Here is a 143,139-nt window from a genome sequence, read left to right on the forward strand (position 1 = left end):
AACAGCTACAGGCAAGTCTTTCTCCCCCCTAGTCAGTCAGGTAATTTTGCATTAACACAAACACAAGCTTGTTTACTAGTTTTCAGATCCTCAAGCTTTACCAATTCCAAGGCTGGACTCTGTCTTAAAGAGATACCATCCATTTTCACTACCATGTTAGACTCAAGGTTCTTTTACCCTTCCATTACCAACCTCTGCTTCCACATGGAATCAGATGTCAAGTCCACTAAGCGACTACAAGTCATATCCAAAATATCTAGTGTGATGGAGCAAGGCCGGATGGCTACAGGAAAGTACTGAGGAGCAGGTATGTTAGCTCCAGGCTAAGCAAATCCCTAGTACCATGGGAACCAAAATGGCAGTTGCTCCAGGCTAATCAAGGCACCTGGGGCCAATTAAGAACTTTCTAGAAGGCACCGGAGAGAGCTACATTGATTGGAGCACCTGCAGCCAATCAGAACAGGCTAATCAAGGCACCTGGGGCCAATTAAGAACTTTCTAGAAGGCACCGGAGAGAGCTACATTGAGTGGAGCACCTGCAGCCAATCAGGACAGGCTAATCAAGGCACCTGGTATAAAAAGGGGAGCTCACTCCAGGCTAGGGAGGAGGAGCCAGAGGAAAGAAGTGTGCATGAGGAGCTGGGAGCAAGAGACACAAGGAACTAAGAACTGAGAGGGTGTACTACTGGAGGATTGAGGAAAACACCATACAATCAAGCAGCATCAGACACCAGGAGGATCCTGTGGTGAGGATAAAGAAGGTGTTTGAAGGAGGCTATGGGGAAGTAGCCCAGGGAGCTGTAGCGGTCAAGCAGCAGTTACAAGTAGCACTATAGAGACTGCTGCAATTCACAGGGCACTGGGCTGGAACCCGGAGTAGAGGGCGGGCCCGGGTTCCCCCCTAGCCCCGCTACTCCTAATCAGACATAGGAGTAGTTGATCCAGACTATGGGTTTCATCCAAGGGGAAAACCACTGAGGGGAAGAAATCCGCCAATAAGCACAGGACCTACTAGAGGAGAGGAGGAACTTTGCCACACTAGAGAGGAAAGTTTGTCTGCACTCCCCTGCATCCTTGTAACCGAGTAACCAGTAACCTGATCTTTTCTCATTACCTGAGTCACAGACTGCTTACTTAAAGAATCAACATGGAGACATTCATCTTCCAACAACATTGTCTCCCCAACAAGCTGGTTAAGCTTATAGGGCTGTTTAAATTCCCTAACAATTTTTATTTCATTTGAAACCTTATCAAAGCTATCCACACTGGGTCTTTCTAAAGCAAAGTCAGTGGATCTAGACACCTCAGAAAGACTCTGGTAGTTAGGAACTTGAAGAAGTCTTCCAAACAAACTCTTGCTTTCTCTACACAGTGATTCACCCTGAGTTATCAAATCACTTCCACACCCATCAGTTGCAGCAAACTGCTTGGAAAAACTACCCTGAAGATTTTTCACATAAATTCTTCCCTTACCCTTTTCACCCAGGGCTTGCTCTAAAGGAACATTTTCATGAGTAACAACAGACTCTTTCTGGGTTTCACTTAAATCCAGAATCACCTCTGTCCCATCAGGAGGCTTTTCATAAACCCCCCTTTCAGGTAAACTGCTAGACTTCTTAGTCACAAGATTAGAAGTATTCTCTTTCTTGTTACAAGTTTTCACACTGTCCGTGGGTAACACAGTCAAATCACCTTCATGCTTTCCTTGTGCCCTGGCTATATATCATCACCCTGATCAGATAAGGTTGTCATATCTTTACCCAGCAACATACGAGCAACAGGCAAAATAGAAGCACCAGAATAGCTTGGTCTCTGGGAGCTATTTATGACATTAACTGGACGCAACCTAGTTACAATGTCATCATCCCTAGCAGACACAAATTTAGAACCACTTCCTTCCTGGGCTTTAGCTGTATCCAGAATCAACTCTGGGTCAACTGATAAATTTTCAACCATCATAGGCTCTACAAACAGAAAAGAGGTGGAGAAATATTCCCCTTTAACAGACACACAGCTTGGGATATCCTTTCCTTTCTCCCAGCACACATGCCTATCCACAGACATCTGCTTGTAGATTGGGGTAGCTCTCTTCATAGGCAAATCTGTTAGGGCTTTAACCTGATCACCAACTTTAATCTGCTTTAGAGAAACATTTCCCTGAGCCCTATCTAATGCCAGATTCACTTCTGAGATACCAGACAGACACTCAGAAATTTCTTCCACATATACACTGCTTCTTTGCACAGATAAACAGCTATCTTCCTCATACAAACATTTGGAGAAACCCTCCATAGGCAAATCCTTGCCCCTAGTAGACATAGGTTCAGGATTATTTCTTTCCTGTGACTGGTTTGTCATCAACTTGACTGAACAAAGTTTTAATATCATCCCAATCAAAAGATCCTTAGGCAATAACTTCCTTACACCTGCTATAACTTTATGTTTAACACCATTCCATTCAAGATGGATTCTGGCTAAAGGCACACTTACAGCAAAGTAAACTCAGAAAGGATTGTGACATTCCCTTCTGGTGTTATCCGGACCAGTGATCTGCTAGGTCACTCCAGTCCTTGACTCTGGGAGCCAGCCTTACCCTGCTCTGCTGTGAGAACCCTCATTCCTGGGCTGTTCACACACAGCCTCTGGCATGTAAGCTGCTCCCAACTACTTGCAACCGAATGACACTAGCCAACATCTCCAGTCCCAGACACAACCCTAGGAACCTCCATCTTGCAGTGTCCAGTTATGCCCGCTGGACGCTGCAAGCTTATATAAGTTCATCAATTTAACAAAGAAATTGATATGTACCAGGCTTGTTATCCCAAGGGGAGTCTCTGACATGCTTCATACCAAATGCACTGCTTCAGGTAGAATAAACAAATAGATTTATTAACTACAAAGATAGATTTTAAGGCCTGGTCTACACTAGGACTTTAATTCGAATTTAGCAGCGTTAATTCGAATTAACCGCACACCCGTCCACACCATGAAGCCATTTAATTTGACATAGAGGGCTCTTTAGTTTGAATTCTGTACTCCTCCCCGACGAGGGGAGTAGCACTAAATTCGACATGGCTATGTCGAATTAGGCTAGGTGTGGATGCAAATCGAACTTAGTAGCTCCGGGAGCTATCCCACAGTGCACCACTCTGTTGACGCTCTGGACAGCAGTCCGAGCTTGGATGCTCTGACCAGCCACACAGGAAACGACCCGGGAAAATTTGAATTCCTTTTCCTGTCTGGGCACTTTGAATCTCATGTCCTGGTTGGACATCGGGGCGAGCTCAGCAGCACCGTCAACGATGCAGAGCTCTCCGGCAGAGGAGTCCAGGCAATCCCAGAATAGAAAGAGGTCCCCAGCATGGACTGACCGGGAAGTCTTGGATCTGGTTGGTGTGTGGGGCGATGAGTCTGTGCTTTTGGAGCTGCGCTCCAACAAACGGAATGCGAAGACCTATGAGAAGGTCTCCAAAGCCATGACAGACAGAGGATACAGCCGGGATGCAATGCAGTGCCACGTGAAAGTCAAGGAGCTGAGACAAGGCTACCATAAAATCAAAGCGGCAAACGGACGCTCCGGAGTCCAGCCCCAGACATGCCACTTCTACGAGGCACTGCATGCCATTCTCGGTGGGTCTGCCACCACTGCCCCACCAGTGTGCGTGGACTCTGACGAAGAGATAGTGTCGACGGCCAGTTCCTCGTCGATGTTCGAAGATGAGGAAGGAGATGAGGAGGGGGAGGCAGTCGACAGAGCTTCCAATGCTGATTTCCCCGACAGCCAGGATCTCTTCATCACCCTCACTGAGATCCCCTACCAACCCTCCGCAGCCGTTACCCCGGACCCAGAATCAGGAGAAGGATCAGTGGGTAAGTGCTTTAAACATGTTAACATTTATTTCTTAAAAGAACAGGAAAATAGACTAGGCGAACAGAAGGTCTATATACAGGGGAATGGAACAGGCATCTTCCGCGGAGATCTCCAGGAAGCTCTCCTGGAGGTAGTCGAAAAGCCTATGGAGGAGGTTCCTGGGGAGAGCTGGCTTATTGGGTGCTCCGAGGTAGCACACTTTTCCGCGCCACGCTCTCAGCTGGTACTCCGGGACCAGTGCCTTGACGAGCATCGCAGCATAGGGCCCTGGCTTGTGCTGCCTTTCATTCAGCATGCGCTCGCTCTCTCTCTCTCTCTCTCTCTCTCTCTGTGACACCCTCCTCAGGGTGATCTCGCACGCAGACTCCTGCATGTAAGTAGAGTAATTTGTGTACTATTACTATTGGTAGTGCTTCACTGTTCCTTAGAACAACAAGAAGCGTCACTTTGGAGCCACGTGCTGGAGGCTACAGAGTGGCAGCATACAGGGATCTTTTCCAAGGGAAAACCGCGAGGGGGTGGAACAGGGGCAGAGTTTATGCTTTCAGGATTGCCTGCAGCAAGAGGACAGAGCTGGACATTGACTTTTAAGCAGCCAAAAGCCTTTGGCTTACCATGCCTGGCTGCTCCACGGATTCAGCTTTCCTGCCCCGCTTGTCTGGTCTGCAGTGCAATACCCCAGGCAATGAAAGCGAATGCAGAGAAATCGAACTTTCCCTGAGTGAGTGCGCGTGAGATAGGTGCCGTCCATGGTCTGGTTCACAGACAATGAGTAGACTGTTTCATTTTTGAGAAAATGTATCTTTGTAAGCAATTCACTCCCTTTTCCCCATCACACAGCTGCAACAGTATCCCGACCTGCTCCACCATGCCCCTCACAGAGGCTGGCGCAGATTAGGTGGCGTAAGAAAAGGACACGGGACGAGATGTTTGCTGAACTTATGGGCTGCTCCAGAGCAGAGGCGGACCAGCAGAGCCAGTGGAGGGAGAACCTCACACAGCAGCAGCGCTCACACAGCGAACGGGAGGACAGATGGCGTCAGGAAGACCAGCAGGCGACTCAAATGCTGCTTGGACTACTGAGGGAGCAAACGGACACGCTCAGGCGCCTTGTTGATGTTCTTCAGGACCGCAGGCAGGAGGACAGAGCCCCCCCCCCTGCAGTGTGTCTGCAACCACCCTCCCCCGCCACACACTCCAATACCCACCTCACCCAGAATAACAAGAAGGAGGGGCACCAAGGGCAGTGAAAACTGTCTCTGAATCACAGCGGACTGCTAAATTACCCAAAAGTTCACAGTCCCTAGATTTTGAAAAGTTCTTACCTGTACTGTGTTGTCGAGTATTAAAAGTAGTTTGCTGTTAATTACTGTTTCTGTCATGTTTGTTTGCTGAAGACTTTCTGTGAAGCGGGGAGAGGGGTTTGGTAATTGAATAGGACATTCACCATGAACAAGGTACAGACATGGGGGCAGGATCAACAGCAGGTTACTCACTGAGTGCAGTCACTAGGCACCCTGGTCAGTCTGTGAGGTGTTCTTAATGTTCTGTTCATAGGCGGCAGGTGCCCTGCTCCAGGTATACTTGGAGGTGGGTCTCTCCCCCGGCCCTGCCTGGATCGGGCCCTGGCCCACGCGGGTCTCCCCCCGCCCCGTCAATTCCCTGCCTGGAGCAGGTCCCAGCGCCCACCTGCCACCCCTCCCCCGGCGTGTCGTCTCCCCCACCCCCGCGCTGCGTCCCTACCTGACAGTAGAGCGGCTACCAGCAGAAATGCTGTCTGCTGCCCTAGGGTCCTAGCGCCTGCCATCCACAAATGGCAAGGCAGGTTGCCCTCACCCTGCCCTTCTACCGTAGCCCTGAGCCTCTACAATGCCCCAAACCCTCAGCCACAGCACGCAACCCCCTACACCTCCTCCCCCTTCCCACACACCCCTCACCCCTTCCTACGCCCCCACCCCCAGCCCAGAGGCTGCACCCAAACTCCGTCCCAAAGCCTACACCCCTCACCCCTTCCTGCACACCCACCTGTAACCGTCCTCCCCCCCAGAGACCGCTGTAGGAGCAGTAGCCTATCATTCCTAGAGTCTAGAAGCGGTCTCTACATCACTGCACACCCTACCCACCACAGTCCGCGTCCCTGTTTCAACCCTTTAACGTGAAATCATTATTAAATAAAAGGTTTTTAAATAACAATGCTCCATTAACTTTATTTTTACACCTGTGTTGGAAGGGGGCAAACGGGGTGAACGGGGTATGAAACTGCAGAGGAGAGTCAACAGTAACTGGGTAAAGAAACAGGGGCAGGTTCAGCTTCTCTGTAAAGCAACTGGACAGTCATAGGTTACCCTGCTCTCTGAGGAACCTAGCTTTCAAAGCCTCCCGTATGCACAGCGCTTCCCGCTGGGATCTTCTAATGGCACGGGTGTCTGGCTGAGCGTAATCAGCAGCCAGGCGATTTGCCTCAACCTCCCATCCCGCCATAAAGGTCTCCCCCTTGCTCTCACAGAGATTGTGGAGCACACAGCAAGCTACAATAACAATGGGGATATTGTTTTCGCTGAGATCCGAGCGAGTCAGTAAGCTCCGCCATCTCCCCTTGAGACGTCCGAAAGCACACTCCACCACCATTCTGCACTTGCTCAGCCGGTAGTTGAAGAGTTCCTTCTCACTGTCCAAGGCGCCTGTATAGGGCTTCATGAGCCAGGGCATTAGCGGGTAGGCTGGGTCCCCGAGGATCACTGTAGGCATCTGCACATCCCCAACAGTTATTTTGTGGTCCGGGAAGAAACTACCTGCCTGGAGGCGTTTAAACAGACCAGAGCTCCTGAACACACGCGCATCATGAACCTTGCCCGGCCACCCGACGTTGATGTTGGTAAAGCGTCCCCTATGGTCCACCAGTGCTTGCAGCACCATTGAAAAGTAGCCCTTTCGGTTAATGTACTGGCTGGCCTGGTGGTCTGGTCCCAGGATAGGGATGTGAGTCCCATCTATAGCCCCACCGCAGTTTGGGAATCCCATCGCGACGAAGCCAGCTATGACGACCTGGACGTTTCCCAGGGTCACTACCTTCGAGAGCAGGAGTTCAACGATTGCGTTGGCTACTTGCATCACAGCAACCCCCACGGTAGATTTGCCCACACCAAAGTGGTTCGCTACTGACCGGTAGCTGTCTGGCGTGGCAAGTTTCCAGAGGGCTATGGCCACTCGCTACTGCACAGTCAGGGCTGCTCGCATCCGGGTGTCCTTGTGCTTCAGGGCAGGGGACAGCAAGTCACACAGTTCAAGGAAAGTGCCCTTACGCATCCTGAAGTTTCGCAGCCACTGTGATTCATCCCAGACCTGCAGCACTATGCAGTCCCACCAGTCCGTGCTTGTTTCCCGGGCCCAGAATCGCCATAGCATGAACGTGACCCATTGCCACCATGATCTCCACGGCGCGGCGTACCGTACTTTCTGAGAGGTCTGTGCCGCTCTGTGACCTCATGTCCTTCATGTCCTCACCGCGCTGCCAGAGCCTCCTCGCCCGATTTCTCAGCATCTGACTGTTGAAGAGGTGTACGATAAGGTGCAAGGAGTTGACAACGGCCATAAGTGCAGCGATGATCGCAGCGGGCTCCATGATCGCAGTGGAGTGCTGTGGCATCCGCGCTGTCACTTATAACAGGAAAAGTGCGCGAACTGATTTCCTGCCGGCGGGAGTGACGGTTGAATGCTGACAGTTACCAAGGACCACCCTCGACACAGTTTTCCCCCCAGCAGGCATTGGGGGGCTATACCCAGAATTCCAATGGGCAGCGGGGAGTGCGGGGACTGTGGGATAGCTTTGGAAGCTTCCCACAGTGCACCGCTTCCAAAGTCGATGCTTGCCCCGTTAATGTGGACTCACAAAGTCGAATTAGTGTCCTTAGTGTGGATACACAAATTCGACTTCGTAAGGTCGATTCCACAAATTCGACTTAAGTTGATTCGAAATAGTCTTGTAGTGTAGACATACCCTAAGTGATTATAAGTCAAAGCATAACAAGTCGGATTTGGTCAAATGAAATAAGATCAGCTGAGAATGCATTTTGCTTTTAACACTTTCAGTGCCCTTACAAACTTAGATGCTTCCCACCACAGGCTGTCTGGTTGCTCTTCAACCAGGCTTTCCCCTTTGATCAGTGCTTCAGTCGCTTGGTGGTAGTGTCTGTAGATGGAGGTGGAAGAGAAAGAGCGAGCATGGCAAACGTGTCTCCCTTTTATCATGTTCTTTCTTCCCTCTTGGCTCCCCCCCCCCCCCCGCTTCAGAGTCAGGTGAGCGTTACCTCATCGCAGTCTCAAACTGAACAAAGGAAAGGGGGGTGACTCACTCAAGAGTCCAACAGATCCTTTTGTTGCTGCCTAGGCCAGCGTCCTTTGTTCCTGTGAGGCTGGGCTGGGTTTGTCCCATACATGCCCTGATGAGGTGTGAACTGCCCCTCTGATCCTGGAGAGTTTTTGCCTGGGTTTATTTTAAGCCATGAAGACACATTTTCAGCCTCATAACTATATACATGAAATTATAACCTATAGCATTCTATAACAGTACTATAACAACAATTACTATAACAACAATGCTCACAAGCCTTCTGAAGACACCCAACATGACAAACTTTGCATTGGATACCACACAATCATTTTACAAGGATGAACATGGGGGTCCTGGGTGTTCCCACGAGGTACAGAGCATCACAAGGATTAAAATATTCACACTCTGATTTAGTAAGTAATCTGCCTCTTTGACAAAATCTTCTTTAACAAGAGGGATGTTAGAAGCTGTAATTTGCCCTAAACAGCTTTTACCATTGACTTTTACATTCTCTGCACAAGTTATGGCAGGGGTCGGCAACCTTTCAGAAGTGCTGTGCCGGGTCTTCATTTATTCACTCTAATTTAAGGTTTCATGTGCCAGTAATACATTTTAACATTTTTAGAAGGGCTCTTTCTATAAGTCTATAATATATAACTAAAGTATTGTTGTATGTAAAGTAAATAAGGTTTTTTAAATGTTTAAGAAGCTTCATTTAAAATTAAATGAAAATGCAGAGCCCCCCGGACCGGTGGACAGGACCCAGGCAGTGTGAGTGCCACTGAAAATCAGCTTGTGTGCTGCCTTTGGCACACTTGTCATAGGTTGCCTACCCCTGAGTTATGGGGTTACCTTCACCTGAGCTCTCAGTAAAAGTATTTACATAACAGGTGGCAGTGTTGGGGTAAATTTGGTTACACACAGACAACTGCTTAGAATCAAACAACATACTAACGTTACAAACTGGACAGATTTGATCCCCATCTTTACTGTTGAGAGGAGCTAGTTTTTCAGGATGATACAGTTCCTGTTGTTCCTTTATTCTCTTGAGTTGGAGCTTGTCCGTCCACTTTTGCCTTAGCTTCTCGTTCCTGCAATTGAATATGTGCCATTTTTTGTTCATGTTCAAAACACATGCATTCTCTTTCAGCAGCTTCTCCTTCCATATCAGCTTTTTTTTGCTTTTGTTCAAGTTCTAGCTGCTGATTTCTCACTGCAAGCATTTTCTCTGGGTCTGCTTCCTTATCACTGGCAATTAACTGATTGCTCTGGGGCCTTTTTCTTAAAAGACAACCTCTTCTGTGAGCACAATTCTTCCAGACTTTTTCTGTCAGGATCTTGATTGTGGGTCACTCACTGTAACTGATTTTTAACCCTTAAACTCTCCAATATCAAAATTAAATTTTGACAAGCATGTGGTTCTGATACAAAAACACAATTAACTTGTGATAATGTGTATCCAAGCACAACTATGCTACTGTGACTGAGGTCCTAGTGGGGAGTCAGTTGTGGTCACTCAATTAGGGTGAACTGCAAAGAATGGGGAAGACAAACTCCAAAAAGCTGGTGGATATTCCAATACCTAGAGTTACCAAGCCAGCATAAAACAGCTTCTTTATTACCTTACTGGTTACTCAGAAGTCCAAACAACACAGTTCCCTTAAAGTGATCCAGCCTGAGGCCTCCATCCAGATACCCATGTCAAATATGATGAAAATTTCTGTAAATCTTATTTATCATATAAGAGAAAAGGTTCCAATTCCAAAGGATTGGACACAGTACCTCCCAGGTTAATGAATGTTTCAGATCTTACCCAAATACACACTGCAGCCAATTCTTATTAACAAAACTAAATTGTATTAAAAAACAAAAGAGAGAGTATGGTTAAAATATCAATATACATACAGACAGGAGTTCAGTTCATTGAGGTTCAGATTCATAGCAGAGGTGGGGAGCTTCGTAGTTGCAGTGAGTTCCTTTAGAATTCAGTTCATAGGTTATAGTCCAATGTCCAAATCTCATATTCAGGGTGTACCCGCATAACTTGGACCTCAGTCTTGCGACTCAAACATCCCCTGATGAAGTCAAAGCAGCTCTGAGATGACAGAATCAGGACCCAAGCATCTTTTATACAATTTCATGTCTTTTGACAAGTTGGAATTCCTCAGGGAACAAAAGGTAATTAGGATGACTTTGAAGGAGGTCTATCACCAGTACTTAGCTATATGAATTAACATAAGCCCATTTGCTTGTTCCTCCACCATTCACAGTACATTTCAAAGAGAGATGAAATTTAATAGTGAAAAGTGCAAGGTCATGCATTTAGGGAGTAATAATAAGAATTTTGGTTATAAATTGGGGACACATAAATTTGAAGTAACAGAGGAGGAGAAAGACCTCAGAGTATTGGTTGATCACAGGATGATTATGGGTATGTCTACACTATGAAGTTAGGTCAAATTTATAGAAGTCGGTTTTTCAGAAATCATTTTTATACAGTCAATTGTGTGTGTCCCCACCAAAAATGCTCTAAGTGAATTAAGTCGGCAGACTGCGTCCACAGTACCGAGCCTAGCGTCGACTTCCGGAGCATTGCGCTGTGGGTAGCTGTGAGTAGCTATCCCACAGTTCCCGCAATTTCTGCTGCCCATTGGGATTCTGGGTTCAGATCCCAATGCCTGATGGGGCAAAAACAGTGTTGCGGGTGGTTCTGGGTAAATGTTGTCAGGCCCCCCTCTCCCTCCCTCCATGAAAGCAACGGCAGACAATCATTTTGCGCTTTTTTTCCTGGGTTACCTGTGCAGACGCCATACCATGGCAAGCATGGAACCTGCACAGCTGACCGTCACCGTAAGTCTTCTGGGTGCTGGCAGACGTGGGACTGCATTGCTACACAGCAGCAGACAGTGCCTTATGATTAGTAGCCAGTGTTGTCATATTCCTGGGTGCTCTTTTAACTGATCTCGGTGAGAGGTGCCTGGGCAAATGGCAGACGTGGGACTGGATTGCTACACAGCAGAAGCTTCTTGCCTTTTGGCAGCACACGGTGCATTACGACTGGTAGTCATTGTTGTTGTTGTATTCCTGGGTGCTCTTTTAACCAACCTTGGTGAGGTCAGTCACAGGCACCTGGGCAGACTCCTTCTGCTGAGCACCCAGGAGATGACAATGGCTAGCAGTCGTAATCAGTGATGAGCTGCCAAAATATTAACAACCGGTTCCCTCCTCCTCACCTCACGAGGGGGTCGTGCCCCCCTGGGGGGTCATGCCCCATCCAACCCCCCATGTTTTTTGACACCCCCGCCCTGGGACCCATGACCCATCCCCCCCTTCCCTGTCCCCTAACTGCCCTTTGCAGCCCCATCCAACCCCTCCTCTCATTCTTGATGGCCCCCCAGGACCCCTGCCCCATCCAACCACCCCTTCCCTCTGTCCCTGAGTGCCCCCACCACCTCATCCAACCCCTGCTCCTTCCTGACTGCCCCTCGGGATCCTTGCCCCCATTCAATCCCCCTGTTCCCTGCCCTCTGACCGCCCGGACCCCTATCCACCCCTCCACAACCCACCGAACACCCCCTCCCTGCTCCCTGCCTCCTTACCACACTGCCTGGGTCCGGGACCGGGTCCGCTCCACCGGGACCTCGACTGGTGCCGCGGGGCCTGACTCCCCGGGCCGGGCTGGGCCGGCACTGGGGCTGGAGCCGCAGCCGCAGCCACGGGGCCCGACTCCCCGGGCCAGGCCGGGCCAGCACCGGGGCCGGAGCTGCAGCTGCAGCCGCAGCCGCAGGGCCAGACTCCCTGGGCCAGGCCAGGCCGGCACCGGGGCCAGAGCCGCAGCCGTGGGGCCCAACTCCCCGGGCCGGCACCGGGGCCGGAGCCATGGGGCCTGACTCCCCTGGCCGGGCCGGCACCGGGGCTGGAGCTGCGGGGCCCGACTCCCCGGGCCAGGCCGGCACCGGGGCTGGAGCCGAGGGCCCGAATTCCCAGGCCGGGCCAGGCCGAAGCCGCTCGGCTGGCACCAGGGCCAGAGCCGTGGGTTCCGAGCTGGGCCGGGTCCGAGCCGCGCAGGCGGGACCAGCCCAAGCCGGGGGTGCTTGGCTGGGACTGGACTGGGGCGGTCGGCCGGGGCCAGGGGGAGCCGTCCCGCCCCCCCACCCCGCGCCTGGCTTACCTGCCTGCTGCTTTTTTCAGGCTTCCCGCGAACATTTGATTCGCGGGAAGCAGGGGAAGGTGAGGAGAAGGAGGGCGGAGCATTCAGGGGAGAGGGGGAGGTGAGCTGTGGCCGGGGGCCGGGTGGACAGCCTTTGTTAAGTTTAAAAGCTTTTAGAACCAGTTGTCCTGGAACAACCGGTTCTTGCGAACCGGTGCGAACCGGCTGGAGCTCACCACTGGTCGTAATGCAGCATCTTCTGTGTGTGACAGTTGTTTGTGTTTCTCCTTGATGCAAAGCCATCCCCTTTGTGGACTGTAATTCCCTGTAAGCCATGTCGTCAGTCAGTCAACCCTCCCTCCGTCAGAGCAGACAATCGTTTCACGCCTTTTTTCAGCCCAGATGCCATAGCACTGGGATCATGGAGCCCGCTGAGATCACCACGGCAATTATGAGCACTGTAAACACTACACACAGTATCCTGGAGTATATGCAGAACCAGAACCTGCCGAAGCAAAACCAGGCGAGGAGGCGACGGCAGTGCGGTGACGAGACTGATGAGGACATAGACATGGACACAGACTTCTCACAAAGTACAGGCCCTGGCAATGTGCACATCATGGTGTTAATGGGGCAGGTTCATGCCATGGAACGCCGATTCTGGGCCTGGGAAACAAGCACAGACTGGAGGGACCGCATAGCATTACAGGTCTGGGATGATTCCCAGTGGCTGTGAAACTTTCGCATGCGTAAGGGTACTTTCATGGAACTTTGTGACTTGCTTTCCCCTGCCCTGAAGCACCAGAATACCAAGATGAGAGCAGCCCTCACAGTTGAGAAGCGAGTGGCAATAGCCCTCTGGAAGTTTGCAACACCAGTCAGGAATCAATTTGGAGTGGGCAAATCGACTGTGGGGGCTGCTGTGATCCAAGTAGCCCACACAATAAAAGATCTGCTGATATCAAGGGTAGTGGCTCTGGGAAATGTGCAGGTCAGAGTCAATGGCTTTGCTGCAATGGGATTCCCTAACTGTGGTGGGGCGATAGACGGAACCCATATACCTATCTTGGGACCGGAGCACCAAAGCAGCCAGTACATAAACCACAAGGGGTACTTTTCAATGCTGCTACAAGCACTGGTGCGATCACAAGGGACGTTTCACCAACATCAATGTGGGATGGCTGGGAAAGGTACATGACACTAGCATCTTCAGGAACTCTGGTCTTTTCAAAAGCTGCAGGAAGGGATCTACTTCCCAGACCAGAAAATAACCGTTGGGGATGTTCAAATGCCAATAGTTATTCTTGGGGTTCCAGCCTACCCCTTACTGCCATGGCTCATGAAGCCATATACAGGCAGCCTGGACAGTAGTCAGGAGCTGTTCAACTGTAGGCTGAGCAAGTGCAGAATGGTGGTAGAATGTGCATTTGGACGTTTAAAAGCATGCTGGTGCAGTTTACTGACTCAGATAGACCTCAGTGAAACCATTGTTATTACTGCTCGCTGTGCGCTCCACAATCTCTGTGAGAGTAAGGGGGAGACATTTATGATGGGGTGGGAGGTTGAGGCAAATCACCTGGCCACTGATTACACGCAGCCAGACACCAGGGCGGTTAGAAGAGCAGGACGCGCTGTGCATCAGAGAAGCTTTGAAAACCAGTTTCATGACTGGCCCGGCTACAGTGTGAACTTTCTGTTTGTTTCTCCTTGATGAACACCCCACCACCACTGTGGTTCTTTCTACTTCCCTGTAAGCTAAACACCCTTCCCTCCCCACTTCGATCACCGCTTGCATAGGCAATAAAGTCGTTGTTGCTTCACATTCACGCATTCTTTATTAATTCATCACACAAATGGGGGGCTAACTGCCAAGGTAGCCTGGGACAGGTGGGGGCGGAGGGAAGCGCAGTGTGGGGTGGGGCAGGAGGGAAGCACAAGGCCACACCGCATTTTAAAACTTACTTAAAAACTTTAAAACTTATTGAAGGCCAGTCTTCTGTTGCTTGGGCAATCCTCTGAGGTGGAATGGTTGCGTGCCCGGAGGCCCCCCCCACCGTGTTCTTGGGTGTCTGGGTGAGGAGGCAATGGAACTTGGGGAGGAGGGCAGTTGGTTACACAGGGGCTGTAGCGGCGGTCTGTGCTCCCGCTGCCTTTCCTGCAGCTCAACCATACACTGGAGCATATCAGTTTGATGCTCTATCAGTCGGAGCATCGACTCTTGCCTTTTGTCAGCAAGCTGACGCCACCTATCCTCTTCAGCCCTCCACCTCTCCTCGCATTCCTGTTGTGCTTTTCTGCACTGTGACATCGTCTGCCTCCACGCATTCTGGTGTGCTCTGTCTGTCTGGGAGGACAGCAGTAGCTCTGAGAACATCTCATCCAAAGTGCGTTTTTTTCACCTTCTAATATTCGCTAGCCTCTGCGAAGGAGAAACATTTGCTGCTGCTGGGGGGAAAGGGAGATTGGTGTTGAAAAAGACACATTTTAGAGAACAATAGGATCACTCTTTCCCGTTAAACCTTGCTGTTCATATTACACAGCACATGTGCTTTCGTTACAAGGTAGCATTTTGCCTCTTATATTGAGGGCCTGCCGGTGTGGTGTGAGAGATCACTCACGCAGTGCCAGGCAACAGAATTTGGCTTGCAGGCAGCCATGGTAAGCCACAGTCTTTTGGCTTCTTTAACCTTCATAACATGTGGGAATGGTTTCAAACAGCAGTGCCCTCATTTCCCATACCAAGCGGCCGTTGGATTGGCCATTTAAAATGGGTTTGCAATTTAAAAGGAGAGGCTGTGGTTTGCGGGTTAGCATGCAGCACAAACCCAAATACCCCCCCCCACACACACACACACGCTATTCTCTGGGATGATCACTTCACCCTCCCCTTCCCCACCGCATGGCTAACAATGGGGAACATTTCTGTTCAGCCACAGCCAAACAGCAGAGCAGGAACGGGTACCTCTGAATGTCCCTTTAATAAAAGCACCCTATTTCAACCAGGTGACCATGAATGATATCACTCTCCTGAGGATAACACTAGAAAGAGATAAGGAACGGATGTTGTCTGAATGCCGGCAAACACCGGGATTTGCACTCCATCCCCACACACGTTAACAGACTTTTGCAGTAGCTGGGGCAGATTAATCATTAAACACGCTTACTTTTAAACCATATGTAATATTTACAAAGGTACACTCACCAGAGGTCCCTTCTCCACCTAGAGGGTCCGTGAGTATGCCTTGGGTTGGTTCGGGGGGTACTGGCTCCAGGTCCAGGGTGAGAAACATATCTTGGCTGTTGGGGAAACCGGTTTCTCTGCTTCCTTGCTGTGAGCTATCTTCAATCTCTTCATCATCATCTTCCTTGTCCCCAAAACCCGCTTCCTTGTTGCATGATTCTCCATTGACGGAGTCAAAGCACAGGGTTGGGGTAGTGGTGGCTGCACCCCCTAGCACAGCATGCAGCTCAGCATAGAAGTGGCATGTCTGCAGCTCTGCCCCCAACCTTCCGTTTGCCTCTCTGGTTTTGTGGTAGGCTTGCCTTAGTTCCTTAATTTTCACGTGGCTCTGCTGTGCGTCCCTGTTATGGCCTCTGTCCTTCATGCCCTTTGAGACTTTTTCTAATGTTTTGGTGTTTTGTTTACTGGAACGGAGTTCAGCTAGCACGGATTCGTCTCCCCATATGGCGAGCAGGTCCCATACCTCCTGTTCAGTCCATGCTGGAGCTCTTTTGCGATCCTGGGACTCCATCATGGTTACCTCTGCTGCTGAGATCTGCACTCACCTGCACCTTGCCATGCTGGCCAAACAGGAAATGAGATTCAAAAGTTCGCAAGCCTTTTCCTGTCTACCTGGCCAGTGCATCTGAGTTGAGAGCGCTGTCCAGAACGGTCACAATGGAGCACTCTGGGATAGCTCCCAGAGGCCAATACCATTGAATTGCATCCACACTACCCCAAATTCGACCCGGCAAAGCCAATTTTAGCGCTAATCCCCTCGTCGGAGGTGGAGTAAAGAAATCAATTTAAAGAGCCCTTTAAGTCGAAAAAAAGGGCTTCGCCATGTGGACGTGTCCAGGCTTAAATTGAGGTAACACTGCTAAATTCGACCTAAAATCATAGTGTAGACCAGGCCTATGAGCCGCCAATGTGATATGGCCTTTAAAAAAGCTAATGTGGTCTTGGGATGCATCAGGCGAGGTATTTCCAGTAAAGATAAGGAGGTGTTAGTACCATTATACAAGGCACTGGTGAGACCTCATCTGGAATATTGTGTGCAGTTCTGGTCTCCCATGTTTAAGAAGGATGAATTCAAGCTGGAACAGGTACAGAGACGGGCTACTAGGATGATCCGAGGAATGGAAAACCTGTCTTATGAAAGGAGACTCAAAGAGCTTGGCTTGTTTAGTCTAACCAAAAGAAGGCTGAGGGGAGATATGATTGATATTTATAAATATATCAGAGGGATAAATATCAGGGTGGAAGAGGAATTATTTAAGTTTAGTACCAGTGTGGACACAAGAACAAATGGATATAAACTGGACACTAGAAAGTTTTGACTTGAAATTAGACGAAGGTTTCTAACCGTTAGAGGAGTGAAGTTCTGGAACAGCCTTCCAAGGGTAGTAGTGGGAGCAAAAGTCATATCTGGCTTCGAGACTAAGCTTGATAAGTTTATGGAGTGGGGGATGGTATGATGGGATAGCCTAATTTTGGCAATTAATTCATCTGCGATTATTAGCAGGTAAATATGCCCAATGGTCTGTGATGGGATGTTAGATGGGGTGGGATCTGAGTTACTGCAGAGAATTCTTTCCTGGGTGCTGGCTGGTGAGTCTTGCCCACATGCTCAGGGTTTAACTGATCGCCATATTTGAGGTTGGGAAGGAATTTTCCTCCAGGGCAGATTGGCAGAGGCCCTGGAGGTTTTTCACCTTCCTCTGCAGCATGGAGCACAGGTCACTTGCTTGAGGATTCTCTGCACCTTGAGGTCTTTAAACCACAATTTGAGGACTTCAATAACTTAGACATAGGTTCGGGGTTTGTTACAGGAGTGGGTGGGTGAGATTCTGTGGCCTGTATTGTGCAGGAGGTCAGACTAGATGATCATAATGGTCCCTTCTGACCTTAAAGTCTATGAGTCTATGAGATGAATACTGAGATATCCCGTGTTTACAATTCATTTACATGATAGGATGTTCTTCTGACCTCTGAATTATCAGAATACAGCAAAGACAGAGACTGTTGATTACATTGTCCACTCTACTCATACATATGTAAATACACAAAAACACAAACATTAGCTCCTCACGTGTCTTTTGAGGGTTATTTATTTTGCAGGATGTTTACCCCTTGTAGCTATGCAGGTGACCAGACAGCAAATGTGAAAAATCGGGACAGGGGGTGGGGGGTGACCAGATGTCCTGATTTTATAGGGACAGTCCCGATTTTGGGGTCTTTTTCTTATATAGGCTCCTATTACCCCCCCACCCCCCACCCCCTGTCCTGATTTTTCACATTTGCTGTCTGGTCACCCTAGCGGCATGTGGAACAGGTCACTTGCAGGTTTGAACTAATCATAGAATCATAGAATCTCAGGGTTGGAAGGGACCTCAGGAGGTCATCTAGTCCAACCCCCTGCTCAAAGCAGGACCAAACCCAACTAAATCATCCCAGCCAGGGCTTTGTCAAGCCTGACCTTAAAAACCTCTAAGGAAGGAGATTCCACCACCTCCCTAGGTAACCCATTCCAGTTCTTCACCACCCTACTAGTGAAAAAGTTTTTCCTAATGTCCAACCTAAACCTCCCCCTCTGCAACTTGAGACCATTACTCCTTGTTCTGTCATCTTCTACCACTGAGAACAGTCTAGATCCATCCTCTTTGGAACCCCCTTTCAGGTAGTTGAAAGCAGCTATCGAATCCCCCCTCATTCTTCTCTTCTGCAGACTAAACAATCCCAGTTCCCTCAGCCTCTCCTCATAAGTCATGTGCTCCAGCCCCCAAATCATTTTTGTTGCCCTCCGCTGGACTCTCTCCAATTTATCCACATCCTTCTTGTAGTGTGGGGCCCAAAACTGGACACAGTACTCCAAATGAGGCCTCACCAGTGCTGAGTAGAGGGGAATGATCACATCCCTCGATCTGCTGGAAATGCCCCTACTTATACAACCCAAAATGCCATTAGCCTTCTTGGCAACAAGGGCACACTGTTGACTCATATTCAGCTTTTCGTCCACCGTAACCCCTAGGGCCTTTTCTGCAGAACTGCTGCCCAGCCATTCGGTCCCTAGTCTGTAGCAGTGCATGGGATTCTTCCATCCTAAGTGCAGGACTATGCACTTGTCCTTGTTGAACCTCATCATATTTCTTTTGGCCCAATCCTCTAATTTGTCTAGGTCCCTCTGTATCCTATCCCTACCCTCCAGCGTATCAACCACTCCTCCCAGTTTAGTGTCATCTGCAAACTTGCTAAGGGTGCAGTCCACACCATCCTCCACATCGTTAATGAAGATATTGAATAAAACCGGCCCCAGCACCGACCCTTGGGGCACTCCACTTGATACCGGCTGCCAACTAGACATGGAACCATTGATCACTACCCGTTGAGCCCGACCATCTAGCCAGTTTTCTATCCACCTTACCGTCCATTCATCCAGCCCATACTTCTTTAACTTGCTGGCAAGAATACTGTGGTGGATTCTCTGTAACTTTCCGGTTTGAGGAGTACAAGTACGCAGCCAGAGGTTAGGTGCTATTACAGGAGTGGGTGGGTCAGGGTGAGATTCTCTGGCCTGAGATGTACCCGAGATAATCATGATGGTCCCTTCTGACCTTAAAGTCTGTGAAATTTGTTCACAGGACTGGGAAGTAATTCAACTGGACTGACAATATTCTCAGCTAGCAGAAGTTTCTAGGCAAAGGGAGATGCAAACCAAAAAACAGCCCCACCCCACCCCCACCAGAAAACACAAGCCCCTCCCCTGTCCACTGCATAGGTGTTCGTGACATCTATAACACAGGCAGGCAGGCATATTAGCCTTGTGTCTGACCATCTTCACAGTATTTTACCACAGGGGCCATGTGACATTTCTGTCAAAAGCTATGAAGTAACTGATTGTCATGACTATTGTGAGATGTTTGCATGTGAAACATGTAACATGTAGAATATCATGTTCCTCATCTACTGGGAGGGAAACCTGAGGAGAAAGAGTTGACCAATCAACATAAGAACAATTAACATCCTCAGAGGCACCCTAAGTTTACTGTTTGGACTAGACGCAGGCTGGCGATTTACAAAGACAAACAAACCCCAGCAGAGTTCTCAGAAGAGTGGGCCGCCTGGGCTAAGAGACAGTTGCTTGTGATTGCATAAGAGAAGAAGAAATAGCCCAAATGGTTATCCATTACAGAGGAGTGACTGCCAGCCGCACTCCCAGTGATAAAGCCACCACCGCTCGTTCAGGGTGGTTATTTTTTAATCACTGGGCGAGCTCTCCTCCATGACAAAGCATGACTACATTGCCCATGTCGCAGCGCAGCTGCGGCCGCACTATAACATGAGCAATTCAGTTTTACTATAAACCTGCCTAAGGGCATGTCTACACTGGCAGAGTTACAGTGCTGGAAGTTACGGCGCCGCTTAGGTCTGGTCTACACTACGAGTTTAGGTCGAATTTAGCAGCGTTAAATTGAATTAACCCTGCACCCATCCACACAACAAAGCCATTTTTATCGACATAAAGGGCTCTTAAAATCGATTTTTGTACTCCTCCCCGACGAGGGGAGTAGCTCTGAAATCGACATTGCTGGTTCAAATTAGGGTTAGTGTGGACGCAATTTGACGGTATTGGCCTCCGGAAGCTATCCCACAGTGCACCATTGTGACCGCTCTGGACAGCAATCTGAACTTGGATGCACTAGCCAGGTAGACAGGAAAAGTCCCGTGACCTTTTGAATTTCATTTCCTGTTCGCTTAGCATGGAGAGCTGATCAGCACAGGTGACCATGCAGAGCTCATCAGCACAGGTGACCATGCAGTCCCAGAATCGAAAAAGAGCTCCAGCATGGACCATACGGGAGGTACTGGATCTGATCGCTGTATGGGGAGATGAATTGGTGCTATCAGAACTCCGTTCCAAAAGATGGAATGCCAAAACATTTGAAAAAATCTCCAAGGCCATGATTGCGAACGGGGAAGATGATGAGGAGGAGGAGGTTGAGGAGAGCACACAGCACATCGTTCTCCCCGACAGCCAGGATCTTTTTCTCACCCTGACTGAAATACCCTCCCAACCCGGTATCCTGGACCATGAAGCCATGGAAGGGACCTCTGGTGAGTGTACCTTTGTAAATATAAAACATGGTTTAAAAGCAAGCGCTTTTTAATGATTAATTTGCCCTGAGGATTTGGGATGCATTCGCGGCCAGTACAGCTACTGGAAAAGTCTGTTAACATGTCTGAGGATGGAGCGGAAATCCTCCAGGGACATCTGCATGAAGCTGTCCTGGAGGTACTCCAAAAGCCTTTGCAGAAGGTTTCTGGGAAGAGCAGCCTTATTCCGTCCTCCATGGTAAGGCACTTTACCACACCATACTAGTTGCAAGTAATCTGGTATCATTGCATGACAAAGCCTGGCAGCATATGGTCCCAGTGTTTGCTGGCATTCAAGCAACATCCATTCTTTATCTCTCTGTGTTATCCTCAGGAGAGTGATATCGTTCATGGTAACCTCATTGAAATACGGGAATTTAATTAAGGGGACATTCATAGGTGGCCATTCCTATTGGGCTGTTTGCCTGTGGCTGAAAAGTAATCCTCCCCACAATTAGCCAAGCGGTGGGTGGTGGCTGGGGGGCGGGGCATTGGTGCTGAGCTGTTCGTGTTTGGCTAGCAGGAATCTTCCCTGATACCAGCCACGCAGTTGGGAAAGGGCTAAAGCGATCATCACAGAGAAAAGGATGTGTGTGGGGGGGTTTTCATGCTGAGCTGTTCGTGTTTGGCTAGCAGGGAGCTTCCCTGATACCAGCCATGCGGTGCAGTGGGGGTGGGGGTGGGGGTTAAAGTGGTCATCCCAGAGAAAAGGATGGGAAGGGGCAGTTAATTTGGGTTCTGCTGCTGCACGTTAACATTCTGCTGCTGCATGAAAACCACAGCCCTAAATGGACAACTCAATGGGCTTTGCTTGGTATGGGAAAGGAGGGTGCTGCTGTTATGAAGGTTGCAGAAGCCGAAAGACTATGGCTTACCATGGCCGCCTGAAAGCCGAATTCTGTTGCCCGGGGTGTTTGATCTCTAACACCAAAGCCGCAGGCACTCAATATAAGATGCAAAAAATGACCTTGTATCGAAATCACATGTGCTATGTAATGTGAATAGTGTTGTTCACTGTGAAAGAGTATACCCATTGTTCTGTAAAATCTATCTTTTTAAATACTTCTCTCCCTTTTTTTCCTCCCACAGCTGCAAATGTTTCAAGCCTCCCTCCTCCGTCCCAAAGGCTATCTCAGATAAGGCAGTGGAAAAAAACGCACCCGCAATGAAATGTTCTCTGAGATCATGCAGGCGTCCCACACTGAGGGTACGTCTACACTATGGGATTATTCTGATTTTACATAAACCGGTTTAGCAAAACAGATTGTATAAAATCAAGTGCGCGCGGCCACACTAAACACATTAAATCGGTGGTGTGCGTCCACGGTCCGAGGCTAGCGTCGATTTCTGGAGCGTTGCACTGTGGGTAGCTATTCCGTAGCTATCCCATAGTTCCCGCAGCCTCCCCCGCCCCTTGGAATTTCCGGGTTGAGATCCCAGTGCCTGATGGGGCAAAAATCATTGTCGCGGGTGGTTCTGGGTAAATGTCGTCAGTCACTCCTTCCTCTGGGAAAGCAATGGCAGACAAGCATTTCACGCCTTTTTTCCCTGGATTGCCCTGGCAGATGCCATAGCATGGCAATCATGGAGCCTGTTTTGCCTTTTGTGACTATCACCGTATGTGTACTAGATGCTGCTCACAGAGGCGATTCAGCAGCGCTACACAGCAGCATGCTTTTGCTTTTGCATGACAGCAGAGATGGTTACTAGCCATACTGTACCATCTACCATACCATAAATTGGTAATAAGATGATCATGGTTACCAGTCCTTTTGCACTGTACCATTTGCTGCTGTCATAAGTGCTCCTGGCTGATCAGCCAGGGGCGCAAAAGCCGAAATTGGGAATGACTCCCTGAGTCAAACCCTCCTTTTTGCTATCTAAAAATAGAATCAGTCCTGCCTAGAATATGGGCAAGTGTACTAGAGAACCACTGTATCATAGAACCAGAGAGCACAGCTGCTCTGTGTCAGATCCCACAGAAATTATGAGCTGTATGCTATTCACAGGGGGTGCTCCTGCAACAACCCCACCTGTTGATTCCGTTCTTCCCCCAGCCTTCCTGGGCTACCATAGCATTGTCCCCCCACTTGTGTGATGAAGTAATAAAGAATGCAGGAATAAGACACAGTGACTTGTTAGTGAGAAATGAGTGGAAGGCAGCCTCCAGCTGCTATGATAGTCCAGACAGGACAGTAAGGAGTGTGGAAGAGAGGAGCCCAGCATCCCTCTGCTAGTCCAGGGGCAATTGAATCTTTTCTTTACACATGAAGGGTGGGGGCTGATGGAGCTCAGCCCCCTGTTGCTATGATGACGATGGTTATCAGCCATACTGCACCATCTACCAGGAAAAATTAGGGCCAGGCGCCCTTGATTGACCTAACTGATGCTAGTCAGCATGGTTACCAGTCCTTTTGCACTGCCCCATGTGCCAATAGGCTGATGATGAGGACGGGTACCAGTCATATTGCACCATCAGCCACCCATGGGGGGGGGGGAGCAAGGATGTTGGTGTTGAGTGCTGCAGCATCGCATCTATCTGCAGCATTCAGTAAAGATAGAGTGACATGTTAAAGAGTCAAGAGAGGATTTTTTTCCCCTTTTACTTCTGGGGGTGGGTGGGGGGGTGCGTAAATTGCCGAGCTATGCCCTGACCCACCGCGGACACTGTGTTTGACCCTAGAAGCATTTGGAGCTCAGCCAAGAATGCAAATACTTTTCGGAGACTGCAGGAACTGTGGGATAGCTTGAGTCCTCCAGTCCATGAGCGTCCATTTGATTCTTTGGCTTTCCGTTACGCTTGTCACGCAGCAGTGCGCTGAGCCCCTGCTATGGCGTCTGTCTGGAGATTTTTTTAAAATGATTTTGAATTTCGTCTTCTGTAACGGAGCGCTGATAGAACAGATTTGCCTGCCCTTACAGCGATCACATCCGCATGGTCCATGCGGGAGCTCTTTATTTTGATTTTTAACTGCATCGCCACACGTGCTGATCGGAGCTCCACGCTGGGCAAACAGGAAATATTCAAAAGTTTGCGGGGCTTTTCCTGTCTACCTGGCCACTGCATCCGAGTTCAGATTGCTGTCCAGAGCGGTCAGTGGTGCACTGTGGGATACCGCCCGGAGGCCAATACCGTCGATCTGTGGCCACACTAACCCTAATCCGATATGATAATACTGATATTAGCGCTACTCCTCTCATTAGGGAGGAGTACAGAAACCGGTTTAAAGAGCCCTTTATACCGATATAAAGGACCTCTCAGTGTGGACAGGTGTGGCGTTAAATCAGTTTTACACTTCTAAAACCAGTTTAAACGCCTAGTGTAGACCAGGCCTGAAAGAGCTCAGCAGAAAGTATGGAGGGACGCAATAGCACAGGACAGGAAAGCGGCCAGTGAATGTGAGGAGAGGTGGCGGCAGGAAGATCAGAGGAGGCAGGATGCAATGCTGGGGCTAGTGTGGGAACAAATGGACATGATCTGGCATTTGGTGGAGGTTCAGAAATGTCAGCTGGAGAGACTGCTGCTGCAGCCCCTGTTTAACCACCTTCCCTCCTCCCCATGTTCCATAGCCGCCTCCTCACCCAGACGCCCAAGAATGCGGGGTTTGGGGGGGGAGGCTCCGGGCACTCAACCACTCCACCCCAGTGGACAAGAAGGCTGTCATTCAACAAGTATTGAAGTGGTCTTTTCCTCCCCCACCCCACCTGGGCTACGTTGTGAGTTATCTCCCTATTTTTATAATAAATTAATAAAGAATACATGGTTTTTAAACAATAATGACTTTATTTCCAAGCTGTGATCAAAAGGGGGAGGGCGGTTGGCTTACAGGGAATTAGTCTCACCTAAGGGGGCGGGTTTTCATCAAGGAGAAACAAATAGAACTGTCACTCTGTAGCCTGGCCAGTCATGAAACTGGTTTTCAAAGCTTCTCTGATGTGCAATGCTTCCTGATGTGCTCTTCTAATCGCCCTCATGTCTGGCTGCGTGTAATCAGCAGCCAGGCGATTTTCCTCAAGCTCCCACCCCGCCATAAATGTCTCCCCCTTACTCTCACAGATATTGTGGAGCGCACAGCAAGCGGCAATAACAATAGGGATATTGGTTTCACTGAGATCTGAGTGAGTCAGTAAACTGCGCCAGTGACCCTTCAAACATCCAAATGCACACTCTACTACCATTCTGCACTTCTGAACAGTCCTTACTACTGTCCAGGGTGCCTGTGTACAGCTTCATGAGCCAGGGCATTAAGGGGTAGGCTGGGTCCCCAAGGATAACTATTGGCATTTCAACATCCTCAACAGTTATTTTCTGGTCTGGGAAGTAGATCCCTTCCTGCAGCTGTTTAAACAGACCAGAGTTCCTGAAGACGTGAGCGTCATGAACCTTTCCCAGCCATCTCACATTGATGTTGGTGAAACGTCCCTTGTGATCCACCTGTGCTTTCAGCACCATTGAAAAGTACCCCTTGTGGTTTATGTACTGGCTGCCTTGGTGCTCTGGTCCCAAGATAGGGATATGGGTTCTGTCTATCACCACACCACAGTTAGGGAATCCCATTGCAGCAAAGCCATCGACTCTGACCTGCACATTTCCCAGAAATCACAGCAGCCCCCACAGTAGATTTGCCCACTCCAAATTGATTCCCGACTGACCGGTAGCTGTCTGGCATTGCTAGCTTCCAGAGGGCTGTTGCCACTCGTTTCTCATCTGTGAGGGCTGCTCTCATCTTGGCATTCTGGCGCTTCAGGGAAAGCAAGTCACAAAGTTCCATGAAAGTGCCCTTACACATGCAAAAGTTTCGCAGCCACTGGGAATCATCCCAGACCTGCAACACTATGCAGTCCCACCAGTCCGTGCTTGTTTCCCGGGCCCAGAATCGGCGTTCCACAGCACGAACCTGCCCCATTAATACCATGATGTCCACATTGCCAGGGCCCGCCCTTTGAGAGAAGTCTGTGTCCATGTCCTCATCACTCTCGTCACCGCGCTGCCATCACCTCCTTGCTGGGTTTTTCAGCTTCTGATAATGCGCGAGGTGTTTACAATGCTCATAACTGCTGCGGTGAGCTGAACGGGCTCCATGCCTGCTGTGCTATGGGCAATCCAGGGAAAAGGGCGCAAAAATGATTGTCTGCCGTTGCTTTCATGGCCCCATCAGGCATTGGGAGCTCAACCCAGAGTTCCAGTGGGCAGCAGGTGTTGTAGGAGCAGCAGTGATCTGTATGGTACGTATAACCTGTATGCTCAAAAGGTCTGTTACACTCCCCCCACCTCCCTCTTTGAATACCTGTGAAGTGGCTTTCCCCCACCCCTCCCTCCTGGAATGCTTGTGGGATGAATGGGCTGGTTGAACAGCTGGAAGATCAGAAGAGCTCCCAGGTAGACAAGGTGTCTGGGACTCTAATTAGGCAGTGCTCACATACCCAATGCATGGACACTGCATGGACACTGCCTGAGGTGGAGTGTGACCAACCAGATGCAGCCAAGTCATTTCTAGTCACAGGCCATGAGGAGCAGGTCCTTAAAAGGGGAAGGGGCCATGTGCTCAGCAGTGCACTCACAAGCTTGTACCTCCTGTGAAGGCCCTTTGCCCGGACCGCCTGGCCTGTGGTTCCCTGCGTTGCATTTCATCGTGCCTCAGGAAGATATACCTTCATCACACCATCCATTGCTGTGCTGTGGGACACTTACCTTAAAGAATCCTGACATCTCCAGTGCCGTGCCTGTCCTGGGAGCGTGAGTATGAGAGTGTGAATGTGACCCCCCCACACCCACTTCTTTTGACTTTAGCTATCAGTATAATAAACGTGCTGCTTTCTGCCAAACTCTGGTGGGTCATTAGTCCTCCCTAAGCTTACCAGCTGGCCCAATTTTGGGTAACAGCGGGGACTGCGGGAACTGTGGGATAGCTACCACAGTGCACCACTCGGAATGTCGACACTTGCCACGGTACTATGGACACACACTGCCGAATTAATGTGCTTAGTGTGGATGTATGCACTCGACTTTATACAATCTGTTCCCCAAAATCAACTTCTGTAAAATCGGAGTAATTTCGTAGTGTAGACATACCCTCAGAGAGCACAGAAGGAAAACCGCTGTTGTGTGTTCATGCTGTCAGCTGCCTGCGCAATAGCGTGTTCACACTTGTGGCACTTGCAGCAGTATTTGGAGCGTTGCACTCTGGGGAGCTATCCCACAGAGCATTTCTTCCTCTTCTGTCACTAATAGTTGTGGGAAAACAGAGAGAGTCGTGGGGCATCCTGGGTCCTGTCCCAATGCCCCGTGATGCATTGTTTCACATCCCAGAAATCCCTGTGCTTCTGTCCACATTTGGTGCCATCTTTCAACGGTTTGTGACTGCGTGCCCTGTCTCTTTGGGCTGCAGGAATGGATCCCAAACTGTTGACCAGTATGCTGCTCGCTCTGACTTAACACATCACAAGTGGCAGTGGAGTTATTCCTTAAACTACAAAGACAAGAGGAGTGCAACATTGATCTTGCCACATGTACTAGCTACGACATAAGATTGCTTGTGGCATTCACGGAGGTGCTGACCACAGTGGAGCGTTGCTTTTGGGCTCAGGAAACAAGCATTTTGAGATGGGATCACATCGTGGTGCACATCTGGGATGACGAGCAGTGGCTGCAGAACTTTCGGATGAGGAAAGACACATTCATGAGACTGTGTGATGAGCTCACCCCAGCCCTGTGGTGCAAGGACACGAGAATGAGAGCTGCCCTGCCACTGGAGAAGCACGTGGCAATTGCACTCTGGAAGCTGGTTACTCCAGACTGCTACCGATCGGTCACTAACCAGTTCGGAGTGGGAAAGTTGACCGTTGGACTCGTGTTGACGGAAATCTGCAGGGCCATTAATCTCATCCTGCTCTGAAAGATCATGACTCTGGGCAACGTGCTTCCCTAACTGCAGAGGGGCAATATATGGTACGCATATTCCAATTCTGGCACCAGACCACCTAGCCACCAAGTACATTAATCGCAAGGTGTATTTCTCAATGGTTCTCCAGTGCTTGTGGCTCACCGTGGGTGTTTCACAGACATTAACACAGGCTGGTCTGGAAAGGTGCATGATGCATGCATCTTTCGGAACACTGGCCTGTTAAGGAAGCTGCAAGCAGGGACTTTTTTCATGGAACAGAAGATAACCATAGGAGAAGTCAAAATGCCCATTGTGATCCTGGGAGATCTTGCCTACCCCTTAATGCTGTGGCTTATGAAGCCATACATGGGGCAACTTGACAGCAGCAAGGAGCAGTTCAACAACAGGTTGAACAAGTGCAGAATGACTGTTGAGTGTGCTTTTGGCCGTTTAAAGGCCCGCTGGCGCTGCCTCAGTGGGAAGCTGGACCTGGCCGATATTCCTATGCTTATAGCCGCGTGCTGTATGCTCCATAATATTTGTGAAGGGAAGGGTGAAAGCTTCACTCAGAGCTGGACCGCAGAGGCTCAGTGCCTGGAGGCTGAGTTTGAACAGCCAGAGATCAGGGCTATTAGAGGGGTGCAGTGCGGGGCCATAAGGATCAGGGATGCCTTGAGGCAGCAATTTGAAGCTGAAACCCACTAATATTTGTTGCTATGCTTAGGAGTGCAGTTCTTGTAATGCTAGGAGGTGATTGGTGCAGACGATGCAATATGAAGGATTATCAGTTGTCTGTTGCTTTTCAGGGATCTGTTTGCTTTCAGTTAATAGACTAAAGATTGCTTTCAAACCAACACAATTCTTTTATTAAAAAACAACAACCGGAGGAGAGAGTCTGCTTGGCACTCCATAACATTTAAGAGCCACTCTGTGGCTTCATTCTGGCGTGCTGCGTTCTCCTTTCGGTCCTTCTTCTCGCTCTCCTGCCGATAACAAAGAGGGAGGCTGGGCTCCCAAGGTCATCTCTGTGAAGTTTAAATGTAACATTTTACAGAAGCAGTATTGTTTGCAACACAGAGAACACTGATTCGGTGATTTAAAACATAGCTAGTACTCACACGCCTGTCACTAACTGGCTGACCCCACATGAGCCACAAGACCCCCAAAATGGTGAGTAGCCACAGAGGCAGGGTAAATCACTCTTCCCGGACGCTGCTGTACACTGGGTATGTGGATCTTGGGGAGAGCCAGACTGATAATCATTCCTGTCCCCACACTTTCCACAGGATGTGATCATTATGGAAGATATCTCACTGCTGAGGGTGAGCAGGGAATCAAGGGAGAGTCTTCTCCAAGACTGTGGCTTCCGCCCTGGCCCCTATGAGGCTTGCCTGTGTGCAGCAATGGTTCCCCCCTTCTCCCTCACTTCCATGATGGTATAGTGGCACGGGAAAGTTACAGTTAATGGGACAAGAAACAAGGCAGCTCTGCCAAAGAACCTGTGGATCTGAGGCAGATTCCCGTGAAGTGAGGGAGTCAATCAACAGTCTGTTCCACCACTCAGAGTAGGCATGCGGTGGGAGACAAGCCTGCTTCCTGCAACCCTCCTGCCCGCAACAACTCGCTTCAGCAATTCTCACAATCAAATCCATTTACCAGGGGCCTCCTTTCCTGTTTGTGCTTCACCAACATCTGATGGCTGTGACTGGCTAGCCTCCTCTACGGTAGAAAAGAGCTCTTGGCTGCATGCATCTCTGACCTCCGAGTCATCCTCTGCCTCTGGGTCCCCCTCCACATCCTCGCCCAAGATTTCTTCCTCCTGGCTCGGTCCACTCTCAACTGGCACGTGAGCCACCAAAGTATCCACAGCAGTCTTTGCAGTGAAGGTGGGGTCGCCACTGAGTATCGTGTCCATCTCTTTGTAGAACCGTCAGCTTGTGGACACAGCACCAGAGCAGCGGTTTGCCTCCCACGCCTTGTGGTAGGCGTTCTGCAGCTCCTTCACTTTGACCCTGCACTGCAGTGTGTCTCAGTCATGGACCCTTTCTGTCATGCATCGTGAAATCTGTCCATAGGTATCATAATTCTTACGGCTGGAGCGCAACTGGGACTGGACAGCATCCTCTCCCCAAATGCTGATGAGGTTCAGCAGCTTCTCATTGCTCCAAGCAGGGGATCGCCTGGTTCATGGAGCAGGCATGGCCACCTGGGAAGATGCACTGAGACCACTGCACGTGTCACCGAGCAAACAGGAAGGGGACTTTCAAAATTCCAAAGGAATTTATGGGGTGGGGATGATGGTTGGTCACTTGAGGGAAGGGCAGTAGAGTTCAAACTGATGACCAGCGAGGCAAGAATAGCATTGTGGGGCACCTCCCGGAGGCCAATCGCAGCACTGTAATCGACCACGGTGTCTACGCTGGCACTGCAGTGCTGTAGCCCCGGTGCAGAAAGCTGTCTGCCTTTTGTTGGGGTGGTTTTTTTACAGCGCTGCAACTGTGCAGTTTCTGTGCACTAAGTGGCTTGGCAGTGTGTACACCCCGGGAGTTACAGCGTGGAAAGCTGCTTTACTGCGCAGAAACTTGCCAGTGTAGACAGGGCCTAAGTGGCATGCTATGGAGAGCGATGGACTGAGGGAAAGCCAGTGAATTGACGCAGCAGATCAGTGGACACTGCAGGTGTCCAGAAGACAGAGGACTGGGCACTTGGAGTGTAACCAAGTGAGGTATGTACATTGCTAGCCTGCAAAGGGAAACTGTGGGGGCTTGGAGCTGAGCACCTCTGTGACCAGTAACTGGTGGCAGGGGAGAGTTTCCCCTGTGGGGGAATAGCAGGTCTCTCTTGCTGTAAGCAGCTGGTACTAATTCATCCCAGACACCTCAGGTAACCCCCAAAACAATGTCACAACACTACACTGTGTTTATTCAACTGCTAGACCAAATCCTTTTCCAACCCCCACTTGCCCCAGCTTGTGCAACATGGCTCAATGTGGGGGAGAGGCCAGACAGCAGGGACAGGGACGGTAACAATTTTGTAATCTTCCAAGGGAAAAAGGACAGGTGTGACTAACTTTTCCTCAGACAACTGAAGTATTCTCCCTTTCCATTCCCCTTTCCCCCTCCTGGACCTAGATTCCTCTCCAGCTGCCATCCCTCCTCTCCTCTCGGTAAGATTGCTGGGGTGGGGAGGGGGAAAGAATCACTGAATTGTATAATCTTCCAACAGGCAAGAGACAGCTGTTACTAACTTTAGACAAAACTATAAAAAAAACTTTTCTTCAACTGTGCCATCCTCAGCTGGGGCCTTTCTAAACCCATCCCCTTCCTTTCTCCAGTCTGTGTGGCCATGGGACCATCACTGCCAGTCGGACAATAAATGCAGACAGAGGCACAGAGATTGCTTGGTGATCTGTTTTAGAGCCTCTGCCAGATGCATAATAGTGGCTTATCAGAAATTAATAAAAACCATTGATTTATAGCCATGCCTTGCTCATGAGCCATTTAAGGGCTGAAGTGGAGTGGGGGCTGGGCTGAAAACCAAGGATGTAGCACTGGAGGAGTGAGATTGACAGGTAGGGTAGGGGTTCATTGTAATTTACCAGCCTGGAGTTCCAGTTCCTGCTGCAGCTCAATATCCTCGGCTTTGCCAAGGAGGCTTCTGCAACCACTGCTCTGGGCAGAGGTGCAGAATTCCATGCTTCTCATTCTTGGGGTCTTCTGGGGCATCCTCCATGGTCCCTGCTGCCTCCTCACCCTGGTCTTCATCAGCCCCCCACTGGACAATCAGGCCAGTCGGGTTGAGGAGGGGGACATGAGCCACTCCAGGCTCTGTGCTGGGAGCACTTGGCAGCACTCAGTCCAGCTCATCACAGAATGAGCATATACAACGAGCCCTCCTGGAGCAACTGTTTGAGTCTTTGGCTTTCCTGTGCGGGACCTCAAGTGTTTGATGCATTTCCAGCATTGGGCTGGAGTCTGCTACAAGCTTGCCTGCTCCAGCTTCCATGACATTTCCCAGGAGACATGAATGGTCCTGTGACCCCAGGCAAAGTCCTGGAGAACAGTTTACCCCAGCCACATATTATCAGCACCTGGTTGTGGTCAGTGGGCCAAGAGCTGGCCTACCTCATTTGGCTCCTGCAACAGTGTCACATCTTAAACTGGGGGAAACGGCCAAAGACAGCAAAGAGCTCAGGTTCTGCCCTTCCTAGTGTAACTTCCAAGAAGCTCACCTAGTCCCTGGGGCTTTGTGTGGGTGTAACTCAGGGAGGGGCGCTGTTCCGGGGACGAAGGGGGCAAGGGCAGAATCAAAGTCTTCTTGGCAGCACGGGGAGGGTGGGGGGGAAGAGGTAAATACACTGCAGGGTAGGGGTACGGTCCAGAGTGACCTAGACAAATTAGAGGATTGGGCCAAAAGAAATATGATGAGGCTCAACAAGGACAAGTGCAGAGTCCTGCACTTAGGAAGGAAGAATCCCACGCACTGCTACAGGCTGGGGGCCAACTCGCTAAGTGGCAGTTCTGCAGAAAAGGACCTGGGGAATTACAGTGGATGAGAAGCTGGATATGAGTCAGCAGTGTGCCCTTGTTGCCAAGAAGGCTAATGGCATATTGGACTGCATTAGTAGGAGCATTGCCAGCAGATTGAGGGAAGTGATTATTCCCCTCTATTCGGCACTGGTGAGGCCACATCTGGAATATTGCATCCAGTTTTGAGCCCCCCACTACAGAAGGGATGTGGACAAATTGGAGAGAGTCCAGTGGAGGGCACCGAAAATGATTAGGGGGCTGGAGCACATGACTTACGAGGAGAGATGGAGGGAACTGGGGTTATTTAGTCTGCAGAAGAGAAGAGTGAGGGGGGATTTGATAGCATCCTTCAACTACCTAAGGGGGGTTCCAAAGAGGATGGATCTAGGCTGTTCTCAATGGTGGCAGATGACAGAACAAGGAGCAATGGTCTCAAGTTGTAGTGAGGGAGGTCTAGGTTGGATATTAGGAAACACTATTTCACTAGGAGGGTGGTGAAGCACTGGAATGGGTTACCTAGGGAGGTGATGTAATCTCCATCCTTAGAGGTTTTTAAGGCCCTGTGGTCTCTTCCAACCCTAATCTTCTATGATTCTAGGAGAGACTCTGTTCAGAGCGACCGGGTCCCCTTGGCGTGAGGAGGATTGTAGGGCGCCCGTTTCAGGGAGGGGCAGTGCCTGAGAGAAAGGAGGGTCTAATGACTGACAAGGTCTAATGACTGACAAGGGAAAGCCTGAGAAGAAGAGCTAGCCTGACCAATAGGGAGTGAGATGCCTGCCCTGGGAGCTCTGGAGAGGAGAGAAGTCAGTCTAGAGGAGCTGGAGCCAGCCAGGGAAAGGGCAGGGCTGGCTGTGGAGGCTGGTGACAGGGCTGGCCTTACCATGAGGCGAACTGAGGTGGCAGCCTCAGGAGCCAGACTGTGGGATGCGGGGAGCAGGGGTATTCTTTCTGCTCTAGATGCACAGAGATGGTGGAGTGCTGTGCTGGAGGAAGGAGGGCACAAGAGACATAACAGGCAGGCAGGAGAAAAGGTGAGAGGGAATAACAGAAAGCAGCAGGAGCTGCAGGGAGAGAGAGGAGGAGGAGCCTCTTATGTACCTCTCTAGCACCCCCAGGAGCCTGGACTGATTAACACCAGCTTCTCAGGGAGCTTCCTGTTTCTTGCTGCTTCCCTGAACCCACTTGAGGAGAACAGGCAGTCAACTGAAGTAGTAGGAGCCAGTTAGGCCCTTAAGATGCTGATATCTTCCCTCACTCAGGCCCTGCTACCAGCCTGCTCATTTGTCCCCTTCAATTGAGTGTTGAGAGCCACTATAGCTGGCACAGAATAGCAGTCATGAGTGAAAGAAGAAAACATGCCTCTGGGGCAGCATTCAGAAAAAGAAAGAAAGCAAAGGAAGCTTTTCTATCTAAGCAAGAAGGAGCTCACCTGAGATACATAGACACAAATGTTCACGGTGAGCCTTCTGGCCCCAGTGAGGATGTGAGTGGTGAGGAGATGCCTGATCTTCCAGTTAGTCAGAGTGCAGGTGACCCAGCAGCTACTGCAGCATCCATATCTCCATCTCAAATGGGTGTAACCATGCACATTCCTGAAGAATAGTGTAGATCAGAGAAGAGTGTGGTGGAAACGCAAGAAACAGCTGCTGCTGAGTTTAGTTCCTTAAGTCTAGATGATCCAGGACTGTGGACCCACTTGAGCAGTAGCCTGAGGGACTTCCTTGTACTGCATGGGCCACAGCAAGTGAAAAACTTCGTGTTCCCCAAAGACAATGAAAATAGAAGTTTCCATCCAACACATTACTGGCGTCAAATCCCCAATGGTGACAAAGTGGAGAGGCCATGGCTTATGTACTCAAAAACCCAGAATGCTGCATACTGTTTTTGTTGCAAACTCTTCCAGTCTAATGTTCCAGCCACATTGGGTTCTACAGGAACTGGAAAAATCTAGCTAGAAATCTGACATGCCATGAGAAGGCAGCAAATCACCAGAGAGCATTCCACAGGTGGAAAGAGCTTGAGATGAGATTAAAGGCCACCACAGATGATCAGCATCAAGAGAAGATTGCATCAGAATCTCTTTACTGGCAAAATGTTCTGAAAAGGCTCATTGCCACTGTGAGAATGCTTGCTACTCAAAATCTAGCACTGCGTGGCACTTCAGATCAGCTGTGTGTACCAAACAATGGAAACTTCCTTAAAATTGTGGAGCTGATGGATGAGTTTGATGCTATACTCCAGGAGCATCTAAGAAGAGTCACCACCCAAGAAATGTACACACACCACTACCTTGGAAAAACAATTCAAAATGAGATCATAAAGTTACTGGCAACAAAAGTCAAACATAAGATTGTGGCAAATCTGAAGTCAGCAAGATATTACTCTGTTATTCTGGACTGCACACCTGACATCAGCCATACAGAACAAATTACTTTAATGGTGCGTTTTGTAACAACAACTGAACCCAGTGAAAATGTCCATGCAATGGTGGCTGTCAGAGAGCATTTTCTAGAATTTATTGACATTGATGATACTACAGGAGCTGGTATGACAAATGTGCTTCTTAAAAAGCTGGAAGATATGGGAATTGCGATAGCTGATGAGAGGTCAGGGCTACGATAATGGTGCCAACATGAGAGGAAAGAACAGAGGAGTGCAGACACGGATCCGAGAGTTAAACTCTCTAGCTTTTTTTGTCCCATGCAGTTCTCATTCATTGAACTTGGTGGTCTAGTGAAGCTGCTGATTTTTTTAATGTAATTCAAAGCATCTATGTATTTTTCTCTGCATCAAGTCATGGATGGCAAATTTTGAAGCAACATCTGGGAACATTCTCTCTGACACTGAAACCACTGAGTGCCACACGATGGGAAAGTTGAGTGGAGGTGATAAAGCCTATCAAACACCAGATTGGGAAGATAGATGATGCCATAGTTGCCATTATGGAGGATAATGCTATGACATTTGTGGGAGAACAGTGGCAGAGGGAAATGGAATCGCCAGAAACATACATAACTTCAAATTTCTGTGTGGCTTGGTGTTGTAGCATGACATAGTGTTTGAAATAAATGTTATAAGCAAGAGACTCCAAGGTGTTGACCTTGATATATCTGGAGCAATGGAACAACTGGACAAAGCAAAGTCATTCCTACAGTCTTACCAGTCAGATGAGGGATTTCAAAACATTCTGAACAGTGCACAGAAGTTGGCAGAGGAACTTCACACTGAAGCTATTGTCCCACCCATTCAAGAATACAAGAGTCACCGAAGAAGAAGCCATTTTGATTATGAGGCATGGGATAATCCTATAAGTGACCCCAAACAACAATTCAAGGTTGAATTCTTTAACCAGGTGCTAGACTGTGCAATACAGTCAGTTGAAGAATATTTCATGCAGCTCAAGGAACACAGCAGTATATTTGGGATGTTGTATGATATCCCAAAACTCCTCACTATACCTGAAGAAGACCTACACCAGCAATGCAGGGCACTAGAGACAGTGTTGATATATGATGACATGTGCGATATTGATGCAAGTGATTTAGGTGATGAACTGAAAGCCCTTTCAAGATACATTTCAGCAGGATCATCTCCAAAGGCTGTTCTGGAATATATGTGCACAAATAAGATGACCACCCTCTTTCCAAATGTGTTTGTTGCTCTGCACATACTTCTAACACTTCCTGTAACAGTTGCCAGTGGAGAACACAGCTTCTCCAAGCTGAAGTTAATAAAAACACATCTACGCTCCACAATGACACAGGAGAGGCTGGTCGGCCTTGCAACCATCTCAATAGAGCATGAGCTGGCCCAGGAAGCAGTTCAAATCTTTGCAACCGAGAAGGCACGGAAAGCACCTCTTTAATTAGTCAAACAGATAAAAATGCCAGTGTTTACTATGCAGACAAGAAAAGTTACATTTGCTATTCAGGCGTTTGAAATTTAAGTGTTACTTAAAATTTTTGAACAAGGCATTTTAAGTTGTTAGTTCTCCTTTATTGGGGTAAGTAGCAGAGCAGTACCATGAGAGGAGTAGAACACGAAGAAGGCAGAATTGAGACCTTTCAAAGTTTTGGCCTAAGTGAGGGGACATGGGAGTGTCATTTGAGCTCCCCATCTCAGGTGTCAAAATGCTGTGAGCCAGCCCTGGCTGGTGAGGCTCAGGCTTGCCTGCAGGGTCCCCCTGAGAACTGGCCTCTGGGGCCCGGCAACAACATCCCTCAGCTTGGGCCTCTCCCTCTTCAAGGCAACTCACAGTTTGTAGAGCTTTGGGAAAACTTCCCTTGCCCAGCCCGGCTGGGTTAGCCCTGCAGCTCCCTAGGTGAGATCAGTCACCACATGGCGAGCTCTGCTCTGGCTGTGAGTGTGTCTGAGCGCTGGGGTGGGAGACTAACACTAAGATTTTAGTAGAGTTTTGTAACCTGCACCCTGAGCCCTGCACTGCTTTGTGGTGTGGGAAAATCGTGACACCAAAGGAGCCTGTCTCCTGCCAAAAGAGATCAGCCCCTCTGCAGTAACTGAGGAGCCCAGAGCCATCTCTGAACCTGAGGATCATTCACTGAGTTGTGAGTCACCATCCTTCAGTTAGATAGACTGTTTGGGAGACCCCCACACCTCAAACTTTGTCCTCAAGCCAGGGGTGAGGGTTTGGGGATTTTGTTACCTGCTGCCTATTAAACCTGTGAAGGGACTGACCATCTTAACCCACGTGAGTCTATTGTGCTGTACTGAACCCAGTCAGCCATGTCGCTAACTGCTGCACATGTAAGGGGACTGTTGGCCCCTTACTAAAACTCAGTGGGGGTGTTTTGGTTGGCTAGCTGCCAGTACCAAAAGGAAGGGGCAGGGTCGATGGGAAATCAGGACCCTGAGACTGACAGTCCCCAAGAACAATGGGGAGAGGCCAATGCTCCAGGTCAGCCTGATTAACAGGGCAGGCAGGCCAATGAGGGAGTCAGGAGGTCGGGGGGGCGGGTCCCATCCTCTGTGGGAGCTGGAATTGCCTGGGTCAGACAGAGTGGGGCTGAGCTAAGGAGAGAGCAGGGCCTCTGAGCTGAGCTGGGGAGCAGAGCTGTGCCAGCCACAGAGAGTCACAGAAGCAGCCCAGGGAGCAGATCAGTGCTGGGAGCAGAGTCACAGAAGCAGCCCACAGAGCAGACCTGTCCTGTAGCAACCAGAGCCAGAGGGGCCAGAGAAGCAGCTCAGGGAGCTGGGGGCAGAACAGCAGCGGTGCTGAGTCAGAGTGGAGCTGGAGCTGAGGCAGAGTGGCACAGGCCCAGCGCAGGGAGATGCCCCAGCCAAGATGCCTGGCAGGCCAGACTTGGAGGGGGATTGTAACCCCAAGAGGGGAGGCTGACGCTGGGAAGAAGGGTCCTGCCACCTGGAGCCTGAAGGCATGTGGCTGCCACCAGAGTTAGTGTCCAACCTTCAGCATCCCTGCAGCACAGCCAGGGCCTGAGAAGGGGCCTGGGACGTGTGAGGAACAGACTGAACTTCCCTTACATTCCAGAGATGCTGGTTGTGATGTTCCCATGCTGCAAAGCGGGGTGACGTGTTTTCCTTTAACCTTTCCTATTTTTTCCTTATTTTTTTAATTGATTGCTGTTTAATAAATTGTATTTGCTTTTAACTGTATGTAATGATCAGTGGGTCAGGGAAGTGTCCAGTGCGGAGAGAGCACCCCGGAGTGAGGACACCCTAGCTCAGCCTTGTTGGGGTTACGAGGACTCTGCCACACAGGAGAGTGGAAGAGGAGCCCCCGAAGTCAGGCAGGCCTCTGGGTAAAGGAAGTGGGAGCAAGGACTCAGATTGTTTCACTAGCCCATTTCACCAGGGTAGTGTATAAGCCAGAAGAGTTCCCCCAAATAGTGCGACCATTCCCCCACTTACACACAGAAGATTCATGGCTACAGGCCATCAAGGGCCCCTACAAAGTGAATGTACCAGCGGGGCTCTAATGGTACATTTGCTATATCAGGTCATGTGACTGGGGAACTTCACAGGTATTATTGGTGTGGGCTCCTGAGAGTAGTGTTTTACCTGGTTATATTTTTCTCCTGTTTAATATAATGACTGTGTTGAATATATTGTGTGTGTTGGTTATTTCTTGGGAGTCTCCAACTATCCAGCAAGTTAAGTGGGGGTTACCCTGCGGTCAGAATTTTCCTCCCCAGCTGCCCTGGTGTTGCTGCCAGGAAGGAGCAAGTGGGGTGGAGGTACTGCCACATAAATTCATATGGGAAGAAAATAAGGAAGTTACCCTTTGCGGAGAGGGAGGCAGGATCCAGAAGAACCCGTAAGGAGACTGGCACTAATTCAGTGGATAGCGGAGTTTATATAGGGAGGGGAGCCAGCCAGGAGGCTGCTACCTGTCAGATCCCTTGAAGTGGGACTGCCCCTGGTTAGTGTCCACAGCAGACCATAAGCAGTGGAGCACAAGCTAGTAATAGCTGCCCCTGGATGGCAGCCTGGTGATGTCAGCTACCTGGCAGTTCTTCTGGCCTGAGTTCTAGACCTGCGGGACCTTATATTACACCCTTCCCCAGGAGGTGTCCCCCTGCTAGCCTATGTTTGTTTGGATAGGCTGCTATGAGATCATGGACTTGGGACACAGGCTCCCATGATTATTCTTCTGGGCCATAGCCCTCCCAGTCAACAAGGTACAAGAGGGAGCTGTATCTGATTTTTGAGTCCAGTATCTCATGGACCTCATACTCATCCTTGGCTCCACACCAGAAGAGGCAGTGGTTGAGCCAAGTGAGCGAAGGGGCCGTTGATGTAGGGTTTTAGCAAGGGTATGTGAAACACTGGGTATATTTTGAGGGATCTGGTTAACTGAAGCTTTCTGGTCACTGGGTTGATTACCTGGCTGATGGAATACAGCCAAGGTATCAGTAGTCCAGTTTACAACACAGCCAGTTGGTGTAAAGGTTTTGGGCTGAAAGCCACACTTTTTGCCAGATAGTGAATGCCAGGCCTTCCTGGCACCAGCAGTGGGCACACTGTGTGTAGTCCTCCTTGTCTTTGTCCAAATGAGGCTTGAGTTCTTCTTGGACTTCATGGATCTGCTGTACCCAATTAGCAGCCATTGGGATTGGTGGAGATGACAGGTATGGCTAGGTGGAAGCCACAGGTTGCATAGAACAGACTCTGCCCAATGACAATGTGGTTGGTGTTGTAAGCAAACTCTGCTTGGGGTAGGAGGCCCGACCAGTTGTCTTGGTGGAAATTCATGAAGCAGCCCAAGTGTTGTAACACTTGATTTGCTCGTTCCGACCGACTGTCAATTTGTGGGTGATGTGCGATGGATGTGTAAGTGCAGACCCCAAACAATCGTAGGGGTTCATGCCAAAACTGCAACACAAACTGCGGACCCCAATCAGTTGTGACTTGCTGTGGGAGTCCATGGAGATGGGTGACATGAGTCACCAGGAGCTGGGCCGTTTCTTCCGCACAGGGCAGGTGCGCAATGGGGACGAATTGGACCATTTTTGTCAACTGGTCAACCACAGTGAGGACTAGATGGGAACCTTGGATATGGAGTCTAGGGTAATGGCCATTCAGGGTCTAGATGGGGTTTTGGAAGGCATTAGGATGCTCAGGGGTTTCAAGCGCAGTCTATTGGTGTAGGTGCATGTCTTACAGGAATCAGCATACGAGTGCATGGTCATGTGTATTCGGGGCCACCAGAAGGCGCAGATGGCCAAACAGAAGGTCTTGAGGTGCCCAGATGGCCTGCTAATAGTGAGTCATGACAGAACTGTAGTATCTCTAACTGGGGGGTCCTGGCAGAACATACAAGGGGCCTTTGACACAGAGCAACCCATCCTGGACCTCCAGATAGAGGCATCACTCTTTAAAGGCCACTTTGATGTCTAGAAGCTCCTTATTTAGAATTTCATAATTCTGTTCAGCTGGAGTGAACGTCTGTGAATAGTAGGCACAAGGGTGGAGGTGCTGTTGAGAACCATGCCTTTGAGAGAGTATGGCCCCAATTGCCACATTGGAGGCATCGGTCTCGACAATGAAAAGTCATGCTGGGTCAAGATGGACCAGGATTTAGGCACTGGTAAAGGTCATCTTGAGCTGGCTGAATGTTTATTAGGCCTCCGGAGACCAGATAAAGGTGGTGTTTTTACAGAGAAGCTCTGTAAATCGGGTGATTTGGCCTGACAACCCTGAGATGAAGTGCCTATAAAGATTAGCAAACCCCAGGAAGCACTGCAGCTCCTTGATGTTTTGGGGGGACACCAAGGTCAGTATCGTTTCCACCTTCTTGGGGTCCATTCAGAGGCCATCAGGGGACAGGATATAGCCCAGGAACACCATGGACACTGGTCAAAGCTGTACTTTTCCAGCTTTGCATACAGGGCATGTTGACAGAGCCATTCCAAGACCAACCGGACATGCTGGGTATGTTGTTTGGGATCCTCAGAAAAGATGAGGATATTACAGGTAGACTTTACTGGTCTATTATGCCATGGAAGACCTAATTTGCAAAGTGCTGGAATGTTGCCAGCTCTGGTTCTAACTTTGCCAAATATGGCCAAACAACAGATATGGCCAAACGACACCCTGGCCCCTCGTTGCAGCTCAATTGGGCAGTCATCATCACGGTGTAGTGATAGGGTGTCAGCATTCTTCCTTTTGAAGATATCACTGTACTCACTGTACTGGAGAGAAAAGTGCTGGAGTCAAGTCTAGTGACTGTCCCACCTGACCCATGGCCAGGACCACGGGGGCATGTCTTGGTTCTCGGGTTCATCAGACAGTGCAGGTAGGCAGACTTGCTGGCAGAACTTGGAGCAGAAGCTAACTTTGTGCTCATGCCAAAGGATGTGTGGATCATGAGTTGCCAGCCATGAAATGCCAGCAATTTTGGGGAAGTGTGCAGAGCAGATCATTCCAAACTGAAGGACCTCCTGATGGTCCTGAACAGCAACTCCCAGAGGCACCGTCTCCTGTGTCACTGGCACTGATGACAGGAGAGAGCTATTTATAGTCTCCATTAGGTTGGGGACAATCTTCATAGAGGCCGTATCAGCATCTATGAAGTTGTCCGCTGCCCCAGAATCCACCAGTGCCCACTCTGGGGCAATTCAGCAAGGCTCCCCGGAACACGGAGTCAGACCTGGACTTGAAGGTGCAGGAACTGCTCACCATACCTGGCATGCCTTGGTGAGGAGTAGGGGAGCATTATCTTGGGGCTCACCCAGGCCAACCTCCTGTACCGGGCCTGGGCATGGTGATTTCCTGTGCTAGAGTTCAGGATAGCTGTTGGCAAGAGTATGGCCGGACCCTCCACAGTAGAAACACAGCCCATGGCAGTGGTAGCACTCTTTCCTTGGGGTCACATGGTGGCGGGCTCTATCCAGCTACATGGGTTTGGGGTCTGGGTTGAAGACAAGTATTGAGGGGCACCAGCCAGGTGGTAACACGGACCCCTTACTTTCCTCACATTGTTCACTGAGCCTATTGTCAAATGCATATGACAAGGTAGACAAAGGCATTTATGTTGGTCAGGGCTGCCACACGAGCTTAGTCTCCTTGTGTAGTCCCCACTGGAACTGGTAGAGCTGGGCTGCTTCATTGCATTGTGTTGGAGACTAGTCACTAAAAGTAGGCAGCATAAGAGGAGATCCACACCTCAGATTCCAGCTTTCATTTTTCCGGATGGGTGCTCCACCTCTGCTCAACCCTGAGGCCCTGCCTCCATTTTGCCCCTTCCCCCCAGGCCCCACTCTCGCTCTGCCTCTTTCCACCCCTACTCCCCCGCACCTTCCGCCCACTGCCAAACAACTGATTGGCAAGGCCCTCCGAACAGCTGATTGGCGGGTAGCTGGTGGGTGCTGAGCACAGTTTCCTGGGACACTTTCTGGATTGTCCCTGGGATTTATATAGGGCAGGGAGCCAGTCAAGACCCATGAGGCTGCTGCCTGTCAGACCCCTTGAGGCGGGATTTCCCATGTCTGTGTCCACAGCAGTGGAGCGCAAATTGGTTACAGCTGCTACTGAGTGTCTGCTGCCTGGCAGCTCTGCAGGCCTGGTTGCTAGACCTTACACCAGCTGCCCCCACTCTTGACATGGACGAGACCACTATAGCGTGGGAGTCCTGAGGGTAGGATGACTGCAAGGCAGGACACGTGCTCTGAATCACTGCCCCTTCCGTGCACAGTGGCCCTACAGGAGTCGGTGCAGGAGGCACTCCAACTGTGCAAGGAACACTGGGGATGGCCAAAATAGCGCTGTGCAGAACGTGGGGGGAATTATCTGCATTCAGGTCTATGAATGTTCTATAGTTGTGAGGCAGGTGGTTATTGTTTCACTGGCTGAAAGGTGACTAAGGTTAAACCCTGCAAAACCCCAAGAAATGGTTGTGGACAGAATTCAACTGCCCGGTGCTCACGTGGACAAAACCAGGAATCCACTGCATGAAGGCTACCTCCAGCCCCTCTGGAGAAATGTATAAACCAGTCTGGAGCTGGGTCAGGGAAGGGTCCCCCCAGAGGGATCTGTGCAGCAATTGGGGGGGAATGCGCTGGTCATGAACATCTGTAGCAGTGTCTGCTGAGAGGGCATGGAAAGAATCCTCTGGCTGTGTCCGGGCACGTGGGCAGTGCCCTCCCTGGCATACCATGGCAGGGTTCCATGGCAGGGAGACCGTTCTCAAACTACTTCCTTCTTCCTCCCCCAGCACCAGCTGCCCTGGAGCAGCAATTGCCGTAAGTGCAACTCATGTGACGCCGCAGCTTCCTGTGCATTTCCCAGTGTCTGCTTCGGCTACGGGTGCAGTAAGTGACACGCTGGGTGCTGTGCTCCGCGGCTCAGGCTTCCCCTTGCTTGTCCTGTTCCAGCCTTTCTGGAGAGAGCACCATGCTGCGCCGCAAGCCATCCAACGCCAGCGACAAGGAGCAGGCGCAGAAGAAGAAGGTGAGTGTGAGAAGCGCCTCTGCCCACTCCAGCAAAGGGCGGCCCACAGCCCAGCTGTGACCAGCCCACCAGCTGCAAGCTCTCTCAGTCTCTCCCCTCCCCCAGGTCCCAGCTCTGAGCAGCTCCATGCTGCCTGCGGGTTCATGGCCCTGACACTAGATGCTGGCAGAGCTGACCGATCCAGCCAGTTCCACAGAGGGATGGTCTCCCATCAGACCCTGCTGGGGTGGACGGCGCCAGCCTGCGCCCCACAGAAGGACTGTGCTGAGAGCAGACCCCCTGTGATGGTGGGTGGGAGGGTGACTAGTCTGGACGAAGACCCTGTGCCATGTCCAGGGCTGGCAGTGAATTGTAGAGCTACAGGAATTAGAAATGGCAAAGTCCTCTCGGCCCTTGGTGCCACTCATCCCACTCCCTGGGTGCTGCAGGAATGTCTCCAGGATTTGGTCCAGGCTAGACTGCTTAGTGGTAAGCCATGGCCCCCATCACCTCTCTGGGGGAATGACACTATTCCAGTGCCAGCAAAACGTTCCTGATATTCAGCCTACATTTCCTCTGCTCGTGTCTCCCCATTGTGTCTACTTAGCTGCTCTCCACACATCTCCCTTCCCTTCCCCCTCAGGTAGCACTCGGCTGCACTGCGAGTCTCCTTGGCCACAGCTCCTGGTTTCCCAACCCCACCTGATCACTGGGGTTGCTCTTCTCTGAGCTCACTCTCACTTGCCAAGACCTGCATGGGGCTGAAGAGCTCAGAACTGACAAAAGTGCGGGGTGAAAATCCAACTCTTGGCTTCTTGCTCCATGGGCCAATGACCTGGCATTGGGATCCTACGGTGACAGTGAGGCAGGAGGATGAATCCTGCTGCTGGGGCCCTGGGTTGTGGAGTTTGCCTTCGCTTGCTGGTCGGAGGTGGCCCCCGGCACCAGATGAGCTAGGAGGGTGAATCGTACGAGTTGGAGCTGGGAGTTAGCAGATCCCAGCACTAGTGCATTGCCTTGTAGGCACTGCTGCATTTCAAGGCTGGGGGGCCAACTTCAGCTGCCTAATGTCACTGAAGTCCATGGAGATCTCCTTGGTTTGCACTGATGTGAGTGAGAGCAGAGTCCAGTCCTGGAATGATCCTGGCGCTAGTGTACTGGAATGTGGCTCCTGCCCAGCGTGGAGTGCAGGGGTGTGAAAACCCCTGCTTGTGCATTTGTGGGTAAGGGGGATGGCACTTGTCATTTCCTTCCTGTGAGGGTGCTGAAGGGCTGGGCTGCGTCTGCAGAGAGCAGTAGCTGCTCCGCTCTCAGGCTGGTGAGAAACTTTTGCAGAAACATCACCAGGGTTTTAGCTCATGGATCAAAGCCCTTCAAGGTGTTTGTGGTGCAGGCAATTCTAGGCTGAGCTGATCACGTGCTGCTAACCACTTCCTCTGGCAGCCTGCAAGGACTGGCTCCAGTGAGTGCTCAACACCAGCTAGCACTGAGCAACCTTAGGCAAGAGGAGGCTGAAGAAGACACGGCTCCTGGGTCTGGCCATTGGTAGGCACCTGGACCCATTCCCCAACACTTCAGGGTCAAGCAGCCTAGCTCTCCCTGATCCAGCAGAGTCCCATGGGGTGCAGGGGGCCTGGTGTGTAGCCAGCGCAGGCCTTTCATATTGGCTCTAGGGCCTGCCTAGAGCACACACACAGCACCAGACCCATCTCCATAAGGGGTGGCTACAAGCATTGCCACAAGCCATTAGAGTGATACAAAGGATTTTCCCCAGGATGTGCCTCCTCAGTGTTGTTCATGACCTACACACAAAGAAATTAGATAAAGACATCAAATACTCCTGCTGGAAGGGTGCAGCATAGCACTACTTTTATTCTTAGACACCAGACAGATCACACACGGTAATCAAAACCAGAGAGAAAGAAACTGGGCTGCTCCCTAAGGCAGGAGGCACTACTTACCCCACCTTGTTCTAATCTGGCTTTTTCCAGAGTGACTCTTATCACACGCTTTCCTACAGAACCCATTAGACTGCAAGCAAGACCAAGAAAACCTCCACTCTTAAAGTGATAGCTTGCAATTCCAACACAGTCCTCAATACACCACAGCCAACCCCAGGATTAACCTCCCCAGAAACCTGCCCCCGATTAACTTCCTCAGGAACCTGTCCCCTATCTAATCTCCCCAGACACACTGCCCCCGACTGCACTTCCCAGGAACCCCAAACCCCGACTAACCTCCCCAGAAACCCGCCCCCAATTAACTTCCCCAGGAACCTGTCCCCTAGCTAACCTCCACAGGAACCTTGCCCCGATAAACTTCTCCAGGAATCCGCCCCCAATTAACTTCACCCCAGGAACCTACCCCCTAAGTAACCTCCCCAGGAACCTAACCTCCGCAGGAGCCCCACCTGTATCTAATCTCCCTGGGAACCCTGCCCCCGACTATGGTCCCCAGGAACCCCAAACGCCAACCAACCTCCCCAGGAACTCCGCCTCTACCAAGGTGTGATCTCCCTCAGTCTTCCTCCTACTCCTCACGCCTCAGATTCCAATTTCTTAACACACTCCCCCTACCTGGCACCTCCATATTTTTATGTCTCCTGCCTGGGCCTCCTTGAGGGTCTACCATCTTCTCTGAGGGCAGCCTGGCTTCAGCTCCCTTGGAAACAATGGGGGATAGTGCCCATCTTTACTAGGGGAAGTCCAGGGCTAGCATTAGGCTGGTACATGGTACTGCAGTGTATCCATCTTCCCCAGGCTGCCCTCTTGTTCTTCAGAGTCTCAGCTTTCAATTTAAACAATAGTGCCTCTCTAGCAGTTACGGCTGTGACATAAAACTTGACGTGAACATAACCAAAGGGGGGAGGGATAGCTCAGTGATTTGCACATTGGCCTGCCAAACCTAGGGTTTTGAGTTCAATCCTTGAGGGGGCCATTTAGGGTTCTGGGGCAAAAATCTGGGGATTGGTCCTGCGTTGAGCAGGGGGTGGGATCTCCTGAGGTCCCTTCCAACCCTGATAGTTTATGATTCTATGATTGATGCAGCCACATCTGTGGAGAGCCTCAGACAATAGCTCTGAGATATGATCTGAACCACTTATTTCAGTAGGTGCTAAGTCAGATGTCAGTACTGATGTTGTCATTGTTAACACTGAACTATTTCAGTGCCCAGGCGAGGAGAGTAGCCAGTCTAATATGGAGACCTGTGCAGCCTGCACTAAGTGATGGTTCATTTTGGAGGTAGGAGCAGGTGGGGTTGGGAGATACCACCACTTCTGTGTTTCCTCCTGCCACAAGGAAGCCCAGCCCAAGGTCCCATGGAGTACAAAGAGCTCACATTATGAACTTTCGATAGCTACTGAGAGCAGTGCCTCATTCTGGCATCGTGAGTGGGTGGGGTTTATTGTATAGGCAGAACTTGGAAGAGTACCCACTACATCCCCCTCATGCCCGTAATCCCTGTAGGAGCCTCTCTGTTATCTGCAAAGACGGTAGGAAAACAGCAGCTATCTTGGCTGAGGGGAGCTTTGGCTTCAGTCCCATTGAGAGGAATAGGAAGGCGGTCATTTTGGATAAGGGCAAACATTTCACAAGTTTTAAGACAACAAATCAGGAGCTAATGAGAACCCAAATCTGTCCTCCCCCAACACTGTGAGAGTGGGCAGCTCTGCAAGGGAGAGGATGAGGAAGAGGAAGCCACTATTTGTGTTGACCTCAGCCAGCTGAATGTGGGCATCGACCCACTTTGGAGGTGATATATTGAGGCCAGGCAGTGGGCTCAGGAGTGTCTGTGGAGGGCTTAATGAGGATTTGGTTTCCACATAGCATGGGAGGTTACAAGCCTCATGCAATCAGCAGCCCTTGGAAATATCTATCCCACCACTGCTGTCCTGGCCCAGGAACAACAACCCACCCCTGCACATGCTAGACTCCCCTGCTACCTCTGGGGTGCTCTGCAGAGAGTCTGTCCCTCCAGGCTGACACAGCAGGCCCTTGCAACAGCCCTGCACAGAGTGAATGACATATTGGGAAGTACCACATCCTTCCTCCTCTCACCATGGAAACAGGCCCTCTCTGGGGAAGGCAGGGCAGGCTGAGGCAGCATCATAGCAGCAGGCTTCGCTGGGCATCCCCTCCCCTCTCACTGCCCCACCCTCCACTCTCACTTCCCCTCCTCTCAGGGGCCTGGGCTCTTAGTCCTCCGGCCCTACTTTCCTTTTCTAGCTCTTGGCACCCTGCATTCCACCACCCCCGCCGAGCCTCTCACTGACGCTAGTCAGTCACTTTTCATTTCCCCATTGCTACTGGCATTGAAACTCCTGCCTGACCCCCCTTTACTTCCAGTGAGAGCCATCCTCTGCCAAGGCTTTCTCCAGCTGCTCTTCCAGGCACTTGACATTTCCAGCACCCGCCCCCTCCGCCTCACTCCCAGATGGGTGGCCTAGCGCCAGCCCTGTGTGTCCCCTAGTGCCAGCCCCATGTGTCCCCACTGCTCATTGATAGACGGGTCGCCTAGCGCCAGCCCTTCGTGTCCCCTCCAACTCACCGACAGACGGGTCGCCTAGCGCCAGCCCCGCATGTCCCCTCTGACCCACTAACAAACTCATTGACTGACGGGTCATCTACTGCCGGCCCCCTGCGCGTCCCCTCTGACTCAGCGATAGATGGGTCGCCTACCACTGGCCCTGTGCATGTCATCTCTGACTCACCAACAGATGGGCTGCCTAACTCAGGGTCTATATGTGTCTGCTCTGCCTCACTGACAGACACCATCTCCTAGCACTGTCCTCCTATGTGTCCCCTCCAACTCATTGACAGACGCCATGCTGTAGTGCCAGCCCTGCACGCATCCCCTCCAATTCAACAATGGACACTGTCCCCTAGTGCCAGCCCCATGCACATCCCATCTGACTTGCTGACAGATGCTGATCTGTAATGCCAGCCCCATGCACGTCCCATCTGACTCCCTGACAGATGCTGACCCTAGCGCCGACCCCGTGTGTGTCCCCTTTGACTTGCTGACAGATGTGTCACCTGGTGCTGGCCCCGCATAGTGCCCGATTTATACAGCGGAGCTGCTCAGCCCAAGAGGCTAGAACTTAAACTTTTGTCACCATAATCAAATTGTAGCCTGACCCAGCCCTACTCACTCACCACATCCCACAAACAAAGCCAGATGAGGCTGCAGGGCCATGAGTTCCCAGGAAGTGCCAGATGCTGGAGGAAGTGCACTCAAAGGAAAATACAGCAACTCACTGCACTGGTTTTCATAGAATCATAGAATGTTAGGGTTGGAAGGTACCTCAGGGGGTCATCTAGTCTAATCCCCTGCTCAAAGCAGGACCAACACCAACTAAATCATCCCAGCCAGGGATTTGTCAAGATGGGCCTTAAAAACCTCTAAGGATGGAGATTCTACCACCTCCCTAGGTAACCCATTCCAGTGCTTCACCACCCTCCTAGTGAAATAGTGTTTCCTAATATCCAACCTAGATCTCCCTCACTGCAACCTGAGACCATTGCTTCTTGTTCTGTCATCTGCCACCACTGAGAACAATCTAGCTCCATCCACTTTGGACCCCCACCCCTCCTTCCGGTAGTTGAAGACTGCTATCAAATCCCCCCCCTCATTCTTCTCTTCTGCAGACTAAACAAGCCCAGTTCCCTCAGCCTCTCCTCGTAAGTCATGTGCCCCAGCCACCTAATCATTTTCATTGCCCTCCGCTGGACTCTCTCCAATTTGTCCACATCCTTTCTGTAGTGGGGGGACCAAAACTGGACGCAATACTCCAGGTGTGGCCTTACCAGTGCCGAATAGAAGGGAATAATCACTTCCCTCGATCTGCTGGTAATGCTCCTACTAATACAGCCCAATGTGCTGTTGGCCTTCTTGGCAACAAGGGCACACTGCTGACTCATATCCAGCTTCTCATCCACTATAATCCCCAGGTCCTTCTCTGCAGAACTGCTGTTTAGCCAGTCAATCTCCAAACTGTAGCAGTGCATGGGATTCTTCCTTCCTCAGTGCAGGACTCTGAACTTGTCCTTGTTGAACCTGAAAAGATTTCTTTTGGCCCAATCCTCCAATTTGTCTAGGTCACTCTGGACCCTATCCCCACCCTACAGCGTATCTACCACTCCTCCCAGCTTAGTGTCATCTGTGAACTTGCTGAGGGTGTAATTCATCCCATCATCCAGATAATTAATAAAGATGTTGAACAAAACTGGCCCCAAGACTGACCTCTGGGGCACTCCGCTTGATACCTGCTGCCAACTAGACATCGAGCCGTTGATCACTACCTGTTGAGCCCAACAATCTAGCCAGCTTTTTGTCCACCTTATAGTCCATTCATCCAGCCCATACTTCTTTAACTTGCTGGCAAGAATACTGTGGGAAACTGTATCAAAAGCTTTGCTAAAGTCAAGATATATCACATCCACCACTTTCCCCATATCCACAGAGCCAGTTATCTCATCATAGAAGTCAATCAGGTTGGTCAGGCATAACTTGCCCTTGGTGAATCCATGCTGACTGTTCCTGATCACCTTCCTCCCCTCCAAGTGCTTCAAAATGGATTCCTTGAGAACCTGCTCCATGATTTTGCTGGGGACTGAAGTGAGGCTGTAGTTCCCCGGGTTCTCTTTCTTCCCTTTTTTAAAGATGGGCACTAGATTTGCCTTTTTCCAGTCATCCGGGACCGCCTCCGATTGCCATGAATTTTCAGAGATAATGGCCAATGGCTCTGCAATCACATCAACCAACTCCCTCAACACCTTTGGATGCATTAGATCTGGACCCATGGACTTGTACATGTCCAGCTTTTCTAAATAGTCCTTAACCTGTTCTTTTACCACTGAGGGCTGCTCACCTCCTCCCCATACTGTGCTGCCCAGTGCAGCAGTCTGGGAGCTGACCTTGTCTGTGAAGACCGAGGCAAAAAAAGCATTGAGTACTTCAACTTTTTCCACATCATCTGTCACCAGGTCAGTAAGGGTCCCACACTTTTCCTGACCTTCTTGTTGCTAACATACCTGTCAAAACCCTTCTTGTTACCCTACACATCCCTTGCTAGCTGCAACTCCAGTTGTGCCTTGGCCTTTCTGATTACACCCCTGCATGCTCTAGCAATAATTTTATACTCCTTCCTAGTCAGCTGTCCAAATTTCCACTTCTTGTAAGCTTCCATTTTGAGTTTAAGCTCACCAAAGATTTCACTGTTAAGCCAAGCTGGTTGCCTGCCATATTTGCGATTCTTTCTGCACATCAGGATGGTTTGTTCCTGTGCCCTCAATAAGGCTTCTTTAAAATTCAGCCAGCTCTCCTGGACTCCTTGCCCACTCATATTAGCTTCCATGGGGATTCTGCCCATCAGTTTCCTAAGGGACTCAAAGTCTGCTTTTCTGAAGGGTCCGTATTTTCCTACTCTCCTTTCTTCCTTTTGTCAGAATCCTGAACTCAACCATCTAGTGGTCACTTTCTAAGGGCTTGGCTACGCTTGAAAGTTGCAGCGCTGGTGGAGGCTTTCCAGCGCTGCAATTAGTAACCGTCCACACCTGCAAGGCACATCCAGTGCTGCAACTCCCTGGCTGCAGCGCTGGCTGTACACTTGGTCTGGTTGGGGTGTAGCGATTGCAGCGCTGGTGATCCAGCGCTGCTCGTCAAGTGTGGACACACACCAGCGCTGTTATTGGCCTCCAGGGTATTAGCAGATATCCCAGAATGCTTTTATAAATTACTCTCTTTGTTTTGTTATGCAGCCTCTCTTTGTTTTGTTGTGAACTCGGAGCTCCGGAGCTCCGTTGATCCCGGAGCTGCTTATCTAAAAAACAAACACCACTCCTGTTTGCTGTGATCAATCTGTACCTGGCTGTGAACAATCAAATGAGATAATCTCTGTGAATGAGGCAGGCAGGGAGTGAGTGTTTGCTTGACAGAGAAAGGGAGTCCGTTTGGATGCAGGCTGTTTGCAATTAAGAGTTAAGACTAAGGGATCGGGAACATTTTCTGATTTTTCAAGGCAGGAAGCTAAACACACAGTGTAGGCTCCAAAAATCCATTCTCTCTCTCTCCCCCCACTCCCTGTCACACTACACCACCCCCACCCCCCTCTTTTGAAAAGCACATTGCTGCCACTTGAACACTGGGATAGCTGCCCATAATGCATCACTCCCAACAGTGCTGCAAATGCGGCCACATACCAGCGCTGGTAGCTGTGAGTGTGGCCACACACCAGCGCTGTCCCTACACAGCTGCACGACCAGCGCTGCAACTCCCAGCGCTGCAACTTTCAAGTGTAGCCAAGCCCTAAGGCTCAGGTTGTTTAGTCCAGTGTGTAAAATCCCCCCAAGTGGCACACACAGACTCCTTCCAGCAATGATGGAGAGGCACATTAGCTTGATACTTTTGCTAAAAAGAGGCTGTAAAATAGCCAATGTGATTGAAAGAGTCACCTTCTAGCTTCAGTGTTAAAACCCTATAGAAATGAATGGGACTATTCCCACCTCTCATTTAAGGTTATCCACAAACTCTAGGAGATAGCTGTGTGTTAGTGTAACACATGTATGGTTTTGTCAATATATGGAGATATACCTATCTCATAGAGCTGGAAGGGACCTTGAAAGGTCATTGACTCCAGTCCCCTGCCTTCACTAGCAGGACCAAGTACTGATTTTGCCCCAGATCCCTAAGTGGCCCCCTCAAGGATTGAGCTCACAACTCTGGGTTTAGAAGGCCAATGCTCAAATCACTGAGCTATCCCTCCTCCCTGCTCCTGTTGCAAGCAGATAAACTGGAAATGCTATTTGCTGGTTCCTCCCTCCCATTAGATGTTTAAATTCTACAGAAATGATGGGCTTGCTCCTAGGTTACAGGGTGGGCCCGACTGCCATGAACCACCGCTGTACCCTGCCCATCTTCTCCCCCAATGGTAGTGTTTTGTTTGCCCTTGTGCCTGCAGCTGGGCCCTGGGCTGACAGCTCACTCCCCCTCCTCCCCCAATGCACCCCAGACACTGTTCCCGAACCAGGTGCTGCACAGCTCCATGCAGCCCAGCTTACTGTGTTATTTATAGTAATACACCAGATGCTTGACAGTGCTATGTGTGAGCCAGGGATATTTCCACACAACTGGAAATACCATGTCACTTGGCTTCGGACCCAGCTGGAGTGATTTTTTGGGCGGGTGTTAAAAGCAAGTTCCTAGCCTTTATGGTTGCGCTGATGGGGCATGTACCCCACACTCTCCCTGAAAGGGTTAATGAAGGCATGAAAGGTCACTTATCTGGCTGCACCTGGAGGTGGCCCAGGCTCACACAAGCAGGAAGGTGAGAGTGGAAAGGGGCTGTGGCAGTAGAGAGTGAGGAACTCTGCACTCACTCCATGGGGCCAGTGGGGTGACCTTGGGTTCCTCCCGAGCGGGCAAATCCTGGCAGGAGGCCAGGAGAGAGAAAGCAGCCCCTGAGAGTAGAGCAGCCCCAGTAGCAGGATTTGGACAACCAGGGAGAGAGCCTGGGAGGTGCCCAGTGGAGGAACAGTGCAGCAAAGAGGGAGACGAGGCCCAGGCCGAGGAGGGCTGAAATTGGTTTGTGTCTGTATGCTTAGTTTGGGATTTTCATTAGGGGACCCAGAGGAGAGCCTTGGGAGTCCTGAGGAGGGATAAACCATGGTGAAGGTTGTGAGCACCACACAACCCAGAGCAAAGACCCTTTGGTGAGGACATTAGACTGTTGGACTTTCTGTTACCCTAGAAGGAGAGATCTGAATTGTGACCTGGCCGGAGAGTTGAGTGGCAGGAAGAGGCAGATTACCAGAGGACCAGGGCGACTGTCGGCAGGGGGGTGTTAGGCAGAGAGAGAGCTGCTACACAATGCCCTGCCATGAGGAGGCACTGTAGTGGTGAGGGGTCTGAAACCCACAGCCTCCAGGCTGTCTTCACTACCTCCCTGGAGGAGCAAAGTACAGAGAGAACTCCTGGATATGCTGAGTGGGCTGAGCAAACCCAGGGGTTACAGCACAGCTGTCAGCCAGGAGGCTCACTATACAGCCAGGATCATCACTCCTGGCTCACCTCCAGCCCCTCATACAAGCTGGCAAAGTCTTATTTTCTGGTATGTACACATTACGGAAGGGAAAAAGGACCTTTGCTCACACCTGCCAGGGACCAAAGACCTTTATTGCCAGCATTGTGGGGCTTTTTGATTACAGCAGCCAGCCATTGCAGAGGATAGCCCGGCGGTGTGGCTTTCCCAGGTGCTCCCAAGCAGGCAGGATCTTGGAACATCAGGACAGATCAGGCAGTTTTGGGTGTTGTTAGATCACCAGTGCAGAGACTGTCCAAGGGGTGAGACCAGCAGGTGCGGGCTTACAGCAACTGACTGACTGCGCTGGCACCACACGAACCTGTGCTTTGTGAAGGCAACCACCCTGTGGCCAGGATTTCCATGGGGTCCCATCAATGCCTGCAGAAGTGACAGCAAGTGGGAGGGGCCTAAGGCAGCTGCTGTTGCACCAGCCTCTTTGGAAGTGCTTGCGTTTGTGACCAGCCCTCTCCCTGCGCTGATTCTGAACAAAATCACTGTGTTTCCCTGCGGACAGTTTTCCATACTGTGTGGTTGTGCAGAGACATGGCCTGTCACCTGAGTCAGCCCAACCCTCCCTTTATGCCCAGGGGTGCGCCTTCCCCTACCATTCCCACAGCCTGTTCTGCCAAGTGGGTTCAGTACAGCGTGGGACACACGTGCAGTGCACTAGAGAACAAAAACTCCCTTGACAATCCAGTGTCACTTTGCAGGTATAGCCGTTGCAGTGCTGCCAAATCAGGGGGCAAGACCCCAAAATCCTGAGATAGGCTTAAAAATCCTGAGACTTTTAAAACCTAATAACATGTGTGTCTGTGTTTTTCCCCTTCTGGTTTTTGGGCCTTTGGGAATCATGTTCTCAAGCTTTTCTCTTTAACCAAGAAGGCTAATGGAGCATATGGGAATAGGGTCATAGCCCTTTAAATAGTTTTTGCTCTCTATTGGTGCCGTCTGTGTTCTTAAAACTGCCAGCCACCAGCCAGAGCAGCAGGGTATGTGTAAGGAGGCCTGGCATGGTGTGGCCATTTGGAGCCCACCATGCCCAGTTGGCTCGTTCATATGACCAATGTTGTATAAAGAGCACAACCCACAATGACTGGTGGTGAGGATGGGACCCTGATCCAGGAACACAGGGCACTAGGGGCTGAGTGACAGTGAAATTGCAGCTACTGTGACTGTGAGTGACAGGCTCATGTAGCAGTTAAAGGCTGTTTGGAGAAATTTGACTTGTTTGGGAGCTCAGCAAAGGCCTGGCCCACCTATAATGAGAGACTGGAACAGCCTAGCATAGCTAATAGGATAACTGATGAAACAAGGTGGAGGTTTTACTGAGTGCAATGCGGCCAAAACATATCGCATGCTGCATAGCCTAACAGCTCCGCTTAAGCCTGCAGCCAAAGCAGTGGTTGAGATTCTACAAGATCCCCTGTTCCTCAAAGCCACTGGGCATTGCAGAGCCTCTGCTTTTATTAACAGAATCAAAAGGGGAAGGAAATGATTCCAGATTCTGTGGCTGAATTAAGGCCATTAACAACATTGCTGCTTTGGAGCAAGTTTCAATGATGCATTAAGGGGCTGGCTAGTGTGTGGGATGCACAATGAAGCCATCTGAGAACAGCTATTGACTGAGACTGAGTTGACCTTAAAACCTGCAGTAGAAGTTACTGTATCAATGGGCACAGCTACAAGGATGCCAAGGAGCTGCGACAGCCTCATACAGGGCCGGTGCAAGGATGTTTCGTGCCCTAGGCGAAACTTCCACCTTGCGCGCACCCTCGCCCTGAGGCGCCCCCCTTGCGGCTGATTGGCACCGCAAGCCTGGGAGGCGGGAGAAGTGAAGCAGCCACGGCATGCTCAGGGAGGAGGCGGGGTAGGGGAGAGCTGGGGCGGGGAGTTCCCCTGCATGCCGCCTCCCCCCTTACTTGCTGCAGGCGGCCCTCCCCACGCTCCCCTGGCCCAGTTCCCTCCACCTAAATGCCGGCAGCAACCGAGGAGGCTGAAGATCCAGCTGCCGCGGTCGCTGTAGAAGAAAATGGTGCCCCCCCAAATCCTAGTGCCCTAGGCAACCGCCTAGGTCGCCTAAATGGTTGCACTGGCCCTGGCCTCATATCATCTATGCAGCAACTAAAGTGGGGGACAAGGAGGAAGTACAACCTGAAGAGCACCCAGACCCTATTATTTCTTTGTGTGAAAGAGTCTTTTAGTGACTGTTGGGTCAAGAACAAAAACTGCAACAAATTGGGCTCTGCAGAGAAAATGTGCAGGTCAACACAACAGCCCCCTCCTGAGGGCAATGCCAGAGATTTGAACATTCATCAGTTTGCAAATGACAGCCTGGAGTCCAGTGAAGATGTTACAGCACCACTACAACTGTTAAATATGGAAGACCATAGCGGATGGATTTCTTTACAAGTGGAAGGAGTAGGAAATGGATCTTGGTACAGGGGTCCGTGGTGTCTAATTTTAGAGTAGGATTATTAGAGACAATTTAAAGTGGTGAAGTTGTAGAAAATCTCGGTGCTACTAAAAACACACAGGGGGAAATCCTCATTTCCTGGGCGTTATTAAAGTGAAGGTAACAGCTAACTGTAAACAGCATCTGCTAAACTGCCGAGTTGTAAAGAGAGGAGGTCCTGCATTGTATGCCTGACAGCAGACAGCCCCTACGTGCACTCTGACACAATGGACAGACAGAGAGGGTGCTGGTCTCCAGACTAACCCACGGCTTTTGATGAGGCTATAAAGCTTTTGATATCCAAAGGGGCCCTTCTATGCTGTGGTGCAGCTTTGCCTGTAAAATCAGCTGGTGACATTTCCCTACCTGAAACAGGAGAAGTGATTTCTCATGTGAGAGAAGATCAGAGGGGACAGACCAGGGGCGGGAAGAGGCAGAGCGAGGGCAGGGCCTCAGTGGAGGGGGTGGAGCGGGGCCTTGGGTTGGAGAGGGGGTGCAGCAGCCCCTGGTGAAAAAAAAGTCAGCACCTGTGGTTCACACTGGCCATTGGAAGTTGCAGGTAGGGATATTGAACTGAACCAGACAGTTGATATGTTCTACATAGCACAAAGTGAAACCTTGCCTGCAACAAATGCCAGAGTACAGCAGGAAAGTGTCTGACATTACAAGGGGTAGATGGACTCATGCACAAAAACAGCTGTGTCCCGCTTTCTTTGCTCACAGGGAACAGTTAAGCATATCTCAAGGTTGCCTAATATGTGGCACCCGAGTGTTATTCCTACAAAGCCCAGGGCCTGTGTATTCCAAGAATTACACGAGGCCATTTGGGACTGTAAAAGAGAGTCTTGGCCAGGAGTGTGTGGTGACTGGAGATTAATGCACAGAAAGAGGAAATGGCAACACGGTGAGATGTCTAAACATGCTCCACTGCATCCTTGGAAGTCATCAGCTATGCCATGGCAGTGACTCCATGTTGACTATGCTGGATCACTTATAGGGCATACGTTTGTGATTGCAGTAAATCACTTCATCTTCTAACCTTAGTTCTTTCTATATCAGGTCAGCTCTTCGATCCTTCTTCTCTATTCCAGCCTGCCTTGAAGCAGTTCTTCGGAAATTCCACCATTAATCAAATAATTTTGTAGAATGTTCATCCATCTAGTCTTGGGTTTTTCAACCCTTCTCCCACCTCCACTTCTCAGTTTAATACCCTGTTTCCTACAGATAGATGTTCCTAAGGAATAGGGTGATCAAATGGGCACACATAGTCACACCCTACTGCTCAGTTTTCACATGGGAGAAAAAAATCTCTGTAAAGAAACACCTATAATAATTGATGGAGACGTGAAGTGTCCTCTGCCTTGTCTGGTAAATGTGACTCTGAGCATGCCCTGGAGTTGACATGTAAACCAGCTCTTGAGCACACATTCTGCAGGACATACTACACCAGTGATGCCTGTTGAAAACACAGAGCTACAACAAAGCCTCAGTAACTTGTGACTGCCCCAGTGTGTAAGGGACCAGGTGTAGGCAGTCTGGCCTAGCGGTCACAGCTGGGCTGTGGTCTACTCATCAGGGATGGGCGTCACCGGGCTGTAGTTGGAGGAATCACAAGGCCAGGTCAAATAAGAGTCAGGGTCAGTCAGGCCGGGGTTGGAGACCGGAGACCAGAGATCAGAGGCGGTACCAGATTAGAATCGAAAGGCAAGAATCGGTGTCGAAGTCTGCCTGGAATCGGAGGTCACTCTAGCAGGGAGCAACAGACTAGGCATGTTTGATGATGATATTTGCACCCCTCCATATCTATGTGTTCCCTTCGTATTATTATTGCCGTGTGAAGAGGAAAAGACCAAACATCTGGACACATATTCTGTGTCAAGGCGAGCAGAGAGTTGCCCAGAGTCGCCTGTTGCCCAGCGCTGGGGTGTCAGGAAACCACCACTGACTGCAACCCTTGCTAGAGCATTGTGGGAGTTGGGCAGCGCTGCCATTGGGCTTTGGGCCTGCTGCCAGAGAAGCTCTCTGGGCACCATCCTACCAGATGATTACCCTGCACTGGGTGGCAGGGTGGTTCCACAGGCTGGGAGAGACCTGTGTGTGGGGCTGTACCCCTCCCCCCACAGGATGATTGGCCTGGAGAGGGAGCACACCCTGCCCACACAGTGCCAGGCCACGGATGCTGCAGCTATCCTGGAGCCAGCAATGGATGGGGCTGCTGGAGGGACAGATCCCGATAGCTCCTCCTCTTTGGGCCTGATGCTCCCCTCAAATCCTCTGGTTTTACACCACCGACTACAAACGTACCCAGGCGTGAGAGGGGGCCCAGGTCCTGGGTTTAGATTACAAACTCCCTGGAGCAGTGTGGGTCGTGCAGACTCAGCAGCCACTTCTTGGCAGCAGCAGGAAGGGGCTGGCTAAGGGTCAGAGCCCAGCAAGCTGCAGCCTGTTGCAGCCTGTTCCAGCCTCAGAGCGTGACCCTGGGAATGGGCCGCATGTTTTCTCTGTCTAAAGTGCAGCCATTGAGCATGGGTTCAGGCTAGTTAAAAAGCACTTGGTGTGTCTCCAAGCAAAGGGCAGAGGGTCTGTGGCTGTGTGTTTAGCTAGCTAAAGGGAGCAGGGCCTGGGGCACGTCCTCTCCCACACCAGTGTGGCAGTCGATGGGCCTTGGTCCAAGGGAAACAGCGATCAAGGGCAGGGGAGAGCGGATGAGGCAGGAGGGACAGCGGAATGGACATTAACTGTAGTGTACAGCACAGCTGCGAGGTGGCACTATGGTGCGTGCTGTATCTGAGCACACCGCCGCTGCACCTGGCTGCGCCTTGCGGGCTGTCCTGGAAGACAGTGCCTCTGCCCTCCAATAAAGGGAGCGCTGAGGGCAGCCTATATCTGGTACCAGTCTGACCTGCCAATCATGGCCCTGCTACCCCCATGTCTGAGCAGTTCCTGCAGGATGGGAGAGCCCTCCAGCCAGGGTGGGGCCGGGGAGGGGCAGGGCGACATGCAGAGGTAGGAAAGGGCTTTGCGTGATGGGGACAGATCTGCTGAGCCCTGGTCTGTTCCTGGCCTGTGCCGGGGGCCAGGCTCCAGGGAAGGGGCAGAGTGTAATGCTGCAGAATGGGGAGGCCCCTCCTGAGTGTCATGTCAGGGTGGGGCAGCAGGCGGCTCTTAGAGGGAGGGGGCAGGCCCGGGGCAGCAGGCTGCTCTCAGTGGGAGGGGGCAGGCCCGGGGCGGGAGGGGGCTCTCAGCGGGAGGGAGCAGGCCCGGGGCGGGAGGGGGCTCTCAGCGGGAGGGGGCAGGCCCGGGGCGGGAGGGGGCTCTCAGCGGGAGGGGGCTTGCTGGCTCATGCTGTCCCCTGCTCCCTCACAGCTCTCCCTGCAGCGCTCTAGCAGCTTCAAGGATTTTGGCAAGGCCAAGCCCAGCTCCCCCGTGGTGAGCGAGAAGGAGTTTAACCTGGAGGAGAACGTGAGTATCTGTGCCACAGGGAGAAACCGACTGCACTCACGGGCTGCCAGGCCCCATGGGCATCCCATCCTAGCCCACTCCGTGCCCTCAGGGAAACCCCTCCAGCCCCACTCACACAGGGGGACTGGCTCCTGCCCAGTCCCTGCTTGCCCCAGGCCCATATAACCCCAGCCCTGCCCCACCCACTGCCCTCTTGTGCCCATATATTCCATCCAGCCCTGCCCCACTCACTGCCTGCTCCAACCTCGGGCCCATATAGCCCCAGCCTGGCCTCACTCCACCCACAACCCACTCGCCCCTTGGGCTCCTACAGCCCCAACTCCACCCACCACTCCACGCCCAGACACATATGGTACATACACTGCACCCGTCCTAGGTAGACAGCTTCTCAGAAGAGTCAGAGGTGCCCACGACACTGACTGCTCTGTGTGGCACTGCTCCCCAAGCTGGCTCTCACCTGCTGGGCGCACCCCCATCGTCTCTCAGCACAGGGACAGCGTGTGGCAAAGGTGGACTCTCGGTGCTCACTGAAGATGTGCCTCTTCCCCACAGTCAAGTGCCTGGGCTCAGCTGTGTGGGGCACTGGGTTTCCCTGTGGAGAGTTCTGCTCAGGGCATCCTCCCAACCCTCAGGCGGCAGCCCAGCTGGCTCATCCTTCCTTAGTTTGAGGGGCAGAGGGAAGAGCAGGGCACTCGCTTCTCTGGCTCTGTCCCCCGTCCCTCACTGCCAGCTGTGACGGTCCCTGCAGATTCCTGAGGATGACCTGGCCAATGCACCTCCTGATGACACTGGGAAGAGCAGTGGCATGAAGCTGGGTAAGAAGTGGAGAGCTGTCATTTCCCGTACCATGAACAGGAAGATGGGCAAGATGGTGGTGAAGGCACTGGCTGAGGGGAAGGTAAGGAGCAGGGTGCCAGGTCTCTGTGCTCAGATCCCAGGGTGTCAGCCCAGGACAAAGACCTGGAACTCAGAGAACCCACAGAAAAGAAAGGACCAGTGCCCAAAGTGGGGCACTGGGCGAGCTGAGACGAGCTGGTGCCAGCTTGGCTGCCAGCCTGGCTCGTCTCTGGTGGTTCCTGTACAATCAAGGTTTTCATTTCCCAAAGTAGAGTTCCCAGTCCTTCTGATTGCAAAGAAAACCTTGTGAACATGACCTGGTGCATTGGGGCCTGCCTGAGCCTGCAGGGGGCAGCCCGCCCAGCAACTCCCTCCCCAAAGGTAGTTAACTCTGGGGCCTACTGATGACAATGTGACAGCAACTCTTTCACTGCTGTTCCTTTTAGGAATTGTGGGATCCTGAGCAAGACTCGAGTATGAACGTTCTTGCCTGTCTGACCTCTAAACCCCTGTGAGGGAGAGGGGGTCCTTTCTTAGTTATGCCTCCAGTGCAGGCATGTGGAAACAACGCCTGCCCTGCCCCAGTGCATAAGAACAGATACCACCAACATGCAGGTAGTGGTGGGCGGGGGACTCCCCGGCTGGCTTAGGCTACATAGTTATCCTGCAGTTGGGGCAGAGGGTGCTCCAACCAGCCTGTATCTCACTATTCCTGAACCACTGTCCCATTCATTCGCCTCACCAGCTCCCAAGACAGGGTACGGGCTAGTGGCTGCCTGGCGACCAGGGTAGTTGTGCCTGGGGTCTGACTCCCCTCATCCAGAGAGTGCAACACGGTTTATTTGATCACTCAGGCTCTGCTGCTTTCCACCCTTCACTGGACAAGCACCCATCACATGAGCTGGCTTGTCCCCTCCCCTCCTCAGGCTCGCTTGACTGGCCCAAGGTCAGGAGCGGCACCAGGGTTTTTGGTGCCCTAGGCGGGCATCCTTCCGCACTCCCGGTCGTTGGCGGCAATTCTGTGGCGGGGGGGTCCTTCTGCGCTCCCAGTCTTCGGGGCACTTCCCGGAGCGAGTGAAGGACCCGCCGCAGAATTGCCGCTGAAGACCCGGAGCGCGGAAGGACCCCCCGCCGCCGAATTGCTGCTAAGGGCGGCAAAAAGCCACCCCCCCAAATCCTGGTGTCCTAGGCGACTGCCTAGGTCGCCTAAATGGAAGCGCCGGCCCTGCCCAAGGTTCCCTATGGGCTGGGCACCTTTGCCCCCACCTCCGTAGCTTGTTTTGTGCCAGCCCCTTTTCACCTTTGTCCTCTGCCCCAGGCTGGCTTCCCATAGCTCTGTGCCCAGCTTTGGATCAGGTTGGGTTTCTGCTTGCTAAGCCATTCTTCGAACTCTGAGAGCGGTGCCTACATCCTGGAGTGTGCACTCCCCCTACCAGCCATCCCCTCCCTGATATACTCGCCCAGCTCATTGCAACTTTAGACTAGTTCTTATCAGGCCTTCTCTGAGCCCCGCACGGTCCCTTTCTGTAAGCAACAAGGGTCATCTCAAACTTCTGTAGCAAAGTGATTTTAAACTTACTCCAGCACTCTTCATCGGCCCCGTGAATGGCCCATGTCCGCTGAAGGCTGGGTGGACAGCGTGAAGCTGTCGGGCCACAGCAATCTGAACAAAGGCAGAGGAAACTGAATGACTAGATTGGGGCGGGGGAGGGGGAAGGGCACTGACAGCTCTAGATGGACACTTCCCATCCACTAACCTAGACCCCCCCCCCCCCCAAGCAAGTGAAACAGGAAAGTGAACAGTTTACACCCCTGGCCCCTCTTTACTCCACCTCTCAGCATCACTTGCTGCCAGGAGAACCCCCCTCTGAAATACCTGGACCCAGTTTTCAAGCCCCAGGAGGCCCAGGTCTGGGGATTCCAGATGGTGATCGCATTGCTCCTTTCTGTAGCAGTTAGCCCGTGTGCTCAAGGCGTCTGGATGCAGAAAGCCAAGCCGGGGCCTGTTACATTGCTTTTGTGACTGAGTACCAGCCCCTCTGGCACAGCCTGCACTAATTGCCTTGGCCTCTACCTGCAGGGAGAAGTGGGGGAGGAAGGATCTATGTCCCCCATGTCGCTGGACGGCAGCCTGGAGGAGCCAAGCCTCGAGAAGATGCCCTTGTCGTACGTGGAGCTGGAAGAGGACATGCACACACCACTCAGCCGCCAGACATCCAGTGGTGAGCGCAGGTGCCATGCTGCTCCCCTGGGCTCAGTGGGAGGGGGCATTTTCACATGCCACCAGCTCCCCTCCCATGGCCAGCTCTCCCCAGGCACCTCTGGAGGCAGAAGAGGGCCCACCCCCAGCAGGAAGGGCGGAGGCCAGAGCAGTCTCAGCCTAGCCCACATGGACACAGCACCCTGTCACCTTTTGGCCCCTGCTGCCTGCCCCAGGGACAGTGTGGCATGAGGGCCAACAGGGCTTCGGTGATTGCCAACACCACCACCACCCTTAGGCCTCAGCCTGCTTGGGGCAGAGCCCTGGCCAGGGAGCTGCCCCAGGCAAAGGTGGGAGAAGCCCCACCCGTCTAGTGCAGCCAGAGATGGCTGGGACACACACACTACCATGGATGCAGGGGCTCGGGGCTGGCTCAGTTCACCTACAGTGCATGTCCCCTGCCTTTAACCTGCATAACCAGGCTCAGAGCCGAGCACTCGGGCTCATGGGTAGACCTTGCGGCTCCCCCACCCCCAGACTGCAGAGCCCTTGCTGCAGGTGGCACCTAACCATGAACACAGGTGGCCTTAGAGCTGTGTGCAGAGCCAGGCTCAGACTTATTGGCGCGGGTTTGTAATTGCAGCGCGCGTATATGTGCCCTTTGGGTTGCCAGGTGTCAGGTTTCAACCAAAACGCCCGGTCGAAAAGGGACTCTGGCAGCTCCGGTTGGAGCTGTGGGGGATGGCGCCTGCGGGAGCAAAGGCAGCACGCACCCCACAGATCTACATGGCTGCCCATGCACCTAGAGGCCGCAGGGACCTGGTGACTGTTTCAAACCCCTCATCCCTGGCCCCACCCCAAGGCAAAGCCCTCACTCTCCCCCAAACTCCAGTCCCAACCTGGAGCGCCCTCCTAAACCCCAAGCCCCTCATCCCAAGCCCCACCCCAGAGCCCACTCACCCAGCCCAAAGCCCATACTCCTTCCTGAACCCCAACCTGCTACCCCAGCCTGGTGAAAGTGAGGGTGGGGAACAGCGAGCGACAGGAGGGGGATGGAGCGAGCGAGGGGCAGGGTGTTCGGTTTTATGTGATTAGAAAATTGGCTACCCTACGTGCCCTACACACTGCTCATGGAGTTGTGGGGGTGATGTCGGGTGGCAGAATTTCACGTCAGGCCCTCGTCCTGCCTCCTTACCCCATGCCGCGAGAAGCAGCTGCGCTTTCCTTTACTGTGCAGAGAACAGGCAGTAGCAGCGCCCAGGCGGTGACGGTCCCTTGCAGAGCAGGGGGAACCAGCTCTGCCCACCATGGGGGAGGGGCACCCCTGTGTTACGTGTAGGTCTCACACGTGGCACTGGGGCTCTTGCTCATTGGCAGCTGGAGGGTTGTGGCAGGCGCAGTGGAAAAAAACTCCTAAGCCCAGTGCAAATGACAGCGGCACAGTCACTTACCCCAGTCAGAGGCTGCCCTTGGGTGGGGCCAGCTCCCAGGGAAGGGAAGCAAAACTCCTGGCCAGGCTGGCTCAGCAGGAGAGGCTGACATCTTGCCCCCACTGCAGGGAGTGAACTGGGCTGCACCAGTCCCTGCACCACAGGCAGCAATCGCAACAGTGTGAGGCTGGAGGAGCCCAGCCTGCCCTACAGTGGCCCTTTCTGCGGGAGAGCCCGGGTCCATACAGACTTCACGCCCAGCCCCTACGACAAGGACTCGTTGAAGCTGCGGGTGAGTAAGGCCTGGCCGGCTGGAGCAGGAGGAAGATGGGTGCAGAGAGAAAGAGCTATTATTGAACACACACCACCACCGGTCCCTGCTCGCTTGGCCTCAGCAGGCTCAAGTCATGGAGCCAGCTCTCCCTGGCTCAACTGGAGGAGCTTCTGGGGCTGGGCCTTTACCGTAGCTGTCCTTTCTCCAAGTGCAAATGGAAACAGAACAGGAAGGGCCCCGGTCTCCTTTGACAGCACTTCGTGTGTCATTCTCATGAGTCACAACCTCCATGCGACTCCCATGCCACAAGGCGCCAGGCAGCATGAACTGGGACTAACACCCCCTTCCCGGCTCAGCTGCTCATAGACACCCTGCAGCTGAGGGGCTGGACAGGCTCAGCTGCTAGGAGGGCCTTCTCCAGCCTCGCCAGGGCCTGCATTGCAGCAAGCAGGATCACCCCCGTAACCATCACAAAGGCACAAGCCCAGGCTGTCCCCCATGGCAGGCCCCTCCTGGCGACTCGCAGGGCAGCACAGAGCTCTGCTGCTGGTAGGCTAGCTCTGGTGCTGGCTCTGCTGCCCCCACCATTGGCTAACAGGCCATAGATAGCTCAGCCTTGTAGCCCAGCTAGGCTGGGGCCAGCAGCCAGCCCAGTGCCCTGCAGTCAATCCTGCAGCACAACCGAGTCGGAGAACAGCTGGCTCCCCAGGCACAGTCCCAGAGCAGCACAGAGCTGCTGAAATGACCCTAGCCTCTTCCTCGTCCTCCCAGGACAAGGGGGCAGGGGCTGGGTCAGGGGCACACCCTACTCTGCCCCCCCCTCATCACAGCACCTGAGCATCGTGCAACTGGACTGCATGGGTTTCTCCTCCCACCTTCCAGGCAGCAGGGCCATAGTCCCAGTGTACATGGGGGAATCAAGGCCCAGAGAGGCTAATGGGCCTGTCCAAGGTCCCACGGGGCCTCTGTGGCAGAGCAGGGAATTGAACCAGGGGCTCCCAGTTCCTAGGCTACTGCTCTAACCCCTGGACCAGCCTTCCCCAGGCTAGGCCAGGGTGCTACACTGGGCTCTTGGGAACACTGTAGCCTTGGCATCAGGGCAAGCAGCCCCAAACCAGGCTCTCACTCCCAGAGGCAGAGAGGAGGCTTAGAGCCACCTTCCACCTGCAGATACCGGGCCTCGGCCCAGCTCTTCTGCCCCAACCTCTGCTGCATGCTCCCAGTGGCTTAGCTCCTCAGGTCTCCCCTGGTGCTCCCACCCCTGAGCAGCTGGCTGGCAATGTACTAACACACCAGCACCTGGCGGAGCCCCATCTGGCACCAGAGGAGCTGACCAGTGATGCCAGTAGGGAAAATGTGGGGCAAAAAAGCCTGGCAGAGGCAGCCCCGACCCTCGCCTTCCTCACTGCAAGGGTAGGAGAGAGGACGACACCTGCTCCCAACTGTGGGAACCCTCCCTGTGGCTCGCGACCACAGGCGGGCTCCAGGGAACAAATGCCAGCACCTTTGCCTGGCTGTCCCCCACAGCATGTCAGCGGTACTGTGGGGGGGCCAGGCCTCCACCCAGCTCCTACCTGTGCCGCTGCTAGGGGAGCCCGTGGGCACAGACCCAGCAACCACAGCGCAGGTGGGACAAGCCCAGCCCCGTCCCACCTGCCCAGTGGGTAGAGGTTCTCAAAGGGATTCCTCTTCATGTTTGGCCCAGAAAGGGGACATCATCGGGATCATAGAGAAGCCCCCCGTGGGCACCTGGACAGGGGTGCTAAACAACAGAGTGGGCTCCTTCAAGTTCATCTATGTGGACATCATCCCTGAGGAGCCGGTGCCAGCCCGCAAGAGCCGGGTGCAGAGCAAGAGCAAGCGGCCCAAGCCCAAGACCTTACACGAGCTGCTGGAGCGCATAAACCTGGAGGTGAGAGCCTGGCCGCGGGCTCTGGGGAAGGGGAGGACAGGTGACCTGCACACAGGCACCAGCAGTAGGGTGACCATACGTCCTGTTTTGGCCGGGACAGTCCCTTTCTTAAGCCCTGTCCCGGCCATCCTGACTTTTTTCGCAAAAGCGAGGTGCGCAGGAATGTGGGGAGTGAGTGGGGATGCCAGCCCTGCCCAGAGAGGAAGGCAGGGCTTGAGGGAGCAGCGATGCTGACACCAGCCCCAGCCTTGCTCATCTCTCATATCAGTGACAATTCTGCCAACCTGCTCCATCTGATCCCTGCACCATTCAGTGCAGCCACACCAAACACAGGGAATGTGACTGCAGTGCATGGCATCAAAATGCTGCAATTCTCATCTATAGACCACAACACAAACTATAGCATGTCCACTTAACCATTCATTCCTCATTATTACCACACAGACCCCTTACTGAACCCTTTACAGTGGCTATTGCCAGCTCCAGGGGGCAGAGTTAAGGTGGCCTGTGGGGGGCATACCTTTAACTTTGTATTTCCTGATTTTCAGAGGTTTAAGTTTGTGTTACCTGAACTTTTCGTTTGCTGGTTTATAGAGGTTTCAGTTTAAACATTCTTGGTATACTGTGGGGGGCACTAGGCAGCCTCACCTCTGCATTAACTGATTAGGTAGTTAATTTAGTGTTTAGATTAAATTCAGTTTTCACCTTCCCTCACATTTTCAGCTCAAGGTACCATCAGAGATTAGACTGATAGTGAGTAACAATGCAGTAGAAACTGCTAGGAGGTAGCTGGAGGTTTTGGCAGCCAGGCAGGGACAGCTGGAAATTCTGGCACCTGAGAAAAAAAAATGTGTTTATTCCACAATCCCAAGGGCCACCCATCAGCTTGATCTATAATATATAACTAATGGAAGAAAGGGGAAGTTGATAGAAATGAATTTAAATAATAAGTTAGGAATTGTAGAAAACTGATAAGGGAAGCAAAGGGACAGAAGGAGAAATAAATTGCCTTCAGAATTAAGGACAATAAGGAGTTTTTCAAATATATTTGGAACAAAAAGAATCCTGATAGTAGTATTGGTCCATACTAGATGGAAATGGTAGAATTATCAATAATAATGTGTGAAAGGCAGAAGGTTTCAGTATCTGAGGATAAAAAATGATATAGTCTCATCATATGGTAACAGTAGCACTCTTTCCATTCCACTAGTATCTCGAGAGGATGTTAAACAGAAACTATTAAAGTCAGACATTTTTAAATGAGCACTTACAGTAACTTGCATCCAAGAGTTTTAAAAGAACTGGCTGAGGAGCTAGCTGGGTGTTAATGTTGATTGTAATAAGTCTTAGAGCACTGGGGACGTTCTAGAAGACTGGAAGAAAGCTAATGTGCCAATTTTTAAAAAGAGAAAATGGAATGACCTGGGTAATTATAGACCTGTCAGCCTGACATTGATCCTACCCAGATAATGGAGTGGCCGATACAGAACTTGAATAATAGAAATGTAAAGTAGGGTAATGTAATAAATACAAATCAACAAGGCTTTATGGAAAACAGATCTTGTCAAACTAACCTGATATCTTTATTTGATGAGATTACAAGTTTGTTGATCAAGATAATAGTGACTTCTGTACGGGATTTGACTTGGTACCGCACATTTTGATTTAAAAAAAACCCTAGAATGGTATCAAATTAACATGGCACACATTAAATGGATTAAAAACTGGCTGATAGGCCTCAAAATGTAACTGTAAACAGGTGTTTTTTCTATCTGACCCTTTTATCAATGACATGGAAAAAAGTATAAAAATCACTGAAAAAGTTTCAGATGACACAAAAATAGGGCTAGTGGTAAATAATGAAGAGGACAGGTCACTGATTCAAAGTGACCTGGATTGCTTGGTAAACTGGGCACAAGCAAACAATAATTGTTGTATTCATCTGGGAACAGAGAGTGTCAGCCATACTTACAGGATGGGGGACTCTGGCCTGGGAAGCAGAGAGACTGAAGATTTGGGGCTGTGGCAGCTAATCAGCTAAACACAAGCTCCCATGACGATGCTGTGGCCAAAGGAGCTAATGTGATCCTGGGAGGTATGAACAGGGAATCTCAAGTAGGAGCAGAGAGGTGATTTTTCCTCTGTTTTTGGCACTAGTGTGACCGCTGCTAGAATCTTGTCTCCATTTTAGCGTCCACAGTTCAGGAAGGATGTTGGAAAACTGGAGAAGGTTTAGAGAAGAGCCACGAGAATGACTAAGGATATAGCTACACTGCACTAAAAGACCCATGGCACCATGTCTCAGAGCCTGGCCAAGTAGCTGTGGGGCTAAAAAGAGCAATGTAGATGCCTCCCTCCCAAAGTCTACTCTGCTATTTTTAGCCGTACACCTGAGTCAGTTGAGCCAGGCTCTGGGATTCAGTACCATGGGATATTTTACTGCAGTGTAGACATACCCTAAAAGCTTAGAAAACATGCCTTAGAACAGGCCTGCACAACATGCGGCCCGCGGAGCCTCACTGTGCGGCCCGCCGGAGGATTCTAAATCCCCCACACACGGCGCTCTGCGGGCAGTCCAGAGCCCTTTAAATCTCAGCCGGGGCCGGGATTCAAAGGGCTCTGCACTGCCCGCAGGGGCAGGGAGACCAGAGCCCTTTAAATCCCAGCCACGGCCGGGAATCAGAGGGCTCTGGGCTACCTGCAGCCGTGGGGAGCCCAGAGCTCTTTAAATCTCAGCCGCGGACGGGAATCAGAGGGCTCTGGGCTGCCAGCAGCAGCAGGGAGCCCAGAGCCCTTTAAATCTCAGCCGGGGCCGGGAATCAGAGGGCTCTGGGCTGCCCGCGGCTGCCAGCAGCCCAGAGCCCTTTGAATCCCAGCCCCTGGCCGCTGATTGCCCCCTCCCCAGACCCCTGCCCCAACTGCCCCTTGGGACCCCAGCCCCTATCTAAGCCTCCCTTCCCCTTGTCCCCAACTGCCCCCTCCTGAGACCCCACCCCCTACCTGTCCCCTGATAAACCTCCTGGACTCCTATGCCTATCCAATTTCTGCCTGTCCCGACTGCCCCTCCGAACCTCTGCCCCATCCAACCCCTCCTGCTCCCTGTCCCTTGACTGCCCCACAGATCCCCCTACCCCTTCTCCAACCCCCAAACCGCTTACTATGCCACTCAGACCAGCGTGTCTGGCTCCTGCAGCTCCAGACAGTTGCTGCCATGCTCCCCCATGGAGCCCACAGCCCTCTCCCACCCCCAGCACCTGCCTTCCAGATTTGAACACCTCATAATTCAGGAGTGCTCAAGCTCGGTTTGGGCAGCTTTTACTTCATTTCTCCCAAATCAAATATACTGATCCACTGTAACTTGCTGTAGAAAAAGTAGGATAAAATTGAGCAAGAAATGCTTATTAGGACTGGAATTGCTATTTTCAACAACCATTGCCTTTTTTGTTTGTTTGTTTGTTTGTTTAAAAGGAAGACAGTGATATTGCATTGGCAAATTCCCCATAGAAAGAAAGAGTGGAACAAAAGAATAATAAAGGCACCTCAACTTTTCCTCATTTATGGAGGACAGTCTTATAATATGCATCCAGATATCCTCCAATCACACAAGCTGAAAATTGTTCCTCTTTACTGCAGCTCTGTAACCATATGGGAACCAATCCTGTCTGTGTTTTGTGCACATCCAAAATTCCGGCTGAATGACCCGCCCTGGGAGCAAGTTACCAGTGACCCAGGGCTGGGGCGGCAGGAGGTGGGGGGGGGGGAACACTGGTGGGGGGAGCCCAGGGCTGGGGCAGCAGCAGGGTGGAGGGAGGGCACTGGTGGGGAGGAAAGGGGGAAGTCCAGCGCTGGGGTGTGGGTCGGGGAAGAGCCCAGGACTGGGGCAGCAGGAGGGTACGGGGGGAGGCCAGGGCTGGGAAGGGGGTCAGCCAAATTTTTTTTTACTTGGGGCAGCAAAAAACCTAGAGCCAGCCCTGCCGGGTTCCCCCAGCCGCTGGAGCCCCGGGCCCTTTAATTTGAGCCTGAGGGCTCCCAGCCACCTCTTTAGCTGGGAGCCCCTGGTTGATTTAAAATAAAGTATCACCTCCCCACCCCCAACCTTCCTTTTTGGCCCACAGCTGTTTTGGTGGGGCGGCGCTGGGGAAGGAGGGTTTGTTTCTGCAGGGCTGGGCGGCCCTGGGGCGGGGTGTTTCCTCAGGCTGGGAGGTTTCGGCCCTCAGCTGTTTTCTTTGGAGGAATGTGGCCCTCGCTGCTTTACGAGTTGTGCAGGCCTGCCTTAGAATCACAGACTCAGAGAGCTCAATCTGTTTAGCTTAACAAAGAGAAGGTTAAGGGGTGACTTGATCCCAGTCTGAGTATCTACATGGGGAACAAATCTCTTGCAGAGACACAATCCAATGGCTGGAGGTTGAAGCTAAACGAATTCAAGCTACAAATAAGGCGTAAATTTTAAGTTAGAGTAATTAACCATTGGAACAGTTTAGCAATGGTCCTGGTGGATTCTCCATCACTGAACATTTTTAAATTAAGACTGGATGTTTTTCTAAAAGATCTGCCCTAGGAATTATCCTGGGGCAGTTCTCTGGCCTGTGCTGTACAGGAATGCAGACTAGATGATCACAGTGGGACCTTCTGACCTTGGAACCTACAAATGTTCCTGTTAATCAAATTGGCAATACTGACAAGGGTGAAAGGCCATGATAAAACCAGCATCAGCCCTTGGAGTAAGAGGGCCATTCAGTATCCACTCACTGCAGTGGTCACACTGTTCCCTCTTTGCATGGGGATTTCTGCAACCCCATGTGCTAGGAACAGGGTTTTTAAATGAAAGCCGAGATCCTGGAGCCCGAGCCTGCCCAGGGTGAAGCTCTCAGCTGAGGCATACAAAGACTAGATGAGTGTCCCCAGGGATACACGTTCTACAGGCGTATCTGTTGTGTGAGTTTGATTGTGTCTGTCCCCAGGAGCACATCTCCACCTTGCTACTGAATGGCTACCAGACCCTGGAGGACTTCAAGGAGCTGCGGGAGACCCACCTGAATGAGCTAAACATCATGGACCCCCAGCATCGCGCCAAGTTGCTCACAGCTGCTGACCTGCTGCTAGACTATGACAGTAAGAGGCAGACACCCGCTCTGCTACCTTCCTGCACCCAGAGACCCCCTCCCCTGCAGACAATTGCTCTAAAACAGCCTGTAAGCTCCAAGACAGGTCTGGCCCTTCCCTGGAATCCATCTGCTGCTTTGGGCAGACATCCACCATTCAAGGGTGTGGGAAGCAGAGGAGCCTGCAGGTGGGCTGTATTCACTGACTCTTAGCCACTAGGACAGACTTCCCCTACAGAGCCCCAGCTGGCAGCCAGAGCCAGGAGTGCCCTGCACTTTACCACAGCCAGTATTCAAATTACATCCCACATGGTAACTGCTCTGCCAAGGAGCCACCCCAGTGCCAAGCAAGGGCGAGCCACCAGGAGACATCCCAGCTGCAAGCTGCTCTGTGCACCTGGGGGAGAAGCAGCACAGGTGACAGAATAAGCAAAGGGGCCTCACCCAGTGCAGCTGGCTAGACTTGGAGCAAGTCACATTTCATTACCCAGAATGCCTCTGCACAGCCCCTGAGCATGCAGGGAACAGCCTCACCCTCCCACCCCCAGCTTAGCCCAGCCAAGGGTTAGGCTGGGCCCTGCTCAGAGTTCCCTGGGAAGCAGCCCATGCCCTCCAGCCTCTAACGCTTTGGCTTCTCTCCCCCCTGCAGCAGCCAGTGAGGCTGAGGAAGGAGAGAGCTTGGAGCCGCACCCTTCCCCCTCGGACCCCAAAGGAGACATTCCCCGCGACTCAGGCTGCTTCGAAGGATCTGAGACACTGGAGAGTGGCCGGGACGAGGCGGAGCTGAACAGCACAAAGGAGCAACTTCAGGCCTTCTCTCTAGAAGAGTCCTCCTGAGCTTGCCCCCTCCTTGCCCCAACCCTCCCAGCACTACCCCACATCAGGGACTTAGCCTGCAGAGCAGGGAGGACAGGACACCCCAAGGGCACTCTCTACCCCCTGACCAACATCTTGGGAGATTCCTGGACCACAGGTGACCACTCCTCTGCTGGGGACAGTCATGTGAGCCCTGCAGGGGAAGACACTGGGGCTGTTTTATGGTTCCTTGGGGCAGCTGCCGAGGTCCCCACCCCAGGATACATCTCCCCTTGGGAACTGCATAGGACCCCTCTTTGCGTTCCTGTCAAAGACAAAGGACCTGCTTCTGCAAATAGCTGAGTCTTCATTCTCCAGCCTCTCCATTAGAAACTCCAATCTCAGAGCCTGTGCATTAGCCATGAATGGGTGTTTGCCTGCCCCTCTGCCTGGCACCCACCGTCGTCTGCCCACACTCTCTGCCTGGCCTTACCAAATGGCCGAGGCCTTAGTCAGCAGGACACCCTTTGAATGGGACGGATCCAGGAAGCTCCTGGGCAATGCAAAGCCAAGCAGTTTAGCCAAGAGGGTGTCTGGGGCTGTGCAATGGGAGATGTCCACTTGCAGCTGAAGCTCCCCAACATCAAAGGCTCTTTGCGAGGGAGGCTACAGGTAACCTAGGAGCTGGTACTAACAGGTCAAGGGAGCCAGGCACCGAACAAGAACTGAGACTCTTGTGTTTCTAAGGCAAGTCTGGGGGCGGGGGGGAACAGGCAGCAGAGCAGGGCGACGGGTGCCACACAGGATCCTCGCCACTCAAGACTCAGCAAGCGCTGAGAGCAGGAGCCTGTAGCCTCCCAAGCTGGCATTTCTCAGCATGGGGCGAGTCCCTTTCAGGGCAAAACCTAGCCATGTGGGGACCAGCTTGGCCAGAAAGCATAGGGTTTACTTCCAGGGGCTTTGCCGCTCCTTGTCACAGAGCATTGAGTTATTAGAAATAAGGCCAGGCTGCAGCAGCTTCCCCCTGCCAAAGGCCTGGGCCAGCTCACTGCAGCAACCGACCAGGCCATCACTCCAGCCTGCCACACGCCCACTGGGGCCAACCTGGCTCAGGCCAGCGGTGACTTGTTTGGGAAGGTGGAAGGAAAGGAAGCACCCTGTGTCGGAAAGGCCATGCATTGTGCTCACAGTGTTCCCCAGTGTCAGTCCATTCTGCCTTCATGTGGACAGAGTCCTCGCTTTGCAGCAGGTGCTGTGCGTCGGAAGGAGTGTGCCCAGAGGAAGTCGATACTGACTTGGTTTGTTTGAAACAATCCTTGCTGCTCAGTCCCCGATCCCACAACTGCTGATGAGCCCCCTGTGCAGCAGAGAACGGGGACATCCCCAACAAGAATTCATGTGTTCCCTACAGAGCTCACACCCCTGTTCAGGGCTGTCCTTGACAGACTAACACTGCAGCATTGGGGCACATGGATTATGGAAGCAGCCGACAGAGGCAAGAGGGTGCTGCGTTAAGAGCAGCAAGAGCCCACCTGGCTTTAAAAAGCTAGCAGGTTGGGTTCTAGTTGGGGCTTGTCCCAGGGCAAAAGGGCTGAGCCAGCTTTGGCACAATGGCACTGCACCAAGAGTTCTTCGGTTAGCTTATGTTAAAAGGCCAGGAAATGGTCTTGCACTGGAGCTGCACCCATATGCTGTTACCCACAGAATATGCTGAGTGACTGGGTAACGGGCCAATTCCAGTCCTGGAGTAAAGGGCTACAACACCCACTAATGCTGATAGGAGATACATCTGCTTACAGCAGTCACCTTTGGCCCCGTGTCTGCGGCAAGCTTAGCCCTGAATTTCAGGACTCCTGTGCCTGTAAAATCTCTGCCTTTCTGTTGCAGTAATGTAGGTTTGGGTGTTGAATTCACTCCCTTGTGCTTGACCCCAATAAAATGTGATCTAACCTGTAACTCTGTGTGTCGGCCTCCTGCCTGCACCACAAGCTTAGTGAAAGGGCTCGGGAACCTGGGGATCTCCCCTCTCTCAGGGGGAGGTTAGTACAAGGTCATTTTAACTTGGGCTTCAGCCAGTTGGATGACAGACCCCAGGTGGAGAGGATGCTGCCTTCCTCCCACCCTCCAGCATGCAAGTTTTTCTTGGCAAAAGGGCTCCCCACTTCTACAGCAGGTCCAGGAGCCTTTGTTCTTCCTCTCTTCAGAACGGGTTTTTTTTAAATCTGCTCCATTTTCTCCTCCACAATCCCACAGGTGCAGCTAGCACAAGATCATTCTCAACCCCACCCCACAAGTTCAGCTCAACCAGCTGACTTTCCCTTCAGCCAGGTATTGCCAAGGGCTCCCCACAAGGGTCCTGAGCTGCCCCAGTGACATTAAAACACACTGAAAAAAATCTGAAAATATGGTTCTTTACAAACAGGGCCCAGCCCCTCTGGTTTTCCAGAGTAAGGGATGCCTCAGGAAAGAGAGTTGACAGACAGACATACACAGGAAGAGACCACATCTCAGAGGCTTTCAAACTGATTAGGATTCCTTCATTTGTTTAAAAAATCCAAAACACAAAAAAACTTCCTTCATTGAGAAACTTAACGGATCCGAAAAGGAGCCACGGTGCAAGAGGCACCAGAGGGGCCCCCCCACAGTGGGCAGAGTTTGACACGGTACATTAGAAAATAGATTAGTAAAAACAAAAATACATTTTTTGCAACAACTTTGAGATTTGGTCGGTAGCATGTTGGGGGCAGGTGGAAGAGTTTGGCTGTAGCCTCCAACACAGTCCCCAGCAGGCAGGGGGCGCTAGCATGGGCAGGGAGTGGAGCACCACTGGAGTGGCAGAGAGCTGAGCCTATGCAGTGGGGACAAGTCCCACCCACAGGACTAAGTCTTCCAGGGGGAGGGGTGTGGAGAGCCCAGAACCTAGCACAGCCTCGGTGATCTCAGAGGGGCCAGCCAGACTCAAGGCTCCTCCTCTGTGCTCTCCCAGCAGGGGAAGAGGAGACAGTTCTCCAAGGGACAACACAATCCAGCTGGAGCTAAAGGAGGCAGCAATTTTTAACTGTGCTCAATTGTAGAGATGGGGGGGGGGGAGAGTGGGAATGCCTTTGTGCCTTCTACCCTGGCCATCCCACTTGCATCAAGCCAGCATAGAGCGGGAGCTTTAAGGCTGAATGGGTCAAGAGGCTGGGCCACACAGCCAAGGGAGTAACAGGAAGGACCCTGCCCCCAGATCTCAACAGAGCTGCCCTCGAGCCAGAGAGGTAGGGCAGCTCCAACCTCCCCCACTACTCTGCAGAGCACTGCCCTTCAGGACTCTCAGCACACATCTGCTGTAAGGGGAGTGCTGGGAGACAGGGCACAGTGCAGGTCTCACATGCTAGGATCACCTCCAGTGCCAGATGAGACAGACAGTTCTGAGAACTAGTTACTAACAGGCCAGTAAATGTGGGACAAGATGCGGGGGGTGGGGGGGCTCCTGCCTCAAGCTTGTGGGGGGGAAGCAGGTCAGACACCTCAGTAACCCCAATTCCTCCCTCCCTCCACACCAGGATCTCACCCTAGGACATACCACAAGTGGAGGGGAATAAGAGTGCCCTCTTGAACAGAATCAGGCATTCCCCCTACGTAGAGACTGGGAATTCCAACAGACAGGCAGGCAGGGGACACCCCTCCCCAGGGGGCGCAAGGGGTTGCCACAGAAGGGCTCCTTCTTTTAGCCCCACTCAACATCTCTTGGTGGGAGACAGGGAGTGAAGATGGCACAAAGAAGATGGCTGAGCTGCCTCAAAGCAGCCCTTGAGTTGAGACTGGGAGCCCCCAGGAGCCTGGCTCATGCAGACAGGAGGAGCAAGGAGTCAGGCTCCAAAGAGCTCCTTCTCCCAAGGCAACAGCCCCTGTGAACGGGCCACCCATCCCTTGTCCCAGCTAGCGGAACCCCTCGCAGCCAGAGCTGCTCCAGGTGGAAAAGCACATGGGGGGCCCTGGAATAATGTAGCAAGGCCTAGGCACCCCTGACAAAGGGAATTCAGAGCCAACCGGGGCAGAGAGAGGGAAAGAGCTTTTTATCATTTACTTAAATGGGGGCACAGCCTCCCCAGGGAAGGGGTGGAAGCCCCATTGCTTGGGGCAGCAAACACAGGAGTCGACAAGGCACTAGGGAACAAATCCTGCCCTGGCCCCAGGAACAGAGTGCATGACCCAAGAGGGCTCTTCCCTCACGATTCCCTGGTGCAACTGCTCTGCAGCTGATGCAGGGTCAAGAGAGTAGCGAGCTCTGCACTTGGCATTGCTCTCCCCCCACACTCCTGCAGTGAAAGGTGCACTCCCCAAAGGGCAAAGGAGGCTGCCCACTCCATGACTGTTCAAGGACCTCTAATGCCTGCTAGTCACTAATGGGGAAGTTTGGGAAGGAAGCTACAGAAAACCATCCCCAGGGGGAATGCCTGCCCAGGGGTTTCTGGCCCTCCTGGCACCCAAGACAGTATTTCCTGGCCACCCCACCACCTTAAACAATAAAATAATGCCACAGACAGAGGGAGAAGGGGGAGGGAGAGAGACAAACACTGCCACGGTCACAGTCACCTTCCCATCATGATTCCTCAATCCTGTCACTCCATTGCAGGGCAGCTGCCGATGTCAGACACGACTGCTGGGGCAGAAAGAGAGGGCCACGGCCAGGCTAGCATTTAGCACTAAGGACCAACTGCAGAGCGAGAAGTCCTACCTCAGCCTGTTCCGAGACCAGCTGCAAGGGTAAAGGTCTCTACCAATGACTGACATGCTCTGCTCGCTCTTAGAATCCATTGGCAATGACCTGAGCCAGACGCACTCCTGTCCACAATCGAGGTGAATAAAGACTAAAGCAAAATGGCCATGAAGAATCACCTGCCAGCCAGCCCATCTGCTCCCCTCAGTGAGGGGTGGTCTGCTCGTCTGCCAGCCAGCCGGCCTTCTCCGCCTGGTAATCACTTCTGGCATTGATTGGACAGAACAAACAATGTTCTCCTTTCGAGCAGAGGTTAGTGCTCGGTTGGCCCATCATCCCGGGGCTGTGCTGGGAGCGCCACAGCAGAAGGCTGAGCCTCCTCTGGCATCCCAGTGGGGCTCAGCGGCAGCATGGGGACCTGGGAAGAGGAGAGAGAGTAATGGGATGGAGCAGACACTCCCAAACCCAGCGTTTTTTTCCTTCCAAAACCACAGCCCCGCCCACTGAGGTCAAGCAGGGATGGGAACAAAGGACAGGAAGGGCCCTCCTGCATCACTCAGTTCAGACCCAGCTCTTGCAGGCCACCCTGTCATGTAATCCTGTTTGACTGATCAAGCTCTGTCGTAAAACTAGCTGGGCTGTTCGCCCCACTGCTCCGACTAATAGGCTGTTCCAGAGCCACCTTCCTCTGCTCATTAAACTCAGTTTGTTCACGGACAGTTTGTCCCTACTTGTTCTTGCCCCAATATTGTCCTGTAGCTTCAACACCCTTCTCTCTCCCTGCTGCTTCCCCCATGGCCAGCAATGGCTTCAGGCTCCTGTTTGCTTTTCTTCACCTGCAGGCCAAGGTTAGAGGGGCTGGGTGAAGAGTGGAAAAGGGAACTAACTCTCTAATTGCCCCTGCCTACCCCCTCCTTCCAACGAGCCCAGCAGCCCCCTTGGCCACTGTTCTCTCTCATGAGGTTACACTCCCAGTTATGGTTTGGCACCACCGAGTGCTGCTGCAGGGCGAGTGGAGGAGCCGCGTTAGAGAGGAGGAAAGGGGCCCAGGGAACCAGGAGCGAGTGGACTACTCAGGTGCTGCCATAACACCCTCACCCAGAGATGGAAACGTGGGGAGGAAAAAAGGCTGCAGAGCGAGTGATAAATCAGGCCATGCCCAGGCTTCTGGGCCCCCTGCTCACTACACCATGGCTTCCTCCTACTGCAGTGAGTGCCCAGTGCCAACACTGGCAGGGTGTGATTCCCAGTGATTCCCCCAGCTGACCACACCTGCCTTCAGGGTGCCACAAGAGAGTGCAAAGGAGCCCAGCTGCTTGGAAGCTTCTTTTTAGCCACCCTGCTCTACCCCCACCACAGACATCCCTGCTGCCAGCATCATCTCTGCTGAAAGACTCCTTCCAGGAGGTCCCTCAGCTCAGGACCTAGCTTTACTCTAAGAACAGTTGCCTCACTCCCCCTATTGAAGGTTGTTCTCAGCCCCTTTCTGTCCTCCTGGCTAGAGTTGGAGCTTATGGCTACCATCACCAGCAGGAGAGGAGTGCAGGGCATCTGGCTGCATGGAGGAAGAGGGTCACTTACTGCACTTTGATGCGTGGGGCTGCTGCTGCCCTCCCGAACGCTGCCCACTACCTGCGCACCAAGTACCTGAGCAGCACTGGGCTCCTGAGTGCTGCTCTTCTCCGGCGCGCTGGGCTCCTGAGTGCTGCTCTTCTCCGGCGCGCTGGGCTCCTGAGTGCTGCTCTTCTCCGGCGCGCTGGGCTCCTGAGTGCTGGGCCCCTGAGTGCTCTCCCCCTGCGCACTGCTCTCCTCTTGCTGCAAGATACCCCGTCTGTCCAGCACACTGCAAGGAACAGAGTGGGGAGGCTGAGGGCACAGCCCTGCCTTGCCCAAGGCAGGACAGGGGGAGGGGGTGGGCTGAGGGAACAGCCATGCCTCACCCAAGGCAGGACCGGAGAGGAGCTGCCCCTTGGCTGAGGAAGGATGAAGTGCAGCACAAACTTGCCTCACTACCGGCACATACAGAAGGACCCTCTCCCTCAGGTTTTGGGTACAGACACCACCCCCGTCTCTCCTAGAGAAAGCCAGGCTCTTACCTGGGGGGTAGGGGCCCACACAGCACTTCACAGCAGTTCTTCACAATGTTCCCATGGCTATAGGGATTCTGCACCCGGTTCTTCCCAGTCCACGCCCCCTTAATCTGCAAGCAGAGAACATCCCAAAGGGACGGGGTGTGAGCTCCCTGCCAGACCAGGGCTCTCGAGCATTCAGCTCCACTGACTGATGCACTGGGGCATTGCACAGGTGCCCCTTGTTCATTGCGGTTACACGCCACCTGGGCTCTGGCTGCCTCTCAGAGCAGGACTTGGACCCTGTTATTTCCATTGCTGACACATGGAGACCATCAGCACGAGCACGAACCTACGCCCCTGGGGACTGAAGAGTGGGGGCCCAGACTCCTTGTGCATCTAGTGGCCAGGCAGGGGCTGAAGAGAGGGGATTTGGGCCCTCCCCATTCATGAGCAGCAGGCCCAAGGAGGCCTCAGAATAAGCTTGAGTTGACCTAAACTGCATTTCTGGGGCCTGTGGCAGCAGTGGACCCGTGTGCTGGCCTGGATGTATGCCCTCCCTCCACCCCCAGCCTGTGCCTGGGGTTTGGCCTTGCTGCGTGCGAGGGGAATTCACCCAGTGATGAACTGATTTGGGGGGGGCGGGGAGATGGCTCTGAAGAGAAGCTGGGGAGCGGCAAGCAGACAGACAGGAACATCACTCACGTCTTCGTTGGTCGTCTGGTTCAGAGCCACCAGGAAGGTGTGGAATCCGGTTAACCCCACCACTGACCAGAGGGTGAAGAAACAGATAAGCACCTCCAGTACCGTGAGCAGCTGGTTAAGGATTCACAACCCCACAGCACAGCATCTATCTTCCACTGACCCTGCTCCATGACACTCTGTGTAGCTCCCCTCTGCTCCCCCTAAACACATAGACCTGCTCCTCTCCCATCGCCCCATGGCCTATAGCCACCCCCACCCCCCAATTAAAAAGAAAGCCTCCAGAAAGCCCCTCGGAAGACGCTGCACACAAGGGCTGTGGCTGCTTTTCAGATACACACCTCCCTCCCTCACCAGGGCAGAGGGGTGGGAGAGGCAGGTATACTCCTTGCGACGGGGAAAGATATGTTCCAGGGGTCTCTTTCAACGTGTTCAGGAAGCCAATCTTCATGGACTCTGGACAACACAAATGAGAGAAGTTAATACCCAGAAAGACAGGCCTCATGCCTCCTCCAATCTATTGATTTCTGTGCTGATCTTGACCCAACTCCCCACCCTGACAGCACAGCTCCCCACTCTGATCCCACCGCTGGCAGGACTCACTGAGCGCCACGTAGACGATGTTGAAGGTGAAGATGTAGATGGTGAGGAGCGAGAGCGAGAGGATGAAGAGGTAGAAGTAGCGGTAGTTCCTCTTCCCCACGCAGTTCCCAACCCAGGGGCAGTGATGGTCAAAGCGCTCTGGGGGAGCAAGAGAAGAATGTCAGTGCACCTGCAGTGTGGGGCGAGGCAGGGGCACTCAAGCCCTGCCGACACATCCCACCAGCACAGCTGGGGAAGCCATAGCCCAAGCCCAAGCCCAAGCCAAGGGGCTTCCATTTCCTGTGCCTCCATCAGCAGAAAGCGCTCTCAGGTTGTACCAAGCTGTCTCCAGGGGGAAGGATCCTGAGGGAAGAACACCTCCTAACCCGCTCCTCTGCACAGAAAACACTCCCCCCATACTGCAAACCTGGAAGAGGACGGCCTCTAGTGTGGGGATACCTGGCCTTTTCCAGACCCGCCATGCCACAACTGAAGAGTTTCAGGACCCCCTCTATCTACCACAAAGAGAGAGCATGGTCGATACACGGGCCTGAGCGTGGCCCCAGGTAGAGACCCCATCCTCCAACAAAACCAGGCAAATGGGCTAGCAAAGCTCCTCCACTGAGCAGAGTGCTCCTGAAGCAGAGAGGTCACTTCTAGTTGGGTATTCAGCTCTATGGGAAGTCTACTGAGCACTGCTGTTCCTGCTCCCAGAGTGCACTGCTGTTTGTTTCCAGTATTAGATATAACACACGCAGCCCCATTAACCTAGTGTCTATTTCAGTTACAAAAATCAGCAACTGCTCCCCTTCATCCTCTTAGCTTCCCACAGTGTGCAGATCACAACTGTTGCAGATAAAAGGTGGAGGATATATTTATTAATTACACACACACACACTCTTAACTTTAAAAGAACATTATTAAGGTTGCAAAGTCAAACACTCACAAGTTAGGAAATGCCAGAATTAAGCTTGTCTGTGCAACCTTAATTTGCCTCCTGCATGCCGATGTATTATGACAGTATTTAATTCCATGATCATACTATTTTTTCCCCAAGAGAACAGCTGCTTCATTTTAAAGAGTCATTATTAAGGGCACAAGAGCAAACCATCTCAATCCATAGGAAAGATGGGAAGTATGTGGGGATGACCTTGGCTTAACCAGGAGATCTTCAACAACCTGAAACCCAATAAAGAGTGATACGAGAAGCGGAAACTAAGTCAAATTATTAAGGATGAATATAAAAAAAAGTATCAGAGGGGTAGCCATGTTTGTCGCTTTTTACAGATCCAGACTAAGAGTTCTGTGGCACCTTACAGACTAACAGAAGTATTGAAGCATAAGCAGCATCTGACGAAGTGGGTATTCACCCACGAAAGCTTATGCTCCAATACTTCTGTTAGTCTATAAGGTGCCACAGGACTCTTTGTCGCTTTATATTAAAAAAAAAAAAAAAGCATGTTGGGCAAAATTAGAAAGGCCAAGATAAAACCAGGTAGGGACACAAAAGGTAACAAGAAAACATTTTACAAATATGTGAGAAGCAAGAGGCAGACCAAAGACAGGGTGGGCCCATTACTCAATGAGGAAAGAAAGACAGTAATGGTTTAAGCATTAAATCCCTTTTTTGTTTCAGTTTTCATCAAAAAAGTTAGCAGTGACTGATGACTAACACAGTGAACATAAGTGTAAATGGGGTAGGATCTGAGGCAGATCGAATCTACCTGGATTTCAGTAAGGCATTTGATACGGTTCCACATGGGAAATAATTAGTTAAATTGGAGAAGATGGGGATTAATATGAGAACTGAAATGCGGACAAGGAATTGGTTAGTGGGGAGAATGCAACAGGTTATACTAAAAGGTGAACTGTCAGGGCAGAGGGAGGTTACTACTGGATTCCTCAGGGATTGGTCAGACCAATCGTATTTAACATTTTTATTAATGGCCTTCACACAAAAAGTGGGAGTGTGCTAATAAAATAAAATAAAATAAAAGTTGGGAGGTGTTGCTAACAGAGAGGAGGACCAGAATATCACACAAGAAGATCTGGATGACCTTGAAAACTGGAGTAATAGAAATGAGATGGAATTTAATAGTGAAAGGTCATGCACTTAGGGATTAAGAACAAGAATTTGTGTTACAAACTGGGGACTTATCAGTTGGAAGTAACAGAGGAGGAGGAAAAAGACATGGTATATTGATTGATCACAGAATAACTATGAGTTGCCAGTGTGATGTAGCCATTAAAAAGGCTAATGCAGTCCTAGGATGCATCAGGCGAGGTACTTCCATTAGAGGACAGGGATGTGTTAGTACCATTATAAAAGGCACTGGTGAGACCTCATCTGGAATACTATTTGCAATTCTGGTCTCCCATGATTAAGATGAATTCAAACTGGAACAAGTTCAGAAAAGGGCTACCAAGATGATCCGAGGAATGGAGAACCTACCTTATGAGAGGAGACTCAAAGAGCTTGGCTTGTTTAGCCTAACCAAAAGAAGGCTGACGGGAGATACGATTGCTCTCTACAAATACATCAGAGGAATATATACCATGGAGGGAGAGGCGTTAAGTGCCAATGTGGACACAAGAACAAATGGATATAAACTGGTCATCAAGTTTAGGCTTGAAATTAGACGAAGGTTTCTAACCATCAGAGGAGTGAAGTTCTGCAACAGCCTTCCAAGGGGAGCAAAAAAAACCCAAAACAACTTCAGGACTGAGCATGATAAGTTTATGAAGGGGATGGTAGGACTAAACTACGTACATTGGCATGTAGCCCATCTGCGACTGCCAGCAGCAAATATCTCCAACAGCTGGTGATGGACACTAGATGGGGTGGGCTGAGTTACTGCAGAGAATTCTTTCCCAGGTGTCTGGCTGGTGAGTCTTGCCCACATGCTCAGGGTCTAACTGATTTCCACATTTGGGGTTGGGAAGGAATTCCCCCTGGGTCAGACTGGCAGAGACCCTGGGGGCTTTTCATCTTCCTTTGCAGCATGACTCAGGGGTCACTTGCAGCTTTAAACTAGTATAAATGGTGGATTCTCTGTAACTTGAAGTCTTTAAATAAAGGTTTGAGGACTTCAGTAAATCAGCCAGAAATTCTGGGTCTATTACAGGAGCGGGTGGGTAAGGTTCTGTGGCCTGCAATGTGCACAAGGTCAGACTAGATGAACATGATGGTCCCTTTCAGCCTTCAAGTCTATCAATCTATGAGACTTTATGCATAATCTTTGTAAATAAACAAGATTTTCCCTCCTAGTGGGAAACACCCACAGGGCCCCAAAGTTTGACTAGCCACTCCGGTCAAAAGGGGATAACAATACAAAGTGTAGTGCTAAATACTTGGAAAAAATCAGGCCTGGGGGTCTCAAAATTGGGTACCCAAAATTAGTGGACACGTTTGACCTTAATCTTTCTGTGCCTCAGCCACATCTGTAATATGAGGATAATCCCACCCCTTCACCTCATGGGGCGTGGGGAAGTCAAATCAGTGGCTGTGAAACACTCCGATATTGTAGTGATGAGTGCTACAGAAAATACCGCACAAAAATTAGTAATTCTGTCTCCAAAGCAGAGTTTGAATAGCATGCAGTAAAAAAGACAGGGAACATTGCCTGAGCAATGAGAAAAACTACTGAATAGCTGCCCATTAAGTGAGCACCATCCATCCTGTGCACTGAATGAGGTAGGGATCCTGCACCCAAAATAGTATTAAAAACTACCATAATGCATACACACAGCTGATCTTAATTGTGGCATTTCCTATCTTTCAACTGTTTGAATTTGCAACCTTAATGTTCTTTTAACAGATGTTGTGTGTATAATTTCCTAGGTTTTTTAAAAAGCAATCTGAAAATAAGTTCCATCATCTTGATACCTACATGGGTTTTCAGCAGGGTTGGAACCTTTAGTTCCACCCCCCAGACCTCTGCTGCTTGAGCTAATGGAGTAACTGATAGCAATAATAGATTGTTATCCTGTATTTGGCCCACCACTAGATGGAAAAGGAAACAAACAAGCACTTTGCAAGTGAGTTTCACAGATATTTTCTGACAGTAGCAGAATGGTGAGACTCAGGAATGTTGGGTTCTACTCTAGACGCAGGAGGAGAGCGCACTCTAGTGGGCACGGAATCTTCTGCCCACTCTTGCCACCTTCTGCCCTGTCCCCCACAACCTGTCTCTGTCACAGTCCTGTCTCTTCCCCTCCCTGGCACCTTGTTCCAGTCCCATTCTCCACTCCTCAGGCTTCTCGGCCGAGTCCCAGTCTCCTTGCCCAGCCACCAGTCCCATTTCCCCTTCCTGCTCCTCATCTGATCTGTCCCACCCCACCCCCCCCGACATACACATACAAAATAGCTCCCAGTCCTAGCCTCCATCACTGGGCTCCACATCCAATCTCAAATTCAAAACTGATAGAAGGAAATACTTTATGCAACGCAAACTGTGGAACTCATTGCCACAAAAAGTTGTTGGCCAAGAATTTAGCAAGACTCAAAGAGGTACTGAGCAATTACATGGATAACAAGAATATCTAGAGTTAGAATAGTTAATGCTAAAAAAAAAAATGTATTTGAAGGGAGAGAAAGCCTCCAGCTTTCAGATTTTAAACCAATGTCTGACTATCTGGGATTAGAATCAGGCCTTCATAGGAGGTAGATTATCCCCCATCTGCTATTGTGTGGTTTTCCTTCAAAGCAGTTGGGATTGGCCACTGGATTGGCCATTAGTGGAGACAGGATTTACAGGGCTAAATATACCCTCGATCTGATCCCATCTGGTAGTTCCTATGTCCCAGATGCTACCATGTGAGGCATGAGAGCTGGATTGAGGTCTGCCCCATTGCAAGGGCACTGTGCTCTCTTAACTCACCCACACAATTGTCGCAGATGCTGCAGTGCGAGGCACGGGGGGGCCGGAAGATCTTGCACGTATAACAGTACTTCAGCTTCACTATCTGGTTGTTGATCTGGAAGTTTTTGATACGCGGGGGTGGGCGCTGGCCCTGAGGCACAGTTCCATTGGTGGCCTCTGAAAGTAAAAGACAATCAGACACCAGAATTGTTAATCCAAGTCCACTGCACTTCAGCAGTAACTGCTTGTCCCATCTCATTAACACCAAGACCAGGAGAGCCTGCAGTGCCCAGAGCCATCGGCAGCAGCTCTGTTCACAGCTCTAAGAACTTGGGGCCTGGTGAAGAGATGCCAAGGACTCTGCTGAGTGAAGGAACAGTGGCAAACCATTGCTAGGATGTACCTGCGCCTGACATCACCCTCCAGAAGGAGAGAGAACGACCTAGATTTGATCTCCCTGCTCCCATTCCCAATCATGGGAGTGAGTGGGATGTTGGGGAGGGAGAGAGGAATTCCCTGGGCAAACCCAGCACAGCAGGAGGAGAGAATACGCATGTGAACTGATGGATAGGTACTTGGGGGCTTCCAGGGCTGAGAGACATGTAGGGCACCACAGCCACTCTCCGGGCACACTCACTCCTCTCATAGAGTCAGTAGGGAAGATATGCCCCCCCCCCCAGCAAACTCCCCACACCAACCCAGGCTCTAGCGCACACTCACAGTCCTTCACAAAGGCCTCGGGGAAGGTACTCTGGCATAGATTCTGTTGACACTCACCAATCTCCATTTCAATGAAGGCTGCCTCATCAGGCAGGGCTCTGGGGATCACACCGGGATCACTGAAACTTGTCCGCAGGAGCATGGCCATCGCAAATAGGAAAAGAACTACTGCAAAGACAGGGATGGCAGGAGACAGCTGAACTGCCAGGTAGCGACACCTACAGAGGGAGAGAAGCAAGGAGGTACTGAATCAAACCAAACAACAGCCTGGGCAAAACTCTCTCTCCAAAGCCTGGGAAGGTATCAGAGCCCAGACGCAGCCATGCAGGAGTTCTCCAATGGATCACTGTGAGGATCACGTCTGGAGAGACTGCCCGGTGTCCATGTTCCATCCCAGTCACCAGGGCATAACACTTTTGGGATTTCTACTTGCACCACTGCTCCTAAGGCTCAAAAAAAAAAAAAAAAAAAAAAAGGCTGGTGAGCCCCTAATGCAGGGGTCAGCAACCTTTGAGAAGTGGTGTGCAGAGTCTTCATTTATTCACTCTAATTTAAGGTTTCACGTGCCAGTAATACATTTTAACGTTTTTAGAAGGTCTCTTTCTATAAGTCTGTAATATATAAACAAACTATTGTTGTATGTAAAGTAAATAAGGTTTTTCAAATGTTTAAGAAGCTTCATTTAAAATTAAATTATAATGCAGAGCACCCCCCCCCCCGGACTGGTGGCCAGGACCCAGGCAGTGTGAGTGCCACTGAAAATCAGCTTGCATGCCGCCTTTGGCACGCTTGCCATAGGTTGCCTACCCCTGCCCTAATGAGTGCAAGGCTGGAGGGTTGGGGTGGCCCCCAATGGCTGACAAAAGGGGTCAATGAAACTGGGTACCTATATGGCCCCCCTCAGCACAGTATTGGAGTGCTTCACAAATATTAGTGAACTTACACCACTTGTGAGGTGGAACATATGATCCATTTTTACAGATGGGGAAACTGAGGCACAGAATAAATAAGGAAAAATTAGCAGCCACCTCCACGTATTCTAGTGTCACTGACCTGGCACCATAGCATAGGAAGCCTGTGGCAGGAGTCAGTACAGAACCTAGCTCTGAATCTTAGCCCAATGTCTTGACCATCCTTTTTCTTCCTGCAGTTCCCCTCTTTCCCTATTCACAAATGTCATCACATGCAACTCTTTGTTAGGCAGCCTCACCTGTGTGTCTCAGAGTGCTTTGCAGACTAGGGTGAGCAGATGTTCCGATTTTATAGGGACAGTCCCGACATTTGAGGCTTTTTCTTATATAGAAGCCTATTGCCCCCCACCACTGTCCCGATTTTTCACACTTGCTGTTTGGTCACCCTATTGCCGACGCAGGAGTAGCTCATTTGTAGCAGCTTAGCTGAACACACACATTTGGCCTAAGCAATGCTGCCTCTCCGAAAGCTAAGTGGACAATAGTTTGTTCTGATATGAGGGACCTGGACTCTATTTGTAGCTCTGCCTGAAGGGATACTGTGTCAAGCCCCTGACCTAGCAATGTTAAGATTAATCTGACTTTTGGGGGAAGACTTTAAATAGAAATTTCATTGCAACTTTAACTGAACTGACAATATGGAAATTATTTGGAATATGGAAGCACAATGTTCCCAACATGGTTTGATAGCAGGATTTGACACGGACGTTCAGATCTACACCACAGCTTCTCTTACCACTTGGGCTAAATCAAGGGTTCTCAAACTGGGGGTCAGGACCCCTCAGGGGGTCGCAAGGTTATTACATGAGGGGTCACGAGCTGTCAACCTCCACCCCAAACCTTGCTTTGCCTCCCGCATTTATAATGGTGTTTAATATATAAAAAAAGAGTTTTTAATTTAGAAGGGGGACGGGGTTGCAATCAGAGACTTGCTATGTAAAAGGGGTCACCAGTTTAAAAAGTTTGAGAGCCACTGAGCTAAACGTACTTTGCAAGGGCATTACATAACTATTTGCTAGACCGCAGTGGAAGGTTGAGATTCCAGACCCCTGCACCTGGCTTTGGAAGGAAAGGGTGGTCTGCTGGTTACAGACAGACTAGCCAAGCACAGCTTTGGCACATTCAGTCCAAAAGGCAGTGTGGCTGAGTGAGTGTCTTCAGTCTGCCGCACGAGACCTGGGTCCTTGCACCAAACCGATTACATAGAGCATGCCTGAACAGAGGGGCCATCAGGGTTTGTAGTCTTGAACATTTCACACCAACTAGATGGGTCAAGGGGATAAGCAGCAGTCCTTCGAACCTGACCCACACATCAAGTGTCAATTCAAGCCCCAAGTTGGGCAAAAGGCTCGAGAACATATTAAAAACTCTCTGGCAAGGTTTTTGTTTGTTTTTTGGGGCTTGTAATCAAAGTGTTTTTGTGAAAAGAATTAAACGTGAATGCTTGCTGGGAAGGGAGTGACATTTTAGGGGGTGGAGGAGTGGGAGGGAATGGGGTGAGAGGCAATGGGGCTGCAATGAGGGGAATAAATAAGGACAGGTAAGTAAGGGAAGTAAAGGGTTGGGGAGGGACATGGGAAGGGGACAAGGGAGTGAGTGGCAGGGGAACTGGGGGAGAATAGGGGCAAGGCGTGCCTCAGCCCCACATTCTCTACAGTGTGCATGCCAAAATCTGGGGGGTCCTAATCCTTTGTGTATATGCCAGGATATGGGGTGGCCCTGCCCATCTATGGGTTCTGACCCACTCCCTTGCCCGCCCTTCATGTGTGCTGGTTCTGGAGGGGCTTGCCTTTCTGCATTGGAACTCTCTCCATGCCCCCATGTGAGCTGGGATCTGGGGAAGCCCTACCCTATTGGGTGAGGAGCTGAGGTCAGGCATATCTGGAGCATGCACAAGCACAGGGTTTCTCAACCTGTGAGTTGGGATACATAATTGGGTCACCAAAATGTTTCAAAGGGTGCCCCATGGGGCTGGCTGGGCTTGCCTCCCTGCTCCAGACACTGCAACCTCTGGGGTCTCAGCACCACTCAGGTTTGGCCCTGCCACTATGAGGACAGGAGTCCGGGTAGAACTGCAATCCTATGGGCCAGGTCACAACTCCACTCTCACAAATTTAGTCCAGTTAGTGGGGACAGGGGGAACCTAGCAATGCAGCAACCCGGGAGGTTGCAACACCCGGAGCGCAGAGACAAGTCCAGCCAGGAGCTGCCAATGTGGGGGTGAGTGCCAGCCAGGAACCAAGCGAAACCACTCCAGGACCTTCACCCCCAGACTATTTACTGGGTCAAGACAAGCCATAAACATTTAAAAATGGTCCTGACCCCTAAAAGTTTGAGAATCACTGCTGGGGTGAAGAGCTGAGAATAGAGCCATTCACACATCTCAGAGCTTTTGTTACAGGCTATAGGGAGTGTTCTCATTCAGCTGAGACCATCACATTTAGGTGAATGGGCCATTTCACACCTGTGAGCCTCCCATGCTTTCAGGGTTATCCTGGGCTGGGGCTTTGACTATAGCAAAGCAGTTGCTGATAAATTTCATAAATATTATAGCAGAACAGCCTCTCTGCTTCAGTTAAGACGGTGCGATTTTTCTGTTTAAAGGACAATTTTTCTAAGTGTTCTAAAATCTGCCTGCCTACCTGGCTAATTTTGAAATTTGCTGTGCTTTGTGGTGGTGCAGGGTAGGCTTAGTGATCCAAATTGGAGGTCATTTGAGCAAGAGGTTCCTATGATACAGCCTCCCCTCCCAAACCTGCACCCCCCAAAAGTAGCTTTTCTTGAAGTTCACAGATTCCACCAACCTTTTTGTGCACAATTAGCTTCTAAAATGCTAATGGCTTAATGGGCTGGGAAGGAGAGGGTGACCTGGACAAGAGACTTCTCTCACATGCTTAAAAGTTACTGTAACCACCAGTATGAAACTGTCAAGTTCTTGGGACACACAGGCCATGCCTGAGATTTCCTACAGACTCAGTTATCAATTACACACTCCAAAAGCATGACCACTGTCCCCATCCCACTACAACTAGGGCATGATATCTACAATTAAAAGCTATATTGTGCAGCTTTTAATAGCTATATTGTGCAGGGGTGGGACACACCACACTCCTCGCCGTGACACACAAAGTCCATGCCAGACGCTAGGTCTGCATAGCTGCTTCCATCAACCTAGATAACTTAATTCAACACTGTTGGAAAAACCCCTTCCAGCAGTATAGGCTACATCTATGCCAGAGGTGGGCGAACTACGGTCCGCCGGCCACATCCAGCCCGCGGGACCATCCTGCCAGGCCCCTGAGCTCCCGGCCAGGGAGCCTAGCTCCCGGCCCCTTCCCTGCTGTCCCCTCACCCCCGGAGCCTCAGCGCACCACACCGCCAGTGCTCTGGCCTGCCACTCCTGTTGGGCAGCATGGGTGGCATGGCTGGCTCCGACTGGCTGCAAGTTCTTGCTGCTCTGAGCAGCATGGTAAGGGGGCGGGGAAGTTGGATAAGGGGCAGGGGGTCCTGGGGGCAGTCAGAGGACAGGCAGCCTGCCTGCCATGCTTGGGGCGGCACAAAAGCTAGAGCCGCCCCTGCTCCTAAAACCTGGGCTCTATTCCCAGCTTTGACACTGACTGTCAGGAAGCAGGGCCTGCAGCAGAGCCAGTCACCAGGCAACTCAAAGAGGACAACTGGCCTGCAGTAGGCTGACTGATTGGTGGAAAGAGTCAGCAGACCAGATCTTAAACCCCAGCAGCAACAGCAGTTTGGCGGGTGCTCAAAGCATTCCTCCACAACTGCAAAAGCTCCTGTGCCAGCTTGTTCCCAGTCCAGCTCCTGCCTAGTTCCAGCCTTGTTCCTGCCCCACTCCAGGTAACCTGGCTCTGACATCTGGCATCCACCAGTGATCCGGCACAGTATACTTTGACTCCCCGTCTTGCTGACAATCCTGTTTGCCGAGAGCGGAGCTGGAACCAGCAACCCTTTGTAGCTTACACAATCCTCCAGAGACACAAAGACAATCCAAAGGTGCCCCCAGAAACCCTGTTAAATATCAACATTATGTTGACAGGTTTGACCAAAAAAAAAAAAAAAAAAAAAAAAGGCTGACACCCTACCACCCCATTGCAGCTACATCTACCCCATTGACCTCTAGCCAGGAACAGAGGTTCCCTGGGGCGCATTCACTCCCTCTCCAAACTCACTGTCACTCATGGAGCTATCTGCATGAAAACCTGCAAAAGGGATTCATTTACCTTTCCACAACCCCAGCAAGGGCCTCAAACTTCTTTGTGGTGAAGATGCCTCCCTCTAGCTTTGTGTGGTTTACAGAGCTCTGAACAAGATTACAATCCCAAAACCAATACTCCTGACTGCTTATTAATGAACTGTTCTAAAGACTCTGTCCTTCACAAAGATGAACCTCCATGCAGGGCCAGCTTTACTAACTGCAGGGCCCGATTTAAATACTGGCGGCAGTCCGGGGCTTCAGCGGTGGGGGGTCCACTCCGGGTCTTCTGCAGCACCAAAGACCCCCGGAGTGGACCCCCCATCGCCAAAATGCCGCCAAAGACCCCTGGAGCGGACCCCCCACCGCCGAAATGCCACTGAAGCCGCGGACCGCCACCGGGTAAGTAACAAAAAATTTTTTTTACAGGTGTCTAAGGCGCGGGGCCCGATTCAAGGGAATCGGGCGAATCGGCCTAAAGCCGGCCCTGCCTCTGTGGAGCTTATAACCTAGTGAAGGAGAAGATGATGAATGAACCAGGTATGAGCACCTGGAATATTTAGTTATGCCATTTAGGTTGTACAATGCCCTGGCGATCTTCAAGCATTTCCTAAATGACATCTTTTGGGACATGCTGGACCAATTTGTCATCATTTAACTGGATGACATCCTCATTTTCTCTGAATCTCCACAATCATCATGTTTGCACAGTCTTAGAAAGACTTTGCCAAAACCATACCTATGTGAAGCTTAAGAAATACAAGTCTGATAAGGACACAGTGGAATTCATGGGCTATCTCATCATGCCTGAGGGACTCACCATGGACCCGCATAAGGTGGCTGCAATATCTGACTGGACCTCATCCAAGGATGTACACGGGGTGCAGCAATTCCTGGGATTTGCCAATTTCTACAGGCGAGTCTCTAGCCTGGTTGCAACCCATAATGACACCCCTGCAAAAGGGGAACCAGTTCACCAGGTCCACAGTATCTCAGTCAGCCTTTGACTGGCTGAAGAGGATGTTCACCTCAGCATCCATCCTGATTCTCCCAGATCCCACTAAACCATTTAGGATCGAAGCAGAAGCCTTGAATTTTGCCACTGGTGCAGTTTTATCTATCATCCCACAACCAACTCCACCCCTGAGCCTTTTATTCTTGGAAGCTAACCCCAGGAGGAAAAAATATATATATTTGGGACCAGGAGCTACTGGTTATCAAGGTGGCTTTCAAGGAGTGGAATTACATACTAGAGGGAGCCCAATTCCCAGTCCAAACACCTGACAGCTCACAAGAACCTGGAATACCTACAGACTACAAACACCTTAACCAACACCAGACCTGCAAGCTTTGACTTTGCGGTAGCCTTTCGCCCAGGGACAAGAAACAGGAAGGCAGATGCTCTATCCCGCAAAGACAAATATCTCAAACCCAGTGAAGAGCTCTCTTCCACTATGCTCATGGTGTCCAACTTTGTCAGTGGAATGACCGACAACAGTCTGCCATCCTCCTTCCATTCCCTGATGACCCATTCGCAACCCAGATCTGCCAGATCCTGAATTATGCAGGTATCAGGCTAATGCCAAGTTCCAACAACAGAACTCTGTCGCAACGGTTGTATTTATGTTCTGGAGGGACAACCTAGGCTTCAGGTAGGAAAGCCATGCTATGATTTGCCACTTGTGGGCCATTTTGGCCAATTCTAGACCTGGAATCTGATCTCAAGTTGCTTCTAGTGGCCAGGCCAACGATCTTACATCAAGGATTACATAAAAGGTCTGCAACCTCTGTGCCTGTACCAAGACTGCACCTTCAAAACCCCTAGGTCTCCTCCAGCCTCTGCCGAGGCCTCCATAGCCTGTCTACTATATCAGTGGACTTCCAGACTTCACTATAGAACTGCCACACTCTCAGGGACACACAGTAATCTGGTTGCCACTCACCTCCTACCAAAGATGGCACACTTCATTCCATACCATTACTGTTCCTACCACATAGGAGATAGCTCAGCTTGTCCTGGACAATGTCTTCTGCAACCACAAGTTACTAGCAGATATTGTATAGGACTGGGAACCACAGTTCATTTCCTGATTCTGGTGGCATTCTGACTCCTTGGCATTGAATCCCTGGCCTCATCCAGCTATCACCCACAGACTCATGGGCAAACAGAGAGAGTCAAATCTTGGCACAGTATCCTTGCTGCTTTCTGAGTTACCACCAGGACAACTGGTTCCCCCTACCGTGCCACACCAAATTTGAGTGTTAACAATGAAATCCACACCTCAGTCCAACATAGCCCATTCTTTGAAAACTATAGCTTTCACCCCCACTTCCACTAAGACTTACTGGTAAGTTCCCCAGTCCAGCTGCTGTGAACTAGCCTCCATCCTATACCAAGTGACTATACCGGGAGATCAAGGAATACTTTCAGTACACCAATGAAGCCTATAAACACCAGGCAGACCAAAATTGTTAGGGTGGCCCCAATCTGGCCATAGGGGACAAGGTATGGCTCTCTGCCCATCTGCCAAACTAGACTACCAATACCTGGGCCCTTTAATATTTTAAAGAATGGGTAAACCCAAAGGCCTTCAGGTTATAGCTGCCAGAGTCCTTGAAAATCCACCCATCTTTCACATCTCACCTTTTAAAGCTGTAAAACGGGATCCTATACCCAAATTGATCAACTCACCACACACAGGTCTGCAGACAGCAGGAGTACTTGGTCCACCAAATCCTTGACTCTTGGCGAGTTAGGGGAAGCCTCCAATAACTGGTAGACTGAGGAGATTATGGTCCAGGAAAGCAGTCTCGGGAATTGGGAGAGAATATCCATGCCCTGGACATATTTGAGAGTTCCACTGGCAGTACCCCGAGAAACCGGGCCATGAGGCTCCTAGCAGGCGCCCTTCGGTGGGGGGAGTACTGTCAGGAATCAGGTCCTGCAGCAGAGCCAGTCTCTGGGCAACCTAATGAGTGCAGCTAGCCTGTAGTAGGCTGCCTGACTGTCTACACCGCCTGATTGGGTGGAAGTCAGCAAACCACCTCTCCACTTCGGAAGCAGTTTGGCAGCTGCTCAAAGCACTCACCCACGGCTGTGACAGTTCCTGTGCCTGCTTGTTCCCAGACTTGCTCCCACCTTGTTCCAGCCCTCTTCCTGCACCCAACACAGCCCTGCTCCCAGCCTTGCCTCACTCCAGGTTACCGGCTCTAACCCTGGGCTCAGATTCCTGACTTCATCTCTGACCCCAGCTGCGATCTTGGGCTCCAATTCCTGGCTACCAACTCCTGATCCAACCCCTAGGCACAACCACCCATGTTCCAGTCTCAGACACTGGCCTGCTGGATGACTTTGGCCAAGTGACTTCATCTCTCTGTGCCTCAGTTCACACATTTCTACAATGAAAATAATGATGTTTCCTTCCTTAAGGCTACTAGCCCTAAGAAAGATCTAGGTATTATCATCACCTGGTCACAAAAACATCTGGGCTGCACTCCTACATGATAACTACAACTGCTTACATGACCACTACGTCCTACCAACCCTTCTCTTTGTTAAAAAAATTAGGAAATTAAACAACAAAGAAGAGTTTGTTAATGCAGAGTGAAAGTTGTCCAGTGATAGCTCATGCCCTTCCAGAATGTCTAGGTCAGTAAAACTCAAACTTATGAAAATCAGGAAGTACAGAGTCAAGGTGCACTCCCACGCAACCTTAACTCTACCATCTTTGAGCAATGTCCCAATAAGCCCAGAACACACACACACACAGTCTGCCTTTGCCCTGTACTGAACAAGAGCTCCCTACACTCATACTCTTAGTAGACGCGGGGGTCTTTTCGTGGAGTAGCCTAAATTATACAACTCCTTCAAATCCTTTACCCTTATGTACATACCATCACACACACAATTTTCACTTACTATAATTAAACCCACAGGCCACACATGTTCCAACTAACTGCTGATACCCCCATGGCAAGAAGGCCCGTGCCCTGCTATTGACACAGTGCTGATATGAGACATCCTGGATCTCTCATGGTACAGATGCACCTCTTTCCTTCTGTCACACACACAGGGGGTCAAAGAGAGGGGCTCAAATATACCGACATAGGGCCACAGACATTCAGATCACCTCATATCACAATCACACCTCTTCCAAGCTGCTCCAACTAATTTCTCTACCATTCAAATACAGCTACACCGTGAATGCCTCTGGAATTCATGCAGCTAGTGGCTATCGCCAATTCCAGGAGGGTGGAGTTAAGATTGCATAGACCTTTACCTTAACTCTGCATTTCCTCATTTTCACAAAGCTTTTCTCAAGTTTGAATAACTAGTCACTAAACTGAACTAGTTGAATAAACTGAAATGAAGAAAAGCATTCTCTGCACCTGCAGAAGAAACTACTCCTGTCAAAAGCTGGTGTAGCACTTCAGCAAACCCTAGTTTTCAGGTGCTCAGCCAGTAACTTCTACTAATTCAGTGCTTTGACTTTCTTTAAAACTTCAGCAGTAAACATGTACTGCTTGATTTATTAAAATTTTATTTAAGTTATTTTAATAGTTTATAGTAAGCTTGACTTAACATAGGCTATAACTTTTTTAAATGTATATAAATTTAAAAATAGGATTTAAATAAAAACATTGTTTTAAACAATGGTATCTACCCTCTCTCTATAAACATCCAGTCCCTCGCTGAATCTTACTAAGCTCTTGGCCTCAATGAATTCCTGTAGCAATGAGTGTCCAGTCTAATCACACAACGTGGGACAAAGTCTTTCCTTTTATCAGTTTTAAGCTTGCCAACTTTCAGTTATTTAACATCCCTTTGTTCTTGTGCTATGAGACAGGGAGAGCAAACGTTCCCGATATGTCTTCTCTAGACCAGTGGTTCTCAAACTTATTTGATCAGGCCGGCCCCCATTCTTTGTGTGTTTATTTGTTTACACTCCCCTGCCAAAACAAGTAAATATACTGCTGCCCAGGCAGAATAGAGAGCAGCTAGGTGCCCAGCTCTGAAGACAGTGATGCGCCAGCAGCAGTGAAGTAGTAAGGGTGGAGTGGCAATGTTAAACATTAAATGGGAAAAGCCCCATTGCCACCCTTACGTCTGTGCTGCTGCTGCCACCCTAGGGCTGACAGCTGGAGCCCCACCGCCTAGGGCCTACAAGTGGCGCCCTGCCACGTCCTCCAGGTGAGGGACTAGTGGGGGAAGGGGGGGGCGTGCAGGAAGGAGAGCCTGAGCCCAAGCCATCTCCTGGTGAGTGATGTGGGGGGAGAGAGAAGGAGAGCCCAAGCCAGAGCTCTCTCCTCCCCCCCAAAAGGAGGGCACACAGCTCATGACTCCCTTGGAACATTCCTGCACCTCCCTTGGGAGACCCGACCCATAGTTTGAGAACCGCTGCTCTAGACCATTACTTTATGTTTTGTATCATGACACTTCATCATCTTTCTAAGGAAAACAACCCCAATATTTTCAATCTCTTTGTGACAGTGCACCCCATAAGGCTTTATGGGGAGGTGCTCATAAATGTATGTATGATATAACTGGATTAGGGTTTTGCTACATATGCCATGTAACATATCTGTGTAAAGGTTATGATCTACTGGTTATGTTCATCCTAGTTGTATGCAGGCACCATTTGTGTGTTCAAAGTTATGAACATGGGCTGTATAATTGCTTGATTTCTAAGTAGCCTTAATTAGAACATTTGGTCACTTCTTAGGAAAGGAATGTGCAAGTTAAGTGCTCAATCAGGAAGCACTTAACAGACAAAAGAGCTTGGAAGACACCAATCCACATAAGAAGTCTACCTGAGGATGTTCAAGGTAGCATGTGGGTAATAGCAGCTACCTGCAAGCCCTGAGTCATGAATGGACATGTGACTTGCCCATGTGACTTGCCCATGTGATTCCGAATCTCTATTTTGTGACTGGATTCTACACAGGGTGAGGAGGGGGTCTCCACCCACAAGAAAAAGTCTATTTAAACCCGTGGGAGACCCCCTCCATTTTGTCTTCAGCTGGCTAAAGAAAGAGCCTCTCCACCCACCAGGATACTTGAAGGAAACTAGAACAAAGAACAGTAACTACAGGGGGTGTGCGTGATTGCTGGACCCAGGCTACAAGGAGATTAGTCTGTAAAAGGGAGCATTCTGGAACTGGTGTGGAACTTATCTGTATTTAGTTTGTTTAGACATAGATTTGCGCATTTTATTTTATTTTGCTTGGTAACTTACTTTGTTCTGTCTGTTAATACTTGGAACCACTTAAATCCTACTTTCTGTATTTAATAAAATCACCTTACTTATTAACTAATTCAGAGTATGTATTAATACCAAGGGAGCAAACAACTGTGCATCTCTATCAGTGTTATAGAGGGCGAACAATTTATGAGTTTACCCTGCATAAGCTTTATACAGGGTAAAATGGATTTATTTGGGTTTAGACCCCATTGGGAGTTGAGCATCTAAGTACTAAAGACAAGCACACTTCTGTGAGCTGTTTTCAGTAAACCTGCAGCTTTGGGGCAGGTAATTCAGACCCTGGGGTCTGTGTTGGCGCTCCTGAGCTGGCAGGGAAAACAAGAGCAGAGGTAGTCTTGACACATCAGTTGACAGCTCCCAGGGGGGTTACTGTGATCCAACCCATCACACTCTTCTCCTGCGTTTTTCCAGACACCTACTCATTCTCATCACTCTTCTCTGAACCCCTTCTAGTTCTGCAGTCTCCTTGTTGAGATGGGGTGAACAGCACTGCTTATAGTAATCCAGATGAGGTTCCACCATTAATTTAGATAACCGCTCTATAATACTCTGTGTTACTTTTCATCCCATACCTTGTGCCTCCTAACAGCTTGTTTGTTGTTTTGACCACAGCTACACATTCAACAGAAGTCTTCACAGTGATGGCCAGATCCCTTTCCAATGTCAATACAGTTAATTTAGAACCATGTAAGATGTGAGTTCAAAACCACCAAGCAGAGTTTTGAACTTGAGAAGGGAGAAGTGCTAGAGATTCCATGAAGTCCTTTAGGGACGTTGCTTCTGATTTTACATGGAAGGAGCTCAGATACTACAGCGATGCATGGAAGTATAAAACAGACATTCTTCCCTCCCGTATGGTGAATTTCACTTGCCGTCATGTTGCTCTTTCCCCTACCTTGATTAGGTCCCTCTGAAGTTCCTCATAGTCCTCTCTGGACTTGACTAACCTAAGGAACTTTGTGTCATTTGCAAATTTTGCTACCTCACCACTCACCCCCTGCTTTCCAGATCGTAAATATATTAAACATTGGCTGTAGCATGGAAACTTGAGGCCCCGCAGCTAACCTTTTGCCCTGATGAAAGTTGACCATTTATTCCTACTCTTTACTTCCTGTCTCCTAGATTGTTTTTGATCCATGACAATAGGTGATGTGTCTCCCAGCGTGACCTGTGCCTTTACATGGGCTACCAGCTCCAAATAGCCTACACTGTTGCCATCTAGTGGTTTATTGCTTGAACTGCTTTCCCTAATAATAATAAAGGCAGAGAAGGTCTTTGGTATTTGTGTGCTACTATCTGTTCCTACTGTCAGAGTTCCTTGCAAAGCACTGGAGGGATTCCTAGCTGGTCTGCTAGGACACCTAGCTGGACACGTGTTTACTGGCTAGTTGCTGGATTTATATTTTCTCTATGTAGCCAAGCCACTGTCTCATTTGGGATTCCCAAAAGGTGACAGCTTGCACAGATGATAGGCTGGTTTCTGCCTAATAAATTCATATCAAGGTTTCTATTGAGAACATGGTTCTCATCCCTTGTTGATGCGTGAGCTCTAGAATCACTAATTCCCCTGCATGATTTCAGTATAGGAGTCATAGGTATGTCTAGAGTGCAATTCAAGGTGATTGGCAGCATGAGTTGACATACATATCCAAACTAGCTTTAGTCTGTCTAGCTCGGGGTACTGGTAGATTTGTAGCTGTGGCAGCATAGACTTCAGGACAGGCTAGCCACTCAAGTAAGAGCCCAGGGTCCCAGGCCGCATTGCGCAGCTCACATTAAAGCCCATACTGCTGCAGCATCACAGCTAGTGGTACTTGTGCTGAGTGGAAATGCAGTCAGAGCAACAACTGATAGATAAACTACCACAGAAAGGAGATATGATGGAAGAAGCCAAAAGGTAACTATGACGAATTTGGAGCATGCCCTTCAAAGGCTCTAAAACACCACCTACATAAAAATGCCAAATGAAATCATTCAGGCACATGAAGAAGTGACATGCAGAAAGACAGCTACATTCAGAAACAGCTTATTTTAGACCAGATTTTTGTTTGTTGCTTTATAATACTGGTATGATTTCACTTATATCTCATTGATAGGGGCAGGGGAGAATGGAGACAAGTTATATAGACCTGGCCTCAGCAGGATATGAAATTCACTTTGAAATGTACCTTATCCACTCAGCTACGCAATCTAATTACTTCACTGGGGAAAGTCAGTGGGATTATTTTGGCCATAGGAGGAAGGCCATAGGTTCCCCCCTCCCCCCAATAATGCCTTACACATGGAGAATTAAACCAAAACCACAGTAGAAGGGCCACAAAGCTGAAAGTATGATCCATAAAGTGATCCACATGCAAACTCCACTTATTGAGGCCTTCTGCTACAAAAGTGAGAAGCAATTCATCACATTTTGGTTCACCACAAGCCAAGCTTCTATCTATACGCACTTTGAGCATGAACCAAATCTCCCCATTGGAGACAGGCCTGTATATCTGCTCTGGGTGTATGGTCAGATGGTTACAGGAAGAACAAGTGTGTTTGGTAATGTCAGGGTCATTCCCCACTCAGGTTTGAAGCAGTACACAGAGCAATAGGAGAGCTCATCCTCTCATGCAGCCCAGTCACTGTTGCTTCTAAATTACACAGGGCAGAGAACATGCAAGATTCAGAGCATCATAAAGCAAGAGTGCACTGAGCATTTCCTTTTAACACAGAGTCGTCAGAGACTCTCAGCCAGGTCACCTGAGGAGCAATAAAAGGGAGCATGTGTAATGAAAGGCATCAGTACCCACATTACCAACCTCCCCTCGGAGTGAGTGGCAATATGAACTAGCCTTGTTAGGGTTCTGGTCCTTCAACAGCACTCGCTTGGAGTGTTGATGGGGGTGGTACAGTTGCTCAAGTGGGGGTGCCCAGTAGCACTCTAAAAGGGATGCAGCCTCAGCCCTCTAGCCGCTTCCCTCTGGGTGTTCCCCCCCTCTTGAGTCATAGGGGGAAAGCAACTGAGTAGGAGGAAAACAAACAAAAACATGCAGCCAGTTCAAGCTGGGCTGCTGGCCTCTCTTCCTTCAGAGGGGACACGGATGGGCTGCACACTGGGTCAAAGGCCACTGGGTCAGCAGCAGGGGAATATGATACAGCCCCCTTCACCTCAGAGGACTTGGGCCTCCTTTTAGGCAGGGGTAGGCTCTGTTTTCCGCCAGGCTTCTCCCTGAGAGCAGGGAGGCCCAGCACTCTGACCTACTCTCAGGCTACATTTACATTAGGAGATAGGGGCGTGTATGCATATGTTAGCACACATTGAGCTAGCACTAGTATAAATAGCAGTGTAGCCATGGTAGCACAGGCAGCTGGAAGCACAGGTCAGCTGTGCTGAGTACAAACCAGCCTGAAACTGGTGGGTATGTACTCAGCTCGGCTCAGCCATGCCTTTGCTGCCGCTACCTTTGCTACCGTGGTTACACTACTATTTATACTCAGGCTAGTTCAAGCAGCATTAATGTACATGTACACAAGCAGAGGAATCACATCCCTAGCTCACAGCTTAGACATACACTCAGAGCTGCCCACTGCTCAGTTGAGCTTCCCCACTCTTGAACGCCTCCATTCTTGACATGACTTGCAGATGCAGTGGGGTGGGGCCACTCCAGAGCACCTTCTTAAATCTTTCCTATCTGTTGTGGAGTTTATCCATCTCATCACACACCTTTGGGGTGGGGGGGAGGGGAGAAGAGGAGGGGGGCCAGGGTGCTGTTAGCTGGTGTTTGGATTTTCACCATCATATTAAAAAAATTCAGCATTTCGATTCATCTCACCAGCCCAATGGAATATTTGGAAGCTATAGGGTTGTAGGGACAGGTATCAGATTGGTGTTTTTCATGGTATTCAGCCACCTAAATGGTTTATGATCAGAGAAAAAGGGTCCCCAGCGGACGATACCTTGGAGTTCATGGCCCATTTCACTGCCAGGGCCTTTTTCTCAATGACAGAATAGGTTCTCTCTGGAGTACAGCATTCGACGTAAGTAGAGTATGGATGTTCTCCCTCAACCTCTTGAGAAAGAGCTGGCCTCCGCTCTATCTCTGAGGCCTGTGTTTGTAGTATAAAACTTTTTGAGAAGTCTAGATTATAAAGAACTGGTTTCTGAGCCATATAATCCTTTAGTGTCTTAAAGACCTCGTCACAGGCCTCAGACCACTGAACCTTTTTTGAACATCCAACCTTTACAACATGCATGAGCAGAGCTATAACAGTGACTAACACTGATTATACCAGGCCAGTCCCAAGAAGCACCATACTTGTTTGTTTGTCAGGGGGCTGGGACATGCTGCCAAAGCTTGAACCTTGTTGACCAGTGTTTGTACTCGGCCTTCTCCAATAGTATAGCCTAGATATGTGGCCTTGCGGTTCCCCACTTTACATTTTGCTGGGTTTGCCATCAGGCCTGCAACTGTGAAGGACAAAAGGACTGCTGAGACCTGTTTTACGTGGCTAACCCAATCTTGGCTGTAAAATCATCCAAGCATGTATTGTCTATATGGCTGTAGAATGTGGTCCATTGGCCTCTGGAAAGTTACTGCTACTCCACAAAGGTCAAAGGGCAGTGCTCTTAACTGATATAAGCCAAAGGGCGTGGAAAAAGCAGGTCCCTCACACACACGCCTCCAGGATCCTGGCATCCAGGGTATTTACTAATATCCTTTTGTGAAATCTTCGGCACTTATATATCTGGCAGCTCCCAGACTTTCCAACAGCTCATCTATCCTTGGCATTGTATGTGTGTTGAATTTTGATACTGCACTGATCTTTCAAAAATCAATGCAGAAATGTACTGTGCCTTCTGGCTTTGGCACAAGCACAATGGGGCTTCTCCATTCACTGTGCAACTCTTCCCAGGGTAAGCATAGCCTGTGGTTCATCCCAATTGTGTCCCGCATTATACAGGGGAGAGCCCAGGGAGTCTCCCGGGCACACTGACACGGTGCCATCTCGATATGGTGGTATGCCAAGTTGGCTGGTCCTAGTAAGGATGAGAACTCAGTGGGGAATGAGTCAACTAGCTGCTGTACCTCAGCTTTTTATTTGGGTTGAAGCATCTCTCCCACCTGTACAGGGTTGGTTGTTTGGGTCAAGGGTGCCTGGGGTCCTAATTCAGGAGCCAAAGGAAAAGGGGCTACGAAGCACCTTGAAGACTTTCCAGGCTTTTAAAAAGATTCTGGTGGTATATATGTGGGTTTTTTCCTTTCTTTTCTTTGGCTGCTGGACCTCGGGGCCAACTTGTCTCACCACCTCAAATGACCATTGCCATAGGCCAGTAATTTGGATTCTGAGCTAGGCAGCAATAATAGTACCCAATCACTTGGTTTGAACACTGCAATCAGGCCCCTCAATTGTAGGCTTTTTTGAGCCCCCTGGGCATTTAGCGGATTTTCTTTGGTGAATGCCCCTAAAACAGTGGTGGGCAACCTGCGACCCGTCAGGGTAATCTGCTGGCGGGCCGCGAGACAGTCTGTTTACAGTAACCGTCTGCAGACAGTAACCATCTGCTCAAGGCCCGCCAGCAGATTACCCTGACGGGCCGCAGCCCATGGGCCACAGGTTGCACACCACTGTCCTAAAGTCTTAAATTTCTCCTAGCTGGTGAACATACTGTACTATGTTCGTAGTCTGTGGTCCTTGCTCTTCCCAGGTTTTGCAAAGCAGAGCTAGGATACACCGTGACAGCCAGCCATAATAGGAGCTTGAAAGATAGCATATGAAAGGGGGAGGATAGCTCAGTGGTTTGAGCATTGGCCTGCTAAACCCAGGGGTGTGAGTTCAATCCTTGAGGGGGCCATTTAGGGATCTGGGGCAAAAATCTGTCTGGGGATTGGTCCTGCTTTGAGCAGGGGGTTGGACTAGATAACCTCCTGAGGCCCCTTCCAAAGCTGACATTCTATGATATTAGTTCCCTGATTGGTCAGGATCTCCTATGGTATTGCTATCTGGACAAAGAGCTTTATGAGTTCCACCACAATGGTAGCTGCATTTGTAGAGTGCAAGGGGGTGGCTTTGGGATACTAGGTCACGTAGTTGAGGATGACCAGAATATGCCAGTACCCCCACAGCATTCTTTTTCAGGGGTCCCATGAAGTCCATCCCTATTATCTCAAAAGGGTCCTCAACTAAGGGGTGCTTTGGAAGAATTCTTTAGGTGCTTTGGGAGAATGGCTAATTGGCACGAGGCACAGTAGTCAGACATCTCTGCATACACTGGGCCAGCAGATGTGGCCCACTACCCAACTTATGGTTTTTTCCCTCCCCAAGCATCCTGTAAAGGAAATTGAATGGGCTAGTTGTAAGACTTCCTGTCTTTAACTCCCAGGGCTAGGAGTTGAGTTCTTACTTCCCATCTGCCCATTTCATTCAAGGCTGTAAATCCATTCATCCCTGACCTCAAAGTACAGCCACTGCCTTAGCCACTGGGGATCTACCACTACTCCATTCATCACAGCCCAACTTAGCATCTGATCAGCTCACTGCTCTTGGACAAAACCGGTGTTTTGGGCTAGAACATTAGCCTCCTGAGGCTCGGGGAGTTGAAGGTCCCCTCACTAGAGTCCCCTTCCTCTGCTATCCCCACCAGTTTTGATGGTTCCAAAAATGCTTCTATCTGTGAAAGTGAGCTGTTCCATCAGGTAGCCAGCCAGCCAGCCACCCCATTCTTTCAGGATGTCGCCAAACCAACTAATTGGTCCCTCACTAGGATCTGGCTATACCCCAAGTCCAACAGCCCAGTGACTGCCTTCCCATCAATCCATACTGGTTCAAACAGGTTGGCAGGGGCCCTTTTCTGCATCTGGATTTCTGCTCTCCAGACTTGACTATAGCTACAGTTGATAAAGGGGCAATCTCAGTATAGTTGTCCTGGTTGCGCACATGAAAAACAGACCACAGGGACTAGACAAGAGGTATATCCCAAGTTGTGGGTAAGGCTTTTCCCAATGGGGTGGCCCCTTTTTGATGTCCAGGTGCCCCCAATCTTGATCTGCCCATACAGGTTTGGCCCTAAGTTGTACTAGCTTCTTGGGCACCTCCATTCAAGACTTCACTCCTTTACCTATACCCCTCACAGCCCTTGAGGTAAGCCTGGAGTGCCTTACTGGAGGGTTATTGCACCTTGGCTGTCATTCAGTTCAGACTGCACTGGACCTCGGTCTTCTGGCTAGGTACCTGCCTGCATCCCTGGAGGGCTATCAGCAGACATATAGTTCTTAACTGTGTTAGCTAACATGGTAATTAATGAGGTAAAATCCTAGTGAAGATAAGGTAGTTTATAGTTTGAATTTACCTCAAGTTAGTTAACGCCTTTTTTCCCCCTAACGAAGACAATGCCCTAGTGTTTCCCAAGGCTTTGACCTCCCTGTGTAACCACAGGAATTGCCAGACTAGAGAGCCATAGAAGCCAGTATCCCATCTCTGAGAAAGGCTATTAACAGATCCTCCAGAGGTAGCTTCAAGGAACCTACACATGCAATAAAAAAAGATGGACAACTCCAGAGGTCGTAAAGAAAAAAAATTCAGCACTCAGATCATGTGAGACCAAGACCAACAATGGAGCGTCCAGCAGAAACTGTCAACAGCTACAGAATGTCCCTCAGAAAGAACAATCAACAGAGCAAACTCTACGGAACAAGAACTCTCAAGGACTCGAAACCTACCACTGCCAGTTGTTGCAACTAATGGACAGACCGATGACTAAGTTGTTATGCATTCAGGTAATGTAATTAGAAAACCAGTACAATTCAGAGACACTTAACAGATTGATCCATACTGAATTTCAAAGATAGTGCAATAGTGCAAATTTTGTAAATGTCAGGAATGTAGAACTTAAAGGGGGAGATGTAATGGAATGTTAAGATGCATTATATTGTTCAGACAGAAGGTGGCCATGTGTGTAACACCTTATTAAGCTTGCCTCAGCCATACCTCACAGAACATTGAAGGACCTTAGTGTCTCTCTCTGGGAAGGAAGCTCTGTGACTAGTCCATAGTTGGTACAGAAGCCTGACCTGCTAGTAGCAGCCCTGCAACCTACCGTGTACAAAAAAAACACACGACAGTCATCAAGACCAGCCTCTGAAGCAGGAAAGTTTGCATTCCTTCTACATTTTCCCTAATGTAACTGGGAATATTCTCAATCTATGACAGCAAAATTAATAGAAGAATCTGACTAAATGCTTGGCCTCAATCAGGTCCACAGGCTAACAATGTATTGTGTAAAAATCTACATCCTTAACAGTTTTTAAATTACTGCCTATCAATTAAATGGGGTGTCTTTTTATTTCTATATTATGAAAAAGGATAAATACAAGTGCACAATTTACCTTCTCTATACTATTCATGCATTTGTATGTGTCTCATTTCCCCTTTTATTTCTCTCTCTTCTTTATTAAACTGCTCTCTTTGTTCAGAAGGATTCCCATCTCTGGACCCCAATTTCTGAATATATTACAGTGCCATATCACTCAAAGAGATGGCCTCCAGTACTATTTTCAGGATATCAATCTATTTCTTTCAGCCTAACATTGCTTTTTTTGCCATCCCTATATGGTGAATGGAGATTTTCACGAGCTGTCTGCAATGACAACTCCTGAGGAAAAAACCAGGAGTACTTGTGGCACCTTAAAGACTAACAAATTTATTTAAGCATGAGCTTTCGTGAGCTACAGCTCACTTCTTCGGATGCATCCGAAGAAGTGAGCTGTAGCTCACGAAAGCTCATGCTTAAATAAATTTGTTAGTCTTTAAGGTGCCACAAGTACTCCTGGTTTTTTTGCGGATACAGACTAACACGGCTGCTACTCTGAACTCCTGAGGAGTTACTGTGAACACTTACATTGCTTCAACACAATTTCAAAAGGACACTTTGGGTAGCCCAAATGCCAGTCTCCTATGCCATTCCAGAGACGCTCGGATCCTCAGAGTGGAAGAATGCAAAGAATATTTGCAAACGAGGGTGATCTGTCCCCAAGTCATTTGACCAGAGACACAGCAAGACAGCAGCATTTGGGATGTAACCCTTTTTTTTTGGGGGGGGGGGGGCAGGGGCGGGAAGACACTAAAAGAGGGAAGTGTTGAAAACATTAACCCACAAGTCAGAGGCATTAATCAGAGCCAAGCTGCGGGGTTCTGATTTTGCCCAGGGACAGCCTGCACAGGACAAAGTTCACAAGGCACTGCTGACTCAAAAACTACATCTGACGCTTCCCCATTCCAGGCATTCCAAAGGCTTGTTTACCTCTCAACTTAGGTGTGACCATACAAATGCTTTGGCTGAATTAAATACGCATTCACACCCCTCATTAGTGTGGGTCTGGTCAGGAGATACTAGAAAAGCCACTTCCACCCATGACATTCATTCCCCTCTCTTCAAAACAATCAGTTGTAACAGATGGAATTTTCTTCAGAATCTATGGCATTAAAAGAGAAACTCCGAACTACTGCAGAAAGAGAAAGACGCCCCAGCATCTCCCCAGAGCACAGGAAAATTTAACACTACTAGACTGCCCTAAGCCCCGCCCCTCCCCCCTCACACACACACTCTCACACAGGATCAGGGCAGACAGCCCTTGAGAAGTGTGTCTCATGGATTCTCTTTTCATGTTCTCTCTATGTATAAATATCCCCTGTCTGTGTGTTCCATTCTATGCATCCGAAGAAGTGAGCTGTAGCTCACGAAAGCTCATGCTTAAATAAATTTGTTAGTCTTTAAGGTGCCACAAGTACTCCTGTTTTTTTTTTTTATGGATTCTCTTGACAGGAATGGATTGAAGGGAGCCCGCCAGAGGCCTCTGGCTCACCTGAGTGTGTGGAGGGGAGGTAACCACACATCTTACACATTTAAAAGTCAAATGCAATCTTGGTTCAGTAGGCCTCAATACACCATCACCAATAATAGTGACTGCCTGCAGAGTGTGCGAGGCAGAGTAACATGGCTTGCTCTTCCACTGCTGGCCAGACTCCGCAGGGATCCATCATAATAAGCACTTACACAACAGCAGCACTTTATACACATTCATTCATCCTCACAACATCTTGCGAGGCAGGAAGTCTTAGCCCATTTTACAGGGGAGGAAATGAATAAAGAGAGGCAAGTATCGTTGCCTAGGGGCACAGACTAAGTCAGTGACAGAGCCAAGATTAGAACTCAGAAGTCCGGATTCCCAATGTCATGCTTACATTACACCCATTGTACAGAAACAGACAGTGTCAATGAAGCAGAAAAGCCAGTTTCATATAGGGTGACTAGATAGCAAGTGTGAAAAATTGGGATGGGGTGAGGGGTAATGGACGCCTATATAAGACAAAGCCCCAAATATCAGCACTATCCCTACAAAAATCAGGACATCTGGTCACCCTAGTTTCACAGGTCCAAGCTTGTCTATGACCTGACAGTCCCTTCATTGCTACTGCTAAGACACGAGACCTGGCAAATCTCTCTATAGCAGGGGTTCTCAAACTGAGGGTCAGGACCCCTCAGGGGGTCTCAAGGTTATTATATGGGGGGTCATGAACTGTTAGGCTCCACCCCAACCCATTTTGCCTCCAGCATTTATAATGGTATTAAATATATTTAAAAGTGTTTTTAATTTATAAAGGGGAGGGGTTGCACTCAGAGGCTTGCTGTGTGAAAGGGGTCACCAGTACAAAAGTTTGAGAACCACTGCTCTATAGGATGTTCCAGAAAGGCCATCAACACTGAAGGGGTTTCAGCCATATCCGTTATCTAGAGGAGCGAGCCAGGTTCAGGTAAAGTTTTGAGGAAGAAGTCAAGAAAAGATACCTAACTGGGGTGACATATCTAGGCTAGTGAATGAGCAATCCATAAACGCCTGGGTTACCAGAGTGGAAATTTTGTTTGCCAAACACTGTACATCATCTCCAGCAAACAGCAGGTTTTAGAAGTGGCAACGTTGGTTTAGTTTGCAGAAAATGATCTCAAGAGAGGTCCCCTTCCTCTGCTTTCTAAAGCATGCCCTGGCCCATCAGCTCAGAGACATCTGGCTAACATGATGGGCTTTACAGAGTACCATTCAGGACAATCAGATACCTGCCAGCATCACAAATACCCTGAAGGAGGCAAGGCTCAGCAGAGCTGGTCCCCCGGAAAGCAGCTGTAAATGAGCCCTCAAGAGACAGCAGAGAGTTGCAACAATCTTGAGACAATCACAAGCCATTCACAAACTGAGTCCTCTTCCATTAAGTCTCCTTTCCCAATGCAGGCCACATAAGATCAACTAACTTTCACTCCATTCACAGTAACTGTAACACACTACACCACACTGGCCAATGAGGTGGCACCTCCAGCAACCCTCTTCACATCAGACTGGACTGACAGCCCACTCCCACCTTGGGAGAGGAGGGAGAAATACAATGACAATGAATCAAGACCTTGTCTACACACGAAAGTTACACTGGTTTAACCAAGAGAAATTTTTAAACCAGCAAAACTTTTGTGCCTATACTAATTGTAAGAGGAGTACCACAGTAATACAGTGTCATGCACGATCAAAGACACAACCCTGATGAGCCCAAAACCTCACATAATTACTGGTTCTATCTTTCCAATAAATGGTCACATGTCACAAATTGAGACTCCCTAGGAGATTTCTAGCTTTCAGAAAGGATTGAGCGGAACCCAGCAGGTTCCCTGCAAAAACTGGATTTTAATCTGGTGAGCTACACCAAAAATCCCAATATACTAGCTAGCCCTAATAAGAACCTGAGGCTGGCAGGAAATTCCTTCTTTCCTTAACCCAAATCCCAACCCACAGGCCCCCAGGATAGGGGGCAAATTCCTTCCCTCACCCTCAAGTTATGGCAATTAGTTCAGCCCCATAAACCCTCCAAAAGCAGGGATCTCAGACCACCATGAACTCACTCAAAAGCAAAGAAGAGGGCACAGGTGCCAAGAATTAAGAAGAGCGTCAGGTAGAAGATGCCCTTCTGCCGAGCCATCATGATGCGACCATCGCAACAGAAGGTGTTCCTGCCTGGCAGCTTCTCCCATTTCCGCATCGCCTTCTTCCTCACCACCATCACCGACATGACTGCTTCTTCACAGGGCGTAGGGCAACCAACCAAAGCCCAGCTTCTGCTTCACTCTCGTTGAAAAACACGACATCATCAAAAGTCCAGCCACGGCCACTAAAGAGATGAGAGACAAGGACATCACCATGGGCTTGGATGCTATGCAGCAGTGCCCTCGAACAGCACATGGATCAAGGGAGCTGCCCAATTTACAATTAGAGGCACAACATTCTTCCCACCACCTCAGATCCAGCTCCTCCACACACAACCAGCTCTCACAGCTTGAGTCATTCTATGCAGGATATCTGCAGCTGACAGGAATTGTCAGCCTTGCCTAACGGGGAGAGGACAGCCTTTGTAGCTCCAGAGTTCCGCCTTTATATCTACCCTCATGAGGTCATGGCACACAGCATATCTTTGTAGAGAAATCTTAATATCTTGCACTTTGTCTAGGTACTTATATTGCCCCATCACTAAAATACACGTGTGTCACACAAACATTAGTGAAGTTATATCCAGGTAGGGATGCATTATCCCCATTTTGCAAACAGGGAACTGAGTCACAGACTAATTAAGTGACTTGCCCATGGACATGCAGGGAAATTTGTGACAGAGCCAGGAACAGAACCCAGGTCTCCCAAGTCCAAGTCCCAAGCCCCTAAACATCACACCATCCCTTCTCTCTCATCCTTCTTTCAGCCATGGAACTCACACTACTTAAAGATCATACATATAGTTAGGCAGTTGCAGAGGCAGGATTAGAACCCAGGTCTCCTGACTCCCACCTTCTGGACCTTAGACAGCAGACCACTACTTACACTTTATAGTCTGGAATGGGGTTTCCTGGTAACATGGGTCCATTATAGTCCCTCTAAGATGATTCAGACCTTGTACCCCCATGCAACATGTTAGACCTAAATTATGTGTTGCATGAATCATTCATTCGCTGATTCATGCAGCAAAGACCCTCCCCAAGTTCTCTTCCCATCACAATTATCCTTAACTAGCTAAAAATGCAGGGTGCATAGAGGGAATAAAGACAGGTGTGCACCACATAGCTAAAGCTACTTTAGTCGCAAAGATTTACACACTGAACTCATAAGGGGTGGAACTGTGGGATTTTCTTTGGTCTATCCATTCTTCCCTCATTCTACTGCTTTTCTAATTCTCTGCCAACCACAGCACCCCTGCTACTGCAGACCTCCTAAAGTTTGCAGGAGAGGAGCCTCTCACCCAACCACCTTAGGAACATGGCCTCCTGGTTTGCAGGGCACACTGGTGTTACACCCTGGACACTTTGAGGCAGATTCATATAAATGTAGAACTGAGGTTTATAGTTAATTAAATATGAAAATACAATCCTCCTCCTGGTTCTTAAAAATATATTATATTACTGTTTTACATCACCATCAAGTTTTTAGTTTGCAGCATTATTTTGATATTACCAATAAAAACTGCTTTGTAAAAGATGTTTGGGGGAGGCCTTTAGCATGTGGGAGAAGATGCAGCCCTTCATTCCCTGCCTCCTGTGAGACTACCTTCAGACCTTTAACTCTCAGGAGTTAGAACTTCTAGTTTCTCATCTCAATAATAAGCAGTTTGAGGTTTTTAAGGTCAGGCTTGACAAAGCCCTGGCTGGGATGATTTAGTTGGGTTTGATCCTGCTTTGAGCAGGGGGTTGGACTAGATGACCTCCTGAGGTCCCTTCCAACCCTGAGATTCTATGATTCACTAGACTCTTCCCTACCCAAATATCTTTCACTGCAGTGGACAATCTGGCTAAGTACATTAAGTGGCAGAGAAACAGTTAATGTCTACATTTAAGCTGCCATCATTAGGTTTCAGGTCCATCCCCCACTCAGATAAGGGAAGAGAGCACTTCACACACTCATCTTGGGTGGAGAATTTGTTTTTAAATGAAAGCTAAAGATATGGAGCACAATTATAAAGCCATTTGTGTAGCTACATTACACATGGACTCTGACAAGTGCAAATCCAGAATCTGCACAAAGCCTCTTCAGCAGAGAAAAACAGAGAAAGGGGGCAAACAAAACCAGCAAAACAAAAACCACAGATTTGGTGGGTGAGACAACAGAGATAGAAACTAAGAACATAAGAAAGGCCGTACTGGGTCAGACCAAAGGTCCATCTAGCCCAGTATCTGTCTACCGACAGTGGCCAATGCCAGGTGCCCCTGAGGGAGTGAACCTAACAGGCAATGATCAAGTGATCTCTCTCCTGCCATCCATCTCCATCCTCTGACGAACAGAGGCTAGGGACACCATTCTTACCCATCCTGGCTAATAGCCATTTATGGACTTAGCCACCATGAATTTATCCAGTCCCCTTTTAAACACTGTTATAGTCCTAGCCTTCACAACCTCCTCAGGTAAGGAGTTCCACAAGTTGACTGTGCGTTGTGTGAAGAAGAACTTACTTTTATTTGTTTTAAACCTGCTGCCTATTAATTTCATTTGGTGACCCCTAGTTCTTGTATTATGGGAATAAGTAAATAACTTTTCCTTATCCACTTTCTCAACATCACTCATGATTTTATATACCTCTATCATGTCCCCCCTTAGTCTTCTCTTTTCCAAACTGAAGAGTCCTAGCCTCTTTAATCTTTCCTCATATGGGACCTTCTCTAAACCCCTAATCATTTTAGTTGCTCTTTTCTGAACCTTTTCTAGTGCTAAAATATCTTTTTTGAGGTGAGGAGACCACATCTGTACACAGTATTCGAGATGTGGGCATACCATGGATTTATATAAGAGCAATAATATATTCTCAGTCTTATTCTCTATCCCCTTTTTAATGATTCCTAACATCCTGTTTGCTTTTTTGACCGCCTCTGCACACTGCGTGGACATCTTCAGAGAACTATCCACGATAACTCCAAGATCTTTTTCCTGACTCGTTGTAGCTAAATTAGCTCCCATCATGTTGTATGTATAGTTGGGGTTATTTTTTCCAATGTGCATTACTTTACATTTATCCACATTAAATTTCATTTGCCATTTTGTTGCCCAATCACTTAGTTTTGTGAGATCTTTTTGAAGTTCTTCACAATCTGCTTTGGTCTTAACTATCTTGAGTAGTTTAGTATCATCTGCAAACTTTGCCACCTCACTGTTTACCCCTTTCTCCAGATCATTTATGAATAAATTGAATAGGATTGGTCCTAGGACTGACCCTTGGGGAACACCACTAGTTACCCCTCTCCATTCTGAGAATTTACCATTAATTCCTACCCTTTGTTCCCTGTCCTTTAACCAGTTCTCAATCCATGAAAAGACCTTCCCTTTTATCCCATGACAGCTTAATTTACGTAAGAGCCTTTGGTGAGGGACCTTGTCAAAGGCTTTCTGGAAATCTAAGTACACTATGTCCACCGGATCACCCTTGTCCACATGTTTGTTGACCCCTTCAAAGAACTCTAATAGATTAGTAAGACACGATTTCCCTTTACAGAAACCATGTTGACTATTGCTCAAGAGTTTATGTTTTTCTATGTGTCTGACAATTTTATTCTTTACTATTGTTTCAACTAATTTGCCCGGTACCGACGTTAGACTTACCTGTCTGTAATTGCCGGGATCACCCCTAGAGCCCTTTTTAAATATTGGCGTTACATTAGCTAACTTCCAGTCATTGGGTACCGAAGCCGATTTAAAGGACCGGTTACAAACCTTAGTTAATAGTTCCATAACTTCACATTTGAGTTCTTTCAGAACTCTTGGGTGAATGCCATCTGGTCAGTGACTTGTTAATGTTGAGTTTATCAATTAATTCCAAAACCTCCTCTAGTGATACTTCAATCTGTGACAGTTCCTCAGATTTGTCACCTACAAAAGCCAGATCAGGTTTGGGAATCTCCCTAACATCCTCAGCCGTGAAGACTGAAGCAAAGAATCCATTTAGTTTCTCCGCAATGACTTTATCATCTTTAAGCGCTCCTTTTGTATTTTCATCGTCAAGGGACCCCACTGGTTGTTTAGCAGGCTTCCTGCTTCTGATGTACTTAAAAAAACATTTTGTTATTACCTTTGGAGTTTTTGGCTAGCTGTTCTTCAAACTCCTCTTTGGCTTTTCTTATTACACTCTTGCACTTAAGTTGGCAGTGTTTGTGCTCCTTTCTATTTGCCTCACTAGGATTTGACTTCCACTTTTTAAAGGAAGTCTTTATCTCTCACTGCTTCTTTTACATGGTTGTTAAGCCACGGTGGCTCTTTTTTAGTTCTTTTACTGTTTTTCTTAATTTGGGGTATACATTGAAGTTGGGCCTCTATTATGGTGTCTTTAAAAAGGGCCCACGCAACTTGCAGGGATTTCACTTTAGTCACTGTACCTTTTAACTTTTGTCTAACTAACCCCCTCATTTTTGTATAATTCCCCCTTTTGAAATTAAAGGCCACAGTGTTAGGCAGTTGAGATGTTCTTCCCACCACAGGGATGTTGAATGCTATTGTATTATGGTCACTATTTCCAAGCGGTCCTGCTATAGTTACCTCTTGGACCAGCTCCTGCGCTCCACTCAGGATTAAATCTAGAGTCGCCTCTCCCCTTGTGGGTTCCCGTACCAGCTGCTCCATGAAGCAGTCATTTAAAGTATCAAGAAATTTTATCTCTGCATTTCGTCCTGAAGTGAAATGTTCCCAGTCAATATGGGGATAATTGAAATCCCCCACTATTATTGGGCTCTTAATTTTGATAGCCTCTCTAATTTCCCTTAGCATTTCATCATCACTATTACTGTCCTGGTCAGGTGGTCGATAATAGATCCCTACTGTTATATTTTTACTAGAGCATGAAATTTCTATCCATAGAGACTCTATGGAACCTGTGGATTTGCTTAAGATTTTTACTTCATTTGAATCTACACTTTCTTTAACATATAGTGCCACTCCTCCCCCTGCACGGCCTGTTCTGTCTAACTAATGAACAGAGGAGAAGAATGTCTTCCCCAGCTCACAAGGAGAGACAACCCATCATCCCACACAGGGCTCTCTGGACTTTTCTGCACAGCCAGACAGGGCAGTACAGAGGCATCTACAGATACCGCACGCCAGGCAAGCTGGATCCAAAGGAGAGCAGGGAGAGTGGCAGCACACACCTCGGCCCCTGCAGAGCCCATCACCTGAGGAAAGGAGCACAATGAGTGGAGAGCAGAGAGTGGGGGTGGGAGCTAAATGCCTGCTCCGCTGGAACGGGGAACTCCAGGCCTCACACTAATGGCCTCTAAGCCCTGAGCCAAGGACTCCGTGGACTGGAGCTCTGCGGCACCCCGGGCGAGGCTGCTCCGTCTCAGGAGACAAATCACAATCCCCAGACTCAGCCACCCCCCACCCCCCACACACCCAACTGGGTACACTTGGCTGTGACACCTCTCCCCTCACCCCAACCGTGACCCGCCGACTCCTGAGCGGTAACCCCACGTCGCTCCCCCCCCACCCCTCCTCCGCTCCCCCAGCCGTGACGCCCCTACTCCGCTCCCCCCCCCAGCCGTGACGCCCCTCTCCGCTCCCCAGCCGTGACGCCCCCGCCTCTTCCCCCCGAGCTGTGACACCTCCCCAGGCACCAGGAGCCACCCCACCCCGCTGCCGTCCTTCCGACCTGCTCGGCCCCAGGGTCCCCTCACCTGGCGGCCGGTCACGCTGCCGGCTCCGCAGGCCAGGCCGAGCTGAGCCTGGCCGGGCCGCTCGCTCGCTCCCTCCCTCCAGCGTCCGGACTCGGGAGAGGCCACCCCGAAGAGGTGGGGCGCGGCAGCAGCTACCATTGGCCCGTCTCGACCTGACTCTCCGCCCCCAACACCTGGAACGCATTCCTATTGGCTGAGACGTGTGTCACTCTCACCTCCACCCCGATCCTACGTCACCGGGTCCTAGAGAGAGAAATGACCAGAGACGGGGGTGCGGCTCAGGGGCTAGGAGATGAGGGGCCCGTGGGCGCGGCCTAAGGTATGTGGGAGCCCAGGATGGGTCCGGGGGTGCGACCCAAGGACTAGGAAATGGAGGGCACGGCCCTGGGCCTGCAGCCCAGGCGGTGCAGCACACAGGTGGGGCCACGGGCCCAGGGATGGGGGCCATGGGGCTGGGGGCACAGGGCCAGAGCATAGTCAAGGGGCTAGGGGGCACAGGGCCAGGGGGGCACAGCCTAGGGGATGGGGGGCACAGGCCCAGGCAGCATAGCATAGGGGCTGGGGGGTAGGGGCCTGGGTATAGGGGCAGGAGTCTGGGGGTGGGGCACAGGGTCTAAGGACTGTGGGAGGTCTGGGGGGCAGAGATCTTGGTCTGCATCTTCAAGGTGTCCAAGAGCCTGGACCCAAGTTACCTAGCAGGCCCCCAAAGCTCTGAGCTGAGCACCATGCCATGCCTCAGGCCCCACACAGTTCAGAGCTGTCAGCTCAGGGGTCTGCAGGGAACCCCTGTCTGATAGGCTGCCTTTCCCCATTGCCCTGCCTGATGAAAACAGGCGGCCAATCAGAGCTGCTGCCCAGGCTGACAGACAGTCCATTCCCCCAGCAGTTGTAGCAGGCAGTTCCCATCCCTTTCTGTTTCCTTCCCTTTCCCCATCCCCATGTCTGAGGGATGGAGATGCTGCCATTCTGTCCCTTCACCAGAGTGGTCAGGGCCTGGCCACTGAGGCTTACACAACCCAGCTCCCTGGGATGGCTGATGTCCCCATCCTCACATGTGCCCCTGCCCAATATACTGCTCCCTTTCCCACCTCCTTCCCTTTAGGTGTGGTTGCCACCCTGCCCCTCATCAAACCCCCTGTTTCCAGCTATGTCTTACCCTAGGAATCTTCTGGTGGAGCTGGTGGGCTCCTCTCTCCCATCCCACTGTCTTCAGCACACAGTGAGATTGGAAAGGCTAAGATATGGGACCCCCGCCCTCTGTGGAAAGGACCAAACACCAAGACCACTCTCCTGTATAAGACTGGTATGGGGGCAAGGATTCTACTACCCAGCTGGAGTCATACCCTGGTACCTGTGAAAACTTGGCCATAGGGCCTGCAGCTTGGTGACCATCACGAAAAGGGTGCTGCCAAGCAGTCCTTCCCCAGCACATTCAGGACATCCATCAGTAAGCCTGAGTGACACAAACAAAAAAAGAAGGCCCTTTTTCCCCTTTCTGCTTCAGAATTGTCCCCAGTGCCACAGAGAATGTCATAGATCTGAGCTAGCTTATCTGTAAATCAGACAGAAATAAAACCTCACTCTGAGCTGCACTCACTCAACTGCTCACCACTTGGCATAGGTCACTGGTCCAGATTTTTCAGGAAATTAAGTAACTTTTGTTCTCTGCAAGATGAAATATTGCAGTTCATTCTGCTTACAGCTTCCTTGGCAGAAAACTCAGAAGCTGCAACTAGTGCCAAATGGCCACGTAGGGTTAAAATGAATGAGATGGCCATGAGCACACAATTCCTGGGCTCTTTCCTCTGGCTTCCCATCTAGTTCCAGGTGCAGCTCCAGGAGCTGATAATTATCTAGAAAGCCCAAAATGGCTTTTTGAGACCCTGCTACCTCAGAGACTGCCTCACTCTCTGTGCATGAATTCCACTCAGCTCATAGACTTTAAGGCCAGAAGGAACCATCATGATCATTGAGTCTGACCTCCTGCACAGAACCTCACTCAGCCACTCCCATAATAACCCCCTAACCCCTGGCTGAGTTACTTTGAAGTCCTCAAATCACAATTTAAAGACTTCAAGTTACAGAGAATCCACCATTTACTCTAGTTCAAGCCAGCAAGTGACCCCTGCCCCATGCTGCAGAGGAAGACACAAACTCCAGGGTCTCTGCCAATCTGACCTGGGGGAAAATTCCTTCATGACCCCAAATATGGTGATCAGTTAGACCCTGAGCATGTGGGCAAGACTCACCAGCCAGCACCCAGGAAAGAATTCTCTGTAGTAACTCAGAGCCTTCCCCATCTAGTATCCCATCAGCAGCTGCTGGAGATCTTTGCTGCTACCTGTTGCAGATCAGCTGGCTACACACCATTGTAGGCAGTCTAGTCATACCAATCCCTCCATAAACTTATCATGCTCAGTCCTGAAGGCAATTAGGGTATTTGTCGCCACTGCTTTCCAGATGCAGTGCTCTTCCCGTCTGTGCCCCAGCTAGATGTCATGGGGTGGGCAGCAGAGAATTCTTTGTGGCAGCTCCTCAAGTGTGGGATTCTGATCTGCTAGGATCCACTTTGGCAGATTTTTCAAATGTGAGAAGTATTTGTTCCCTTTGACATTGTCATAAATTCAGTCTGCACCAACAGTACCCCTACCTTCCGGCTAGGGGGAGGTTTAGCACTGAGGTGAGCTTCAGGGTGGGGGGAATGCTAAACTTTAGGGTAGGGTTAGCAATAGCTGGTAGGGAACATGGGCGAGGGTTAGTTTAGGAAATTAGAGTCGGGTTAAGGAGTATGGTGAAGGGGAGTGTCGGGGTTACTGTCAGAGTCTGAGTTATGGGATAGAGTCAGATTAAATTTAGGGTTAGATTTAAGCCTAGGGCAAGGTGTAATGACAGGGTGAGAGTTAGGCTACAGTTTAGGGTTAGCATCAAGGGTACAGTGAGGATTAGAATTAGCATCAATATTTAGGGTTAAGGCAATTGGCGAGGCAAGAGGCAACAGGTGTGCCATGGACTGCTGTACAGAGCTTCTGGACTCGGTCAGGAGAGAGAGCCGCTGAGCTCAGGACTAACCCAAATGAACTTTGCTGTAACTTCCTGCGCTAACAAAGAATTTTCTACACTGTGTTCCAAAGAACTCACAAACCCTTTTATTTTTACAATGCTGGCCGAGAGTCGCTGCTGACTGAGGAAGGGGGGTGCATTGTTCAGATCGACTCACTGCGGGGAGCTCCCAGTGTGAAACAAGGATGCTGAAGACTCCGAGGTTGTTCCCAGGAGGTGCTGAAGTCAAGGAGACTTGTCCCATTGAGAGTGAACTCTGAGGGGGTTGTCACGCTGAAGAGGTTCCTGCCAGGGATTACCTCTATGCCAGCTTCACTGTTGGCTATGGTGTCAATGATGTATCGTGATCAGTGGAACTGCTGCTGGAGGGCTAGGATTCCCTGAAAGGACTGTTATTGAGGGGCACCCATGGAACAGGGAACATGGGGAGTTAGGCTGGGAGCAGCTCAGCCACATTAATAGAGCAAAAAGAACAAGGAGTACTTGTGGCACCTTAGAGACTAACAAATTTATCTGGGCATTTGGGTTTTAGCCCACAAAAGCTTATGCCCAAATAAATTTGTTAGTCTCTAAGGTGCCACAAGTACTCCTCGTTCTTTTTGCTGATACAGACTAACATGGCTACCACTCTGAAACATGAACAGAGCAGTGCATTGGCAGTTATCTCTTGTGTACTTCCCTGTTACCCTCAGAAGCAAAGTGATCATGGAATGACTTCCTGTTCCTTGTCCTTTCTTGTTAATGTGGGCAAACACAAAATTGCTATGTGGATTGTTAGCTAGTTTTAATCTGCTGCTTCTAAAAGTGGGGGAAGGAAGAAAAACAGAGTAAAAATAGAGATGTACAGAGGCACAAATGCAGGGGAGGGATAGCTCAGTGGTTTGAGCATTGGCCTACTAAACCTAGAGTTGTGAGTTCAATCCTTGAAAGGGTCACTTAGGGATTCATTCATTCATTCATGCCCGTCACCCCAACCGGGGTATGGGCCGCCAACCACAGATCTCCATAGTCTTCTATCCTGGGCCATTCGCTCTAGCTGGTTCCAGGTATAGCCCATTTTTTTGCTATCAACCTGAAGGTCGCGTCGCCAGGTATTTCTTGGGCGGCCTCTTTTCCACTTGCCTTGGGGGTTCCACTGCAGTGCCTGTCTGGTGATGTTGGTTGGCTGCTTGCGTAGTGTATGTCCTATCCAGCCCCACCTTCTCCTTCTAATTTCTTCCTCTGCTGGAGTTGATGGGTCCTCTCCAAGAGGTGGATGTTACTGATGGTGTCTGGCCAGCGGATCTGGAGAATCCTTCTGAGGCAGCTATTAATGAAGGTCTGGATCTTCCTGGTGGTTGTTTTGGTTGTCCTCCAGGTTTCAGCTCCATACAGTAAGACTGATTTCACGTTGGAGTTGAACAGTCGAATCTTTATTGCCAAAGACAGCTCTCTGGAGCTCCAGATGTTCTTGAGCTGTAAGAAGGCTGCTCTTGCCTTACCAATCCTTACTTTGATGTCTGCGTCTGTGCCACCCTGCTGGTCGATGATGCTACCTAGGTAGGTGAAGGACTGCACTTCTTCCAGGGGGCTTCCATTCAGTGTGACTGGGTCGTTGCTGATGGAATTGATCCTAAGGATCTTGGTCTTGTCCTTGTGGATGTTGAGGCCAACCTGTGATGACGTGGCTGCCACTACGTTGGTCTTCTCTTGCATCTGCTGTTTGCTGTGCGAAAGGAGTGCAGGGTCGTCGGCAAAGTCCAGGTCATCAAGCTGGGTCCACAATGACCATTGGATTCCATTCCTATGCTTGTAAGTGGATGTCTTCATAATCCAATCGATGACGAGAAGAAAGAGAAGTGGTGACAACAAGCATCCTTGTCTGACTCCGGTTCGCACCTGGAAGCTGTTTGTGAGCTGCCCTCCATGGATCACTCTACAGTGTATGCCGTCATATGAATTCTTGATCAGGTTGACCACCTTTGCTGGGATGCCATAGTGCCGAAGGAGCTTCCAGAGGGTCTCTCGATCCACGCTATCGAATGCTTTCTCATAGTCAACAAAGTTGATGTACAACGAGGAGTTCCACTCCATAGACTGCTCGACTATGATGCGGAGCGTTGCTATCTGGTCCGTGCATGATCTGTTCTGCCGGAAACCTGCCTGTTCATCTCGTAGCTGTGGATCGACGGCATCCTTCATTCTCTCTAAGAGGACTCGGTTGAAGACCTTCCCTGGCACCGACAGGAGTGTGATTCCTCTATAGTTGGCACAGTTGCTGAGGTCTCCTTTCTTGGGGATTTTGATGAGATATCCCTCTTTCCAGTCAGCCGGAATCACTTCTTCCCATATTTTCTCAAAGAGGGGGTACAGCATTTCCACTGAAGCATCCAGGTCTGCTTTCAGGGCCTCTGCTGGGATATCGTCAGGTCCAGCTGCCTTCCTGTTCTTCATCATGGTGATGGCTTTTCTGATCTCGTCTCTGGTTGGTTTATCGCAATTGATTGGGAGGTCCTCGTTGGCTGGGTCGATGTCTGGTGGATTTGGTGGTGCTGGTCTGTTCAGGAGTTCCTCAAAGTGCTCCGCCCATCTGTTCATCTGTAGTTCTATTCCTGTTATAGACTTTCCCTGCTTGTCTTTAACGGGACGTTCTGGCTTGCTGAACTTTCCAGACAGTCGCTTGGTAGTATTGTACAGCTGTTTCATGTTACCGCTGTATGCTGCCTGCTCTGCTTCTGCTGCCAGTCCATCCACATAATCTCTCTTGTCCTTCCTAATATTCCTCTTCACTGCTCTGTGGGCTTCAGCATACTCTTTTTGAGCTTTGGCCTTTGCTGCTCTAGTCCTGCTGTTGTTGACTGCTGCCTTCTTCTTCTTTCTGTCTTCTATCTTTGTCAAGGACTCTGCTGTGATCCACTCTTTCTGCTGGTGTTTCTTAATTCCAAGCACTTCCTGGCATGCTGACCTAAGTGTGTCTCTCACTTTCTGCCATCTGTTGAGTACACTGTCTTCCTCTTCCTCAGACCGATCCTGTAGTACTGAAAACTTATTCTTCAGCGTCAATCCAAAATCTTCCTTGGTCTTATGGTCCTTCAGAAGGTTGACGTTGTACTTCGCTCTTCTGTCTGACGCCTATCCAGTTCTTCTTCAGCTTCAGCTTCAATCTGGCCACCACTAAGTGATGGTCGGACGCCACGCCTGCTCCTCTTCTAACTCTAACGTCCTGCAAGGATCTTCTGAACTTCTTGCTAATGCAGACATGGTCGATCTGGTTTTCTGTCATGCCTGCTGGCGATACCCAGGTACTCTTGTGGATCCGCTTGTGAGGAAAGATGCTGCCTTCTATGACCAGGTTGTTAAGTGCACACAGATCCACAAATCTCTCTCCATTCTCACTCATCTCTCCCAGAGCATGGGTCCCCATGACTTGTTCGTATCCTGTGTTATCAGGTCCAATTTTGGCATTAAAGTCTCCCATAAGGATGGTAATGTCTTTGTCTGGGAGAGTCTCTAATATTTTCTGGAGTCTGTTGTAAAAGTAGTCTTTGTCCTCCTCTTCACTGTCATTGGTTGGAGCGTAGCACTGAACAACATTCATCTTAATCCTCTTCATTTTAGTTCTGAAGGATGCTGTGATGATCCTGGGACCATGTGCCTCCCAACCAATCAGTGCTCTCTGTGCCTGCTTGGACAACATGAAGCCTACTTCCTGTGTGTGGTGTGCGTCGCTCTCTTCATGTCCTGAATACAGCAACAGCTCTCCTGTCAACAGTCGTCTCTGTCCAGCTTGCGTCCATCTTGTCTCGCTAATGCCTAGTAGGGTCAGGTTGTTGCTCCTCATCTCTGCTGCAACCTGCGCCGTCTTTCCTGACTCGTACATGGTCCTCACGTTCCATGTGCCGATGGTAATCCTCCTGGCTGCAAGAAGGGTGATCGGCTTAGTGGCTTCCTTGCGGCTTTCACCACCCAGCGTCATGCATCTTCAAGTTGAAGACCCTTCTTTTTCTAGGCTAAAAGTCTCTGTTAACTCTATTGTTGGCGTTTCTGTAGCAAGCTGATTTTTACAGGGTGGAGTTGCTAGCCCCACGCCCAACCCTCCTCCTTTACCCTGACTTGGGACAGGCAGATGGCCCCAAAGGACCTCTCTGGTGGAGTTTCACTTAGGGATCTGGGGCAAAAATCAGTACTTGGTCCTGCTAGTGAAGGTAGAGGGCTGGACTCTATGACCTTTTGGGGTCCCTTCCAGCTCTATGAGATAGGTATATCTCCATTTAAAAAAAAAAAAGTCCTAACATCATTGGCCAAGGTGCTTCTGTGCCTTCATGCTTTAGGCTTGAGAGTGTGTTTAGGAGATGGGAATGAATACACATTGGGATGTTAGATGGGGTGGGATCTAAGTTACTACAGAGAATTCTTTCCTAGGTGCTGGCTGGTGAGTCTTGCCCACATGCTCAGGGTTTAACCGATCACCATATTTGGGGTCAGGAAGGAATTTTCCTCCAGGGCAGATTGGCAGAGGCCCTGGAGGTTTTTCACCTTCCTCTGCAGCATGGGGCACGGGTCACTTGCTGGAGGATTCTCTGCAGCTTGAGGTCTTCAAACCACAATTTGAGGACTTCAATAACTCAAACATAGGTTAGGGGTTTGTTACAGGAGTGGGTGGGTGAGATTCTGTGGCCTGCATTGTGCAGGAGGTCAAACTAGATAATCATAATGGTCCCTTCTGACCTTAAAGTCTACGAGTCCTTGATAGAAAGTTGCCAATCATGTGATGACTGCCAGCAGAAAGAGATCCTGTTACCACATGAGCTGCCCACCCAGCCATGGGAAAATGTGGTAGTGGATTCAATTACTTTCAGTGGAAAGTAGTATTTGATTACAGTGCACTACTATTGAGATTTCTGGGAGGTCAATGCCTTGCCTGATACAAGAAGCAAGTCAGTGACTGGCAACCCAGAAATTTTGGCAGTCCAGACACTATATTTGCTGACAACAGACCCCAATTTGCCTCAGAACAATTCAAGGAAATTGCATATAAATGGGAGTTTGACCCCTATACCTCTTCCCCAGCTTACCTACAGAGTAATGGTAAAGTGAAATCAGCTGTGAAAACTGCTGAGAGACTGTTACACAAGACTGTTTTTTTCTGGTTCAGACCCCTTGTCAGTATTTTTGGCACATGGGAATCCTGCATCATAGGGGTGCCAAGCAGTGCAGTGCAGGCAGTGATGGGATGAAGGACCAAAACTGTGCTACCAATGAGGAGAGGCCTATAGCTGCCAGAAGGACAGAAAAGTTGCCAACAGTCACATATGAAGAGAGGCTGAGGGAACTTGGATTATTTAGTCTGCAGAAGAGAAGAATGGGGGGGGGGGAGGGATTTGATAGCTGCTTTCAACTACCTGAAAGGGGGTTCCAAAGAGGATGGATCTAGACTGTTCTCAGTGGTACCAGATGACAGAACAAGGAGTAATGGTCTCAAGTTGCAATGGAGGAGGTTTAGGTTGGATATTAAGGGGGGAAAAATTCACTAGGAGGGCGGTGAAGCCCTGGAATGGGTTACCTAGGGAGGTGGTGGAATCTCCTTCCTTAGAGGTTTTTCAGGTCAAGCTTGACAAAGTCCTGGCTGGTATGATTTAGTTGGAGATTGGTCCTGCTTTGAGCAGGGGGTTGGACTAGATGACCTCCTGAGGTCCCTTCCAACTGATATTCTATGATTCTGTGATCACCAGAAGATACCTAGAACTACTAAATTTGAAACCCCAGATATGTAAGTAGACCAGAAAATGTCTAGAAAGATGTGATTAGGTTTCTTTAATTTCTGTAAGGCTTGTGGACTCCTCTGTGCTAACCTACAAATGCTTTTGTTTTGCTGGTAACCTTTAAGCTGGACCTCAAGAAAGTTATTTTGATGCTTAATCCTTATACGTGGTTCTTTTAAGATCTAGCAAAAAGCCTAAGTTCCAGATGTATTTTCTTTCTTTTTGTTTTTAATAAAATTTACCTTTTTTAAGAACAAGATTGGGGGGTTTGTGTCCCTAAGAGGTTTGTGCACATGTTGTTTAATTAGCTGGTGGGAACAGCTGATTTCCTTTTGTTTTCTTTCTCAGCTCTTCCCTAGACGGGGGGGGTGAAAGAGCTTGAGGTTACCCCACAGGAAGGAATTGCCAAGTGTTCCTTCCTGGGTTCTCAAAAGGGGGAGGAGGGAATTTGCACTTCGATGGTGGCAGCATCTACCCATCCAAGGTCAGAGAAAAACTGCTACCGTGGGAGTTTAATACCAGCCTGGAGTGGCCAGTATTAATTTTTAGAATCCTTGTGGGTCCCCATCTTCTGCAGTCCAAGTGCCAGAGTGGGGAATCAGCCTTGACATGGTGGCAGTGGTGGGATACCAGAAGGGGCAATCCAAGCAGACCCCACACTATCGGGGTCAGTCCAAGGCCCCACCTTGCAAAGAGGAACCCTCCAAACAGCCAGGGAGACTCCAGATGCCTTCTCATCCCACCACCCTACTCTCCAACTACCCACCTCACCCCAGCTCTCAGTTAGTTAGCTGGGCGCTGCTTCAAATGTAATGATCTGGGGCATGTGAAGGCCAACTGCCCCTAGAGCACCAGCCGACTGCAACTCATCACCCCGGGATCCCAACAAAAGCCTTCAGGCCCAGATGCCTCACAAATACCCCCAGAGTGAAGGGAAACTGTGACTGGGTGGGAGGAAGATTACTGCATGGCAAGACACTGGAGCACAGGTGTCAGCTATCCACTCATCCCTGGTGCACCCCAAATTCATCAACCCAGAGGCTCAAGTGACGGTGCAACCCTTTAAGACCAACTCTTTTAACTTACCCACAGCCAAGTTGCCTGTCCAGTACAAGGGCTGGTCAGGAATATGGACTTTTGCTAGTCTGATGATTATCCCATTCCCATGCTGCTGGGAGAAGACTTAACCAAACACGTGAGGCTAACAAAATGGGTGGGGAGAGTGACCTGCATCCAGGCTTAACAGGCCTCCACACTTAACTCCATTCCTGAGCCTCCTACAGGGACCCAGCCAGAACCAGCCCAAGGACTGGAACTAGCAGAGCAGTCAGCACCAGAGCCCATGCTTGTAACCCTACCAGAGTAGAGCCAGCACCAAAGGGCACCACAGAGCCTGCACCGGCAGCAGCAGTTAAACCAGTATAAGAAGCTCAACCAGAGCCTGAAATACAACCTAGTGCACCAGTGGAAAGCAGGTCACAATCAGAAACAACTGCATCACTTCTAGTGGGACTGTAACAGGGTTCTGGCCAAAAAGGTCCTGGCCAGGCCCCTGTTAGCCCAGCTCTAATTAAGGGGGTTTTAATTGGTACTAGCTGGGTGTGGCTCGCCAAAGGGCTTAAGGAAAAACACCTGCGGGCCTTGTTAGCAAGGAGGCTATATAAAGCTGGCAGGCAGGAAGGAGCCTGTGGCTGTATTTCCCAGCTGGCTGAAGACGCTAGCTATCCCCAAGGGAGTTGGCTAGAATGGCCTGTATATAAATGGTGGTGGGAACTGACACAAGGAATAAAAGGGTACTGGTGCTTGCACATTCAGTAGTCTCTGGCTGATTTTTGGTATGAGCAGTGAAGCACTCTGTTACAGGGACCAAGCCCAAGTCCACAACCCAGCGAGGAACTAAGGGAGCAGTTCCAGGCAGAGCAGGAAGTGGATGAAAGCCTCAAGGGAGCTTGGACAGTGGCACAGAGCAACCCACTGCCTCTCAGCTCTTCTAACAGGTCCAGGTTTGTTGTAGAAGGGACTTATACAAGGAAACTCTTTCTGGTGGGCACAAGGAGGACTGGCATCCTCAGACAGTTGGTAGTTCCAACTAAGTATAGGGAAAAGCTCTTGAGTTTAGCCCACGATCATCCTAGTGGTCATGCTGGGGTGAACAGGACCAAGGACCATTTGGGGAAGTAATTTCACTGGGAGGGAATGGGCAAGGACATTTCTACCTATGTCTGGTCTTGTGAGGTGTGCCAGAGGGTGGGAAAGTCCCAAGACCAGGTCAGTGCCCCTCTCCAGCCACTCCCCATAATTGAGGTTCCATTTCAGTGTGTAGCTGTGGATATTCTGGGTCCTTTCCCTAAGAAGACACCCAGAGGAAAGCAGTACATACTGACCTTCATGGATTTTGCCACCTGATGGCCAGAAGGAGTAGCTCTAAGCAACACCAGGGCAAAAAGCGTGAGCCAGGCACTGGCAGACATTTTTTTCCAGGGTAGCTTGGCTGCCAGACATCCTTACAGATTCGGGAACTAATTTCCTGACAGGGACCAGGAAACATCTTTGGGAAGCTCATGGGGGTGAACCACTTGGTTGCCACCCCTTACCACCATCAAACAAAGGCCCTCGTGGAGAAGTTTAATGGGACTTTGGGGGCCATGATACGTAAATTCATGAATAAATACTCCAATAATTGGGACCTAGTGTTGCAGCAGTTGCTTTTTGCCTACAGGGCTGTACCACATCCCAGTTTAGGATTTTCATCCTTTGAACTCATTTGTGGCTGCAAAGTTAAGGGGCCATTACAGTTGGTGAAGCAGCAATGGGAGGGGGTTACATCTTCTCCAGGAACTAACATTTTGGACTTTGTAACCAACCTGCAAAACACCCTCAAGAACTCTCTTGCCCTTGCTCGAGAAAACCTACAGGATGCCCAACAAGAGCAAAAGGCCTGGTATGATAAACGATGAAAGCAGAGGAAGAAAAATTCGCTGTCACCCACAGAGCAATGGAAAGGCGAATGTGTAAGATATCACTCAGTGATCACATACTGAATGAGGAGATCAGAAGGCGTACATGGGTGACTGATGTAGTGCACACGATGTATGACACAAAGCAGAGATGGGCAGGTCATGTAGTCCACAGGTAAGACAATAAGTGGACAAACCACATCAGTGACTGGATCCCCAGAGACCACAAGCGACTGCTGAGCAGACCAAAAATGTTCTGGGCTGAACCCATTACAAAACTCTTTGGACAGAAATGGAAAGAATGTGTTGCAACAAAACGGAATGATGTGGCATTGACTTGCATTTGTGGAGGGATGGACAAGGACAAGCCGGACAAAGGTATCCATAAGTGGTCACCATGTTCCATACAGGGTCACACAATCATTGTGTGTTGTATCAACAGGCACTGTGGGGTGAGATCTTCCCCTTTATGCCAAGAAGCAGACTATGGAATTGGTGAATTATGCATCAGTTCTCCCCCTCAGTGGTATACACTTACCTGGTCTGCAGAACAGCCTAGCAGACAAACTGAGCATGCACTTCTCTTCAAATCACAAGTGAGAAACCAAAGACTTGGTCCTTTGGAACATCATTACAGATTGGAGCCATCCTCATGCAGACCTATTTGCAACATACAAGTATCGGGTCTTCTGTTTTTGGGGGAAAGGGGGTTCTTTTTCTGGCAGCTTGTTTATCTCATGGTTGAGGACTTTAATGTACATATACCTACTAGTCCTGCTGATTTCATGGCTTGTGCAAGGTCAGGCAGGGATCCACCAAACTGATATTAATAGCACCAGCATGGCCATGGCAGTTCTGGTTCCCCAACATTGTGAACCTGTCCATCTCCCAACAAAAGACATTGCCTCAGATTCCAGACCTGCTTTCACAGAGTGACTGGAAGATCCTTCACCCAGATCTGAAGTCCCTTCATCTCACGGCTTGGCTATTGGATGGATTTCAAACTCCTCTCCTGCACAAAATATCCTGTTAAACTGTGATGACACTACAAGACAAACTTACTTAGTGAGATTCACATTTTTTCTTCTTGCTGCCTTCAGAAGTCTTTAACTTCAAAGTACTTGGTACCAGGTAGAAATTCTGGAATACTTACTTGGAATGAAACATCTGGATGGGTCACGTAACTCAATCAGGTTCCCCTTATTGTGATTTCTGCACACAGCTCTCTGGTGGATGGATATACAGTTGTTTCTCACCCAAGAGTGGTAAAGTTTTTGAAAGATCTAATCAAGGGGTTTCCACCAATCCCCTCATGGGACCACAATCTAGTTGTCTTTACTTGAATGGGCCCACCCTCTGAGCCAGTGGTAACATGTTCATCACTACATTTTGTCTGTGAAAACATTGCTTTCAACACTGCTACAGTCACCTCGGTGACAAGGGTTAGGATGTGATCTGAGAGACTCCTTGTCTGGATATGACATGGTATAAGGCAGGTCTGCCATCAAAGCCTGAATCTATCTAAGTTTTTACCAAAGATCATTACAGACTTCCATTTAAGCCAGCAGATTCATCTGCCTATATTTTTCCCTAAGCCACTCACTTGTAAAGTGGAGGCTATGCTCTAGATCAGGGGTGGACAAACTTTTTGGCCTGTGGGCTACATCTGGGTGGGGAAATTGCATGCAGGGCCATGAATGTAGGGCTGGGGCAGGAGGTTGGGGTGTGGGAGGGAGTGTGGGGCATGGGAGGGGGTGCAGTGTGCAAGGGTTTGGGGTGCAGGGTGAGGCAGGGGGCTCAGGGCAGAGGGTTGAGGTGCAGGAGGGGTGAGCAGGGGGCTCAGGGCAGGAGGTTGGGGTGCAGGCTCCGGCCCGATGCTACGTACCTTGAGCGGCTCCAGGGTAGCAGAGGCGCACAGCGGGGCTAAGGCATGTTCCCTGCCTGCCCTGGCCCCGCACCGCTCCCGGAAGCGGCCGGCACCATGTTCCTGCAGCCCCTCGGGGAACGGGGGCAGAGGCTCTGCACGCTTCCCTCACCTTTGGGTACCTCCCCCGAAGCTCCCATTGGTTGCAGTTACCCGTTCCCAGCCAGGGGGGCAATGCCTGCAGGTGAAGGTAGTGTGCGGTACCCTCTGCTCCCTCTCTCCCCCAGGGGTCACAGGGATGTGGTGCCGGCCACTGCTGGGAGCAGCGCAGGGCTAAGGTAGGCCCGGAGCCTGCCTTAGCCCCGCGGCACCACGGGGGTGGCAATCCCGTGGGCTGGATCCAAAGCCCCAACAGGCCAGATCCAGCCTGCAGTTTGCCCATCCCTGCTCTATATGTTGAATGTCAGATGGGCTTTAGCATTTTATTTGCAGAGTACAAAATCTTTTAACTCTTCACCTAGACTTATCACCTGCATGGTGGAGAGAATGAAAGGGAAACCCATCTCATCTAAGAGATTAGACAGCTGACTGGGTGGTCAGCTGATGGTTAGTAACTGGCCAGAGTGACTGTTCTGCTTCTCTCCGGGCTTGTCTACACAGGCAATTTACAGTGCTACAACTTTCTCACTTGGGGGTGTGAAAAAGCACCCCCCTGACTGCAGCAAGTTTCAGCGCTGTAAAGCGCCAGTGTAGACAATGCACCAGCACTGGGAGCCATTGCTGGTTACTACACCCCTCGTGGAGGTGGTGTTATTAGAGCACTCTCTCCCAGTGCAGCACTTTAGTGTTGCCAGTGTAGACTAGTCCTCAGAGCTCACGCCACCAGAGCTCAGGAAGTCTCGAGTCACAGCACATCTTTGAGGAATGTTTCTATTATGCACCCATGCAAACCAGCCCCTGAAGATCTAGTCACACATTTAGGAAGCATTATGCTATCACTGAAGTCTCCAAATCAGATGCTGCTTTCAGGAAAGCAGTGTTACAATCCCTGTTCTCCTAAGACCCTTGCTTTGGTCCACAGGTTGGGAGCCACTAGAAGTGAAATGGGCATGTGGACGATTACTAAAGGGGGAAAAAAAAGTTACTTACCTGTACAGTGGGTGGAGTTCTTTGAGATGTGTTGCCCATATTCACATTCCACTACCCACCCTCCATCCCCTCTACCTCAGAGTCCTTTACCACCAGATTTCTGAAGTGGAAACTGTGGCAGTTGGCCCTGTAAGAAGTACAGACATTAAAATATGCCTTGAAATTATGTTGTTGACAACTTCTTTCTTCGCCTGTAACCAAATCTACTCACTGTTAGGTACCCCCTCATGGCCAGGCATGGCCTCACAGATCTCTTGCTGGGCTAGCTCCCCGCACCAACAGTCACTCCAGCAGTGTCTGTGCCTGGGAACTCAGCCCTCTGGCCAGGTGATTATTTGTAGTCCACCCTTGCTGGACTCCCACCTCTCCCAAATTAAAAGTCCAAAAATGTCATCAACAGAAACAAAAATCCTTCCACCCTCTCTGGGGCTCTTCCTCAGCCAACCTTCACCTCTACCTGCTTCCCCCTTGCTGGGCTCAATAACCCTTGTGCACCCCCTTCCTGGGGTCAGCAAGGGACCCTAGTACCACCCTGGACCCCAGATTTTACCCCAGGGCTCTGTACTGCACAGCTAGGGCGACTCCTTTACCCATGTAACCCTGAAGCCAAGTGGAAGCTCATGCAGACCCGGCTTATACCCATATTTCAGTTTTCCCTGGGCCACGTCCTACCTCACCTTTCCTTCCCTGTGGGTCTCCCATGCTCTTCCCCATTTTATCAGGGCTTCTCCTAATTCTCCCTGCCTGGAGAGCTTTCCTTTCTCACTCTCTTCCCTGCCAGCTTCCTTTCCTCTCTGAGCTTCTCCCGATAGACTCAGGGCCCTACATAAGCCGCCTTGCTCCCTGCCTAGTGTGACGGGTTCGGACACAGAGACCCCCTTGGGACTGTCATCTGATGTGCTGAAACTACCTCTGAGCACATTTTCTTTGATGGCTTGGGACTCCAGAACCCTGTCTTGTTGAGCCAGACAGGCTAGCCCGCTGCAACACAGACCCAGGGTCTGAACCATGCTCCCAAAGCTGCAGACTAAACTGAAAACAGCTCAGCAAGTACTCCTATCTCCAGCACCCAGACACCCAGCTCCCAATGGGATCCAAACCCCAAATAAATCCATTTTACTCTGTATAAAGCTTATACAGGGTAAACTCATAAATTGTCCGCCCTCTATAACGCTATGCCCAGCTGTTTGCTCCCCCGGGTATTAATAACTTACTTTGGGTTAATTCATAAAAAAAAGTGACTTTATTAAGTATAAAAAGTAGGATTTAAGTGGTTTCAAGTAATAACAGACAGAACAAAGTAAGTAAACAAGCAAAATAAAACACACAAGTCTAAGCCTAATACATTTAAGAAACTGAATACAGGTAAATCTCACCCTCAGAGATGTTCCAATAAGCTTCTTTCACAGACTAGACTCCTTAGTCTGGGCCCAATCCTTTCCCCTGGTACAGTGCTTGTTAGTTCCAGCTCAGGTGGTAACTAGGGGATTTCTCATGACTGGCAACCCACTTTGTTCTATTCCACCCCCTTTTATAGCTTTGTCACAAGGAGGGAATCTTTTGTCTCTATGGATCCCCACCCCGCCTTCTAATTGGAAAAACATCAGGTTTAAGATGGATTCCAGTTAGGGTAACCAGATGTCCTGATTTTTCGGTCTTTTTCTTATATAGGCTCCTATTACCCCCCACCTCCTGTCCCGATTTTTCACATTTGCTGTGTGGTCACCCTAATTCCAGCTCAGGTGACATGATCACATGTCACTGTAAGACCTCCTTCTTCATTATCTAGTAGCTGGAAGACATATACATAGGAAGGCTTACAGGTAAACAAACCCATTCACAGTTCATTGATTCTGAAGCACCCTTAATGGGTTCTACTTAACATGTTTACATCAGTAACATAAGTTTATATCTTATTCTCCTAACTCCAGACATAGAAATAACATATGCAAACAAATGGGGATGAACACACTCAGTAGATAATAAGCTTTGTAATGATACCTTACAAGACACTTTTTGCATAAAGCATATTTCAGTTACATTATATTCACTCTCATAAGCATATTTCCATAAAGCATTATGGAGTGCAGCATCACACCTAGCTCTTTCTGCAGCTGGACAGTGGGCCTTACCAGCAGTTGACTTAAGCCTGGCTCCTTGTATGCAGCAATCACCTGCTTCCTCTCAGGTGAGGCTTATCCTGTCATCAGGGTTGGTTTAGCCCCAGGTTCACCAGCCCACAGGGCACGCCACCCTGTTACACCGCCCTTTGAACTACCTGGTGGGAATCACCCTGAGGCAAATTCCAAACCTTAGCTTCCTTTTCAAGCTAAGTGAGCTGTAGCTCACGAAAGCTCATGCTTAAATAAATGTGTTAGTCTTTAAGGTGCCACAAGTACTCCTGTTTTTTTTGCGGATACAGACTAACACGACTGCTACTCTGAAACCTGCCAACAGGTGAAACATCTCCTCTGAAAAGCATTAATGAAGGGAAAGCCAAACTATCCAATTCCCAGGAAAGGAAAGCTCTGATGCCTGATAAGAAGTTTCCCAACTATTGTTAGTTCTCAAACCAAAGATGTCCATAATTTTCTTAATTTGGGTTTGAATAGGGATTGGGAGTGGCTGGCTCACTACAAAAGCAATTTTCCCTCTCGTGGTATTGACACCTCATCAATTATTGGGAGTGGACCACATCCACCCTGACTGAATTGGCCTTGTCATCACTGGTTCTCCACTTGTAAGGTAACTCCCTTCTCTTCATGTGCCAGTATATTTATGCTTGTATCTGTAATTTTCACTCAGTGCATCTGAAGAAGTGTTTTTTTTACCCATGAAAGCTTATGTTTAAATAAATCTGTTAGTCTTCAAGGTGCCACCGGACTCCTTGTTATTTTTGTGGATACAGACTAACATGGCTACCCCCTGATACCTGTATTTTATATGTTCAGAATAAGAAGAGAGAAAAACAAAATGTAGGTTTAAATAGCTTGGTCAGTGCCACAAAAAACGGAAAGTTCCAGAGGTCAAATTTCCTGCTACCGCAAGAAGAATATATATTATTTACCGCGATTTAGAAATTGTGCATTTGTTTGGGTTATGAACCAGATATATATCTCTCTATGTAAATACTCCATCTTGTTCCTAATTTATTGTCTCATATCCTATGATAAGCCTTGAAAGGTATGAAATTAAAATTATTAGATATAATCAAAGAAGGTGTGGGTCGTGTCCACTAGATTTAGAAGACTCTAAGGGAGTTTGTTTTCTTGGGAAATGGTGTTGTATCCTAGAAGTTAGATATTGTATTGTATATTGTATTCCTAGAAGGAATGTCAAAAGATATAATAATCTAACTACGGGATTGTGATGGAGTGGGAATTTTCTGTAAATATTTTGTATGAATACTGTGTGTGCCTCAGTTTCTCCCATATGCTGTGTTGTTAATTTGGTGGTTGAGAAAAGCTGTTTATTCTCAGGCAGGCTCTGACACAGGTGTGAATGGCACCTCACTGTCTTGGTCTGGCCCCCATGTAAATGGAGAATCCATTAAGACAATGGCAAATCCAATCACCAGGACTCTGGTACCTAGCAACCAAGGACCATGAATGGCCCACCCCTCCTCAGGAAGCCAGCCGTGTTGGACCAGCTGGACAACATGGGCCTGAGATATGGGCCTGAGGAGGGGCCAGGTGGGACTGGCCCCCGGATCCTGAATGAAGAGGACACAGAGGGACAGAGCAGGAGCCAAGGGGGGCGCAGCGCTTGGCTGGGGCTCTGGACTAACCAGAATGGACCATGCTGTAACTTTCTTTTCTCCCTGCTAAGCAAGGATTTTCTATGCTGTGTTAATAAACCCGACTGTCTTTACAATGCTGGCTGAGAGTTGCTGTGAATGCTGAAGTAGGAGAAGCTGCCCCCTAGCTCCCATCCCCACTGGACTCACTGAACAGAGCTCACGGTAGGATAGGGTAACCAGATGTCCCATTTTTATAGGGACAGTCCTGATTTTTGGGTCTTTTTCTTGTATAGGCTCCTATTACCCCCCACCTCCATTACGATTTTTCACACTTGCTGTCTGGTATCAGAGGGGTAGCTGTGTTAGTCTGGATCTGTAAAAGCAGCAGAGTCCTGTGGTACCTTATAGACTAATAGACGTATTAGAGCATGAGCTTTCGTGGGTGAATACCCACTTCGTCGGATGCATGTAGTGGAAATTTCCAGGGGCAGATATATATATGCAAGCAAGAAGCAGGCTAGAGATAAGGAGGTTAGTTCAATCAGGGAGGATGAGGTCCTCTTCTAGCAGTTGAGGTGTGAAAACCAAGGGAGGAGAAACTGCTTTTGTAGTTGGCAAGCCATTCACAGTCTTTGTTTAATCCTGAGCTGATGGTGTCAAATTTGCAGATGAACTGGAGCTCAGCAGTTTCTCTTTGAAGTCTGGTCCTGAAGTTTTTTTGCTGCAGGATGGCCACCTTTAGATCTGCTATTGTGTGTCCAGGGAGATTGAAGTGTTCTCCTACAGGTTTTTGTATATTGCCATTCCTAATATCTGATTTGTGTCCATTTATCCTTTTCCGTAGGGACTGTCCAGTTTGGCCGATGCACATAGCAGAGGGGCATTGCTGGCATATAATGGCATATATTACATTGGTGGACGTGCAGGTGAATGAACCGGTGATGGTGTGGCTGATCTGGTTAGGTCCTGTGATGGTGTCGCTGGAGTAGATATGTGGGCAGAGTTGGCATCGAGGTTTGTTGCATGGATTGGTTCCTGAGTTAGAGTTACTATCGTGCGGTGTGCAGTTACTGGTGAGAATATGCTTCAGGTTGGCAGGTTGTCTGTGGGCGAGGACTGGCCTGCCACCCAAGGCCTGTGAAAGTGAGGGATCATTGTCCAGGATGGGTTGCAGATCCCTGATGATGCATTGGAGGGGTTTTAGCTGGGGACTGTATGTGATGGCCAGTGGGGTCCTGTTGGTTTCTTTTTTGGGTTTGTCTTGCAGTAGGAGGCTTCTGGGTACACGTCTGGCTCTGTTGATCTGTTTCCTTATTTCCTCGTGCGGGTATTGTAGTTTTGAGAATGCTTGGTGAAGATTTTGTAGGTGTTGGTCTCTGTCTGAGGGGTTGGAGCAGATGCGGTTGTACCTCAGTGCTTGGCTGTAGACAATAGATTGTGTCCATGCTGTCTGGTCACCCTACGGTAGGAAGCAGGGGTGCTGAAGGCTCTGAGGTTCAGTCAAAGGAGGCGGGGAAGTCGAGTGGCTTACTGTGGAGGAAGAGCAAGACCCCTATGGGGTCTGACACTCCCAGAGACTGTTCCAAGGCTGGAGTCCAAGCACTAGTCCTGTGGCTCTGTGACTGGTATGAGTTTGGAATAATAAATAAAATTACTTTAAAAAGGCAATCCCAAATTAATAGGGCAAATTATTAAATACAGTCTATTAAACAAATTAAACCCTCCGACTAAAGGAAGCATTGAAGAAATTCCTTACACACTGACGTCATCTACTGGCTATCGATGGAAGCAGCAGAAACACAGAGATGGATGAAAGCTGAGAGCAATTTGGCAAATGGCCACTAGAAATCAGAGGGTTATCCCTTCCAACAAGCCCTGAAATATATAAAGCTGAAGTCACCATGTGGGACCCCAGAGTTGACTCCACCCACAAAGAAGCTGCAGAATTCTCAGTGCACAGGTGCCTGGAGCAGCCCTGTAGAAAGGACTTTCCTCCATTCCAGGGTTAAGAGGATAAGAAGTGGTGAGATTTAATCTCAAAGATCGTATTTCCCCTTCTATTCTTTAACATCAGTAAATGAAGGTTCTCTTGAGTAAGTTGACACTCCCTACTGAGACCTTTCGGGACTACCCCAAGGGTACAGGGGGAATCACTACCGCCTACTTATAGTGCAAGGGAGCTTTGTCTGTGCTCACTGGGGGAACTTTCCCAAAACTACAGGTTGCTGGCATGGCAAGTGCCCCCTCCAGGCTCTGCAAGCCGCACTCCTTCCCTCTGCAGGAGGCCAATTTGCACACCCCAGCCCTGAGTGAGTCCTTGGGGCAGAGCAGAGAGAATCTATGGAGATAGCTCCCCAACGGTAGCTCTGCTCTGAACTGAGCACGGGTCCCTTCCACCTGCCTGTACACCCCACTTCGTTACACACAAGTGCCCAGTCTCATGAGTTCTGGTCACCCACAATGCACACAGATTACTGCCTCCATGGAAGCAGTGCCCCCCCACAGCTCACTAGCTTCCCTTCAGCACTCTCCTCAACACAGAGCACTGAGTTGTGTCTATAGTAAAACCAAATCCCTGTTTATTTGACAGAGCTCACGATAAAGATTCAAAGAGAAGCCAGTAAAAGGATTGGACGCATGGCTGCTGATAAAAGAAAAATATAAAATACAATCTAAAGCCTGCACCTATTAACAAGGCCCTTTTCAGTCTAACAAGGTATTTCTTACCCACTTTTCATGAGACACTCCCACTGGCAGAGGGTTGCCTCTGTAATGGATGCCATCTTATCCCCTCCTTTCTCCAGTTATATTGTTCTAGACCCTTTGTCTATTTTCACAACTTGGGCATTTTGTTAACTTCTGCTTGTCCCTGATGGTTTCCTTATTCAAGGTCTTTTTTTGGACTCTTTTGTGCTTTGTAAAGGACCAAGCCTGCTGTGACACTAACATCCCTAAGCAGGTATATTACGCCTGTGTCTGATGATCTTCTTAATATTTTACTGAAGGGGGCCGTGTGTGATCTGTGCCAAAAGCTAAGACCTAGCTGATTGTCCTGGTTGTTGCAAGATGTTTGTGAAGAAAACAAATGTAGATCCATGCGATGTGAAGGATATTATGTTCCAAACTTTTGGAAGTGAATCTTGTCACCTGAGGCGGTAGAGTCTCAGGGCATGTGTACACAAAAGACTACCCATGTTAGGTCAATTTACAGCTACTGCAGTAATTACTGCGGTGGTTCATGTCCAGACTGCCCTTCTTCTGTCTGTGGTTGGGCTTCCACCAACTTAAGAGCAGCAGTGTGGGCGGCTGAGAGTAGGGGCACCAGAATAGGGGGGACTTTTTGAAAGTGGACAGGCCTGGCCCATCCACTTCTCTCCACGGACCATGCCCTCTGCCTCTACTCTTCCCTCTGCTCCGGCCTCCAGTCAGTCCTGCAGCTGGAGGCTCTAGAGCCCAGCTGGGGAGCCTGGGCAGCTGTAGGAAGCTGTGGATCCTCCACCTGCCCGGGGTGGGAGGCCCAAGAGCAGCCCCCGCTCATGTCCCCCCACCCAGGGCAGATGGAGGGCCCATGGCTCCCCACAGCTTCCCAGGATCCCCATCCGGGCTTCAACTGCTGGCCTGGCTGTAGGGTGAGGCCTCAGGGGAAGGAGGAGGGAGGGGGGCCACAGAGGGGGAAAGGGGGCCTGGGCTCCCCACTTTTGGGAAGGTTCCACCATCCCTGCCTGAGAGCCCAGGCTCTCAGCTGCATGCACAGCTTCCCAACGGTAGCTCTGCAGCTGCCCAGGCTCCTGGTGGGGAGCTCTAAACCCAGAGCCCAGGCTGCTGCCAGGCTCCCAGCAGGGAGCCAGGTTTCTGGCGGGGAGTGGGGAGCTGAAGCTTCAGTGCAGCCGGGCTTCCAACGTGCAACAGGCTCCCTTCCTGGCTCCACGCTGCTCCCTGGAAATGGCGAGATGTCCCTTGGTGCCTAGGCAGAGGGACGGCCATGGGGGCTCTGTGCGCAGCCCCTGCCCTTCCCCGATGGCTGGCTCCGCAGCTCCCATTGGCCAGGAACTGCAGCCAATGGGAGCTGTGGCGTGGTGCCTGCAGGCGGAGGCAAACCACATCGCGCAGAGCTGCCTGGCAACGCCTCCACCTAGTAGCAAAGGGACATGTTGCCACTTGCAGGGAGCTGCCTGAGGTGAGTGCTGCTCGGACCTGGCACCCTGAAACTCCTCCTGTGCCCCCTGCCCCAGCCCTGATCCCCGTCCTGCACCCAAATTCCCTCCTGGAGCCCGCAACCCGAACCCCTTCTGTGCCCCAACCCAGTGCCCCAGCTAGGAACCCTGTCCCGCACTATGAACCCCTTGGCCCCAGCCTGGAGCCCCCTCCTGAACCCCAAACCTCGTATCCCTGGCCCAGAGCCCACACCCCCAGCCAGAGCCCTCACCCATCCTGCACCCCAACCCCCTGCCCCAGGTCACTGAAAATGAGTGAGTGAGTGAGGGTGGGGGAGAACAAGCCACGGAGGGAGGGGAGATGGAGTGAGTGGGGGTGGAGCCTCAGGGAAGGGGCAGGGCCTTGGGGAAGGGACAGGGTAGGGGGTGGGACAAGGGTGTTCAGTTTTGTGCAATTAGAATGTTGGCAACTCTACTTGGAGCCTGGGTGGCAGCCCAGCTCAGAGCAGGGAGCCTGGAGCCCGGGGAGCAACCTGAGTTGCCAGCCAGGGCTTTCTTGTCAGTTTCACAGCTCCATCATATTGGACAACTGGGGAAGCGTAGGCCAGTGAAAGAGGGGAACGTGTACATGTGGCATCAGTTGGTATGAAAATAGCTTCTGGAAAATGTAGTGGGATGAACGGACCATCAGTTAGCAGTGATGCGGAAAAATGTTTTAAAAACTAAACTGACTTGGGCAGGTGTTTGGGTAGCTCAGGGCCCACAGTGTGAAGTTTTGAGTAAAACCAATCCCCCAAAATTCAGTTAAGATTGCAGAAAAATATACAGTTCTGCTTGTCCCGTGGATGCTGTGATTTTGGTCTGTACCCTAGAGAAATGCTTGAATAATATTGTTTGTTGGATGTGTTGCCATTATCTTGTCTTCAGACATGTTGCTACTGGGTAGACCAGCAGTAGAAAATAGCTTATGGCTAGGGCTGTCAATTAATTGCAGTTAACTCATGTGATTAACTCAAAAAAATTCATCACGATTTAAAAAATTAATTGTGATTAATTGCACTGTTAAACAATAGGAAACCAATTGAAATGTATTAAATATTTTTGGATGTATTTCTACATTTTCAAATGTATTGATTTTGATTTCAGTAAGGCGTTTGATACGGTACCGCATGAGGAATTACTGGTTAAATTGGAAAAGATGGGGATCGAAATGAAAATCCAGAGGTGGATAAGGAGCTGGTTAAAGGGGAGACTGCAGAGGGTCGTATTGAAGGGGGAACTGTCGGGTTGGAGGGGGGTTACCAGTGGAGTTCCTCAAGGTTCGGTTTTAGGTCCGATTTTATTCAATCTATTTATCGCTGACCTGGGAACCAAGAGTAGGAGTGGGCTGATAAAGTTTGCGGATGACACCAAGTTGGGAGGTATTGCAAATTCGGAAAAGGATAGGGATATCCTCCAGGGAGATTTGGATGACCTTGTAAACTGGAGTATTAGTAACAGGATGAAATTCAATAGTGAGAAGTATAAGGTTATGCATTTAGGGATGACTAACAAGAACTTTAGTTATAAGCTGGGGACCCACCAGTTGGAAGTAACGGAGGAGGAGAAGGACCTAGGAGTCCTGGTTGATCGTAGGATGACTATGAGTAGGCAATGTGATGTGGCCGTTAAAAAAGCTAATGCGGTCTTGGGATGCATTAGGCGAGGTATTTCTAGTAGGGATAAGGAGGTACTAGTCCCGTTATATAAGGCGTTGGTGAGACCTCATTTGAGTATTGTGTGCAGTTTTGGTCTCCCATGTTTAAGAAGGATGAATTCAAACTGGAACGGGTACAAAGAAGGGCTACTAGAATGATCCGAGGAATGGAAAGCCTGTCGTATGAAAGGAGACTTGAGGAGCTCGGTTTGTTTTCCTTAACCAAAAGAAGGATAAGAGGAGATATGATTGCACTCTTTAAATATATCAGAGGGATAAACACCAGGGAAGGAGAGGAATTATTTCAGCTCAGTGCTAATGTGGACACGAGGACAAATGGATATAAATTGTCAGTCAGGAAATTTAGGCTTGAAATTAGACGAAGGTTTCTAACCATCAGAGGAGTGCAATTCTGGAACAGCCTACCGAAGGAAACAGTGGGGGCGAAGGACCTCCATGACTTTAAGATTAAGCTAGATAAGTTTATGGAGGAGATGGTATGATAGGATAACGGGCTTAGTCAATAGGTCAATTAAGTGCCACACTGGTAATTAGTACAATGGGTCAATGATAGGATATTGTTAGCCTTTTTCCAGAGGGTATGGTTGGAGAGTCTTGCCTGCATGCTCGGGGTTCAGCTGACTGCCATATTTGGGGTCAGGAAGGAATTTTCCTCCAGGGTAGATTGGCAGTGGCCCTGGAGGTTTTTCACCTTCCTCCGAAGCATGGGGCAGGGGTCGCTTGCTTAAGGAGTGGGTGGATCGGCTTATGTGGCCTGCACCTTGCAGGAGGTCAGACTAGATGATCATAATGGTCCCTTCTGATCTCGAATTCCATGATTCTATGATTACAACGCAGAATACGAAGTGTACACTGCTCACTTTATAGTAATAATAATAGGGCTCAGATTTTCCTAGGTGCGATAGCTGATGGATTCCTTCACCAAGTAGTTGCTGAACCAACAAGATGGGATGCCATTTTAGATTTGGTTTTGGTGAGTAGTGAGGGCCTCATAGAAGAAATGGTTGTAGGGGACAACCTTGGTTCGAGTGATCATGAGCTAATTCACTTTAAACTAAATGGAAGGATAAACAAAAATAGATCTGTGACTAGGATTTTTGATTTCAAAAGGGCTAACTTTAAAAAAGTAAGGAAATTAGTTAGGGAAGTGGATTGGACTGAAGAACTTGGGGATCTAAAGGTGGAGGAGGCCTGGAATTACTTCAAGTCAAAGTTGCAGAAACTATCAGAAGCCTGCATCCCAAGAAAGGGGAAAAAATTCATAGTCAGGAATTGTAGACCAAGCTGGATGAGCAAGCATCTTAGAAAGGTGATTAAGAAAAAGCCTACAAGGAGTGGAAGAAGGGAGTGATCAGCAAGGAAAGCTACCTTACTAAGGTCAGAACATGTAGGGATAAAGTGAGAGAGGCCAAAAGCCATGCAGAGTTGGACCTTGCAAAGGGAATTAAAAGGTTCTATAGCCATATGAATAAGAAGAAAACAAAGAAAGAAGTGGGACCGCTAAACACTGGGGATGGAGTGGAGGTTAAGGATAATCTAGGCATGGCCCAATATCTAAACAAATAGTTTGCCTCAGTCTTTAATGAGGCTAATGAGGAGCTTAGGGATAATGGTAGGATGACAAATGGGAATAAGAATATGGAGGTAGATATTACTGCATCCGAGGTAGAAGCCAAACTCGAACAGCTTAATGGGACTAAATTGGGGGGCCCAGATAATCTTCATCCAAGAATATTAAAGGAACTGGCACATGAAATTTCAAGCCCATTAGCAAGAATTTTTAATGAATCTGTAAACTCAGGGGTTGTACCGTATACTGGAGAATTGCTAACATAGTTCCTATCTTTAAGAAAAGGAAAAAATGTGATCCGGGCAACCACAGGCCTGTTAGTTTGACATCTGTAGTATGCAAGGTTTTGGAAAAAAATTTGAAGGAGAAAGTAGTTAAGGACCTTGAGGTCAACGGGAATTGGGACAAATTACAATATGGTTTTACAAAAGGTAGATCGTGCCAAACCAACTGGATCTCCTTCTTTGAGAAGGTAACAGATTTTTTAGAGAAAGGAAACGCAGTGGATCTAATTTACCTCGATTTCAGTAAGGCATTTGATATGGTTCCACATGGGGAATTGTTAGCTAAATTGGAAAAGATGGGGATCAATATAAAAATTGAAAGGTGAATAAGGAACTGGTTAAAGAGGAGACTACAATGAGTCATACTGAAAGGTGAATTGTCAGGTTGAAAGGAGGTTACTAGTGGAGTTCCTCAGGAATCGGTTTGGGGACCAATCTTATTTAATCTTTTTATTACTGACCTTGGCACAAAAAGTGGGAATGTGCTAATAAAGTTTGCGGATGACACAAAGCTGGGAGGTATTGCCAATACAGAGAAGGACCGGGATATCCTACAGGAAGTTCTGGATGACCTCGTAAACTGGAGTAATAGTAATAGGATGAAATTTAATAGTGAAAAGTGCAAAGTCATTTATTTAGGGATTAATAACAAGAATTTTTGTTATAAGCTGGGGACTCATCACTTGGAAGTAACAGAGGAGGAGAAGGACCTCGGAGTATTGGTTGATCACAGGATGACTATGAGCTGTCAATGTGATATGGCTGTGAAAAAAGCTAATGCGGTCTTGGGATGCATCAGGCGAGATATTTCCAGTAGAGATAAGGAGGTATTAGTACCGTTATACAAGGCACTGGTGAGCCTTCAACTGGACTACTGTGTGCAGTTCTGGTCTCCCATGTTTAAGAAGGATGAATTCAAACTGGAACAGGTGCAGAGAAGGGCTGCTAGGATGATCCGAGGAATGGAAAACCTGTCTTATGAAAGGAGACTCAAAAAGCTTGGCTTGTTTAGCCTAATCAAAAGAAGGCTGAGGGGAGATATGATTACTCTCTACAAATATATCAGAGGAAAAAATACCAGGGAGGGAGAGGAATTATTTAAGCTCTGTACCAATGTGGACACAAGAACAAATGGATATAAACTGGCCATCAGGAAGTTTAGACTTGAAATTAGACTAAGGTTTCTAACCATCGGAGGGGTGGAGTTCTGGAACAGCCTTCCAAGGGGGAGTAGTGGAGGCAAAAGACATATCTGGCTTCAAGACTAAGCTTGATAAGCTTATGGAGGGGATTGTATAATGAGGTTGGTCTTTGACTATTAGCAGTAAATATGCCCAATGGCTTGTGATGGGGTGTTAGATGGGATGTGGGATCTGAGTTACTACAGAGAATTCTTTCACCAGCCAGACACCTAGGAGTCTTGCCCACATGCTCAGGGTTTTAGCTGATTGCCATATTTGGGGTTGGGAAGGAATTTTCCTCCAGGGCAGATTCTATGATCATTGACAAGAATGACAGCCAACAACCCTCTGTGTACACAGACAATGTGTCACCGTAACTACACTGACATAAGCCCTACACCTCTCATGGAAGTAGATTTATTATGTTGGTGTACTAGGGCACCTACTTTGGTGGGAGCAAGGCTGTATCATGTACACTGACATAATTGGGTCAACATAAGCTGCCTTATGTTGACATAACGCTGTAGTGTAGACCAGGGCTCAGAGATGACTCAATCAACACTAAAAACAATAAACATCCATGGAGTGGCTGTTTGCAGGTATGAATATTTACAAAGACAAAGGATCCCAGGAAAAGTCTCTGATTAGGGGAATCCCTGGGCTAAGAGACAATAGTCTGTAACTAGATGAAGGAAGAAGAAAGGGTACAAGATGTTATCCATTCCAGAGGAAAGACTCTGCCAGATGGAGTATCTCATGAAAAGTGGATCCCAGCTCTCTGGACTGGACAAAAGCTGTAGGAACTGACCATTGGATGAAAAATACCTGATTAGACAGGCAAGTAACTTGTTAATAAGTATAGGCTATATATTACATTTTGTTTTCTTTTACCTGTAACCTTGTGTTTCAAATCCTTATACTGGCTTTTATTTTTAACTTTTATCGCAAGCTCTGTTAAATGCATTTCAGTTTGATTTGGATATGTTTAAGTGCCTTGTGCTAGGATGGGTGTTGAACTGAGTTGAAACCCATAAGTTGGGGTGCACCGCTTCCATAGGGGACAGCGGACAGTGTACTCTCCTGGCATCCAGAAACAAGGAGCTGGGCACTCAAGTGTAACAAAGTGGGGTTTGTAAATTGCTGACCTGCAGAGAGGAAGAGTGGGGCTAGCAGAGCCCAGAGCAGAGTTGGGATTTCCATTGGTGTACACAGACAAGGCTCTCTTGTGCTGTAAGCAGTTAGTAGTAATTCACCCTGGACACCGGCTCGGATAACCCCCAAAAGTGCCACACCCACACCTGGCCTAGACTGTAATCACTTGTCTAGGCTGGGTCAGAT

The 143,139-nt window shown here is 49.8% G+C and overlaps 2 protein-coding genes across 4 annotated transcripts; one reads left to right on the forward strand and one right to left on the reverse strand.

The window, feature by feature from the left end:
• The first annotated feature begins 39,766 nt into the window (after positions 1–39,766).
• On the forward strand, positions 39,767–73,915 carry SASH3 (SAM and SH3 domain containing 3). Of its 2 annotated transcripts, none has more exons than XM_039487704.1 (9): positions 39,767–39,881; positions 42,832–43,067; positions 58,946–59,041; positions 59,790–59,939; positions 61,959–62,100; positions 63,637–63,800; positions 65,488–65,694; positions 70,656–70,806; positions 71,446–73,915. In XM_039487704.1, the coding sequence occupies exons 2-9, from the start codon at positions 43,011–43,013 to the stop codon at positions 71,631–71,633; spliced, it is 1,155 nt and encodes a 384-aa protein (XP_039343638.1). In that variant the 5' UTR covers positions 39,767–39,881; positions 42,832–43,010; the 3' UTR covers positions 71,634–73,915. The 2 variants fall into 2 exon arrangements, with proteins under 2 accessions (XP_039343638.1, XP_039343639.1); XM_039487705.1 differs by lacking the exon at positions 39,767–39,881 and adding an exon at positions 43,690–43,831 and having other exon boundaries at positions 42,971–43,067.
• A 191-nt stretch (positions 73,916–74,106) lies between these two features.
• On the reverse strand, positions 74,107–114,520 carry ZDHHC9 (zinc finger DHHC-type palmitoyltransferase 9). 2 transcript variants are annotated; one of them, XM_039487703.1, is made up of 10 exons: positions 114,386–114,520; positions 108,599–108,864; positions 85,289–85,449; positions 84,530–84,688; positions 79,671–79,808; positions 79,475–79,523; positions 79,071–79,173; positions 78,393–78,496; positions 77,944–78,139; positions 74,107–76,714 (listed from the first exon to the last, which is right to left on the reverse strand). In XM_039487703.1, the coding sequence occupies exons 2-10, from the start codon at positions 108,763–108,765 to the stop codon at positions 76,610–76,612; spliced, it is 1,182 nt and encodes a 393-aa protein (XP_039343637.1). In that variant the 5' UTR covers positions 108,766–108,864; positions 114,386–114,520; the 3' UTR covers positions 74,107–76,609. The 2 variants fall into 2 exon arrangements, with proteins under 2 accessions (XP_039343637.1, XP_039343636.1); XM_039487702.1 differs by having other exon boundaries at positions 77,878–78,139.
• Between the last annotated feature and the right edge of the window lie 28,619 nt (positions 114,521–143,139).

This window comes from Mauremys reevesii, linkage group 9 (assembly GCF_016161935.1).
Source record: "Mauremys reevesii isolate NIE-2019 linkage group 9, ASM1616193v1, whole genome shotgun sequence".
NCBI classification, from domain to species: domain Eukaryota; kingdom Metazoa; phylum Chordata; order Testudines; family Geoemydidae; genus Mauremys; species Mauremys reevesii.

Bases quoted from the DNA above. Each gene is read 5' to 3' on its own strand.
- SASH3 (XM_039487704.1), top strand. From the start codon at position 43,011: ATGCTGCGCCGCAAGCCATCCAACGCCAGCGACAAGGAGCAGGCGCAG. The intron at 43,068-58,945 runs GTGAGTGTGAGA...GCTCCCTCACAG, and splicing joins AGCAGGCGCAGAAGAAGAAG to CTCTCCCTGCAGCGCTCTAG. The intron at 65,695-70,655 runs GTGAGAGCCTGG...GTCTGTCCCCAG, and splicing joins TGGAGCGCATAAACCTGGAG to GAGCACATCTCCACCTTGCT.
- ZDHHC9 (XM_039487702.1), bottom strand. From the start codon at position 108,765: ATGTCGGTGATGGTGGTGAGGAAGAAGGCGATGCGGAAATGGGAGAAG. The intron at 84,689-85,288 runs GTGAGTGTCAAC...TTTTACTTTCAG, and splicing joins CTTCATTGAAATGGAGATTG to AGGCCACCAATGGAACTGTG. The intron at 79,524-79,670 runs GTGAGTCCTGCC...TGTGTTGTCCAG, and splicing joins CATCGTCTACGTGGCGCTCA to AGTCCATGAAGATTGGCTTC.